The sequence below is a fragment of the Dipodomys spectabilis genome, unplaced genomic scaffold (assembly GCF_019054845.1).
Source record: "Dipodomys spectabilis isolate Male_0828 unplaced genomic scaffold, ASM1905484v1 ptg000656l, whole genome shotgun sequence".
In the NCBI taxonomy this organism is placed as follows: domain Eukaryota; kingdom Metazoa; phylum Chordata; class Mammalia; order Rodentia; family Heteromyidae; genus Dipodomys; species Dipodomys spectabilis.
In genome coordinates this window covers 38,519-167,347 of record NW_024871333.1, presented here as the reverse complement: position 1 = coordinate 167,347, position 128,829 = coordinate 38,519, and the positions used below count along the sequence as shown (strand labels likewise).

The 128,829-nt window shown below is 45.0% G+C and overlaps 1 protein-coding gene across 2 annotated transcripts; it reads left to right on the top strand.

Moving 5' to 3' along the window:
* The first annotated feature begins 60,101 nt into the window (after window positions 1–60,101).
* Window positions 60,102–126,897, top strand: Ryk (receptor like tyrosine kinase). 2 transcript variants are annotated; one of them, XM_042671733.1, is made up of 15 exons: window positions 60,102–60,213; window positions 84,263–84,384; window positions 90,730–90,829; window positions 94,165–94,299; window positions 96,522–96,575; window positions 99,043–99,187; window positions 103,638–103,738; window positions 104,739–104,864; window positions 108,231–108,317; window positions 112,025–112,094; window positions 116,715–116,847; window positions 117,934–118,043; window positions 118,184–118,343; window positions 124,597–124,733; window positions 125,804–126,897. In XM_042671733.1, exons 3-15 carry the CDS (start codon window positions 90,772–90,774, stop codon window positions 125,913–125,915), a joined length of 1,428 nt encoding a protein of 475 aa, XP_042527667.1. In that variant the 5' UTR covers window positions 60,102–60,213; window positions 84,263–84,384; window positions 90,730–90,771; the 3' UTR covers window positions 125,916–126,897. The 2 variants fall into 2 exon arrangements, with proteins under 2 accessions (XP_042527667.1, XP_042527666.1); XM_042671732.1 differs by having other exon boundaries at window positions 104,730–104,864.
* The last annotated feature ends 1,932 nt before the right edge of the window (window positions 126,898–128,829 follow it).

The following is a 128,829-nucleotide window of genomic DNA, read 5'->3' as shown; positions in this document are numbered from 1 at the left end:
TTGTTGTTGTTTTTAACCAGTTTTTGTCTTAATTGTGGCTGTTGTTTCTTTTGGATTTTCATGTTTGTTTTTATTTTTTCTTTTACTGTTTTTAAGTGCTGTCTGTGCTGTTCTATTCTGACGATTTCTTAAGTTTTCCTTTTTAAAATATTTGCATTTGCTGGACAACTGCATAATTTTTTTTTTTTTTGTAAAAAAAAAAAATTCCTCTACCCCTGTTTGAAGCTGAAAAAAAAAAAACAACTACATTTGGTTCATGTGCATTGTTTACAAAAACCAAAAGAAGAAGAAGAAAAAAACAGGAGGAAAAAAAAAGGCAAAAATATTGTGAAAGGAAAAAAAAAGCAACTTAATATATTTTGGATTAATATTTGGTATTTCTTTTAAAGTATTTGTGTGTGTGTGTGTGCGTGTGTGTGTGTGTGCGTGCTGTGAACATTTTCTGCCAAAGATCATGATGTGTGTCTGTATGTTTTTAAGTTATCGTAAATATTTAAAATGTAAACATGGCCATTTTTGTTAATGCTACCCTGAACCAGGACTGCTGCTGCAGTCCACTGGGTATAACAGTATTTTAATTAAAAAAAAAAATTACAAATGGTGTCTTTTTTTTTTCCTAGTTAAGAGCAGCCTCACTGCATACACACACACACACACACACACACACGGTGTGTGTGTGTGTGTGTGTGTGTGTGTGTGTGTGTATCCAGGGTGTCCTCTGTCCTCAAAACTTCCGATATTCTTGGCCCTCCCAAAATGCTGGGATTGCAAACATCTAAACCACCAAGCCCGACTACACCCACCATTACTTGTAATCACCAATCAATGTGACACTATTGTCTTCGTGTGAGTAGTGGGATAGTTTGTCCTGAGGAAAGGAAAGAGGCTGGGAAGGTGGCTCAGTGGTAGAGTGGCTTGCATGCATGAGGTCCTGGGTTCGATTCCTCAGCACCACATAAACGGAAAAGGCCAGAAGTGGCACTGTGGCTCTAGTGGTAGAGTCTCGCTTTGAGCTGAAGAGCTGAGGGACAGCGCCCAGGTCCAGAGCTTAGGCCTCATGACTGACAAGAAAAAAGAAAAAAACTGTTCCTGTCTAGGCTGGCTCTGAACAGTGATCTTCAGATCTCAGCCTCCTGAGTAGCTGGGATTACAGGTGTGAGCCACTGGTGCCTGACTTGGATGCCATTCTTTTTTGTTTTTTTCTTGCCCATCTTGGGGCTTGAACTCAGGCCCCGGGCACTGTCCCTGAGCTGTTTTGCTCCAGGCTGGAGCTCTACCACTTTAAGCCCCAGCACCACTTCTAGTTTTTTCTGTGTACATGGTACTGAGGAATCAAACCCAGGGCTTCATGCACATTAGGCGAGCGCTCTACCAGTAAGCCACCTTCCCAGCCCAGGGGATCCCATTCTTTGACCTCCTTCCTTTCCTGAAGCTCAGGAAAAGTATATTGCTCCAAACAAATAAACCAAGAATGCCATCCTCCTCCGTCTTTGCTTTGGCATTCCCAGCGGGGATGTGGACAAACAGGTTATGGAACCTGTGACAGCAAGCTACTCTCCCCAAAACTGTCCTCCGGGCAGGGGTGGGTACCGGACAGCCCTGTTGATGCATAACCAAGCTGAGATTCTGGAGTCCTCTGGCCAGACTGCATGCCCATAAGAATGGAGTGGAGCAGGTGCAGGAATTCAGAACATTCAAGGACTTTTCCCAGCAACTTTGCAGGTGACAGGGAGCTTACCCACCCTCTGGCCACAGGACAATATGGGGGGGGGGGCTCCCTCCCTTCCCCCACCAAGCCCTCAACTGAGGTTTCAGCTGCATGGATGAGTCCCTCACCAGAGACCCAAGCCTGGAGGCAGTCTGAATAATGGGATACCTGCTCTTTTCTCCCACCTGGTGTCCAAAACAAACTGACAGTGACTGGTAGAGCCTTCTAAAGAATGGCTTACAAAGAGATTCCCAAAGCCAGGCTCCCGTGGCTCACAGCTGTCATCCTAGCTACTCAAGAGGCTGAGATCTGAGGATCACGGTTTAAAGCCAGCCGGGGGAGGGAAGTCCGTCAGACTCTGGTCTCAGATGAGCCACTCAGAAAACCGGAAGTGGCGCTGTGGCTCAAGTGGTAGAGCGCTTGCTTTGAGTTTGAAGAGCTAAGGGACAGCGCCCAGGCCCTGGGTTCAAGACCCATGACCGACAAATAAAGAGATTCCCATTCAGCTCTGCCTGACCCCTGATACCCACCCCCCACACTATGCCCCACAAGACCCTCTCTCTCCCCAGAACCTAGGCCAAGGACTGTTTAATGGAAACATTCTGTGGATGTAGTATGTCAAGTTCATGTTCGTATGCCTTTGGCACAGATGGGGGGGGGGGGGGTGGAATCAAGAAATTGATCCCAATGTATCCAGCATGCGTATGAGTCTGCAGGTGTACCAGAGAAAGATTTTCACGTTTTTCCTGGTGCACCCGTGGAATTATTTTGTGTGGGGCACAGGGTGTAGGTGTGTGTGTGTTGTGGGGCCTGAACTCTGGGCCTGGGCGCTGTCCCTGAGCTCTTCAGCTCAAGGCTAGTGCTCTACCACTTGAGCCACAGCGTCACTTCCAACTTTTTCTGCTTATGTGGTGCTGAGGAATGGAACCCAGGGCCCCATGCATGCAAGCAAGGCAAGCGCTCTACCACTGAGCCACCTTCCCAGCTCCTGTGGGATTCTTTAGGCAACCTCCCCGCCCCCATGCCTCCCAGTGAGGTGATCTCAGAGAAGGGGTAGAATGGGCCACTCCTTGTGCACTTTGAAGTGCAGCCTCTGAAAGTGGTGCAAATGCAAGCTGGGGAAGGTTGGGCAGGTCCCGGCGAGGGAGGTGTTCCTGTCCCAGGTGCGTCAACACCTGTAGAGGGGTAAGGCCCAGGCTGGACTCTTTGGAGGCCAAGTTCCTCTCTGAGGAGTCAAGCCTCACCCGCCTGCTCTGCCCAGCGCTACCATCACCAACAGGGCTGGGGATGTGGCTCAAAGGTGTGACACACTGCCCTCCCCCTTCCCCCCACCGCCCCCCACCCCTCCCACCATCCATGGAGCTTGGCTCAGGAGCTATGAGCAACTGCCCTAGATCCTCTCCTGTCTTCACCTCCTAGTTAATCATTGCTAACTTACCTCCCATGACAGGTTACAAGGTCGGTGAGCTTGTAAAATTGTGCCCAAGACAGGGTCAGTAAATTGGGGCCTAAAACCACCCAGAGATAACCAAAGCCACTCCACTACCCCCCAAAACCCCAGTTGTTTGCAGGGTCATTGTCTTGACTCCAATACAGGTGAGGAACTTGGTTAGAAGGCAAAGTCCCAGATCAACGCCTCCTAGACTCGACAGGCCTGGGTGTAACAGAGATACTAAATGTCACAACCGAGCTCCACGTCCGAGGTATTCACATTCCATATGATTCAGCCTTTGGGCATGTGCAAGCCGGTGGTATTTCACAAAGCTAGCAGTCACATCCACAGGTCCTCACCAAAGGCCTTACCGGTAGCCCTACCACCTGATCTGCTTCAATCATCTCCCTCAGAGGATTCAACAGGCCAATACGATGAACTTCGCTTTCCACCCACCCTAAGCTCGCAGTGTCTGCTTCAAACTATTCCAGAGCACAGCGGGATTGGCAGGTGTACGTCCCGTTTGGGGAGGCCTGGACCTCATATAATCGGAAGGAAGTCTTTGTAAGACAGAGTGCAGTATGATCTAGAGCTTTGGAAAAGCCTTGTCCCAGTGCATATCCGGGCACATGGCTTCAGGATCTTGACAAGTAAATCTGCATGGGGCACTGGGTGCTGTGTCCCATCAGGGATGGTGCTCTAGGAGGAGCCCATAATTTAGGTTTATTCTTTTTTGGTCAGTCGTGGGGCCTGAACTCAGGGCCTGGGCACTGTCCCTCAGCTCAAAGCTAGTGCTCTACCACTGGAGCCACAGTGCCACTTCCGGCTTATGTGGGGTGCTGAGGAATCGAACCCAGGGCCTCATGCATATGAGGTGTGCATTCTACCTCTGAGCCACCTTCCCAGCCTTTGGGTTTTGTCTCTTCCAGGGTGAGGCCTTGGAGCTGGAGGGAGATGGAGGACGAGGAAGTATTTCATCTTGGAGAAATACCACAAAAGAGGATGTCCCCATAGGAGCTTGGACAGTAGAGCTGTCCAATGGGGCCAGGATCCAGACCTGTGGTTGGCCCATCTTTTGCACCCTGACCTCTGGCCTCCAGCCACCAGAGTAGCCACTCCACCGTAATGTAACAGGGGCCACGCGATTGTAATAGGGACACACGTTTCCTCTGCACACTCTCAGAACCTATCGGCGTTTGAACCGTGTGGCAATCTGTCCTCAGATAAATGGCTTTGGCGAGTGCAAAGGCTCCTACCTGGGGACACATTCCAAGGGTGTTGGGCAAGCACCTGGCTCATTTCCCTGCTCGGGTTTGTGTCTTGCATCAGTCTGGCCTTCTTTTCCAGCTTCTAGAAGCCCCGCCCAGCCTCTCCTCTGCCCCAGCTGCTTGCTCAACCCGTGCACTGTGGAAACACATTGCCTCTGCAGCCAAAATACCCGAATACTCCGTGCTTGCGGAGTGACTAACTGCTACAAGCCTCAGCCAAGATAGTGGCTGAAGACTACAGGAACCGTCTCAGCTTAAAAAGAGAGGGAACATGGCGGCTGGGAAGGGGGCTCAGTGGTAGAGTGCTTGCCTTGCATGCCTGAGGCCCTGGGTTCCATTCCTCAGCACCATAGAAACAGAAAAGGCTGGAAGTGGCGCTGTGGCTCAAGTGGTAGAGCACTCACCTTGAGGTGAAGCGCTGAGAGACAGCGCCCAGACTCAGAGTTCAAGCCCCACGACTGACCAAAAATAAAATAAAGGAAGCCACATCATGACCTTCTTCATTTATCCTAGGGGTTAGTTCCCTCTCCCTCTCTCTCCACACATGGCCCTGAACAAGGCCTGAACAGTAGCCCCTGGGGTTACTTTTTATGAGTGACCCCCCCTCCCCCGGCCCCCTGCAATTCCCTCCTTCTTGGCCAATCCCCAGTATTGCTCTTCCCCCCCCCCCCCAGGAAATGGGAGGGGAAGAAAGGGACTCAATGGGCAGAGTCTTCTAGTCAGAGCAGGAGAAGCTGAGCCCGAGGGCCTAAGCCAAGCCGAGAGCAGTGGATGAACAGGTGCGGTGGGTGTGCAAGCCCAGAACCAGCCCTGCTGCATTGCATGGCAGGCCCCTGAGTCAGGGCCTAGACACTGATGGCGGCCATGTGTTCCCACCAGCCCCAGCTGTGGGAACAGCAGGTGGAACCAGAACTCCCTCTACCCGCAGCAAGAGAGCCGCTCCTGTCTGGCTGTGCCAACCTCAGGCTCCCTCTGGGAGTAGGCCAGAGAAGGGGCAGGGCAGAAGAACTGATGAGGGCATGAGTTCCCAGCCATCCTGGATGGTACTTGGGTCTGAAGGACAAGTTACAGGGGCTCAGTCAAGAGAGAGCTCGAGGATCAGAGCCAGACAGAGACACAGCCGTGTCATTTTCGGGAGCCATTCTCCCTTTTTTTCCTCTCTTAGAAGGAGAAACCCCGCAATGGGAGGAAGTGGGAGGAAGCTGAGGCTATTTCTCCAGGAAATGGGGTGGTTTGTCTTTCCACAACCTGCAGCCCCGTGAGAAAGACTCTGGCCTAGGCACCTGCCCGCATTGCTCGGGTCAGGCAACTTGGTCCCTGTGTCCAGGGAGTGAGCGTTGGGTGAGCAACAGGCAATGAGTGGAAACACAAAAAAGTCCCAGTCTAAAGGGAAGGAGTGGGAAACACACAGAGGGAAGAAGGGGGAAGGAAGCATTTGCTAAGCAGATCACTTCCTCAATCCTTTCCTGTGTGTAGGTCATTTGTGGGATTGCACCTCGCTTTTTATGACTGCTCTGGCCTGAACTACATGCAATCTTTGTGTCGGCTGTGGGGCTTGAACTCTGGGCCTGGGCTCTGTCCCTCAGCTCTTCAGCTCAAGGCGGGCGCTCTACCACCTGAACAGCGCCACTTCCGCTTTTCGGAGTGGTTTATTGGAGATCAGAGTCTCACGGAGTTTCCTGCCCGGGCTGGCTTTGAACCGTGATCCTCAGATCTCAGCCTCCTGAGTAGCTAGGGTGACAGGCGTGAGCCACTGGTGCCCGACTCACGCTGGCTTTGACTCTTCCAGTAAGAACCGCGCAGTTCTAACACAAAGGCCGTGGGACAGGGACACCTGCAGAGGGAAAGTGGGCATGGCTTCCCAGAGGAGCTGTCAGGACAAAGGTCCTGCCTGCCAGCTCTTGGAATGCAGCAGGAATTCCTCCTAATCTCCTCCACACCAGCCTTATCAGAGCAAGACAGTGAGTCTATCAAGAATGCATTTGTTGCCCTGCTAGCCAAGCCTAAAGAGCTAGCCTTGGCTTTTCCCTCCCAGGAACCATAGCCTCGGAGTTCCCAGCATGCTTCACGTTCCTTTCCACTTGGTGTGGCTTTCTCTGGAACAGCTGCCACCCTTCCAATAATGAAGCTTCTCCAGGTGGGTCAGGCTTTCAAGCCCCACCAAGGCCACCTTGGTCAGTTCTTGTTGTATACCGTCAGCTTTTGTGTACACGACTCCCTGTGTCTGGAATATTCTCTCCCCTTCTCTCTCCAGCCCCTTGGCCATGACGGGTTCTTTGGGCCCCTCCAGAGCAAACATAAATGACACCTCTAAGAGAAGAGTTCTCTGACTACCCCAGATCGAGGGAGGCCAACCCTGTTTTACGATCTTATTGCATCTTGGTAAAACTCTCTGCTGTGGTCACTAGAGAAGTATTTGCGATGACTCTCCCTTACTGAGGAATGTCACTTCATGAATGCAGAAGGAATGAGGAAATCACAAAGTCACAATAGAACTGCTGGGGCTCTCTGAAGGCCAAATCCACCCACAGATCTTAAACTTACTGGGTAAAAGTTTAAGAAACAGGCAGAAAGTCTCGAACACACTCTCCCTAAATCAATGTTTTGTGGAGAAATCCAGCTACTTCTTCACCGAGTGACCAAAATTCATAGCACTGGTAATAAAAACAGAATGACAAGCCCTGTGTGCCTGTAGCTCCTGCCCCATAATCCTACTCAGGAGACTGAGATCTGAGGGTGGAAGTTCAAAGCCAGTCTGGGCAAGAAAAGTCTGAGAGACAGTTATCTCCGATAAACACCCGCCCCATTCCCCCAGATAAAGCCAGAAGTGGAGCTGTGACTCAAGCAGCCTAGTGCTAGCTTTGAGCACAAAAGCATCTAGGCCCTGAGTTGCAATAGCGGGATTAGCACAGAAAGAGGAGGAGGAGGAGGAGGCGGAGGAGGAGGAGGAGGAGGAAGAGGAGGAGGAGGAGGAGAAGAAGGGGAAGGGGAAGGGGAAGGGGAGGGGGAGGGGGGAGGGGGAGGGGAAGGAGGAGGAGGAGGAGGAGGGGAAAAACCAAAGGACATCATGGATACGGTATGTGACACACTGGAAGAGCTTAGGCCATTTGTGTGGTATCCTTCTCCCATTAGATTGAAGCATGACCTCAATCTAATCATGACCAAACCTTAGATAAACCCCAAAATGTGGAGGGACATTCTATAAAATAACTAACCAACACTCTTAAAAAGTCTAAAGGGGTTTTTGTTTGTTTGTTTGTTTTTATCGTGGGGCTTGAACTCTGGGCCTGGGCGCTGTCCCTCAGCTCTTCAGCTCAAGGTGAGCGCTCTACCACTTGAGCCACAGCATCACTTCTGGCTTTTTATGCTTATGTGGTATGAGGAATTGAACCCAGGGCCTCATGCATGCAAGGCAAGCACTCTACTAGCACTGAGCCTCCTTCCCAGCCCATGAGTCTTAAGATTCTTTGAGACAAAGAAAGATTAAGGGCTTGTCATAGATTGGAGGAGACTAAGGTCATATGACCACCATCCGAAGAAGAATTTGGACTTGAATAACTATTATCTTCTGTGTGTATGTGCCAGTCTTGGGGCTTGAACTCAGGGCTTGAGCATTGCCAGTTATGGATCTTGAACTTGGCCTGGATGCTGTCCCTCAGCTCTTCAGCTCAAGGGGAGTGCTCTACCACTTGAGCCACAGAGCCACTGCTAGTTTTCTAGTGGTTTATTATAAATAAGAGTCTCATGGACTTTCTTGCCCAGGCTGTCTTTGAACTGTGATCCTGAGATCTCAGCCTCCTGAGTAGCTCATATGACAGGTGTGAGCCGCCGGTGCTCGGATGGAGATAAGAGTCTTAAGGAACTTTCCTGACCAAGCTGGCTCCGAATCTTGATTCTCAGATCTCAGCTTTCTGAGAAGCTAGGATTTACAGGCATGAGCCACCAGCTCCCAGCTAACCATCTGCTTGTGAGAGAGACAATCCAGTCTACAACAATTAGGAACCATCCTGTATCCATTTACTACTACTGTGTGACACACCACTTCAAAACGTAGCGGCCTACGACAGCCAATATATTTGCTCCCAATTCCATGGATCGAGCATTAGAGTTGGACTGCAGTCTACTGGCAGCTTTACTTGAAGATCCAAGATGGCCTGATTCATATGTCTGATTCTTGGAGCCATCTACAGTCAGTATTCCAGCCAATCTTGGCTGGGATGCCACCTATAGCACCACACAGATTCCCTGGCTCTAGAAGACCAGGGCTGACATGGATACACGTAGCTCAGGAGATCCAAAGAGGGTAAGAGAAAAAGCTGCATACAAGGCCTGCTAAGGACTGAGCCAGTGCATACTAGTGGCTCAAAGAAAGTTATAGACAAGCCCAGATCTTTGTGGGAGAAGCCCCTCAGAGTCAGGTTGCAAAGGGGGCAAGCAGATAGGGATGGGAGGAGATACTAGAAATATCCTCTCAAACCATCTACCATAGAGTTCAAGTTCTGGGAGAGGAAGATGAGCAACTCCTTGAAAGCCAACTAGGAAGCATTGGGAGTTTAAAGCAAAGCTGCAGAAGAAATCAGGAGTTCCCTGGGAGCTAGCAGAAGAGGGAAGGCTATTTGTCTAGGTCAAAGGCTTTCTCTGGGACTGGGAAGGTGGCTCAGTGGTAGAGTGGTTTTGCCTTGCATGCATGAGGCCCTGAGTTCAATTCCTCAGCACCCTATAAGCAGAAAAAGCCGGAAGTGGTGCTGTGGCTCAAGTGGTAGAGCTGTCGCCTTGAGCTGAAGGGCTGAGGGACAGCACACAGGCCCAGAGTTCAAGCCACACGACTGACAAAAAAAGATAATAGTAGTAAAAATTAAAATAAAAATTTGAAAAAGGGCTTCCTCTTTTCTGGATCATGACTTCTAGATTCTTCCATGTTTCGGGCTAAGATGGTCACTACAGGCTAATATAATCATCGTTTGTTCCCAAAGCAAGGATGGTTTAATCTCAAGCCCTCCAAACAAGCAGCTAGATTTTGTCTGCAGTAAGGGTGGAAGCAAGCACGTTTTCCAAGAGCGGGTGCAGAAATGGGAGTTAACCCTTAGCACAATCTCTACTCCCTCCCCACAGCTGAGTACTTGCCCTTTTCTCTAGTGACTACTCAGGACTTGTCTAGCTGCCCACATTTACAGGGGAGGAACTCCACTCCCAAGGGAGGTATCTCATACCACAGGAGATTGAATGAAATCCTGGCCGCCTCATTCACTGAGAGTAATGGCTGATGAGATTGCTTCATAAACCCTGAACAAATCAACCCTGTTAGCCAAAATTCCTTATCTGTGAAATGGGGCTTTTGTAAGAACCAATGAAGGACTGGGCGCCCGTGGCTCACGCCTGTCATCCTAGCTACTCAGGAGGCTGAGATCTGAGGATCACAGTTCAAAGCCAACCCCCGGGGAAGGAAAGTCAGTGAGACTCTTCTCTCCAAAAAACCGCAAGTGGCGCTGTGGCTCAAGGAGTAGAGAGCTGGTCTTGAGCTGAAGAGCTGAGGGACAGCACGCTGGCCCTGAGTTCAAGCCCCACGATTGACAAAGAAAAAGATACTCTTCGAGGTTCACAAGGCTACACACGGAGCTATTTCTTTGGCAGGTCTGACCTTCCTTCTCAACCGTGACCCACAGGAGAACCAAGAGTCATCGAGGACAGGAATGATCAAGTGGTGCTTGGCAGCTCCAGCTTTAGAACAGCCAGATGCCCTGGCCATGAGAGGGACCCCTGCCCAGGCTTGCCCAAACCCCAAAAATCACAGGCATGGGAGGACACACCATCATTCAGCCTTGAGCCGCTCCCAGAATGGAATCCGCTTTAGAAGCACATTTGTTTCCCAAGATGCTTGGACATCTCCACCCTGCCTGGTCCTCCCAGCTCTGGCTTCCCGTTGGGCTAGTCCAGCCAAGCGAGGAGGCCCTGCCCTCTCCCGTACCTCTGTCAACTCTTCTGTCCACCTTGCCCCAAGCCTGGCTCCTCATCAGCTATCCCAGGCACCCCTGTCCCCGTTGGCTGTCGGGCAGTCTGCGCGAGGCTGGGCTTCTGAGGTGTGTCCTGTCTCATCCTTGTCACCACCTGCCCAGATTATATCATCGCTCCCCCCCCTTCGCCTCCCTGCACAACTTGGGCACAAAGATGCACAAGGAAGGAAGGTGGCTCCAGGCCCTTGCCACCTTGTTGAACAATTACTCTGGGTGCCAATGTCCTGCCAGCCTATGACACACTTAGGGAGGGAGCTTTTGATGATGCAGGGATTTAAGGACAGGCAATGATCACTTTCAGCGGCCAAGGGATGACACAGGCCCCTGTAGGAGGAGGGACGAAGGGCGGATGGCAGATCAGGTCCAGAGCTGCAAAAGGGAGCGGGCAAATCGTATGCCCAAGTGTTTCTTTCAGCACCTCCTTTGATATCACACTAAGCACAGACGGTGCTGCTGCTCGCCTTGGAGGAGCTCCAGCTAGCTGAGGAGTAGAGGATAAAAACGGACAATATCGCTGGGCACAGGTGGCTCATGCCTGTGTCATTGTAGCTGCTCGGGATTGCTGAGATCTGAGGACTGTGGTTCAAAGCCAGCCCAGGCAGGAAAGCCTGTGAGACTCTGATCTCTAGTTAAACACCACTTGAGCTAAGGCTCCAAATGGGAGAGTACTAGCCTTGAGCAAAAGAACTCAGGGACAATGTCCAGGCCCTGAGTTCAAGCCCCATGACCGACAAAACAAACAAAAAGACCAAATAGGTGTTTGTGATGTAGGAAGCAGAGGTTTCACAGGGACCAGGGATGGGGTGAAGGAAACTAGAAAATCTCACAGCAGAAGAGCATTCATCCATGAGGTCTGCATGTTCAGTTGCCCAGGTAAAGAAGGGAAGTGATAGAAGATGGACCAGAGAAATGGGGTGAGCCTAAGAGAAACTCTATGGTTAGAAAGGGTTTTCTGGGAGGGCTGGGAAGGTGGCTCAGTGGTAGAGTGCTTGCCTTGCATGCATGAGGCCCTGGGTTCGATTCCTCAGCACCACATAAACAGAAAAAGCCAGAAGTGGTGCTGTGGCTCAAGCGGTAGAGCGCTCGCCTTGAGCTGAAGAGCTGAGGAACAGTGCCCAGACCCAGAGTTCAGGTCCATGACTGGCAAAAAAAAAAAAAAAGGGTTTTCTGGGAAAGGCAAAACCCACAGCCTGGAAGGGTCCGATGGCCATCAGTTATGAGGAATAGATATGACTCTTTCCAGGACCCCTAGTCATGTTCCCAGGATAATGGTGACCCTTGCTTCTGTCCCATGACCCCTGCAAACACTGCACTTATATATTTATTTGTTTGTTTGTTTATTGTTGATCGTGAGCTCTATCTGGGCCTGGGCTCTGTCCCTCATCTCTTCAGCTCAAAGCGACTGCTCTAACACTTAAGCTACAGCGCCACTTCTGCCTTTTTCTCTTATGTGGTGCTGAGGAATCGAACCCAGGGTAAGCACTCTACCACTGAGCCACCTTCCCAGCCCCCAAATGTTACACTTTTAGAAGCACAAGAGAGTGTTATAGATGAGCTCTTCTGGCCTCTTATACAAATCGGTATCTGAAGTTCAGAGCCGCCAAAGAATTTGATAGAAGTCACACAACAATTTAGGCACAGAGGAGATCCAAGCCTGGCCCGATGTCAAAGCTATATTACACACATATACAGGATAGTATATGTTACATACTAGACAGATTTCCCACATCATATAAACTTGGGTGGGATGTGTTGGGTTTTTTGTTGTTGTTGTTGTTCTGTTTTGTTTTTGTTGGTTGTGGGGCTTGAACTCTGGGCCTGGGCACTGTCCCGCAGCTCTTCAGCTCAAGACTAGCGCTCTACCTCTTGTTTCTGAGTGGTTTATTGGATAAAAGAGTCTCACGGCCTTTGTTGCCCGGGCTGGCTTTGAACCACTATCCTCAGATCTCAGCCTCCTGAGTAGCTAGGATGACAGGCGTGAGCCACTGGCACTCGGCTTGGATGTGTTTGTTTGGACTTATTTATGCATTTTCCTTATAGGATTTGTCAGAGCCTTTAACATGCTAATAAATTAGAGGAATTTATAGAATGGAGAGGTTCACTGGGCCCTGGACTCCTTTGGTCCCTTACTAGAGTAGCTTTATCTGAGGTGCCCCCTCAGACTTTGTGATTTGTAGGGTCAGAGACGCAGGTTTGGAGGTTCTCCTGCCTTCTGGTGTTTGCATGGTCTTTTCGAGTGCTTTCCTACCTTGCTTTCCCTTTTGTATCAGGAAGGCCTGTGTTCTAACTGGAGGCTTGGGGAGAAGAGTATGGGAACTGAGCTCTCCTCCAATTGTGTACACTTCTTGACCTGTACATCACCTGTGGCGGTGCCCTGTCCATGGTTTGAGAAAGGACCGTCACAGATGCAAGAGCCATTCCGGGCCCTAAGGACATGTCTAATGGGGTGGGGGTGGGGGTAGGAGTAGGTGTCATTTGATCAACCTCACAAACAGTTCCAGCCTGGAGTAGGTTCTCCACCAAGCAGATTCCCAGCATTCCTTCCTCTCCGAGCTGTCAGTACCCGGCCCCCACCCTCTCCGAGGTCACTGGGGCCTGGGGCAGCCTCCTAGCTCATTCCTGTGTCCGGTGCCCGCTCTGATCCTCCCCCTCCCCTCTCTGCAGGCTTTCTTGATCTGGTTGGTGTCTCCATTCCTGCTGCTCCCCTCCGGGCTCCCTAAAGAGGGCCTCATGCTTCCTCAGCTCAGAAGCTTGTCCCAGGCTAGGGTGCAGAGTCCTGTCATTGCGGGGTCTCCTCTGCTGAGCTATCTGCACCACCACCCTGCTCACCAGGGACTGTACCCCCCTCCCCCCCTCCCCTGGGTAATTAAGGATAATGCAGGCAGATAACTCTTGTCCCAACTCTCAGCCTGGTCCATCTCTAATCTCAGAAAGACATACATAGGTCAACAAGTCAAAGACTGTCCTCCTCCATCCCACGTCCCCACCCCAGGCTCTCCTTTGGCCAGAGACTGAACTCCCCAGTGGATGGGTGCCAAGGGCTGCATGGGGAGAGGGATGGAATCAGAAGGGAGGGTCCGACAAGGTGAAAGTGAGGAGGTCAAGGTCTGGCGAGCGCCATATTGGCCACGTGATTGGAATGGTAGGGTCTCGCATCTTGGCTTCATGCTGGGGGAGGGAAATGCCCCCTGTCCATCACCTGTCTCCCAGGTGATGGGCATGTCTGGAACCCTGGAAACAGGGCTGGGACTTTGGCTGATAGGTTACTGAATCTGTCAGTCCAGTGTCCAGGACCTGGGAATTTCCTGTGCCCACCTATAAAGGCCCGGATCAGCCGCCACTACGCCACCATGCCATGTTTCCTGTGTGTCTCCTGGCTGGTCTCGCCCCCCATCATGGCTTCCCAATTCAGCTCTCCATTGGAGCGAAACTGGATTGCTAGTATTGTGTTTGTTCTGTCTTTCCTCTCTAGCCTGTTTCCTAGCTGTGTTATGTGTATTTGGGGGGGGGGGGGGCTGCAGGCCTTTGTAACAACTGGTTACCTACAGCCTGCTAGCTGTATAATAAAAACTACAATATTCCATAACCCAAAATGTGGCTTCTGGGATGATTCACCTTACAACAAAGACACTAGACCACAAAGTCCCAGTATGGGTCCAGGTAGCTAGGCCTAAGGTTCCTGACTCTGCAACCCTCTCGGGGAGGCTGGAACAGGACTAACTGCCTCCAGGGCCTCTGACTGACACATCTTTTCTTTGATGAGTTCTTCCTTTGAAGTGAACTTCCTTCGGAGCATCTCGGTCAATGCTCCAAGGTTACTAGCACCACCCCCTGGACCCTCTTTCTTCCTACGCAAGCCCCTCCCTGTTCCAAATACCTGGCATGCTGTAACACTCCTGGGAATTCTCTCCCCTCTGGCATCCAGGAAGGGGGTGGGGGAGGCAGTGGCTCAGCACCTCGTGAATCTGCTGTCTGAATGCCCACTTGCCTACTGGCACGTTAGGTATTTTTACCATTGTTCTCCAATCCTATTATCTCAGCCTTCTGAACTGAGCAGTGGTCACCAACCAGTCCCTGCTGGTTTCCCTCCAGGCAATGCTAGGGAAAGGGCCCAGGGTCCCCCTGCCCCCACAACACCTCCTCCTCTCCCCTCATGCCCCGACCCCCCCCCCCCTCCCCTAGCCAGGAGAAAAGCACAAGGATGGCAAAATAGAGGCCAGGACTGGGAAGGAGGCGCAGTAGTAGAGTGTTTGCCTTGCATGCATAAGACCCTGGGTTTTGATTCCTCAGCACCACATAAACTTTAGAAAAGGCCGGAAGTGGTGCTGTGGCTCAACTGGTAGAGAGCTCGCCTTGAGCTGAAGAGCTGAGGGACAGCGCCCAGGCCCTGAGTTCAAACCCCAGGACTGACCCACAAAAACAAAAAAACAAACAAGCAAACTAGAGGCCAACGGCCTTCACTACACTGGGTAATGACGTGTGTCTTACTTATTTGTTTTCAGCGTCAATCTCACCATATAACCTGGGCTGGCCTCGAATTCTACGTCCTCCTACCTCAGCCTCCCTTTCCTGCCTCCGAGTCCCCAGTGCTGGGAATTACAGATAGGAAACACATGACCCCTGCTACACACGGGATAATTGTCCAGCCTTGAGGGATGTTTCAAAGAAAAACAAAAAGGAAAATGAGAGAGTTGGACCAGGCGGGAGGAGCTCATTTTACTCATTCTCTCTGGGCCAGCACCTGAGTCATTTTGCACTTACCTGTGTTATTATTTGCTCCATTCATTCAACAAATATTTACCAAACACCCATAGGCTGGGTGCATCTGCGAATAGCGTGAAGTCCCTCCCCTCTCAAAGGTCTGCATTTCACACAAGCAGGACCATCACTGTAAGAAAATGACAGAAAATGTTAGAAGGTCTTAAGGGCTGGGGAAAGCAGACAGAAAAGCAAGGTAAAGTGCAGCTGGGGGTGGGGGTTCTTTGTCGCAGTCAACAGAGCCAATCTGGGGAAGAACATTCCAGAAGGAGCATTAGCAGTAAGAGTGAAGGCCTAAGACAGGCTCATGCCTGTCATCCTAGCTACTAGGAGGCTGAGATCTGAGGATCACAGTTCAAAGCCAGCCCAGACAGGAACATCTGGGAGACTCCTGTCTCCAATGAACCACTCAGAAAACCAGAAGTGGCACTGTGGCTCAAGTGGTAGAGCGCTGGCCTTGAGCTGCAGATCTGAGGGACAGGGCTCTGGCCCAGAGTTCAAGCCCCACGACCCACCAAAAAAAAAAAAAGATCTGGGGGACCACCCATCCTACTGGGATAAAAGGGAGAAGAGGTAGACCAAAGGATATAAACTTTCAATCAGATTGGAGGACTAAGGGATACATTGTACACTACAATGATTACAATTAGTCACGTTTCTTTTTATACTTGAAAATGACCAGGACATCGCAAAATAATCTTTAAGTAGATGAGGCAATACATTTGTTAAGTAGCTTAATCACAATGTGTACATATTCCCAAATATGTTGTATACCAGTAATGCACATGATTGGGTTTTTTTGTTTGTTTTTACTTGTCAATTTAAAAATTAAAACTTAGGCTGGGTACAGTGGCTCATGTCCATAATCCTGGTTACCTGAGAGGCAGAGATAGGAGGATCAAGGTTTGAGTACAACCTAAGCAAGAAAGTTAATATGACCCCCATATCAGAGAACAAGATAGTTCTGTAATCCCGGTGATGCAGGAATTAGAGGGAAGAGGATCTAGGTCCAAGGCTAGTCCTGGACAAAAGTGAGAGATCCTATCTGAAAAAAAAATAATAACTGGAATAGAAAAGGCTGAGGAGGTATGGCTCAAGTTGTAGAGTGCTTGCCTAGCAAGCACAAGGCCTTGCGTTCAAACTCCAGTACCATCACAAACACACACAAATAAGAAGGCCTGAGCCCAGGTTACAACAAGGTCTTGGGAGGTCTGCCAGGCTGGTTCCCAAATTCTACCTGCACTGTCAACTGCAAAGTCCTTTGTGGCTTTGCTAGTGGCTGCAGGTCAGACCCATGGCTGATACCTGTGAGCAAGAGCGAGGGGAACTTGGCCTGCCTGTGTTCCTTGGCCTTGGACCCTCAGAACCCTTCATCTTCCACAGCATTCGGGATCCAGCTCTGCCTGGATTGTGCCAAGTCAATGCACCTGCGCGGGAGAGAAAAGAGCTTTGAGCAGACTCAAAGGCTCAGTTGTAGAGCCTTTTGTGGGTAGCTAGATTGTGTCCCATTAGTGAAAATTTTTACCCCAGGGGTAGAAGGGAGAGGAGGAGGAAGAGGAGGAGGAGGAGGAGGAGGAGGAGGAGGAGGAGGAGGAGGAGGAGGAGGAGGAGGAGGAGGAGGAGGAGGAGGAGGAGGAGGAGGAGGAGGAGGAGGAGGAGGAGGAAGAAAAGGAAGGTGAGGAGAGGAAGCTCGCCATCTGATTTAGAGTCCAAGAATCTTGTAAAGCAGCCCTGACTAAACCCATTGTATAGACAGAGGAACCCGACGCCGGAAGCTTCCTGTCCAGGTCATTTTCACAAAGAAAGAGAACTAAGCTGCTATTCCAGATCTGGCTGACTTATTTAAAAAAAAAAAAAGAAAGAAAGAAAAAGAAAAAAAGAATATAGTCCCTAATCAGATCACGGTGACACAGCCTCTACTTTATTGATGGATGGATGGATTGAACCCAGGACCTTCTATATGCTAGTTAAGCAAGCAAACTGCCACTGAGCTATGCTTCATGCTGGTACTGGTACTGGGATTTGAACTCAGGGCCTTTGGCTTGTGAAGGCAAGTGCTGGGATCACTGAGCCGATCATTCATTTATTTATGTATTTCTTGCCCTTGTTGGGAGGCTGGTTACGCCCTAAACTGCTGCTCTCTCCCCCCACCTCCACCCCCAAACCGTTCCAAGATGGACACACTGAATGCACAAACACTCCCGGCAGACCCAACTGCCCAAAGTGACCCTCCAGGAGACCACATTTTCCAGATGCTTCTGTGCTTCGTGTGTTTGCAAAAGCAGATTATTTGGGGAGGTTGGGCTCAGGATTGCTTCACGGTGGCCAGGCCCATGGGAAATGATTCACATTCTTAGCATAGTTGGAAGGCCGTGAAGCAGTGGCCTGTGCACATGTGCTGTGTGAGACCTCTGGGCCCAAGAAGATGAGCCACTGCCCCAGCACCCCTCCTTGGATGGATTCCAGGATGGGACAAACTGGACATTCTATTCTTTCCAAGAAGGCCGGGGCGGCGAGAAGTCTCTAGAAGGGCAGTTTGTAAGCATCATTGAGTGGCTTATGCAATTCCAGGCCTTGGGGTACTTTCCAAGGTCAACTTTTCCCCGGACCCTGACCAGAGATGCATATCATCTATGCCAACAGAAATGGGTGAAGCAGCCAGGTGCTGGTGGCTTGTGCCTATTCTCCTAGCTACTCGGGAGGCTGAGATCTGAGGATCAAAGCCAGCCTGGGCGGGAAAGTCCTTGAGACTCTTATCTCCAATAAATCATTCAGAAAAACCCAGAAGTGGCTCCAGTGGTAGAGCACTAGCCTCGAGCAAAAGAAGCCTAGGGACAGCACTCAGGCCCTGAGTTCAAGCCCCAGGACTGACAAAAGAGAAAAAAAAATGGATATAGCAGATGCTCACTAAACCATAATGAGATTGGTAGGATTTCAAGTCATTCTGGGTACACGGCCATTTACATTTCTTCCCCATTTTAATAAAGAATGTGTATGTTGTTATTATGATGATTATTGCTAGTGTTGGAGTTTGAACTCAGGGTCCTGTACTTGTTTGACTGGTGCTCCACCAGTTGACCAGGCCTTCAGACCAGCTCTTTGCTAGTCAGAGATGGAGTCTCTCAGACTTTTCTACCCAGGCTGGATTTGAACTGGGATTCTTTGGCTCTCAGTCTCCTGAGTAGCTAGGATGACAGGTGTGAGCCACCAGGGCCTGGCTGGAGAATGTGTATTAGGTACATCCGAAGAAACACGTCTTTTAAAAGTAAGTAACCAAACAAAAGGGCCTCCAGTTCAGACGGCTCATCTCCTACCTCAACAGAAGACCCCAGGGTAGAGCTAGCCAGAGCTTCCTTGTCAGAAAAGCAGAATGCCCACCCAATGTACTCTTTCCTGCAGTGGATTCCATGACCTGCTGCCCTGCTGAAGGGAAAGGCGAGGTCAAACCTGTGAATGGTGCAGGTTCTCTATGGGCAACATTGGCTGGAGACCAAAAGCCCCGCCTAGAAATTCCCTGAAGTGAAGTAAGAACATTTCTGATACCTCTCAGTCTAGAAGGCTTCAAAAGGCAGGTTGGACTTCATTCTGGCCCCATTCAATGCCCGGAAATGCAGGGAGAGAGAATCATTTTCTGGCACGATCTCCCTGATGGGCTGATCAGTATGGCTGTGTCCTCAGGAAGCTTAGCTTAGGAGGATCTGATGGTGATGGTTACAGATGGGGAAGAGCGGCCTTGTCTACTGCTTCCTTGAACCTCAGGAAAAGTTCCAGAAGGGAGTTACTGATGACAGAGGGGACAAGGAAATAATCGATGTGTACAGTTCGATGCCTGAACGTTAAACAGGCAGAGAAATGGTCCCCCCCCGGCCCCCCCCATCCCCCCCCCCCCGCCCGGGGGGGATTAAGTGAGGCAGCTCCCTGGGGTGATCACAGCCTGGGACATGGGAAGGGAGATGGAGAGATGACCCTCCCCCCCCCCCCCCCCCCCCGCCCCTCAGTCAGATGCTCAGAGCCAAGCAGGTATGTGTGCTCCAGGGCCCAGCCCAGCTGTGCACATCTGGAATGCTTTTGGAGATTTCACTGCCCCCCATACTCAGCTCAAGAACCAATGCTCTGAAGAGCTATCAGACAGAACAAAGGGGGGGGTCCTTCCTCCTGAGCTATTCGTCAACACACCTTCTCCCCGGAGGACCCCTGGCTTTTCTAGTCTTTCTAATTCCCTGCCATCCTTTGAAACCTGTTTTGATCAATCGTGGGGCTTGAACTCTGGGCCTGGACACTGTCCCTCAGCTCCTCAGCTCAAGGCGAGTGCTCTACCACAGCACCACGTTTGGTTTGCTGGTGGTTCATGGGAGATCAGAGTCTCAAGGACTTTCCTGCCCAGGCTGGCTTTGAACCACGATCCTCAGATCTCAACCTCCTGAGTAAGCTAGGATGACAGGCCTGAGCCCACGGCACCCGGCTTCAACCTCTCGTCTTGATGGAAACCTTGGTGGGCAGTGCCAAGCCACAACAAGGACTGTCTGCCCCCGTCTCCCTGGGCCAATGACTATGAACCACCATCATCTGGCCAGTGTTTGCCTCCCAAATGAGGGTAACCTGCTTCCTGTAGGTCTCCTATTGTCTGGTGGTAACCCGGCTGACCCATCTCCACCCACCACACAATGGCATCTACTCAGTGGTTTCTGCCCAGCTGACACAGAAGCACATTTCAACTTATCAAGCGACCTTGATGGGGGGTTGTGGAAGGCCTGATACAGATGAGTGGTTTTATTGTTGACAGAGGATTATGGTCATGGAGGCAGGTCTGCTGGGAAATGGGAGTGTGCAGTAGATAGCTGTAAGAAGAATGTCCAAGAAATGTCTTTTGGGCTGTCCAGGGGTCGTACCCGTGACCCACAGAACCCAACACTTGTGTGCTCAAGTCTTGGCACAAAAACTCTTCCATGACTGTATTATTATTATTATTTGTCGGTTGTGGGGCCTGAACTCTGGGCCTGGGCGCTGTCCCTCAGCTCTTCAGCTCAAGGCTGGCGCTCTACCACTTGAACCACAGCACCACTTCTGGCTTTTTCTGCTTATGTGGTGCTGAGGAATCGAACCCAGGGCCTCATGCATGCAAGGCAAGCTACTCTACCACTGAGCCACCTTCCCAGCAACCTCAGATGCATTTTTCTAGAAAGGGAAGATGACCCTTCACCAAAAAGAGAGGCTCCACTTCAACCTGACTCAGAGGGAAAGATTCACGCCAAAATGACACCACCAATCTTTGCCTATCAGATTGGCAGAGATCAGAAAGTTTGATTCAGCCCAGGGTTAGGAGGGGAAACTGGCTGCTTCACAGGCTGCTGATGAGCCTGTGAAGTGATAATGCTGCCTGGAGGGCAATCTGGTGACATCTAAGTCTCCAATTCCCACGATCCTCAAGAGGCAGAAGAATGTCACCGGCACAGGGCATGGACAGGAAGTAGAACGCTTTGGCTTGCGATCCAGCTCTCCAAGTTACTCACCTTCCCCATTTTTTTCTCACCTACGAAATGAGATGACAATCATACCCGGCCCTGACACTCCATTTCAGAGATCAAAACTGCATTAATGATTGCAGAGCGTTTATGAGAGACTCCATTTCTTATTAACTGCCATGCCAACGCTCACTATGATTATTATCAATTGACCCAGCAATTCCACGGCGAAGGAATTTACCCTGCAGACATTCTTGCACACGGGCTGAGTGTATGTAGTGTTGTCCACTGATGCAACCAAAGAGACTGGAAAAGAGTCCACATGTCTAGTAAGCAGCAGGTTTGGGTTTCATTGTAGTGTTCACCTAGGTGGGAACAAAAGAAACAATAGAGAGAAGTTCTGTGGTTCTGATTCAGTGTCTACAGAATTCTTCATTATGGGGGGCTGGGAAGGTGGCTCAGTGGTAGAGTAGCTTGCCTTGCATGCCTGAGGTCCTGGGTTCGATTCCTCAGCACCACATAAACAAAAAGAAAAAAGCCGGAAGTGGTGCTATGGCTCAAGTGGTAGAGCGCTAGCCTTGAGCTGAAGAGCTGAGGGACAGCGCCCAGGTCCAGAGTTCAAGCAACATGACCAGACCAAAAAAAAAAAAAAATGTCAGAATTCTTCATTATGGTGGGCTGGGAAGGTGGCTCAGTGGTAGAGCGCTTGCCTTGCATGCATGAGGCCCTGGGTTTGATTCCTCAGAACCACATAAGCAGAAAAAGCCAGAAATGGTGCTGTGGCTCAAGTGGTAGAGCACTACTAGCCTTGAGCTGAAGAGCTGAGGGACAACACCCAGGCCCAGAGTTCAGGCCTTACTACCAGACTGCTTATGGTTTCGGTTAACATACTTGGCACAGAAATATTCATATGTTTTACCATAGATTTGCAGTATACTAGTACAATCTCCTAACTAAACTCCTAGCTGGGCACTGGTAGCTCATACCTGTCATCCTAGCTACTCAGGAAGCTGAGATCTGAGGATCACGGTTCAAAGCCAGCCCTGGGTAGGAAATTCTGTGAGACTCTTTCTTCCAATTAAATACCAAAAAGCTGGAAGTAAAGCTGTGGCTCAAGTGGTAGAGTGTCACCCTTGGCAAAGAAAAGCTCAGGGAGAGCACTCAGTCCCTGAGTTCAAGCCCCAGGACCCACACCAAAACAAAACAAACAAACAAACAAAAATACCTACTCTCCTAGAATTCTAAATCTCTAGTGTCCCTAAAGGTTTCAGATACAGGATTTTGAACGTTTATGATTATTTCCTTTTATTAAAAAATACCTGTAACAGAGCTTAAACTCAGGGCCTGGGGCACTGTCCCTTAGCTTTTTTTGGTTGGTCGTGAGGCCTGAACTTGGTCTGGGCACAGTCTCTCAGCTCTTCAGCTCAAGGCTAGCGCTCTACCACTTGAGCCACAGTGCCACTTCTGGTTTTTTTCTTTTTGCTTATGGGGTGCTAAGGAATCGAACCCAGGGCCTCATGCATGCAAGGCAAGCGCTCTACCACTGAGCCACCTTCCCAGCCCCTCTCTTAGCTTTTTTACTTCGGCGCTAGCACTCTACCAGTTGAACAACAGCTCTACTTCCAGCTTTTTGCTTGTTAACTGGAGATAAGAGTCAAATAGACTTTCTTGTCTGGTCTGGCTTTGAACTTCTACCCTCAGATCTCAGCCTCCTGAGTAGCTAGGATGACAGTCATGAGCCAACAGCACTTAAACTATTATTATTATTTCTTCTTCTTCTTCTTCTTCCTCCTCCTTCCCCTCCTCCTCCTCTTCCTCCTCCCCCCCCCCCCCCCAACCTCCTCCTCCTCCTTTTTGAAGTACATACAAAAAGTAGCACACGGCAGGCTGGCCTGGGAACTTGGGGTTGGGAAGTTGGGATGGGGGCCAGCTCGGGTGGGGGCCAGGTGAGCCTGAGCTTCATCTCTGAGTCATTGCACAGCCCCTGGCACAGTGGCCAAGTCTCCTCCCTAAGGAAGTGAAGATAAAGCAAGTGACTCAGGGAAAAGTTGTCTGAGGGATGACTGGTAAGGGAGCCAGGTCCCTCATCAGCTTCCTTCTGGACACCTTGTCCCCAGCAGGGGTTAAAGCACACCTCCACACATACCCCATACACCTCCTCACCTGCCTCCCCAGCAGAGAATTTGGGAAATCAGATCCCAGAATTCAAAGACATGTTAGAAATGCCTGTCAAATACCCAATCGCAACACACTGGGTGAGGCGGCCAAGACCAGCAGCATTGAGACCCCAGATTCCTAGCAGAAAAGAAGCTCTTTCTTTCTTTCTTTCTTTTGTTGGTCGTAGGGGCTTGAGTCTGGGCGCTGTCCCCGGGGCTCCTTTCGCTCAAGGCTAGTGCTCTACCCGCCTGAGCCACAGCATCATTTCTGGTTTTCTGAGTGGTTTATTGGAGATAAGAGTCTCACAGCCTTTCCTGCCCGAGGCTGGCTTTGAACTGTGATCCTCAGATCTCAGCCTCCTGAGTAGCGAGGATGACAGGTGTGAGTCACCGGCACCCGGCTTCCAGGAGACTTTTATCTGCAATTAATCACCAAAAAAGCCAGAAGTAGAAGTATGACTTCAGGAGCAGAATACTAGCCTTGAACAAAAAGCTCAGGGACAATGCCCAGGCCCTGAGTTCAAGACCTAGGACTGGCACCAAAGAGTGGGGGGGAGTCTTGCTGGTAGTCATGCCAGTCTCAATCTACTGGGTTCCAGGGATCCTAAGAAGGTGCGTTACAGGCATGTATCACTACAGGAGACTAAGCATTCTTTTTATTGCTGTTGTACCAGTACTAGGGCTTAAATGCTGGAGTTCTACCACATGAGCCATGCCTCCAGTTCTGGCTTTTTGCTGCTTAGCTGGAGAAAAGAGTCTCATGGACTTTCCTGCCTGGGCTGGCTTTGAACCCTGATCTTCAGGTCTCAACCTCCTCAAGAGCTAGGCATGAACTACTGGTGCCTAGCTAGTAATTACTATCTTGTACAGAGATTCAAGGGCAGATGATAAAAAAAAAAAAAAGATTTATTCATAGAAAATGTGCTGGTGCACATGTAATCTACATGTGATATAAAACGCTTGCTTTTATATGTAATTTTAATGAAAGTTTTTTTCTTTCTTTCTTTCTCTTTTTTCTTTGTTAGTCGTGGGGCCTGAACTCTGGGCCTGGGCGCTGTCCCCTCAGCTCTTCAGCTCAAGGCTAGCGCTCTACCACTTGAGCCACAGCGCCACTTCCAGTTTTTTTCTGCTTATGTGGTGCTGAGGAATGGAACCCAGGGCCTCATGCATGCAAGGCAAGCGCTCTACCACTGAGCCACCTTGCCAGCCCTAAAATAGTTTTTCCAAAAGGCATAAAAATGCACATTCCTATTAATTAACCTTGTATGTAAATATTCCTTTTTCTGCAGATGCATTTGCAGCTCTTGCCAACCTTTTTCATTTTATTTTTGAGCTGACCTAATTATATTGGTAACCACTAGTGATTTTTTTTTTTTTTTTATGTTTTATGGCTCTTTGAAAGAGCTCTTTGTAAACTGCCAGAATTTCTGAGTCAAATTCTTTTACAGTTTGTTGTTGTTGTTTTTTTGTAGGTCATGGGCTTGAACTCAGGGCCTGGTCATTGTCCCTGACCTTTTTCTGTTCCAGGATAGCACTCTACCACTTTGAGCCACAGCGGGGGTTTTCTGGTGGTTAATTGGAGATAAGAGTCCCACAGAATTTCCTGCCAGGGCTGGTTTCAAACTGTAATCCTTAGATCTCAGCCTTCTGAGTAGTTAGAATTGCAGGCCTGAGCCGCCAACACCCCTGTTTCTCGTACAGTTTTTAGACACCCAATTATATATTTTTCCTTAATAACATTTTTTTCACTTTCATTTTCTTTCCTCCTCCTCCTCCTCCTCCTCCTCTGCCAGTCAGGGTCTGGGCACTATCCCCAAGTGGCTTTGGCTCAAGGCTAGAGCTCTGCTACTTGAGCCACAGCGCCACTTCTGGCTTCTGCTTATATCATGCTGAGGAATCGAACCCAGGGCCTCATGCATGCAAGGCAAGCACTCTACCCCTGAGCCACCTTTCCAGTCCCTTCCATTTTCATTTTCTTTCTTCCTTTATATTTTCTTTTTCAGGACCAGAACTTGAACTCAGGACCTGGAGGCTTTGTTCACAGGCTGGTACCTGAGCCACACACCTCCAGCCACTTCCATGTGATCTTTATTTACCATAAATCAATTCTAGGCCTCTCTCCAGAAGTCTCCACCTAGGAATTCTACTTAGGTGTCATTTTGTGTAACTTAGTTCCACAGCCCTCCTTAGCTGCAATTACTGTCGTAGCCATGGTGGGAAATACAACCGTCTACCACACCCGCATTCAGAACCAAGGACACTCTATGCTCTTGGTGTTCCATCCACAGGGACTGCTAAGGGGTGGCGGTGGTGGTGGTGGTGGTGGGGAATAGCTAAGCTCATTGGCATGCAGGGCTGAAGCACTATGGGAAATACCACTGGGCATTTCCAGGCACAAGGGGGCTTTAGGGAATTACTATGATTCACGCCAGTCTGTGGGTGTGTCTGGGCCAGACAGAAAAACACACTGGAAATACTCTCTAACGGGAATCCCACCCTCCCTCCCTCAGTCACTCACCCACCAGCCTGCTTGTCATTTGCCTAGGGCACCAGAGACAAGGCCAGCAGGCATTCAAAGGCCTGGTGCTCCTGGGAGAGGCCCTGGGAGCACCAGGGGCCTCTCCCAGGAGCAGCTGTGGTCTGGTTATGAAGTAGGAGGGGCAGTGTGGTCCCGCCCCTGTCTCCACATTCCAGCTGTCAGTCTTGCTTGGGTCTAAACATCCCTGACTTTAGCCCTGCTCCAGACATCAGCAACACACAGCTACAATCTTGTTTTTGTTTTTTAAACACGTCATGAAGAAAATGATACAACTACTATCCACTTACAAGATGACCATTCATTTCAGAGAAAGGATATGTGTTCTGGATATGCATTCCTATAGTATAGCCATGGGATCTAGTTTTCCCTCTCTCTCTCTCTCTCTCTCCCTCTCTCTCCCTCCCTCTCTCTCTCCCTCTGTCTGTCTGTCTCTCTCATTGGTACCAATATCAGGGGTTGAACTTAGGGCCTTACACTTTCACTTGACTTTCTTTCTTTCTTTTTTTTGTTGGGTGTGGGGCTTGAACTCTGGGCCCGGGAGCTGTCCCTCAGCTCTTCAGCTCAAGGTGAGCACTCTGCCACTTGAGGCACATTTCCACTTTTTGCTTTTGGCTGTTTAATTGGACTTTCCTGCCCAGAGCAGCTTCAAACTGCAATCCTAGAATCTCAGCCTCCTGTGAGCTAGGGGATTACAGGCATGAGCCACCAGAGAGCCTGGTATATTATTTTACTTCTTTTTTTGGCCAGTCTTGGGGTTTGAACTCAGGGCCTGGGCACTGTCCCTGAGCTTCTTTTTGCTCAAGGCTAGCACTCTACCATTTGAGCCACAGCGCCACTTCCAGCCTTTTCTGTGTGTGTAGTACTAAGGAACTGAATCCCAGGGCTTCATGCATGCTAGGCAAGCACTCTACCAATGAGCCACCTTCCCAGCCAGGATATGGTTTTAATAGGACCACATCTTTTCTCCCTCAACTGTAGGCCATGAGTTTCTTCTTATGTGGCAGGGAAGACTTGCATAACCTACTTTATACTGCATGATAGACTGTCCATACTACATATTCCATCCAGAGTTCAAGATCAGGTGCTGCTGGCTTCTCTTCCCCTCAGGACCCAGTGTGGCGTGGCATAGAATCATTGAAGATCTTGTGCTTATTGAAGTTTTTGGTATTTTGGTTACCATGAGTTCATTTTATTTATTTATTGGTCATGCAGCTTGAACTCAGGGCTTGGGTGCTGTCCCTGAGCATTTTTGCTCAAGGCTAGCATTCTACCACTTTGAGCCACAGCGCCACTTCTGGGTTGTTTTGTTTTTTTTTTTTTGGTGGTTCATTGGAGATAAGAGCCTCACAGACTTTCCTGTCCAGGCTGGCTTTGAACTGCAATCCTCAGATCTTAGCCAGGTCCTGAGTAGCTAGAATGACAAGCGTGAGCCACCAGCACCCAGCTGTTTGGGGTTTGTTTGTTTCTTTAAGGATTTCGTCTTTTCTTGGTACGGGGGGGGGGGGGGGGGGGGGGGGTCCAATTCAGGATGGGGTGCTTTGCCCCTGAGCTACATCCCAGCCTGTCTTTTTTTTGTTGTTGTTTTTTTAGCCATCTCACATTAAAATGTTTATCTTCAAGGGCTGAGGAGGACAGGTAGTAGCTCAAGTGGTAGAACATCTACCTGGCAAGCTCAAGGCTCAGAGTACCACGATAATAAAAAGGTTAATTGATTAATTAATTGGTCTTGATTCTACTTCTTCACCTGCTTCCTGTCTTCTCGGCTGTGTGTCAGTGTGCCTACCAGACTTGGTGTCACTAATTCTTGGGTTCCTCAGTTGCTTGCCATCTTTCCAGTTCATTTGTCTCTGTGTTTCTAGCACCTGGCGTCTGGTAGCTACCCCATCACCCAACATTTATTGGGTGAGTGTATGTAGGAATGGAATGAATGAGTGAATGAATGAATTAGTTCAGGAAGGAAATGTTACAGGGATCATTCTATGGGTACATCTTTGCATTCCCCGCCTCCCCTCCCCCCCCCATGAAGAATGGGGATGGAGATCAGGAGAGTTCCAGAAGATTGGGAAACAGAAGTCACAATGGATAGGAAAAGCACCTCCACGTGTCTCCAGCAACAGATACCAGGAGAGATGGCAGTCTGAGTCATGTGGGAATGACAGACACAGCTCCCTGGCAGGCCAGTGGCTGCCCTTGCAACTGGACACTTTGTCCAGGACCACCCTAGAATCCCCCCCCCCCCCCCCCCCCCCCCCCCCCCCGTCCCTTCCTTCCTCCCCCCCCACCCTCGCCCGGGGTGTGGCTACCATTACCCAATACAGCCTACAGTCATAACTATTCTAGCCAGGCCCCAACCTAGACTGTTAGAACCAAACATTGCCACAGTCTCCACGGATGGGACACAGGCCAACCCCCTCCTAACCCCCCCCCCCCCCCCCCCCCCCCCCCGCTCCCCGGTAAGGACTGACTCAGGAGCTGACTTGTAGGAGACTGGGCTCAGCTCTCTCCACCTCATCAGCAATCCTGATCAGGGATTTTCCCAGCTCCAACCCACCAACATGTGGAATTGTAAAAATAACAAAGCCAGGCTCCAAGAGAGGAAATTCTAAGAACATGAAATAAGTCAGCAGGGCAGGGGGGGGGGGTGTTTATTTTCCATCCCTGCTTGGTCTTATTCTCCCTCCCTCTCCCCTCCTCCCCTCCACCCGCCCCCCTCCCCCCAGAGGCTGCAGAAAGCTGGGGGAAGGGTCCGGATTCAGATGTCAGCACCACAAAGCTAAAGGAAACCCATCTTCCTGTGTTTGCCAAGGAACAATGCTGTGGAGGCCATTCCAAGGCTGCATTTTTTTTTCCTCCCCCTCTGGACACAAGAATTTCAGTCCCATGATTCCTGAGCCAGGGAAATAGGCTGACAAAGAATTTCTGGATGTAAACATTCCTGCTCCATCAACTCAAGTGACAATCAGGGTGCATGGGGGTTTTTGATTCCCAGAGGTCCCCATGCTCCCATCCACATGCTGCACCAATCAGCAATGGTCTCCACCCTTTGTGTGACATCTTGCCTGGACTGCTGGTTTTCATGTGCCTTCTGGAGTGTCTGTATCAGCCCATGGCCCATCTGACACATTGTACCCTCCCAACAGGGTCCTTCTCTGCTCCAAAATCCTCTTTATCTGCAGCACCAGGGGCCCTGGGTGTAGAAAAGTATGCCGAATCAGGGAGATCATGATCAGGCTAGGCATGGGTCCAGGCCTAGAAGGGCTGGATAGCTGCTTCTCAGGCTCAGAAACTACCAGCTCAAAGGGGAAACAGGAGGGCTGGGACTGGTGCTTAGTGGTAGAGTGCTGGCCTGCATGCATGAAGCCCTGGGTTCGATTCCTCAGTACCCACATCACAGAAAAAGCGGAAGTGGTGCTGTGGCTCAAGTGTCCAGGGGACAATGCCCACAGCCCTGAGTTCAAGCCCTAGGACACAAAGGGGGTGGGGAGGGAAAGCAGAAGGAATTGGTCAACCAGGCTAGGTGCTGGAAGACCAGGTAATGTTTACTGAGTACTTATTGCAGCTAGGCACCAAGTCAGCCCAGTGGGTGTTACCTTAATCCTCACAATACTCCCAAAGCAGCAAGCTGAATTCTAATCCTCTTACCTGCCCCCCCCCCTCCCTCAATAGGTAGCTAGGGCTAACTGGGGAGTTTGACCTGATCCTGGATCTAACTGGGGGTGGGGAGGCTTTTTTATCAATGTTCTTGTTGGGGGGCCCATTCAAGCCACCTGTTTTATTCCCTCCATCCTCTAGCTCCGTGCATTCTAGGATTCTCTCTCTCTTTTTTTTTTTTAACTCTTAGATTTTCAAATTACTTACTTGGCTGCTAGCTTCTTCCTGGAGCAGGTATTGCTTGCTCTACATTCCTTAATGTGGTGTTTTCTAGGGCTCTCTTTTTCTTGCTGGGTATTAGAATGGCCTCCAGTCTCTGGAGGACCCTCCCCCCCCACCATAATGGCTTTACTTCTGTGATCTCCCCCCCCCCAAAAAGAAACTAAGCCAAGTGACCTTTGGTGGCTTCAATCAATGCCCTCTCCTGGGAACTGGATCGTCCCTCCGCCTTCCTCTCTAGGCCTTGACACACCCTAGGTCCAAGATGGGCATCACTGGGACGCTGGGCCTGTGGCTCCTGAAGCTGGTGGGCCCCCCATCCCCCCAAACAAGTAAATCCTATCCCTGGCCTGGCAGCTTTTGCAGCTGGCTTGTTCAGTGCTGAGATGACTTGGGGGAGGGGGGGGTCCCCCTGGTTCAAAGTCTAAGGCTGATCCCCGGCTGCCTTGGACATTGTGGGGGGGGAGTGGGAGGGGGCAGAATGGACCGACCAAGCTCCCTGGGATGGCAACATGGGACGGGGGGGGGGGGGGGGGGGGGTGAGAGGAGCGCGGACATCCGGGGCCCGCGGTGACACCCTGTTCACATTCCTGCGCCCCATCGGAATGCGGGACCAAGGCCGAGCCAAGGGCCGCATTCCTGCGCCGGCGGCCCCGCCCCCATCCGGGCCCCGCCCCGCCCCAGCCCGGCCCGCCCCTCCGGCCCGGCCCGGCCCCGGCCCGGCCCCGCCCCTCCGGCCCGCAGCCCCCATCGAGACCACGCCCTTCCGACCACACCCCCACCGCCCAGGCCACGCCCCCGTACAGGCCCCGCCTCGTCCTGACCACGCCCCCTCCCACCGCAGTCCGAGCGGCGGCGGGCGCCCCCTGCGGCGGCCCCGACCTCCCAAAGCCCATTGATTCTCAGGCTTCTTTACTTAGTGGGTCCTGGGGGCTGGAACCCAGGAAAACGCTTTCTCCGATCAACCACCAAAAAGCCGGAAGTGGTGCTGTGGCTCAAGGGGTAGAGCACCAAAAAAAGAAAAAGCTCAGGGACAGTTGCCCAGGCCCTGAGTTCAAACCCTAGGCAACCCACCAAGCAAACACACAAAAGCTGCTTACATTCAACACGCCTTTGCCACCATCACACACACACACACACACACACACACACACACACACACACACACACACACACACACACACACAGGTGTGTGTGATTTTGACCTACACACCAGGGCTGAGCAGTACCTGTTGAAGCCACAGCTCTCCTCCAGAAGCTTGAGGGAGGGGAGGAGGGTAAGGTTTCCCTTCTTCCCCGGCTCACCTTCCTGGTGGGCCAGGATGGTGGACCAAGGTGGTGTGGTCAAAGCCTGGACTGGCACCCGTGCCCACCCCACAGCCCAGTGGACTTGTGTCTTTGTGGGCAAGAAGCTAGGGCCTAACCCCATTTGCATGGAGGATCTGCCTGGTTCTGGGTCCATAGCCCCACAGGTAAAGTGAAACCCAGAAAGGCGGTGGGTGGGGAAGAGAGGCACGTTGGGAATGTGGATGGCTCCCTGGTCCTGGAAGGCCATTTGCCAGGGAAGGTGGTAACCCCTGGTCTTGGGAGAAAGGGGTGGGGAGGGCTGGGTTCAAAGGTCAGGGTGGACAAAGGCCAGCTCACCCTGTTGGCATGGTTTCTCAGGCCTAGGTGTTGGCTACTGTGTCTGGGATGGGGGGTGATGTGGGGGGGGGGGGTAGGCCCAGGCTGACAGGGTGCCATGTAGCCATGCTGCCCATCGAATGGCCACATCGAGACACTGTCTCCCCTGGGTAGGAAGGTACCTCTACATCATGACCATGATGATCAAGAGGTCAGGCCCAAGATGAGCGGGTGATTTCACACACATTTCCCAAACCAGGCTTTATCCTCTAGAGACTCAGTTTACCACCACCACCACCACCCAACTCGGGAAAAGGCAGCCACCTGATCCTCATATCTATAGTGTGATATGTGACCAGATCAAGGCAGGGCCCAGATACAGGAAGGGCCCAGAGAGGTTATGTCAAACCAACCTGGAGCACAGCCACAGCAAGATGGGCTTCTGGAAAATGGACGATGGATAGCAGAATCTCAAGGCAGTTGGAACCAGCTGGGGGACACAGGGACAGAAGAGGAACTTCCTTTTCTCAATGCTGGTTGTTTTCTTTAGTACACCGAGGGCCAGCGTGCTACTGTGCTGAGGGTTTGCTAGAGAATTCCATGGTCTTTGCTGGTCATGTGGGTGGGACAATAAACCCTCTGAAATTTGTGAGGGGAAAAAAAAGTTATTTTGGGGGATGTCTATGTGTCCCAATCCTGGGGTTGAAACTCAGGACATGGGGCGCTGTGCCTGAGATTATTTTTGCTCAAGGTTAGAGCTCTACCGTTTAAGCCACAGCTCCACTTCCATCTTTTTGGTGGTTAGGGGGAGATGAGAAACTCATGAGCTTTCTCACCATAACTCCCTTTCCAACCACAATCGTGATCCTCACATCTCAGTCTCCTGAGTAGTAGTAGGATGACAGGCGTGAGCCACCAATGGTGCCCAGCTTAAGAAATCAGAGGTTGGGGGCTGGGAAGGTGGCTCAGTGGTAGAACGCTTGCTTTGCATGCCTGAGGCCCTGGGTTCGATTCCTCAGCACCACATAAGCAAAGAGAAAAAAAAAGCCGGAAGTGGCGCTGTGGCTCAAGTGGTAGAGCGCTAGCCTTGAGCTGAAGAGCTGAGGGATAGTGCCCAGGCCCAGAGTTCAGGCCCCACGACTGGACCCAAAAAAAAAAAAGAAATCAGAGGTTGGGGCTGGGAAGGTGGCTTAGTGGTAGAGGACTTGCCTTGCATGCACGAGGCCCTGGGTTCAATTCCTCAGCTCCACATAAGCAGAAAAAGCCGGAAGTAGCGCTGTGGCTCAAGTGGTAGAGGGCTCCCCTTGAGCTGAAGAGCTCAGGGACAGCGCCCAGGCCCAGAGTTCAAGCCCTACGACTGACAATAAACAAATACATTCTGATCAAGGGCCAGGACTCTTCCGAAGGAATCCTTGCTGCTGCTGCTGTTAGACTGTCCTGGGCTTTGGTGAGACTAGATAGAGTCAGTCTCAGTAAGTCCATGTGGAATGAACTCTCTCTCTCTTAGATCTGGACGGATGCCACGAGATCATTGTTGTATTTTCTGCCCCTGAGAGGAAGCAGGTATGGAATGCAGTCTAGAGGGAGGGTCTCCATTGTGGCCCAAATGAGGAAACACATTGTAAATGGAGGTGGACCCTGAGGATGTCCCATGAAGCCAACCAACTCCCAGGGACACCTCTAAACAACATACAATAGACCAACATTGGCCCCTCTGCCCGTCCCTCCTCTTCCTCCTCCGTTCTCTTCTTTTTGTTTTTGCCAGTCCTGGGGTTTGAACTCAGGGCCTGGGCACTGTCCCTAAGCTTCTTTAGCTCAAGGCTAGCACTCTACCACTTGAGCCATAGCACCACTTCGGGCTTTTTCTGTGTCTGTGGTACTGAGGAATCGAACCCAGGGCTTCATGCATGCTAGGCAAGCACTCTACCCTTGAGTCACCTTCCCAGCCTCTCTCTTTCTTTCTGTTACAGGAATTACACTCATGCTGCAGACTAAAACCAAACAGCAACCCCCTTGATTCTAGGCTGCAGCCAGTATCTGCACCAAAGGACCTTGGGGTCATTGGTCCAGTTGTCTGCTACTTAAACCTTGTCAGCAACTATCTCCACAAAGTCCAGCCTTGCAGGCCTTGGCCCCAAACAAACTCAAGAGTTGAGACAGAAATTTGACCTGACACACTTCGCTTCAGCCCCAGACATGCTTTTACTCACACCTGTGGTGTGCACGGATGTATGTCTACCTGTCACTAGCAGTGGCTACTGCAGTACAGTGGAGTAGTCGTAGTAATAGTGTAGCTTGACTTGGTTCTACTACAAGTAGCAGTAGCAGGATAGCTTGCTTCACTATCTCCCTGTCCATGATGGTAGATACTGGGTTTTTTGTTTGTTCGTTTTTGTTTTTGTTGGTTGTAGGGCTTAAACTCTGGGTCTGGGCGCTGTCCCTCAGCTCTTCAGCTCAAGGCTAGCGCTCTACCACTTGAGACAGTGCCACTTCTGGCTTTTTTTCTGCTTATGCGGTGCCGAGGAATCAAACCCAGGGCCTCATGCATGCAAGGCAAGCACTCTACCACTGAGCCACCTTCCCAGCCTTCACGTGCTTATTTTTAAATGGAGTGAGTCAGTACATAAGTAAATGTTGCAGAAATCTCCTGCACCCCTAACAGATCACTTTAGGGTTCGTTTTGGAGATTACTGACCTAACCATCCTTCCTACCCCCAATTCTGAAAGCCAGCCTTTCTCTTTCAGGAAACTGGGGGATGGGGGGTGGGAACACTCAGAAGTTAGCCTTATCCCTGAAAACTGAGTGAGCAGGCCCCTACCACTCAAATAAATTCTGTCCTAGCTGAAAAACCCTGGTCCAGTTGAGACTGCTGGCTGGGTCTCGGCGACTGCCACTTTCTCTAGGCTCCCGTGTCCAGTAGGAGGAGAAGTGGGCTCAAGATTGTGCCAAGGGAAAGTGGAGGCAGGCACCATTGGTGGGGTTGCTTGCAAAGCCAAGCTCAGTCTGCCTTGCAGGGAAAATCTGTGAGGACAGTTAACTGGGTTGCTTGCCTGAGTGAGTGTGGGTAAGCAGCGGCCCCTGGTGGTGGTGATGTGGCAGTGCTGGGAGCCACACAGCTAGAGGAGGATGGAGGCCTGGTTAAACAGAAAACGATTCCTCAGGGGCCATGTTTGCCATCGCAGCTGTGAATTTCCCATGGTTTTCTCTCTGGGTGTGTGCTTGGTACGTGCAGCGTAGTAGACATTAGGGGATACAAGTGTGCTCGGTTTCTCGCCACCCCATTTGCATATGTAATACCCCAGCAGGGTTTGCAGTATCCCAGGGGACACAGAATTTCCATGGACCCAGGATGCATATAGGGTTTTAGCCAGGCTCAAAGCAAGACCGAGGTAGCCATCCTGTGCCGAGATTTAGGAGAGGCATGGACAGCCTGCTTACCACTCACAGGTGTGAAGGAAGGTGGCATATGATTGTGCACTTTGGCCACATCTACCACCTCACCTGCTTAGCTTTTCCTCCACACCCTCCCCCCTCTCCCCCCTCGCTCTCCCCCCCCCCCCCAGCACTTCTCTTGTCGATCATGGGGCTTGAACTCTGGGCCTGGGCGCTGTCCCTCAGCTCTTCAGCTCAAGGCTGGCGCTCTACCACTTGAGCCACAGTGCCACTTCTAGGTTTTTGGTGGTTCATTGGAGATAAGAGTCTCATGGATTTTCCTGCCCGGGCTGGCTTTGAACTGTGATCCTCAGATCTCAGCTTCCTGAGTAGCTAGGATGACAGGCGCCCCGCTTTTCCCTCTCTTAAAATTGGCAGCGCACAATATAAAGAGGAATTGTTAGTCATTGCTAGTAATAGGAAAAAAAGTTCATTTCTCCTGAGAATGACATGACATAGCAAATAAAAGGCCACAATAAATCAAGAGGGAAAATATGAAGAAAGGAAGGAAAAAAAACCCACAGTTATATTTTAGGATCTCTGCTTCTACAGAAAGTAGAACAAAAGGCAGAAGTGGGGGGCGGGGTGTCTCTATTTTCTTTCTTTCTTTTTCCTTTTTTGTTGGTCATGGGGCTTGAACTCTGGGCCTGGGCGCTGTCCCTCAGCTCTTCAGCTCAAGGCGAGCGCTCTACCACTTGAGCCACAGCACCACGTGCAGCTTTTTCTGCTTATGTGGTGCTGAGGAATCGAACCCAGGGCCTCATGCACGTGAGGCAAGCGCTCTTACCACTGGGCCACCTTCCCAGCCTTGTATTATTCATCTTTGTACACGGCTCCACAAATTACGGAGGCAGCCTTGGGAAGCATGGTACCCCACCAGGATGCCACAGGGGGTGAGCTCACCTCCAGATCTCCCCCTCATCCCCCTGCCCCTTGCCAGGAGCAGACAGTCTCTCCTCGCCACTCTCAATAGAAGCTAAAGGTCTCCAGCCCAGCTTCAGTTGGGATGGATGCAGTTAGGACCCGCATTGACTCCCAATACACAGATGAGGGGGAAGGATGGAGAATTGAGAGACCTTGAATTTTTCCAACAGAGGATATGAAAAGCAACCACAGGAGGGGGGCCAGCCCCCCCCCATTCAACTGGAAGGAAGAAGAGTTGGAGAAGAGAGGGGTCTACTGTTCAAAGGCAAGCTGAGGCTTCCCTACCGCACAGGGTGGGGCCCCGAGAATAATCCTTATCTCTGCAGGCTGAACCTGGGATGTGTGTTCCCCAGCCTGCTGCCCTGCCACCCCCAGCATTTTCTGCTTCCAGGCTGGGAAGGTGGCTCAGTGGTAGAGTGCTTGCATTGCAAGCCAGAGGCCCTGGGCTCGATTCCCCAGCACCACATAAACAAAAAGCAAAAAGCCGGAAGTGGCGCTGTGGCTCAGTAGTAGAGCGCTAGCCTTGAACTGAAGAGCTGAGGGACAGCGCCCAGGCCCAGAGTTCAGGCCTCACGACCGGACCCCCCCCCAAAAAAAAGAAATACCCTGCTTCCCTCTTCCAGGCCTGTGCTCCACCGCTACCCCCCACCATCCTGTAGCCCACATCTCACCTTTCTACACTCAAGTGTAGGCTTCTCCTCCTCCAGGCGGCCTTCTGGACTCTCTTCCTTGCTTGACCTCACCACGACAAGCACCCCTTGCTGGGTCCACACCCCCTGGTTTTAGAGGAGCGGTGTGACAGCAGGTGTCAGGAGTCATGGGACTGGAGTCCAGTCTTCCTGTACCCACCTGGCCCTCGAGTCTTGCCACTACCTGTGGAAAATGGGGGAAACAATACTGCATTCCCACCTGCCTTACAAGATTTTGTAAAAACAGTTTTAAACTGTATATGTGTATATGTATATGTATAATTATAATTATTATATTATCAGTACATAAAATATATGTGCATAGGTGTGTATATATATATATATGTGTGTGTGTGTGTGTATGTGCATATATATATAGAACTGGGGTCCAACCAGGATACTATACTTGCTAGGCAAGTGCTTTACCACTGAGCTACATCCCAGCCCTAATATTCCTTTTTTTTTCTTTTTTTTTGGGGGGATCCAGTCGTGGGGCCTGAACCCTGGGCCTGGGCGCTGTCCCTCAGCTCTTCAGCTCAAGGCCAGCACTCTACCACTTGAGCCACAGCACCACTTCTGGCTTTTTTTTCTTATGTGGTGCTGAGGAATTGAACCCAGGGCCTCAAGCATGCAAGGCAAGCGCTCTACCACTGAGCCACCTTCCCAGCCCCGTAACATTTATTTTTTAAATAGGACTTCATCCCCCCAGTCCATGATTCAACAGATGTCTATTAACAAGACAACAAACAAACTTCCTTCTTTCCTCGTCCAGCTCCCAGTGTCTTCCCCAAAGACTAGCTGTTCCCAGCTTCTCTAGCTTTCTTTCACAGATGCCCATGTGTTTTAAAGCAAGTAGATTTTATGCCCTCGCCCATGTGGTATCCCAGGGGAAAATGCACAATTCAAATCTAACTACAAGGAAGAATTAGAAAAAAAAACAACAAAAATGAGGGCTATTCTATTTTGTCAAGTTATGTATGTTGAGGGAATAACTCCTTCCCTCCTTCTCTCTTTCTCTTTCTTTCTTTTGTGGGTCGTGGGGCTTGAACTCTGGGCGTGGGCGCTGTCCCTCAACTCTTTTGCTCAAGGCTAGAGCTCTACCACTTGAGCCACAGCGCCACTTCTGGTTTTCTGGTGGATTATTGGAGACAAAAGTCTCATGGACTTTCCTGCCCGGGCTGGTTTTGAACCATGATGCTCAGATCTCAGCCTCCTGAGTAGCTAGGATGACAGGTGTGAGCCATTGGTTCCCTGCTTTGACTACTTGTTTTATTTTTCTTTTTATTATTTTTTTTTTTTTGGGTCTGGTCGTGGGCCTGAACTCTGGGCCTGGGCACTGCCCTCGGCTCTTCAGCTCAAGGCTAGCGCTCTACCACTTGAGCCACAGCGCCACTTCCGGCTTTTTTCTTTTTGCTTATGTGGTGCTGAGGAATCGAACCCAGAGCCTCATGCATGCAAGGCAAGCGCTCTACCACTGAGCCACCTTCCCAGCCCTGACTACTTGTTTTCTTACTAATAATTTGTTTGAGTTCCTTATGTATGTCAGACACCATCCCTCCCTCTGTAGGGTTTTCAAGTATTTTCTTCCATTGTACAGGAAATCTCTTCATTCTGTTGGCTGATTCATTGGCTATCTAGAATATATAGTAGCTTTGTTGTTTGATGTAATCCCATTCATCTATTTTTGCTTTTGTTGCTTGTGCTTTTGGGTTCATATACAAAAAATAATGATTGTCTAGACTAACACCATGGGAGTTTGTCATTGTTTTTCTAATATGTGTGTGTGTGAGAGAGAGAGAGAGAGAGAGAGAGAGAGAGAGAATCCTGAACTCAAGGCCTGGGCACTGTCCTTCAATTTTTTTTGTTTTTGCTGAAGGCTAACTCTCTACCACTTGAGCCATTCTGACTTTTTTTCTGGTTCTTTGGAGATAAGAGTCTCACAGATTTTCCTGTCTGGGTTAGTTTTGAACAATGATCTTCAGATCTCAGCCTCCTGAGCAGCGAAGGTTACAGGCAGGAGCCACCAGTGCCCAGCTTTTGACATCCTCTAAAACCAGCAGTCACGTACTTTTTACCCTTCTCTGCACTTTTAGCGTCACATATCGCCTTCTAACACACTCCATTATGTGTGTGCGTTGGTTTGCTACCTATCTTCTCACGGCGTTTCTCGGACCGTGAGGACAGGTGCTACGTTTTGTCCTAGCTGAACTTCCAGAACATAGCAGACATTCAATAAATATTTACTGAACTGATGCTGAAACCCAAGGGCAGGAAATACAGCCAGAAAGCCCAGGAACAGGGGCAAGAGGGGTTGTTTGGCTTGTCCTCCTCCACAGGCTTGCTCTAATCTTTCTGCACTTACTCATTTTGCTCCAGTCCTGTCCCTCTCCTCTTGGCTGAAGTCCCAGGTCTCCTTAGGGTTTTTCAAGGGTGCTATCAAGACTGGAATAATCTGATTGGCTTAGCTCCATGTATCCTCTTTCTCTAACCAACTCTTTCCTTCTCTCCCTCCCTATCTCTCTTCCTGCTAGCATTGAAGTGACTCATCTTTCTAGAAACATACTTTCTTCTGTGGAGACTGAAGAGCAGTGATTTGGGAGGTCTGACACCCAAGAACCAAATGTCACTAAATATCTCCCAGTGCCTTTTCCCAGAGTCCATTGTCCCAGGGGGCTGACCTTGGGCAAAAACATAAGACCCTATCTGGAAGAAGAAGAACAAAGAACAAAAACAAACTAAACTAAAGCAAGCTGGGACATAGCTCCAGTGGCAGAGTTTGCTTGCCTAGCAAGAACAAGGTCCTGAGTTCAAACTTAAATGCAGACTGATAAAAGAAGGAAGAGAAGGAGGAAGAGGAAGAAAGAGAGGAAGAAAGAGGAGGAGGAGGAAGAAAAAGGACCAGGACCTTCCCAATGCTGTCTTCTTTTCTTCCTCTTTCCTTCTCATTAAGAAAAAAAATTTTTTAATGTACTAACACAATGAAACAATTCAGGAGAAAAAAGAAAATAAGAAATAAACACTTACCATGTCACTATGGTAACCAAAACATCTCACTTTGTCCATATTTATGAGTTAGTTTTCATTCTTTCAATATTGTGTCTTGAGACGTTTCCTAAGTTGCTCTATGGGAAAATATAGATCGTGTTTCAGCACCAAAATATCCTAATTCTCAGAGGCTTGATACAGTAAAGGCTTATTTCTTATTGACGTAGCATCTCGTGTAGATCTAAGAGACTGCTGTCCAGCCATATTCAAGGTTGGTGGCTGCAGTTTGAACTTAAACCTATGGCATTCCATGTGAGCATGGGTCTTTTTTTTTTTTTAATGGTACTGAGGTTTGAACTCAGGGTCTTGTGCCCGCTAGGTTGATACTGTACCACTGAGCCATACCTCTATCTCCTTTTGCTCTGGTTATTTATTTTGTCGGTCCTGGGGCTTAAACTCTGGGCCTCGGTGCTGTCCCTCAGCTCTTCCTTTCAAGGCGGGCGCTCTATCACTGGAGCCACAGCACCACTTCCAGTTTTTTTCTGGTGGTTCATTGGAGATCAGAGTCTCACGGACGTTCCTGCCCGAGCTGACTTTGAATCATGATCCTCAGATCTCAGTCTCCTGAGTTAGGATGACAGGTGTGAGCCACCAGCGCCCGGCTGCTCTGGTTATTTTTGACAATAGCTTCTCACTTTGTGCCTGGACTAGCCAGCCTCAAAACAGGAGTAGCTGAGATTATAGACACGTGCCACTGGTGTGCAACCAGACAATCTTTATGTCCTGCTGCAGGTAGAGAGAGAAGTTATTTGCCCTTCCTGCAGTTCTAGTTCCTACAGAGAGCTTCACTGGAGATCAACAAAGTAGTAAGATGGCATGTTTTGAGATGGCACACCATTATCCCCTTTGTCCTCATCTTTTCTGTAGGTTTCTCATTCTATAGCCTAAATGCCTGAGCTACCATGCACATAGCTGTGGGTGCAAACACTTCTACTTGGGGAGGGGGAAATCTCCCAACACTACTTACTACAGGTACTGTGCACCCGGGGCCTCTGGAGCCCTCTGAGACATCACTCATATTCCATGCTCCTGAGCAGAATTTCCTTCATTTAATTAATACCCAGGATACATTTCCAGATGTGGGATGATGGTTCCAAGCCTACAAACATGGTTGCTGGTTCTTAGGGCAAGTTGCTCTCTTAGATTCACATGGTAGATAAACGCTGCCTGTAGTACCTGTTTCTCCCGCAGTTACCAGGATTCCTCGCCAGCTATTCTTGTTTGAAATGTTGCCATTGTGATGGATAAAGATCACAGTCTTCTCTGTTTTAGTTTGCCTTTCTGGGACAACCACAGCCCTTCATCTTTCGCCGTTTCTAACAGGGTTTCCACTTGGGTGATTTGTGAGCACAGATGTTGGCTTTTTGGTGTTTTTTTTTTTTTTTTTTTAACTTATTCAAGCCTTAATTTCTTAAACCAACATCTTAACAAAGATGTTGTGTTTTCTGTCTGTAAGAATTATATCTTTGAGCTTTCCTCTCACCACCCCCGTTCCGGTCTCCTTTTGTCTTTGTGTTTGGGTGAATTTCTTTTCATTGTTTTATTGTCCTGCATTAGTTTTAAATTCTGTATACACTCCGTTTTGTCGGGTTTTTCTTTTGTGGCTCTACACACACACACACACACACACACACACACACACACACACACACGCTTTCTTTGTTTTTACTTGAAAGCTTAGCCATTGTTGCTGTCAAGAAATCCGACCAATATTTGACTTTGTTTTCACTGTCTTCTGAGACTTTTTTTTTATAGTTACATCTTTAACCTAACTTTAGACTTTAGAATGATGCCATTTCATTTTCAAAAAAATAAAAATGTAAGCCGGGCGCTGGTGGCTCATGCTTATCATCCTAGCTACTCAGGAGGCTGAGATCTGAGGATCACGGTTCAAAGCCAGCCGGGGCAGGAAAGGCCGTGAGACTCCTCAGAAAACTGTAAGTGGCACTGTGGCTCAGGTGGTAGAGCACTCACCTTGAGCTGAAGAGCTGAGGGACAGCGCCCAGGCCCAGAGTTCAAGCCCCATGCCCGACCAAAAATAAAAATAATAAATAAAAATGTAGCAACTACAAGAACTTTGTGCACTTCCTTAAGCCAAATAAATGAGTAAATGTGAAGTTTGACTAAAAGCATCCTGGGTTATGTGAGGACCTGGGACAGGTTTAGAATCCAAATCTTCCTTTAGTTTCCCCTACTCCAAGTGCTTCTGATGGATGAATGGGATTGGTCTGGCCTAACCTCTGGGCAATGCCTTCCGCCCTTGGTCAACTCCTTTTTAATGAGATCCCTTTTAGGTGACACAGAATAAATCTCAACTGTTGCATTTCATATTCTACTCATACTCTTGCTCCTCCTCTTTTCTCTTCCTCCTCTTCTTTTCGTCCTTCTCCTTCCTCCTCCTCTTCCTCCTTCTTCTTCCTTTTTCTTCTCTTCTTCCTCTTTCTCCTCTGCCTTTTCCTATTCCTCTTCCATTTTCCTTTTCTCTTTTGAGTATAATAACAACTTGGTGAGGGGACATTAACATATGGGAATGGGAACCTGGGGTTTTTAATTTTTTAAGTTAGAATCATCTTTTAACGGGCTGGGAAGGTGGCTCAGTGGTAGAGTGCTTGCCTTGCATGCATGAGGCCCTAGGTTCGATTCCTCAGCACCACATACACAGAAAAAGCTGGAAGTTTTGCTTGGCTCAAGTGGTAGAGTGCTAGCCTTGAGCTGAAGAGCCGAGGGACAGTGCCCAGGCCCAGAGTTCAAGCCCCATGACCGACAAAAAAAAAAAAAAAAAAAAAAATCATCTTTAAGGCAGGACCCCAGAGAGAGAATGAGTAAATCGGAGCCTCATCCTGAGCAGAGCACCTGACATTGGAGTTTTAAGAGTTCACTCTCCTCTGTGGGGTGAATGCCCTCAGTGACTATAGCCTTCTCTAAGGGCTGGGCTAAGATGGAACATTTTCCCAAGCTTTGTCTTCTGAGTAGTTGGTATTACCCCATTCTCCTTTATTTACTTATTTATTACTACTCTCGGGGATTCAACACAGGGCGTGGACACTGTCTCTGAGCTTCTTTTGCTCAAGGCTAGCACTCTACCACTTGAGCCACAGCACCACTTCCGGCTTTTTCTGTGTACATGGTACTGAGGAATCGAACCCAGGGCTTCATGCAGGCTAGGCAAGTGCTCTAGCCACTGAGCCACCTTCCCAGCCCCCCCATTTATTTTTATTTAGTCTTAACTGTTCAGAGAATTAAGGAAACTTATTTGGGGTTTTGAACTGTAAACCCAAAGGGTCAAGTATTAAATTCTTGATTAATTATTGGTTTGAAGGATTAGGGATAACAGGGTCCTTTTTTTTCTTCTTTATTTTTCAGGCAAACTGAACGACACACCGGATATTTCTCCGATTCTGCCTTGTCTACCTGTTGTCCTGTACTTCTGGCTTTTGAAAATTCCTCCTTGGACTTTGGGCAGGAAGGGCTCAGACAAGCCTTGGTTTCTGTTTTTAGACAAGGAAATGAGACATTCATTTAATCAGCAATTTGGGCTGCTTGGAGACCACACTTGGCCCAGCAATGCATCCAACATAAACACAAGCCCAGCTCAAAAGCTTGTAGAGTTAAGACAGCGTTTACTGAGGTGGAACAAAGAGGAATGTATGCCCTCTGGCTGAGCAGTTTCTCCCTCTGGTCTCTCCTCTGCCACCGCCTTTCTCTGTCCTCCTTTCTCTATACTTCCATGCGTTCGCAGGAGAGCTGCCCGGCCTGCAATGGACTTCTGCTGTCCTCTCCATCCCACATCCCCACAGCCCGGGCAGGTCATCTCAAGAAGGTGCCTAAGCTGGGTGTCAGTGGCTCACACCGGTCATCCTAGCTACTCAGGAGGCTGAGATCTGAGGATCGTGGTTCAAAGCCAGCCTGGGCAGGAAAGACCGTGAGACTCTTATCTCCAATAAACCACTCAGAAAACCAGAAGTGGTGCTGTGGCTCAAAAGAGCACTCTCCTTGAGCTGAAGAGCTGAGGGACAGCGCCCAGGCCCAGAGTTCAAGCCCCACAACCAACAACAGCAACAACAACAACAACAAACAGTTGCCTGCTCTTGAATGTTAGCATCAAAAGAGATGTGTGGGGCTCCTCATGTCCAGTGAGAAGACACTTCTATTATTTATTTAGTTATTTATTACCAGTCCTGGGGGCTTGAACTCAGGGTCTGGGCTCCGTCCCTAAGCTTCTCTGTGCTCAAGGCTAGCACTCTACCATTTGAGCCACAGCTCCACTTCTGGCTTTTTTCTGTGTATGTGGTACTGAGGAATGGAACCCAGGGCTTCATGCATGCTAGACGAGCACTCTACCACTGAGCCACCTTCCAAACCCAAATTGAACATTTTTAAAACAGCATAAAAGCAGAGTCTCAGTGTTCCTGCAGGTCAGGGATCCAGAATGAATCTTCCTGAGCTGAAGCAAGGTCTACATAACAGTTCTTTTCAGGAGTCTCTGGAGTAGAATCTGAAGAATGAAGACTGGAAGCTTCTTGAGGAAGGAACCACAAGTTTTTCGGTCTCCAGCACTCATTCTGCTTGCTAAAGGCCAGGACAGTCTTCAACTCATAGCTGCTAAAGGATCAGGTCGCTGCTATGGTCTAGACTGGATGCAATAAAGGTATTAGCGAGTGTGTGGGGACCTGAGATGGGAGAGAGGAAAAGGCATCTGTGGAAGAATTTAATAGGGAAAACAGAGGGCCTGATGAATCTTGCCAGAACACAGAGCTGCTAATGTTATGATCTTAGTTGACAGCTCTTTGGCACAAGTTGAAAGAACTTGGACTGAATACCTCACTTCACAGAAATTTATTGAACCCATTCCAAAGTGAAGAAATTCCTCAACGGTTTTAAAATCACGTTAGGAAAAAAAAAATGGCCTAAAGCTGAAAGGCTTTTCTAGGTCTCAGGTTCCAGGCACATCCAGCCACTGAGAGCAGGCCGGAGCCCTTCAGCACATGTTGGGGCTCTTACCAGCTGCCAGGCCTTTGTGGCTCCAACAACACCCACTGGTGGCTGACATCAGCTGCTTTCAGGCAAACCAGGCTTTGTGGTAGAGCTGGGGTTGGGCATGCTATTCCTCAAAAGTGATCACAAGTTTTGGGAGCAGTGCGGGAGTCTCGATTCTGGCTCGGCTACTTACTACCTTCTTTGGTCAAGTTATTTCACCTGTTTAAACCTCAGCTCGTTGGTCTGCAAAGTGGAGGGACTTGTTTGGGGCGATGCCAGTTACTGTGTGGGTAATTAAGTGAGGTTCTGGGCATAAAACACTTGGCCCTAGCAAACTGTTCATGATGAACGAACAGATCAGAGCATTAAAACAAACAGGTCTGCAGAACTCTATGGCTCTCGAGTCAAAGGATATTAACAACTACAGCAGGAAGAAGGGGTACAGTTATTTAAGTATGCAAAACAGAAATGTTGTTAAGTGTGTGAGGGGAAGGAGGTGCCAGTCCTGGGGCTTGAACTTAGGGCTTGGGTACTGTCCTTGAGGTTTTTTTTTTTTTTTTCCTCAAGGCTAGCTCTGCCACTTGAGCCACAGCCCCAATTTCTGGCTTTTTGGTGGTTAATTGTAGATAAGAGTATCATGGATATTCCTGCCTGAGCTGGCCTTGAACCATGATTCTCAAACTTCAGCCTCCTGATAAGCTATGATTATGGATGTAAGCCACCAGCGCCCAGTAAGATAATATTTTTGAGAGTTTTGTAATGGTATGATATATTTTGAGATCTTGACTGAAATAATTTTGATTTGCCTTCATATACAGAGATATGAGTATAGAATTGGCTGGGGAGAAAATTCTAAGTTGGAAATTATTTTTTTTCTTAAAGGCATTTTTCTTCTTTAAAGGCATTGCTTTGTTATATTATAATTCCCAGTATTATTGTTGAAAATGAACCTTTTATTTTGTGCCAGTCCTGAAGCTTGAACTCAGGGCCTTGAACTCTCCCTTAGCTTTTTACTCAAAGCTGACACTCCACCATGTGGGCCATATCTCTACTTCTAGCTTTTTTTTTTTTTTTGGATGGTTCACTGGAGATATGAATCTTCCAGGTTTGTCTGCCCTGGCTTGCTTCAAATCTCAAACCTCAGATCTCAGCTTCCTAAGTAGCCAGGATTACAGGCATGAACTAGCAGCATCAGACTGAACCTTGAACCTTTTCCTTTTCTTTTTGTCTCTGCAACCCACTGTTTTTTTTTTTTTTTTTTTTTTTTTTTTTTTTATTATTGTAAAGCTACTATACAGAGGGTCACAGTTACATGAGTGAGGTTATGAGTACACTTCCTCTTGAACATTGTTACCCCCTCCATTGTTTTCCCCCTACCATCCCCTCCCTCCCTCCCTTCCCCGAGGTTCTTTTTTTTTTTTTTTTTTGATTGTGATTAAATGATTACATAATTTCAAAGTCACAAGTTCATTCTAACTTCCCTGGAGCAAATTGTCTACCACAGTCTGTAATATATAACAGTGTTCACATGTTATATACCATATTTGTGATCAGCAGCATGAGGATATTTAGTAGTGGTTCAACCAGATGAGCGGGAGTTCTTTGTTTCTTAAGTCCTGTTAGTTTTGTCGTATCACTAACCTTTTGGATTTAGCATCCACTTATGAGGGAGACCATGTACCGTTTGTCTCTTCGTTCTTGGCTTACCTCGCTCAACATGATTCCTTCTAGCTCCATCCATTTCCCTGCAAATGCCATTATTTTGTCATTTCTAATGGCTGCATAATATTCCATTGTGTATAGATACCACAATTTTTGGATCCATTCATCTGTGGTGGGGCACCTAGGTTGTTTCCATATCCTAGCTATTGCAAACAGTGCTGCAATAAACATGGAGGTGCACGTGTCCTTGTATATTGGTTCCTGTTGTTCAGGGTAGATGCCTAGAAGTGGTATGACTGGGTCGTAAGGGAGGTCAATCTTTAGCTTTCTAAGGACCCTCCAGACTGCTTTCCAAAGTGGTTGTATAAGTGTACATTCCCACCAGCAGTGTAATAGGGTTCCTCTTTCTCCACATCCCCTCCAGCAACCCACTGTTTTGAAGTTTCATGATGTATGTAGACAGGCTCTTACAAGTTATCAATTTTGTCAAGCAAAATGACAAGCCATTTTAATCTGCAAAATCATGTCTTTCCGTCTGGGGAAATTCTCTTGAATCGTTTCTTTGGAAAAACTTCCCTTATTTCTTCCTTTTTCTCTTTCCAGAAGCTCTTCTTATTTGAATGATACATTCTTTTTTTTGTCGGTCGTGGGGCTTGAACTCTGGGCCTGGGCGCTGTCCCTCAGCTCTTCAGCTCAAGGCGAGCGCTCTACCACTTGAGCTACAGCGCCACTTCCGGTTTTCTGGTGGTTTATTGGAGATAGGAGTCTCACGGTCTCTCCTGCCCGGGCTGGCTTTGAACCGCGATCCTCAGATCTCAGCCTCCTGAGTAGCTAGGATTACAAGCGTGAGCCATCAGCACCCGGCTTGAATGATACATTCTTTAATTCGTTCTATATTTATTCTCTAATCTCTATTCTTCCATTTCTCTTTACTTTCTGAGAGAATTCTTTAACTTTATAGTTTTACTTGATATTGATTTTTACATCATACTTTATTTTTTCTGGATGCTCTTTGCTTTTTGTCCTTCAGCAACTTGTTCTTGTTTTTTTTTTGGGTCCGGTCGTGGGCCTGAACGCTGTCCCTCAGCTCTTCAGCTCAAGGCTAGCGCTCTACCACTTGAGCCACAGCACCACTTCCGGCCTTTTTCTTTTTGCTTATGTGGTGCTGAGGAATCAAACCCAGGGCCTCGAGCATGCAAGGCAAGTGCTCTACCACTGAGCCACCTTCCCAGCCCCTTGTTCTTGTTCTGTACATTCTGTACTATCTCTAGTTTCTCTAGGAATATTTTAAGTATTTTCTTCCACTTTCTACCTTGTCTTTAAAACATTATTTTTGTTTTTCTATTCATTTTTGTCTCTTACTTTCTCACTGAAGCATTATCTTAAGTGTCTGGGAAGCTGTCAGCTTCCCTTTCATTTTTAGGAGTACAGTGCTAAAAATCTGATGCTTGACTGGTGCCTTTTATATCATGTGATAAGGGTAAAGGAAGGCTGGGAAGGTGGCTCAGTGGTAGAAGGCTTCCCTTGCATGCATGAGGCCCTGGGTTCAATTCCTCAGCATCACATAAGCAGAAAAAGCTGGAAATGGTGCTGTGGCTCAAGTGGTAGAGTGCTAGCCTTGAGCTGAAGAGCTGAGGGACAGGGCCCAGGCCCAGAGCTCAAGCCCCATGACCAACAACAACAACAACAAAAAGGTAGGAGACATCAAATGTTATCTTTAGGTATTTTCTTCTCAGATCAAGCCTTTAACACATGAGCTACTGAGGGGGCACTTCAGATCCAGTAATTAGCACCCCTAAAAATTCATGTACTGAACTTCTAGCTCTTAATATCATTCTATTTGGAGACAGATGGAGTTATTTAAGGTTAAATGTGACAATAGGGTGGACTGCACCTAACAGAACCTCTGTCCTTATAAGAAAAAGAAGAGAGGGCTGGGAAGGTGGCTCAGTGGTAGAGCGCTTGCCTTGCATGCATGAGGCCCTGGGTTCGATTTCTCAGCACCATATAAACGAAAAGAAAAAAGCTGGAAGTGGCGCTGTGGCTCAAGCGGTACAGCGCTAGCCTTGAGCTGAAGAGCTGAGGGACAGTGCCCAGGCCCAGAGTTCAGGCCCCAGGACTGGAGCCCCCCCTACCCCCAAAAAAAAAAAAAAAAAGAAAAAGAAGAGATACCAGAAACTTGTCTTTCTCTTTGGGCACATAGCAAAGAAACTGTGTGATAGCTGGGTGCAGGGTGCCAGTGGTCCACACCTGTAATCCTAGCTACTCAGGAGGCTGAGATCTGAGGATTACAGTTTGAAGCCGGCCCAGATAGGAAAGTCCATATGGCTCTTATCTCCAATTAATCACAGAAAAAGCCAGAAGTGGTGCTGTGGCTGAAGTGGTAAGAGTGCTAGCCTTGAGCAAAAGAAGCTTTGGGATAGCATCCCATCCACACTGAGTTTCAGCCCTGGAACTTGGGAAAAGAAACAAACAACAAAAGCCAACCAACCAGCCAAACAAACAAATAGGCTGTGTGAGAACATAAAAAGGATGCTATCTACAAGCCAGAAAGACAGGTCTCACCAGATACCCCACCTCACACCACCTTGATCTCCAACTTCTGGCCTTCAGAACTGCCAGAAAATAACGTAAGTCACCTAGTCTGTGTTGCTCCATTATGGCAACCTGTACTGACACATACAGAAAGCAAATATGGAGATGTCTAATTATAAGGAAAACTAAGGCTAGGGGTTGATCCATATTTTCTTTTAAAAACACATTAAAATCACTATTAAGTCTTAAGGCAGGAAGACAAAAATAGAATGGAAAAGCTAGGTTGGGTGGCTCAGGCTTATCATCAGAGCTACTTGGAAGGTACAGATGCTGGGATTGTGGCTCAAGGACAAGCATACAAGTTTAAACTGGGGGGGCAGAAATGAAAGAAGGGGTAACATTATCCAAAAAAAAAAATGTACTCAGTACCTGACATGAAATAACAACCTCTCTGTACCACTCCTTAATAATAACAATAAAATTATATTTTAAAAAAAGTTGCAGAGCTGGGTGCTGGTGGCTCACGCCTGTCATCCTAGCTACTCAGGAGGCTGAGATCTGAGGATCGTGGTTCAAAGCCAGCCCGGGGAAGGAAAGTCTGTGAGACTCTCATCTCCAATAAAGCTCTAGAAAACCAGAAGTGGCACTGTGGCTCAAGCAGTAGAGTGCTGGCCTTGAGCTGAAGAGCTGAGGGATAGAGCCCACACCCAGAGTTCAAGCCCCACAACTGACAAAAAAAACAAGTTGGAGAAACTTCATCTTAAGTAATGGCTGTGCACCATGGTAACATGCCTATATTCCCAGCAATAGAAGAAGCACAGTGACTGGGCACATTGGTGTGTACTTGTCATCCCCAGCAAAGTAAGAAAGCACAAATAGGAGGAATGCAGCTCAGCTCCGGCCAAGGACATTGAAGCTGTGCCTCAATGTAAACCTGTGGTTTAAATGTATCCCCCAAACTCTTGGTTTTGGAACTTGATCCTCAATGTGAGCGGTATTGGAAAGCAGAAGCTCAGTGTTAATCTTGTTAATGGGTAAATGTTATTGTGGGAGTGAGATCCTCATGAAAGGGTGAGTTTGGAAGCTTCTTCCCTCCCTCGTTTCCCTTCTATGCAACAGCAGCAGCAAGCAGATGCCATCCAGATGCTAGCTCATGAACTTCGCGGCCTCTAGAAGATGAATTCGTACATTTCTCTTCATCGTAAACTACCCAGCCCGTGGTATTCTGTTATGGCAGCGAAGCGTGGGCTTAGCCAAACACCAAGCACTCAGCAAAGTGTGTGACATACTGCCCGTGGCCAACAAATAGCCCCAGTGCATAGTAGTAGCAGTCAGAGGGAGAGAAGAGAGTCGGGGTTAGAATTGATATTGCTACTATTCTCTATCCACCAGGATGGAACCACCATCACCTATTCCCAGCCCAGACATTCAGTGTTTATCTTTTCCCTTGCTTCACACTGGTTCCCCCATCCCAATATTATTTGATTTATCATCGAGCTTATTGATCCTATTCCAGTAAATGCCCCCATTTCCATCTTCAGTGCCTTCCCTGTTCAGGGTCAATCCTTGCTCCTCTGGTCTATTGCAAAAGCCAGACTGCCTTGTTTCCCCTCTGCCCCTCTGAGCATCCTCCGGATCCTCACCAATCCCTCTGACATGCTTGTCTTGACGCTGTCCTATTTCTCCCAGGCATGTTTCAGCAGTAATTATAATTTCTGTGGAGTGGGGAGCGGGGGGAAGCTAATACTTGAAATCATAACAGATTACAGCTGTGCCTTTCCCTGAGGCAGACATTCCTCCTAAGCACAAGGCTCTTTGTTTGGCTGAACACCTGGGGAGGACACAGAAGGTGAACAGTTGGGAATATAAAACACAGAGATAATTAAACTTTTCTGCATAGGAAGTAGATAGGAATTGGGGGCGGGGGAAGGCATCTACGGAGGAAAGAGGGCTGAAGTAAGTCTTAGAGGAAGACATACATATAGTCTCACTGTTTCAGTGGCAGGCTGTAAGGGATGGGGGGGCCTCTGGGGGTATCAGGTAAACAACAGAGATATCTCTAACATATTTTCTTTTTGTCGGTCGTGGGGCTTGAACTCTGAGCCTGAGCGCTGTCCCTCAGCTCTTCAGCTCAAGGCAAGCGCTCTACCACTTGAGACACAGTGCCACTTCGGGCTTTTTTTTTGCTTAGGTGGTGCTGAGGAATTGAACCCAGGGCCTCATGCATGCAAGGCAAGCGCTCTACCACTGAGCCACCTTCCCAGCTCCCTCTAATATATTTTCTTCAGGTTTAGACCACGTGAGGCTGCTCCAAAACCCCTTTCATTCTATCCTCAACCCAACATGTTAATAGAGATTATTACACAAATATTGTCTTGCATCATCCTGCAGATAGAGGAGAAGGGGGGGCCTGTGTTTTTTCCAGATCTGCTAGACACGGAGAACAGAGCAGAGATGGGAGAAGCCCCATCGACGCTGGGAATTCGGGGTCCCGCAGAACTGAAACCTGTTTAGCACAGGGACACAGAGATGCGAGGAGGGGCAGGCCTGAGGCAAACCAAAGTGGACCTTCGAATGCATTTAAATGTCAGAGCGTGTCAGCGTTCTTCTTGGTGGGATCACATCCCAGCTATCTTCCTCAGGGACCTGGCAACAGTTTCTGGGCTTTGCACAATCAATCCTCCCATAATCCCCTCCTAAGGGCTGCTGCACAGTTGGCATTTCAGCTCCATTTACAACTTCCAACCTACAATGTGCCTGGGGTTGTAGAGCTGGGGAGCGGGGGGAACCAGGGTGTTTGGGGTCTCAGATCTTCCCAGTGGTAAACGACCTTACAACTATCCTCCTTTACTCGTGGTTAAATTCTCAGCTCCTTTTCCTTTGTATTAATTTTTTTTTTGAAATTTTCAAATAAAAAAATCAGATTCAAGGCTGGGAAGGTGGCTCAGTGGTAGAGCGCTTGCCTTGCATGCATGAGGCCCTGGGTTCGATTCCTCAGCACCACATAAGCAGAAAAAAAAAGCCTGAAGTGGCACTGTGGCTCAAGTGGTAGGGCGCTCGCCTTAAGCTGAAGAGCTGAGGGACAGCGCCCAGGCTCAGAGTTCAGGCCCCAGAACTGGACCTAAAAAAAAAAAAAAAATGAGATTCAGCAGGGTATTTCATGCCTGTAATCCTAGCTACTAGGTCAGATTCCACACTCTCCCCTACTCCCCCTCCGCAACCCCACATCCCAGGCAGCTCTGTGGCTACTAGTATATTTTTTGTCTCAAAAATATAGCTCAGAGCTGGGCACTGGTGGCTCACATCTGCAATCCTAGCTACTCAGAAGGCTGAAATGTGAGGATTGCATTTCAAAGCCAGACCAGGCAGGCAAATCCATGAGACCTTGTATCTAATGAACCACCAGAAAACTGGAAGTGGCACTGTGGCTCCAAGTGGTAGAGTGCTAGCCTTGAACAAAAAAAAGCTCAGGGACAGTACTCCAGGTCTATCTGTCTGTCTATCTATCTATCTCAATATCAGATGTGTTTTCCTGTCTTGTATGGGGCCCTAGGTTCAATACCTATTATCACCACCTCCACCACCAGCAACAACAAAAAGGAAGGAAGGAAGAAAGGACAGAACAAATGTATGATTTTTTTGAGCTATCTTCACCATAAATTTATAACAAAATAATTGAATTGTTCTTTTGGTCACTTATGACAAAGTACCTAAGATAATCAACTTACACAGAAGAAAGGTCTTTTTATTTTTTTGTTGGTCATGGGGCTTGAACGCTGGGCCTGGGCACTGTCCCTCAGCTCTTCAGCTCAAGGCGAGTGCTCTACCACTTGAGCCACAGCGCCACTTCTGGCTTTTTCTGCTTATGTGGTGCTGAAGAATCCAACCCAGGGCCTCATGCATGCAAGGCAAGCACTCTACCACTGAGCCACCTTCTCAGTCTGGATTAAGGTTTTTTTTATTTTTTTGTTTGATCACGGGGCTTGAATTCTGGGCCTGGGCGCTGTCCCTGAGCTCTTCAGCCCAAGGCGAGCGCACTTTGAGCCACAGTGCCACTTCCAATTTCCTGGGTGGTTTATTGGGAGATAAGAGTTTCATGAACTTTCCTGCCAGGGCTGACTTTGAATCGTGATCCTCAGATCCCAGCCTCCTGAGTAGCTAGGATGACAGGTGTGCGCCACTGGTGCCCAGCTGGGATTAAGGTTTATGATGAGTAGTGCACAGTTGACTCTGGTATAAAATGGTTAGAATCCACGTCCAATGCGCAGTGAACAGTGAGGTATCAGCTAGGCCTGAGGGTGAGCCAGGCACACGTTGTCATCCCAGCACTTGGGAGGCAGAAGCAGGAGGATGTCCCTTGGTCAGAAGCCCTTCCGGTAGATCCACTTAACCACTGCTCATATGCACCAACCTGCAGACCAAGCCCAGTGAGGGGGGTATTTCTAATCCAACAGTCAGCACCCCTGAAACTCATATATGGAACTAGCTCTCAACATTACTTTTGGGAGACAGAAGGAGGTTTTCATGGTTAAATGAGGCCATAGGGTAGTGGTCTAACCTAAGAGAACTGATCCTAGTTACTGAAGAGGCAAGAGAGTTGAGGATCTTGGTTTGAAGGCAGGCTGGGAAGGAAAGTCTGCAAGATTTTTCTTATCTCCAACTGATCACAGAAAAAGCTGGAAGTGGTGCTGTGGCTCAAGTGGTAGAGTGCTAGCCTTGAATGACAGGAGCTCAGGGACAGTACCGAATACCTAGAGTTCAAGCCCCAGGACCCTCAAAAAGAAAGAGGAGGGGGAGGGAGAAGGAGGAGAGAGAGGGAGAGGGGGAGAGAGGGGAAGAGAGGGGGAGAGGGAGAGAGAGAGAGAGAGCGAGTGAGCACTTCATTTGATAGAGTAGAGCAGGTGTGGAGTGTGTGTGTATGTGTGTGAAGAGTTCAAGAACTCTTCTCGAGTCAAGAAAGAAAGAAAGAAAGAGAGAGAGAGAGAGAGAAAGAAAGAAAAGCTGGGCATCAGTGGCTCCTGCCTGTCATCCTAGATACGAAGGAGGCTGAGATCGGAGGATCATGGTTCAAAGCCAGCCCGGGCAGGAAAGTCTGTGAGTCTCTTATCTCCAATAAGCCACCAGAAAACCGGAAGTGGTGCTGTAGCTCAAGTGGTAGAGCGCTAGCCTTGAGCTGAAGAGCTGAGGGACAGTGCCCAGGCCCAGAGTTCAAGCCTCAAGACCGACCAAAAAAAAGAAAAAGAAAAAGAACACAAGAGTTGGGGCAAGTGGCTCAGGCTCATAATAATAGCTATGTGGGAAGTAGAGATCCTGGGGTTGTGGTTCAAGACCAACCCCAAGTATAAAATTCTGAGAGGGCTGGGAAGGTGGCTCAGTGGTAGAGCGCTTGCCTTGCATGCCTGAGGCCCTGGGTTCGATTCCTCAGCACCACAGAAGCAAAAAGAAAAAAGCCGGAAGTGGCGCTGTGGCTCAAGTGGTAGAGCGCTCGCCTTGAGCTGAAGAGCTGAGGGACAGCACCCAGGCCCAGAGTTCAGGCCCCACAACCAACCAAAAAAAAAAAAAATTAAAAAAAAAAATCTCTGTGATATGTTGAATAAAATACACTGTAAGTCACATGGGACACCTGTGTGACGCTCTGCTGTCGTATCAGCTTACTCTCACACTCCTTGACCAGTTCTGCCGAATACACACTCCTCTCGCCATGTCTCTAAGCTTAGTCTTTTTTTTTGTTCTTTAGTAGTAGTGAGGTCACGAGTTCTGACCATGCTATTTTTCTGGGCCTTCTCAAATGTGTCTCCATAAGGAGAAGAATGAGGTCATCCACAACCAAGAGTGGGGGCAGAGAGGGGGGTGCGGTCAGGACTGCGGTCTTCACTTCCCCTAGGCAAAGAAACCTCAGGGGGCTGAGGGCAAGGCTTCCCAGCATTTTCACACAGAGGCCAGTGAGCAATGTCAAAAGTTGCTACCCACAGCAGCGTGGGCAGGGAGGGAGGAGACGCCCTCCTTGCCTGGCAATGTCAGCAAAGAGAGTCTGAGATGAGAGCAGGTTCTTTTCCTTGGGAGTTTAATGGAAGTGTATGGAAGTCTGTAAACTTTAAAAAAATTTTATTTCAGGGAGGTTAAAGTTATGTAAGTCAGGTAATGAGCAACATTTCTTTTTTTGTTTTTGGTTGGTTGTGGGGCTTAAACTCTGGGCCTGGGCGCTGTCCCTCAGCTCTTCAGCTCAAGGCCAGTGCTCTACCACTTGAGCCACAGTGCCACTTCTGGCTTTTTCTGCTTATGTGGTGCTGAGGAATCGAACCCAGGGCCTCATACATGCAAGGCAAGCCTTCTACCACTGAGCCACCTTCCCAGCCCAATGAGTAACATTTCTTTGTGGATAATTGTCATCTCCCAGTTTTATTTCCTCTTGTCCCCACCCACACGTTGTAAAGTCCATTTTCAACAATGTCAAATGACTATCAATGCTGTATTTCTTCACCTTTTGTCTCTCCATTTCTGTACCCATTTACCCTCTCAAAGACAAGTAAATGAGCAAACAAGATGAAAAGAAAACAACAGCAAAGGGAAAAAAAACATCCTGTTTCCATTTTCTGGAGTTCCTTTCAATAAGTATTTATGATGACGATGATGATGTCTTGGGGCTTGAACTCAGGGCCTGGGCACTGTCCTTCAGCTTCTTTTGCTCAAGGCTAGTGCTCTACCACTTGAGCCACAGCGCCACTTCTGGCTTTTTCTGTACCTATGGTACTAAGGAATCAAACCCAGGGCTTTGTGCATGCAAGGCAAGCACTCTACCATTAAGCCACCTTCCCAGCCCCATTTTGATCAAAATGTTATATATCTCATTCAAGAAGTTAACATTTGAATACAGAGTGAGGAAGATGAGAAGGGAAGCCATGTGAATGTCAGAGAGAAGAATGTTCTAGGCACAAGGGACAGCTGTGTACAGGCTCTGAGGTAGGGCTTTGGTATGTTGGAAGAAAAGCAAGGAAGGCATTGTGGCTGGAGCTGAGTGAGGAGGGGGAGAGTAGGAGATAAGACACAAGGATGACAGGAAGTTTGAGAGTTAGAACTGCCTGGATGTGTTAAGATCTTTGTCATTCATTCTAGATGAGTTGGGGAGGCACTGGTGGCTTCAAGGTCAGTGAGTGACACCATCAGGCTGATGCTTCACAGGTAATTCTAGTTGTGTTGGGAAGGTACTGAATGAAGGATAAGGGCAAAACCCAACTGAGGCAGGCTAGAAAGATGAGGAGATAGAAAATTGTTTTTTTTTTTTTTTTTTTGGGTCTGGTCATGGGCCTGAACTCTGGGCCTGGGCGCTGTCCCTCAGCTCTTCAGCTCAAGGCTAGCGCTCTACCACTTGAGCCGCAGCGCCACTTCCGGCTTTTTTCCTTTTTTTGCTTATGTGGTGCTGAGAAATTGAACCCAGGGCCTCAGGCCTGCAAGGTAAGCGCTCTACCACTGAGCCACCTTCCCAGCCCGGAGATAGAAAATTTAAATGAATAAATATTAAAAGGGCCAGACACCTTTTTAAAAAAAATCCAGAGCAGCTACTTCTGTCCCAGCACTTTTTTTTTTTTTTTTTTTTTTGTCAGTCGTGGGGCTTGAACTCTGGGCTTGGGGACTGTCATTCAGTTCTTCAGCTCAAGGCAAGTGCTCTACCACTTGAGCCACAATGCCACTTCCAGTTGTATGAGTGGTTTATTGGAGATAAGTCTCAGGGACCTTTCTACCCGGGCTGGCTTTGAACTGTGATCCTCAGATCTCAGCCTCCTGAGTAGCTAGGATTACAGGCGTGAGGCTTTTAATGTTTTAGAATAGCACCAGGCTTTTAATGTTTTAGAATAATACACAGCCTCCATCTTAACCACTCAAAATCATTGTATAATGATGTAGGGTTGCTAGACATGACCAGCTCAAAAAGTATAAAAGTTACTATTACTTTTATTCCCATCTCCTGCTTGGGGATCAGGAAATGCCCCCCCTACACACACACTTTTTTTCATTTCTTCCTACTTTTACCTAGTTATATTGAAATAAATCCTGGCTAAAACTTTCGCTTTATGACTCTTCCCTGAAATTCTTTTCTCCAGCGTTGGTCTCAAATACCTGTGATTTTTGCATGGAAACCAAGAAGTAGACCAGACCTTTTTATACCATATCTAGTGACAGGAGAGCTAAGAGCTGAGCTTTTGAGGGGCTAGCATCATAATCACCTGCAGGGCATGTAAAAGCACAGACTGCCCCCTGGCACCAGTTGGTCTCTCTGGTAGTCTGGACTGAGGACCAGGAATTTGCATTTCTAAAATTGCCAAATGATACCATACTATTGGCTGGGAACCACACTTTGAGAACCACCAACTTTTTTTCCCACAGCACTGATGAAATAAACATGTCTTCAAAGAAGCTCCTTGCTCACTCCTGTGTCCCTAGTGGCTAGCAAGCCTTAACTGACAGGAATGTGTATTGAGTTCAGGCTCCAGATAAGGCACAGTGTCAGTGAATGAAACTCTCCAGGACCCCTGGTTTGAACTGTGTGGAGTTAAGTGGTGGCAAAACATTCACAAGAAGTGGTCATTAGAGGAAAAAGGATTCATGGTAATGACAATAATCATAACCGATGACACCAAACTAGTATCTGTCCAGATGTTTTAGATATAGCTTCTCTTAATTAAAGCCTTCTAAAAGCTCTGCAAGTCAGGCCGAAGCACCTGTTTTAGGAATGAGAAAACTAAGGTTTGGAGAATTGAAATAATTTCCCCAAGGCTACACCATTAAGAAATACCAAAATCTATCATGGCCTGACAGCTCTATATGATCTAAAAGTGTTAAAGGTTCTCTAGAAAAATGAGTCTCCATACTCTGGGACTGTTACTTTTGTTTCAAAAAAAGAATGCAGGGAAACTGGGCTCTGGTGGGTCAAGCCTGTCATCCTAGCTACTCAGGAGGCTGAGATCTGAGGATCACAGTTCAAAGCCAGCCCAGGCAGGAAAGTCCGTGAGACTCTTATTGCCAATAAACCACCAGAAAACTGGAAGTGGCGCTGTGGCTCAAGTGGTAGGACTCTTGCCTTGAGCTGAAAAGCTCAGGGTCAGTGCCCAGGCCTAGAGTTCAAGTCTGACAAAAAAAAAAAAAAAGCCTTAGGTCCCAGTGGCAAGTCCTGCTACATGCAAGAACATTCCCAACTTAGGTCCTTCCGGATAGATTCACACATGGCTCCCTACTAGGTAGAAGTGGCGGCTTGTACCAGTGTTCTGGCTGACTTTTATCAATTTAGATGGCACACTGTTCTTTAGTCCTCACCCTTCTAGCTCCTGGATTAGGACGGTAACCACCGTATTCTGTGCCCAGGAGCTGCAGCCCAGGAAAGGCGACTGCTTACCTCTAAATGGAATTAATCTTTCTCACTGCAGAGAAAATCCAGATCCACATCTCTTCTCCTTATCAATCTGTTCCCCTATCCTCTGAAGGATAAAAATAACTATCTCCAGGGCCTCTCTGGGGATGGAGGGACTTAAGAGCCTCTCTAATGGAGGGGCGATTGAAGGAAGTTTGACTCACATGGTAGGCTGCTCACAGAAATAATTCAGTGGCAGCATCGATGCCTATAGGTGATTTTTAACTTCTAGGGAGACAGGGACTTCCAAGAACAAATGATGAGTTGCATAACCTTCTTCTGTGTATATTCAAGATATACACAATAGATGACCTAAGCACACACTGACACAAAAACACACTTTTTGTTTGTTTTTAATCATTTGTGGAGCTTGAAGTCTGAGCCTGGGTGCTGTCCCTGAGCTCTTCAGCTCAAGGCTAGCACTCTACCACTTGGAGCTACAGTGCTACTTCTGGTTTTCTGCTGGTTCACTGGAGATAAGAGTCTCATGGACGTTCCTGCTCAAGTTGTCTTTGAACTGAAATCTTCAGATCTCAGCCTCCTGAGAAGCTAGGATGACAGGTGTGAGCCACCAGCACCTGGCACAAACACACTTTTGAATACTATTTCATATTATGTACACGATCCCAAGTATACACTGGCACACACACACTTTTGAAGACTATTTCATATTATTGGGGGCCTGTTGACTCTTGGCATGGACCCCAGGTTAAGAAAACAGGTGCAGGATGAGTACTGTGATGCAGAAAAAAATTGGAGACTGGGTAGGGAAAGAAAAAAGAGGGTAATGGAAGGGTTGTGCCAGAACTGGGGCTTGAACTCAAAGCCTCAGTGCTAACCCTTGGCTTTTTTCACTCAGGGCTGGTATTTTACCACTTGAGCTACGCCCCCACTTCTATTTGCTCTTTCCCCCCTGGTTAATTGGAAATAAGGGTCTCACAACTTTTCTTGCCTAGCATCTTGTCAAACAGCCATACTCAAATCTCAGCCACTTGAGTAGCTAAGATTTACCGGCATGAATCACTGGTGCCTGGCATACATTAAATACAGAAGAGTGAAATCCAATAAAAGTTTGTTATAAAGAAAGGAGGGATAGAAAGGGGACAAGGAAGAGTAAGAGAGGGGTTGAAATTGAACAAAATGTACAATAAAAATCCCTTTGGGGGGCTGGGAAGGTGGCTCCGTGGTAGAGTGCCCGCCTAGCATGCATGAAGCCCTGGGTCCGATTCCCTCAGTACCACCTACACAGAAAAAGCCAGAAGTGGGGCTGTGGCTCAAGTGGTAGAGCGCTAGCCTTGAGCAAGAGGCAGCTCAGATTTTCAAGTTCTAGGACTGACCAAAAAAAAAAAGAAAAGATTTACTAAAGTTTGCTAAGATCTTTCTGGAAATTACAAGTGTCTATGGTAGAAACCTATGAGGACACAGAAATACGGCCACTGGGCACCCCCTCCCCCCTACCACAGTGAGAGAAAGGGTCATTTCTACCTTATCTTCAGGTCCTCATTCAATTAAAAATTAAAATCAATTAAGAATCAAAACAAAATCAATTAAAAATTAAAATAAAACCAATAATGAAGAAAAGCATTTTTTAATTTTATTTTTCGTCCCACCCCTCCCCCCCCATTCCCATCCCGGGCATCTATCTGCACAGCCAGCCAGGCCTTTTCCAGACCCTCGCGGCCCCCCCCCCCCCCATGGCCTCACAGGCCCCGCAGGCCCCGCAGGCCCCGCAGGCCCGGCCCTCCCTGACAGGAAAAAAATTAAAAGTTCCGCTTACAGAGACCACGGTTCGAGACCACGGCGCCTACCCGGGACGGAGAGAGAGCTCTTTTTTTTTTTTTTTGGTTCATGTTTGTTTTTTTTTCCTTTTTATAAAGAAAAACTGCCACCACAGCGTCTCCCACAGGTCGCCGCCGCCGGCCGGTCGCGCTCGGACGCCAACCAAGAACCCCCCGGCGCCGTTCTGAAGTGTAGGTGTGTGGCGCATGCGCGCGGCGCGCGCGCGCGCGGGGGGTGCTGAAGGGTGTGGGGCGCATGCGCGCGCGGTGCTGAAGGGTGTGGGGCGCATGCGCGCGCGCTCCTGAGCGGCCAAGGCCCGCACGTACGTACGTACGTGCGTGCGCGTCCCCGACCTCCCCCAACTCCTCCCGTCACTCTCCGGGAGGTGGGGGAGGCGCGCCATCGGGCACGCGCACGTGCGCGCGCCCCCCAGTGGACGATGCCGCCGCCGCCGCCGCCGAAGGGGAGGAGGAGAAGGAGGAGGAGACGGCGGCGGCGGCGCGCTCTGACGGGGTCCGTAGCCGGGGTGGTTGGCTGCCACGGGCCGGCGGCGCGATGAGTTGGGCGGCCGCCCCCGGCTCGGGGCTGTGAGGGTCTCGGAGCCGGGGGTGGGCAACGGTAGTGGAAGAGGTCGGCGGCTTTTCGTCAGGGCAGCGGCGGCGGCGGCGGCCGCCATGCGTGAGGAGCCGCGGCCGGCTCGGAGTCGCCTCCTCCCGCGGGCCCGCGGCCTGAGGACCCCGCGGCCGCCGCCGCCGCCGCCGCTGCCGCCATCGCCGCCCTCGCCGCCGCCGCCGCCGCCGCTCCTGCTGCTGCTCCTCACGCTGCTCCCCGCCGCCGCCGCCGCCGCCCAGGCTGCGCGGCCTCCGGTGCCGCCGCCCGGCTCCGCGGGGCCCAGCGTCAGCCTCTACCTGAGCGAGGACGAGGTGCGGCGGCTCATCGGTGAGTGGGCCGGGGCCGGGCCGGGGCCGGGGCCGGGCCGGAGCCGGGGCCGGGGCCGGGGCCGGGCCGCGCCGCGCCGCGCTACTTCCGCCCCCCCATCCCATCCCACCGCCTCCCCGCCCGCACACCTTTCTCCTCTCAGGGCTGGGGGGGGGGGGCGTCGGGCCTCGACCTCCGCTCGCCCGCCCCCCCACCTCCCTTTGAACCCTCCGTCCTCCTCCTTCCCCTGCTCCATCCACATCAGCCCTCCTCCTCGTCCTCCTCTCCCTCCTCCTCGTCCTCCTCCTCCTCCCTCCCCTCCCCTCCCCCTCCTCCTCCTCCTCCTCCTCCTCCTTCTCCTCCTCCTCTCTTCCCTCCTTCTCCTCCCTTCCCTCCCCTCCCCTCCTCCTCCTCCCCCCATGCCTCGAGTCCCAACTCGCAGACATTTCTTTCTGAAGTAGTGCTGCTGCTGCTTCTGCCTCCTCCTCCTCCTCCTTTCTTCTTCTTCCTCTTCTTCCACTTCTTCCCCCCCCTCCTCCCCCCTCCTTCCATTCCCCTGCTCCATCCACATCAGCCCTCCTCCTCCTCCTCCTCCTCCTCCTCCTCCTCCTCCTCCTCCTCCTCCTCCTCCTCCTCCTCCTCCTCCTCCTCCTCCTATGCCTCATGTCCCAACTCGCAGATATTTCTTCCTGAAGTAGTGCTGCTGCTGCTACTGCTTCTGCTTCTCCTCCTTCTGCTCCTTCTCCTCCTCCTCCTCCTCCCCCCCATGCCTCGCAACTCGCAGACATTTCTGAAGTAGTGCTGCTGCTGTTTCTGCTTCTCCTCCTCCTCCTCTTCCTCTTCCCTCCTCCCTTCTCCACCTCCCCGCCATGCCTCGAGTCCTAACTCGCAGACAACTTTTCTACCTAAGTTGTTTTCTCCTCCTCCTCTCCCTCAAATCCCAACTCACAGACTTTTCTTCCTAAAGTACTGCCTCTTCCTTCTCTCCTCCTCCTCCTCCTCCTTCTCCTCTCCCCCCATCGAATCCCAACTCGCAGACAACTTCCGAAGTAGTGTTCTAATTTTTCTCCTTCCCTTTCTCCTTCTCCTCTCTCCTCCTCCTACCCCCACCCTGAGTCCCAATTTTTCTTCCTGAACTTTCTCTCGGGCCCCCCCCCCCCCAGTTTGGATTAACTTTTTAAAGAAGTTTTGTGCCTTGGATTTATATTGGCAAACCCTTAATTCTGTGGGTTTGTTGTTTGTTTGTTTGTTTTGTGTTTTTGTGGGTTTTTTTGGATAACCCCAGGAAGCCATGCTTCAAGTGCTCATTCCTAAGATGACTCCGCTTACATACTTTAAAAATTTTAATTATGAAGGTATTATCTTTAAATAGTGCTACATCTTTTATTTTGCTTTATTTATTTATTTTTTTTGCCAGCCCTGGGGCTTGAACTCAGAGCCTAGGCACTGTCCCTGAGCCTCTCTGTGCTCAAGGCTAGCGCTCTGCCACTTGAGCCCCAGCACCATTTCCAGCTTTTTCTGTTTATGTGGTATACTGAGGAATTGAAGCCAGGGCTTCATGCATGCTAGGCAAGCACTCTACCACTGAGCCACCTTCCCAGCCTGTGTTACATCCTTTATACATTTACTTTTGCTCACTTTAATTGTTTTTTAAATAGGTGTACAAAAGGGTTGCAGTTCAACAGGTCAGTTTTATGTGGGCGTGCATCTTGTTGATGGGTGTAGTTACATACACTCATAAAAACAAAGGAGAAAGTTTGGAAGGGCATTAAAATTAGCCTCTATATCTTGGAACTCATACACATATTTATTATTTATTTATTTATTGTGCTGGTCCTGAGGCTTGAACTCAGGGGACTGGGCACTGTCTGTTAGCTTTTTTTGGCTCTACCACTTAAGCCACAACTTCACTTCCAGCATTTTGGTGGTTAACTGGAGATGAGAGTTTCTTGGATTACCTTGCCTGGACTGGCTTTGAACCTCAATCCCCAGATTTCAGCCTCCTTAGTAGTGAGAATTATGGCATGAGGCACTGATGCCCAACTTAGTTTTTTTTTTTTTTTTTGGCCAGTCCTGGGACTTGAACTCAGGGCCTGGGCACTGTACCTGATCCTCTCTGTGCTCAAGGCTAGCACTCTACCACTTGAGGTACAGCTCCGCTTCTGTATGTGGTACTGAGGAATTGAAACCAGGACTTCATGCATGCTAGGTAAGCACTTCACCACTAAGCCACATTCCCAGCCCCCAGCTTAGTTTTTTTAAACATATATTTTTATTATCAGTAAGTAGTTGTACAAAGGAATTGACATCCAACAAAGTAGTTTATGAATACAGTGTGTCTTGATTAGTGTCACCCCTTTCATCATTCTCCCCTATTTCCCCCAACCTCACCCCTTTCCTGAATTTCCTTAATTTTGTAGGGTATGCATTGAATTTTTAAGCATATTTTTATATTTATTTTGTCAGTTGTAGGGCTTGAACTCTGAGCCTGGGTGCTGTCTCTCAGCTCTTCAGCTCAAGACTAGTGCCCTACCACTTGAACCACAGCGCCACTTCCAGTTTTCTGAGTAGTTTATTGGAGATAAAAGTCTCATGGATTGGGGGGGCGGAGGGGAGGCTGGGAAGGGATGTGAAGGGTAAACAAAGGAGGAGGCTGCAGTGCTTATAAGAAATATACTCATTATCTTGCCCATGTAATTGTAACCCCTCTGTACAGTATGTTCACAATTAAAAAAAAAAAAGTCTCATGGACTGCCCAGGCTGCTTTGAACCATGATCCTTAGATCTCAGCCTCCTGAGTAGCTAGGATTGCAGGCATGAGCCACCGGTGCCTGGCTATAAGAATATTTTTAAATAGCAAACAAATCTCAAAGTATCAGGTCTTTCATCTATAGTATCTTTTTTGGCATTTGTCATGGATTCTTTGGAGTTTGAGCTAATTCTACTTTTCTTGGCTTGGGAAAGGAGAACTTGGCTTTGGGTGAGTTGTTGGTTTTCTTTACCTTTGTTGTTTGGGGAAATAATTTGAGAAATGATAGACTTGGGGAAAGGCCTGACACATCCCTCCCCCCCCCAGGTGAATGTCATACCTGGACATTCAATTTCTTTTGTGTGCTATGGCAATTCTTTCATTTCATCTCATCTAAGGGTATAATACTTGAGTTTTGAGGGGAAAAGTTATTCTCTTAAGCATTCCATTACCTGTGGGTTATGCTTTTATAGCTTTTTTTTCTTTAAGGTCTGAGATCAGCTCTGTTGAAATGAAATTGCTTGTAGAGACTGTTTAGACCTATATATATATATATATATATATATATATATACATATACATATACATATATGCATATATATATGTATGGGTTTGTAATTCTTTTTTTTTTTTTGGTCCAGTGGTGGGGCCTGAACTCTGAGCCTGGGCGCAGTCCCTCAGCTCTTCAGCTCAAGGCTAGCGCTCTACCACTTGAGCCACAGCGCCACTTCCGGCTTTTTGCTTATGTGGTGCTGAGGAATCGAACCCAGGGCCTCATGCATGTAAGGCAAGCGCTCTACCACTGAGCCACCTTCCCAGCCCTGGGTTTGTAATTCTTTTTTTTTTGGTCCGGTCGTGGGGCCTGAACTCTGGGCCTGGGCACTGTCCCTTAGCTCTTCAGCTCAAGGCTAGCACTCTACCACGAGCCACAGCACCACTTCCGGCTTTTTTTTCTCATGTGGTGCTGAGGAATTGAACCCAGGGCCTCGAGCATGCAAGGCAAGTGCTCTATCACTGAGCCACCTTCCCAGCCCTGGGTTTGTAATTCTTTTTTTTTTTTTTGGTCGGTCGTGGGGCTTGAACTCTGGGCCTGGGCGCTGTCCCTCAGCTCTTCAGCTCAAGGCGAGCGCTCTACCACTTGAGCTACAGCGCCACTTCCGGTTTTCTGGTGGTTTATTGGAGATAGGAGTCTCACGGTCTCTCCTGCCCGGGCTGGCTTTGAACCGCGATCCTCAGATCTCAGCCTCCTGAGTAGCTAGGATTACAGGCATGAGCCACCAGCGCCCGGCTGGGTTTGTAATTCTTAACCAAAGAATTCAAGTTTTTGTAATTTGCCCTTCTTAATCCTCTTTTTAGTGTAGCTGAATTAGCTGAATTTAATCTAGCAAATTGGGTTAGTTCTGGAACAGAAGACTAAAAACTCAAGAAAAATAACATCTGTGTAAATCATATGTTAATTAGAAATATCAATGTATTATGCATGCTATCAAGATTTTTGGGTGAAAAGAATTCCTATAATTTGTGATGTTTACATAGGCTTTTTTCCTCAGCCAAGGGCAGAACGCAAGACATCTAGAGGCTGACATTGATTGACTGACTTCTGGTAAATATCTGCTCCCGTGTGCTTTGCTAGTGACCCAGTGGGATAGGTCCATTCTCATTTTAGAGATAAGGGAAATGATGTTCTCACTTGTTCAAGGTCACGTAGTTCATTGTATGTATCTATATCTATCTATCTATCTATCTATCTATCTATATCTGTCTATGAAGCACACATACATGTATGTGTGAAACTGTTGACAAAGGCTGCTGAGTTTAATAAGGCTGTTGATGCAATGCAGATAGTGTGCATAGAGAAGTTTGATTATGGCATGGTGGGGAAGGCATCATTTCTAATTAGTACTTACAATGATCCTTGTAAACCAGCAACTGATTGTCCTAGTAGTGTTCGTAGCAGAGGAAGCTCCTTGATTGCTGAAAATCCACTGTTTGTCCAGAAATACAGAGAATGGAGGTGGGATAATTGCCTCCCTGAGCTCCTGCGACCACCGCTGGAATAAGGGATCCTAGAAGTATTTTCTGTAATACACAGTTGAGGCCATCTGTTACTACGGGCATCTAGAGTCTCCACATGGCCAGATCAGTTCCTCTCTTTCTAACCATCTTCTCTCTCCTTCAGTCTACCTTTTTTTTTTTTTTTTTTTGTGGTCGTGGGGCTTGAACTCTGGGCCTGGGCACTATCCTTCAGCTCTTCAGCTCAAGGCGAGCGCTCTACCACTTGAGCTACAGCGCCACTTCCGGTTTTCTGGTGGTTTATTGGAGATAGGAGTCTCACAGTCTTTCCTGCCCGGGCTGGCTTTGAACCGTGATTCTCAGATCTCAGCCTCCTGAGTAGTTAGGATTATAGGCGTGAGCCACCAGCGCCCGGTGCTTCAGTCTACCTTTAAAGGACTTCCAGGATCCCACTGGGTGGGGAAAAGCAAGTGGTGCTTCTTTTTTTCTTTTTTGAGGGGGCTAGTCCTGAGGCTTGAACTCAGGGCCTGGGCACTATCCGTGAGCTTTTCACTCAAGGCTAGCACTCTACCACTTGAGCCACAGCACCACTTCTGGCTTTTTCTGTATATGTGGCACTGAGGAATTGAAGCCAGGGCTTCATGCATGCTAGGCCAGCATTCTACCACTAAGCCACATTCCCAGCCCATGTATTGCTTCTTGAGTACTTGAGAGTCTCCCTGAGTTTTCAGAATATGCTTTTCCTTGGGAGCTATTATAGTATTTAAGACTACTTGAAATAATACTCTTGCACAGTATTTTTTATTCCTTAAGGGTTAAATGCCTTCTGAAAGCTGGAACAAAAATTAACCATCACTTTATATTTCTAAGACAACTTTGGCTTCTACATCCTTCAGGCTCTGCTTTCCAGGGATTGCTGCTATCTCAACTATTCCCTCCCTCCCTCCCTCCCTCCCTCCCTCCCTCCCTCCCTTCCTCCCTTCCTTCCTTCCTGTCCTGGGGCTTGAACTCAGGGTCTGAGCACTGTCACTGAGCTGCTTTTGTTCAAGGCCAGCACTCTACCACTTGAGCCACAGTGCCACTTCTGGCTTTTTCTGAGTAGTTTCTTAGAAATTAGCCCTGGCTGGCTTCAACTTATGATCCTCAGATCTCAGCCTCCCAAGTAGCTAGGATTATAGGTGTTAAGCCACTGGTACCTGGCTAAAAAAAAAAAGGGGTTTCAGTTCAGCATGTCAGTTTATGAATACAGTGCATCTTGATCAGTGTCATCCATTGTTCTCCCTCATCTTTTACCTCTTTATGTCCTTTTTTTCTTTCCACTCCAGTTTGTTCCTACCATTTTACTACATTTATTGGAAGGCTCTAGGGGGGCCATGTTTCCAGTTTGCCCATTCTGGCAAAATCAGAAAAAGTCTACTTGTATGGGTCAGAGTCAGGTAAGGAAAGTGATGTGAATGAACTTAAACTTCCAAGTTTGGGGCTGGGAAGGTGGCTCAGTGGTAGAGTGCTTGCCTTGCATGCCTCAGGCCCTGGGTTCGATTCCTCAGCACCACATAAGCAAAAAGAAAAAAGCCAGAAGTGGTGCTGTGGCTCAAGTGGTAGAACGCTAGCCTTGAGCTGAAGAGTTGAGGAACAGCGCCCAGGCCCAGAGTTCAGGCTCCACGACCAGACCCAAAAATAAATAAATAAATAAACTTCCAAGTTGAAGATCAGCTAGAATAGGTGGAAGCCCTGGGCTCAGAGATCGTGACTCTATGACAAGAAGTAGAGCTCTTAGGTTGGGAGGTTATGCACATTATATGGGAGGACTTGGATTGGTCATGTAGTTTCCTTGCTTGCCAACTCATGGTTGGCCCCACACCCTACCTCTCAAAAGTTGCAAGCCACTCTGCTGTAACTTTGGAAAATGAGAGGAAATAAGTATGCTAGTGGCTGTGGTTGCTTCAAGGCAGTGGGCATAACAGGGGTGAGCTGGCCAGCTCTTACACATTCCCGGTTTGACAGGTGTGGAAGCTGTCCCATTAGGCAGACATTTCTCCAGCAGCAGAGCCAGCCTTGAGTGTACACATTGATCCTGAGCCAGTGTAGTGTGTGTGGGGGCGGGGTGGGGAGGAGGTAGAAATGTGCCTTTTCCCTACTGTTTCCAACCTGTCCCCCGAAGTTACAGCCAGCCATGCTGATTGCCACAAGCAGTACTCTGGGTCTGTTGGCACTGCCAGTGATAGTAAGCTGTCTCCTGGGAAGAGGATGATGCTCTGCTCCTCAAATCCGTTTGAGCCCGTGCAAGTGACTGTTTCCGAGGAGTCCATCAGCCAGTAGGATAAGCCAAGATGCCTTAGCATTCCAGGGCATATCCAGTCCTGGAGTTTAGGAGCAAGGACCCATGCTGAGGCCTCACTTCCTTTATGGGGTAGGTTTGACCCTGATGCTCCTAAGGACCATTCTAGTCTTTGTTTTTCTCCCCTTTTTTCTGTGGGCCTTGTGCTGGGTTTGTTTACAAAAGATGTATTTTGTTTAACCAAATATTAAAAGTGGAAAATTGTTAAAAATCACTTTGTATAACTTGCATTTTCTTTCAATTGAAATACCTTCCAGAAGAGTTATACTTATTCATATCTTACTTGAAATCAGTTCATACTAGTTTACATTGTTGCTCCCCAAAACAGTCAAGAAAAAATAATTTGCAGTCTTAACTAAGTAACACATTATAATAGAAAATGGTGATTAAAAATGATTAGATTCCAGCTGGGTGCCAGTGACTCTTGGCTATCATCCTAGCTATTCAGAAGGCTGAGAAAGGGAGAATCAGAGTTCAAAGCTATTCCAGGCCGAAAAGTTAAGAGAGACTCCTCTCCAAAGTGATCAACAAAAAGCTGGACAAGGGGTGTGGCTTAAATGATAGAGTGCAGCCAAGGATGCAAGAGGACCTGAGTTCAGACTCTGGTACCCTCTCCTACCCCCCAAAAAAGAAGCCCTCAAAATGTGATAGAGGCTGAGTGAGGTCCTGAGTTCAAACTCTGGTACCAGAAAAACAAAAGGTCCTTTTCTGTGAGGGGAAGAGAATTTCGAAGTGGGTCTGTTGTATTTGCAGTAGTAACACTGAAATAAGTTATATTTTAGGATTGGTTACTTCTGATTATACTCAGTAGAAGTAAGTTATTATAGGAGTGATGTTTTTTGCTGTGAAGTATTTTTGAAGGAGTGATCACTTTTGAAGGCGTGATCACTTTTTGAGAAGCTTAGTGAATTTAGGGAAGGTATAGATCCTAGGAAGGAAAATATTTGCATCCCATCTTAAGGGATGAGCTAGACGGGCAAAAGAACACTTGAGGCACAATGGCGTGAACAAAGGCATAGAAGCAGATGTGCATAAAGCCGAGGAGGAAGAAAATGTGGTCAAGTTGGGGAACATTAGTAAAACTAGGGAGTGCTAAAATAGAAAGCTGGGAAGTCGGTTGAGATTGGATTAGGAGTTTGAACCTTATCACACAGGACGTGAAAGGCTGTTGAAGAATTTATAACAAGAGCACACACTGTCAGGACTGGGTAGAGAACAGATAACTTTGGACCCAGTGAAAAGGTATCTTGGAGACAGAAAAGCCAGGTCTGGGAAGTGGGGTAGCCAGACTTGAGATGATAGATATGTGGGGTCAACTGGGGCAGTTGAAGGAGTGGGATGGATTTTTGAGGAATTTGCAGTGTTTGGAGAAGACTTAATGGACAGAACGGAGGGCAGGAGTCCCAGAAATTCAAGATTTCAGATTGGGGCTTCTGTGCCCAGAGGACCTTTTTCTTTTAGGAGAAGTGCTTGAGGGAAAGAAAAATGAGATGAGCCATGTGTTCCTCCCCTTCCAGTCCCTCTGTTTCCTCTTAAGTCTCAGGCCAAATGCTGGGTGGGGAGGGGTGGGGGATGGGCTGGGGTGAAGGTGTTCCCTTTGTTGATAGGACAAACACAACCTGCCCTGGGACCAGACCCTGGGCTGTAGGGTTTGAGAGTCGGGAAGGTGTTGGTGGAAGGGGGCTAGGCCCTGCAGCCGCTCCGCTCCTTTACATTAGGCATCTTGGGTTGGGTTGGTGCTATCCACGCAGCATTAATTTGAGTCCCATGTGTTCTTCATTGGGAGAGCAGAGCTGAGACATTGTGCAATTGTGGGTTTGAGGCTTTCTTTCTTTCTTTTTTCCTACACATATGGGAGAAAGTTCTATCCAATTATGGCTAAACCTGTCCCCTGTGAGTCATATCCTGAGTTAACTGGTTAGTTCTGGAGGTGCTGCTTAAAATGCTGCTTGGATCACTTTAAGTACAAATGAAATGTGTATATTTATTCAAGCACTCTAAATTGAGAAGTTTCACAACATTACTTTTGGGGTTTTGATGAAGTTATGTCAGTGTTCTGAAAACTTACAAGCTGTGCATCTGAAAGCGTAACAAGAAGTTGTACATGAAACAAAGCCATTAGCCATTCTGAAATTATATTAGAAGTATACTTTTTGTGTTATTCTTTTTTTTGTTTGTTTTTTTTTGTTTTTTTGGGTCCAGTTGTGGGGCCTGAACTCTGGGCCTGGGTGCTGTCCCTCAGCTCTTCAGCTCAAGGCTAGCGCTCTACCACTTGAGCCACAGTGCCACTTCCAGCTTTTTTCTTTTTGCTTATGTGGTGCTGAGGAATTGAACCCAGGGCCTCAGGCATGCAAGGCAAGTGCTCTACCACTGAGCCACCTTCCCAGCCCCAAAGTATACTTTTTGTGTTATTCTTGCTGTATGTAGCAGCTGCTGCTGTTGTTTCTTCCTCCTTCTCTTCCTCCTCCTCTTCCTTCTTTTGGTTGGTCATGGGGCTTGAACTCAGGGCCTAGGCACTGTCCCTGAGCTTTTCTGCTCAAGGCTAGTTTCTCCCACTTTGCTTTGAGCCACAGTTCTACTTCTGGTTTTCTGGTAGTTAATTGAAGAATCTCACAAATTTTCCTGCCCAGGCTGGCTTCATACTTCTTAAGGATGGGAAGGTGGCTCAGTGGTAGAGTGCTTGCCTTGCATGCATAAGGCCCTAGGTTTGATTCCTCAGCACCACATAAGCAGAAAAAGCTGGAAGTGGTGCTGTGGCTCAAGTGGTAGAGCGCTAGCCTTGGGCTAACAAGCTGAGGGACAGGGCCCAGGTCTAGAGTTCAGACCCCATGACTGACAAAAAAAAAAAAAAAGAAAAAAGAAAAAAAGAAAAACAAACCTCAATTCTTAGCTCTCACCATCCTGAGTAGCATAAACCATGAGCACCCAGCTTGTAAATATCTTCTAATCAAAATGTCATTAAGCAACTTTCATTTGTATATTATTAACTTCCATTTGTGTAGGACTTCTGAAAATGTTATATGCCAAAACAAATATCTTGTGTATTGCTAACATACTAAGTAGTGAGTGATTAGGTTTGCTGTCCCCACCATTGACAATGCTAAATAAAATTTGCCCTAGTGCTTATATAAGTTTAAAGCTAGAATGGAAAGCACACAAATCAAGGAAGTGTGATAGAGGGGTAAGTTTGATCCACATCCATCGTATGCATGTGTGGAAATACCATAATGAAGTTCCCCCTTGTACAACTGATTACCAATTAAAAAAAAAACAACATAGCACAGAGGTCTAATTAGGAATCATCTGTAATTTACAGAGAACAACTAACATATCTTGCTATATTCCAGGTATTTCTATGTGTTCTCTCTCACCAACTGTGGGAGTGACTTTTTTTAGGTGGCATTGACTTTCTTTTTTTTTTTTTTTTGGGTCCGGCCATGGGGCCTAAACTTGGGGCCTGGGTGCTGTCCCTCAGCTCTTCAGCTCAAGGCTAGCGCTTTACCACTTGAGCCACAGCGCCACTTCTGGCTTTTTTCTTTTTGCTTATGTGGTGCTGAGGAATCGAACCCAGGGCTTCATGCATACTAGGCAAGCGCTCTACCACTGAGCCACCTTCCCAGCCCTTGATATTTTTTTTAAAAAAAAAAACAACAGATAAAAATGACAGATTAAAAATGACAGAATTTGATGGGGTCTTAGATGCTGTAGGTCTCTTTGGGCTCCGTGATTCCATAGTGCTTGCTCTCTTTATTATTTATTATTCAGTCTCTGAAAATTAGCAGAATTTTTAGTCTTTAACCAAAATTATCTGAGGAGCATGATGAAGCAAGGTTCCTAGATGTACCTGAGAAATTAATTTCATTGATCTGAAATGATGCTCAGTGAATGAGAGAATGCCATGTGTAATTGATTATAAGATGTACAGTTTTTCCACTTTGAACATCTCTGAAGTCTTACAGTCAGTGGTGATTCACCAATTAATTGACCAGTTCTTTTTCCTTTGTCACACAAAAAATGATACACTGTAAAAAAATTGAGTGTCATCAAAATATAACATTGAAACAAGCTTAGAAATAAATTGCCATCTTTTCGTATGCTGCCATCTGTCTGTGACCACACAGCTGTCTTTGAGAGTTTAAGACTTGTAAAATTCACTGGTGGTATTTATTATTTGCTGGTGATAATGGCTGTATAGTAATGTTTTTGTACAATGCGTGAGATATTGTCATTAGAATAGCAATAGCGATTTACTTTTCATCTATGAAGTTTCATACACTGACTTATCCTGGGAGGCTTTACAAAGACCCCTGATGAAAAAGTTTCTGTGTGTAACTGAGTTCCACAGAGGCTGGAATCTGTCACATTTTGTGTTGTGACCTCTTACATCTCTGAGGAGTCCTGTGAAGGGAACATTATATTTATAAATGCTCCATTTATATTTAAAAAAAATTTTTTTTGGTCAGTCGTCGGGCTTGAACTCTGGGCCTAGGCGCTGTCCCTCAGCTCTTCAGCTCGAGGCTAGTGCTCTACCACTTCAGCCACAGTGCCACTTCCACTTTCCTCTTTGGAGATGAGTCTCATAGACTTTGCTGTGTGGGCTGGCTTTGAACCGTGATCCTCTGAACTCAGCCTTCTGAGTAGCTCGGATGATAGGCGTGAGCCACCGTCATCCAGCAAAATATATTTCAGTCTGAAAAATTTCAGACATGGACAAGTAGACAGAGTACTATAATGAATCTCTGTGTGTCCATCATTCAGGGTTAACAGTTACCAGCTCAAGGCCGGTCTGTTGCATCTGCACTACCTCACCCTGCTGCGCTCTTCTGCCCTTACTTCTCCCATCTCTTGCTTAGATTACTTAGAGCACACACATGTAATTTCATAAAAAGTAGTATGCATGTAGAGATTTGTGAAAATTATAAAAACTATTATACCTAAAAATGATAATTACTTCATAAATATAAGGTACTGAGATTATCCCAATTTAAAAGTATATATTTGGAGACTCTAACTTGCCACTTAGACCCTTTTTTATCCCTGCCTCTTGGTGATCTGCCTGTTTAGTTTGGTGCCAAACTCTCATTCTAGGAAAGATGCCTCCTCTGCCTCACATATTTTTCCCACTTTATTTATTTATTTTTTTATTTTTCCCACTTTAGATTTCAACCTAAAATGTCACTTCGCAAAGATCTGTGTCTTGATTAACTCCATTGTCGCTGTGACCATACTGTTAAGCATCCAACATTTTATTGGTTGTTGGTGTCTTCCCTCTATGTTACTGCACTCTGTATCTTTACACAAGATACTTTTTTTTTTGCCAGTCATGGGGCCTGAACTCAAGGCTTGTGCTCTACCACTTGAGTTAAGCGCCACCTCTGGCTTTTTCTGCTTATGTGGTGCTGAGGAATCGAACCCAGATCCTCATGCATACAAGGCAAGCACTCTACCACTGAGCCACCTTCCCAGCTACACTCTGTATCTTTAGCTACCTAAAACAGTACCTGGCATACAATAGCTGTTCAGTAGTTCAGAGAATTAATACATGAATGAATGATACTTTTTATTTTGATTCACTGGTGTACCTTTTATTGGACTCACATTCTTGATCATTTCCCTTTGCTTTCTCTCTTTCATTCTTTCTTTCTCTGGGCCTGGGTGGTGTCCCTCAGCTCTTCAGCTCAAGGTGAGTGCTCTACCACTTGAACCACAACAACACTTCTGGTTTTCTGCTGATTCATTGGATATCAGAGTCTTACGGACTTTCTGCTGGGCTGGCTTAGAACAATGATTCTCAGATCTCAGCCTCCTGAGTAGCTAGGATAACAGGCGTGAGCCCTTGGTGCCCAGCTTCCCTTTGCTTTTTAAGTTATCTAAAAGGGAAATGGGACTGAACTTAACACTTTAGTTTACATGAATTAGGTTCTGATAGCTTAGCAGTTTACAAATATTAGGTTCTGATAACTTATTTTCTGTGAAGTTGCTTCATTTTCTCCAATCACTGTTTTTTTTGTAACCCTCTACCTTTTGGGGGTAAACTGGATCCCAGGTTATCTTCCACAGGTCAGTCTGCATCGTGTGAATTGCATCCATAAAAATCTGTCTTTCCCCTACTACACCGAGGCTGCCTCATGGCTTGACACAGCAGTCTCTTAGTAGACTGTTCTACACGACACCAAAGAATGAGAAGTATTCAGATTTGATTCTAGAATGAGCCTTTCCAATAATTAACTAAAAGCTGGGAAAGAAAATTTCTAATCCTTTTTTTTTTTTCTGAAATGACTAGCCTGCTGTTAATCTTTTTTTTTTTTTTTTTTTGTCGGTCGTGGGGCTTGAACTCTGGGCCTGGGCGCTGTCCCTCGGCTCTTCAGCTCAAGGCAAGCGCTCTACCACTTGAGCTACAGCGCCACTTCCTGCTGTTAATCTTATACAGTACATATTTTTTGTTTCTTATATTGTAGTTGTCATTTCTAAAAATTCGATTTGGATCTTTTTATATCTTCCATGTTCCTGCTTAGGTGACCATGTGGAATACAGTTACATTAGTTTTATTTTATTTTATTTTTTTTGGGTCCGGTCGTGGGGCCTGAACTCTGGGCCTGGGCGCTGTCCCTCAGCTCTTCAGCTCAGGGCTAGCGCGCTCTACCACTTGAGCCACAGCGCCACTTCTGGCTTTTTTCTTTTTGCTTATGTGGTGCTGAGGAATCGAACCCAGGGCCTCAGGCATGCAAGGCAAGCGCTCTACCACTGAGCCATCTTCCCAGCCCACAGTTACATTAGTTTTAAAATGTTCTTGTTAATTCCAACATCTGTGGGTTGGTTTCAGTCTTAATCTCTTTGAGTGTTATCCTTTCTTTTGTTCATTTGTTAAAAGAATTTTTTTGAGGGTTGGGAAGCTGGCTCAGTGGTAGAGTGCTTGCCTTGCATGCATGAGGCACCACATAAGCAGAAAAACCTGGAAGTGGCGCTGTGGCTCAAGTGGTAGAACACTTGCCTTGAGCTGAAGAGCCAAGGGACAGGGCCCAGGCCCAGAGTTCAGGCCCCACAACCGATCAAAAAAAATTTTTTTTTTTGAGAGAGAGCTAGGGAAGGGAGAGGGGTGACTGTTAAAAAGAAATGTGCTCTTTATCTGACTCACATAACTGTAACTCTGTACAACATCACCTTTATAATAACAATAAAAATTAAAATTTTTTTTCTAATTCCAGACCTTTAACTCAATGCTTTGAGGTAGCAGTCAGCTTCCTTGCTCTTGACTAGCAGTTTTGCTACTTAATTGGAGATAGAGTGTCATGGATTTTTCTTCCCAAGCTGGCTTTGAACTGAGATCTTTAAATCTCAGCTGCTGAGTAGGTAGGATTACAGGCTTAAATCACTAGCACCCAGTGGTAAAAAAAACTTTTTGTCTGGATGACAGCATTATGAATTGCATTCTACTTGTGCTGAGTATTTTTGTATTCTTATAAATATTCTTAAGTGTTGCTTTAGAGGCAGTTAAATAATTTAAAAACAATTTGATTGGGGCTGGGAAGGTGGCTCAGTGGTAGAGTGCTTGCCTCGCATGCATGAGGCCCTGGGTTCGATTCCTCAGCACCACATAAGTAGAAAAAGCTGGAAGTGGTGCTGTGGCTCAAGTGGTAGAGCCCTGGCCTTGAGCTGAGGAGCTGAGGGACAGTGCCCAGGCCCAGAGTTCAGGCCCCAGAACTGACAAAACAGTAACAACAACAAAAAACATTTGATTCTTTCAGGTCTTGCTTTTTTTTCTCTCTCTCTTTCTCTTCCCATTCCTGGGGCTTGGGACACTCCCCTTGAGCTGCTTTTTGCTCAAGGCTAGCACTCTACCACTTGAGCCACAGTACTGCTTCCAGCTTTTCTGTTTATGTGGTACTGAGGAATCGAACCTAGGGCTTCAGGCATGCTAGGCAAGCACTGTACCACTAAGCCATATTCCCAGTCCTGAGGTCTTTATTTTGAGACTTGTTGGATGGGACAGGAACAGGGCTCAGTGTAGGGCTAATTATTCCCCATTACTGAGTCAAGACTCTTTTGTGTACTTTCCCTGATGAACTGTGAAGTCTGGCTGTTGGGAATTGCTCCAAGTTCTAAATGCTAGGCACTGTGAGCTTTTATCTTTTCTCTGTCCATGAGTCATTTTCTTATATTTCTGATTAGTCCTCAGCTGAATACTGGAGGGCAGCCATCTGCAGTTCTTGAATGTCTCTCTGTAAAACTATCATTTCTGGTAGTTCATTCTGCATACTCCTCCTGGATTTTAACATTTTTTCTTTTTGTTTTGGACCGTCCTGGGGCTTGAACTCAAGGCCTGGGCGTACTGTCCTTGAGCCTCTCTGTGCTTAAGGCAAGCACTCTACCACTTGAGCCACTGTGCCACTTCTGGCTTTTTCTGTGTATGTGTACTGAGGAATCAAACCCAAGGCTTCATGCATGCTAGGCAAGCACTCTTACCACTAAGCCACATTCCCAGCCCCTCAACCTTTGTTTTCTTAGTTTTCTTCTCTGTACTGTAGTCGTAGAGCTACTTTCAGTAGTCACTGTTACCTAATACTCAGTGGTTTTTAAAACTATTGTTTCATATATTTTTGTTTTTTGGTTATTTCAGATGAGAGGGTTAATCTGATCACTAGGCTGTCTTGTACAGATTTCAAAATGGCCAAGAACTGTGTATATTGCTTATACATCTTCCCTAAGTTGTTTTAATTCCTTAAACTGTTTGCTAAAGAGAGAACTTAGTCCAGTTTAGAGAAACAGTGCTTAAGGTTTATGTATGTATGTGCATGCACTTTGTGGGTATATAGTAGATAATATTGTATGGGAGAATAGTGAAATGGAATGTTCACCAGTCCAACAGAAACTATGATGTAAATGAAGATGTTGCATACTTTTCAAAATATTGTAGTCATTGGTTGGCATTTGCATGTTTTTGGATTGAAAACCAATATCCAGAATATTTTGACAGCCTCCTTTTTGACTCAGACTAGCCTTAACTAAGCCAGGCAGCTGCTTCACTTTTTGTGAAAAATCTTATTTAATTGGTGTTAGTATTGCTTGAACATTGATGGCTTGAGGACTTAGGAAGTTTTTGTTGTTGGTTGTGGGGCTTTGAACTCAGGACCTGGTTGCTGTCCCTGAGTTCTTATGCTCAAGGCTAGGGCTCTACCACTTGAGCCACAGTGCCACTTACAGTCTTCTGGTGGTTAATTGGAGATAAGAGTCTCAGAGACTTTCCTCCTGGGCTGGTCTTGAACTATGATCCTCAGTTCTCAGCCTCCTAGGATTACAGGTGTGAGCCACCGGCATCCAGCTCATGTAATTTTTTTTGATTGTGAACAAAGGATATTGCTTTCCTGTAGTTTTAACATTTATAATTCTTTGCCTATGATGTAGCTAAATATAAAATATCAGCAAACTTTCTAGGAATAATCTGATTAGAGTTAGATTTAGTGGACTTTAATGAGTTATCTTGTTTCAGCTTACTTTTTTCTGTGCATTAGAAATATTTGAGATATGATCTGTTTATTTTTATTTAGCATTGATTAAAGTATATTTAGTGATTTAATGCATATTCAGTGATTTTTTTTCCCTCTTCTGATTAAGGGCTCATATGATTGCCTTGACTAAATGCAATTTTAGTTTTGACTGGTAGATGGGAATTATGGATGACATCATAGAATAATTGTATGTTGGCTGACATTTGCAAACCACGGATGATATCATAGAATAATGGAATTTTACGCTTGAGGAGGGACATTAACACCATCTGGCCTAAATCTTTTGCCTTAAAGTTGAGAAAATTGATGTCTAGAGAAGGCAGTTAAGTAATTGATTGTCACAGGTCACTCAGCTACTTAATAGCAAAGCCAAAAGCCTTGAACTCTTGCTTCAGTGCTCTCTCTGCACTATTCACTTTTGTTTTCTTAACCGATTCCTGACTTTTTTTTTTGGTCCAGTCGAGAGGCCTGAACTCTGGGCCTGGGCACTGTCCCTCAGCTCTTCATCTCAAGGCTAACACTCTACTGCTTGAGCCACAGCGCCACTTCTGGCTTTTTTTCTTTTTGCTTATGTGGTGCTGAGGAATCGAACCCAGGGCCTCATGCATGCAAGGCAAGCGCTCTACCACTGAGCCACCTTCCCAGCCCATCCTGACTTTTTTTTTTAACATAGTATTTCCTTTAAACCCATCTTTGATGTAGTCAGTTTTTACTGATTGATATCTGAATTTGAGTAGCTAGAAATACACTGAGGCCTTAGCCCTGTGTGTGAGGTGTGCAGACCAGTGGGAAGACAGGTGGACAACTCCTTGAAATATGTTTGTAAGATGCTGTAAAGCTAACTCTTTTTATAAAGGGAGATGGTTTGATGGTTTGATTGACTACAGTTGCAGCATTGGCAAACCAATAGTTAACTTGTAAAGTCTCTAGGAAAAAGAATTTCAAACTAGGGAGTTACTAGAATCGGAGGTATAAATAGACCAGATGATAGAGAACACCAGCCTTGAGTTAAATATGGATTTAAGTCTAACTAGGAAAAAAGGATTTTTCTTGATGGATCCTAAGAGGTTTGCAGGAATAATTAGTTTTTCAGTATCAAATTTGTGGTGTTTAAAAATAAAATTATGAACAAATTGTCAGGCTTTTGAGCAACATTTCAACTTGGCATTGAAATATTTGAAGCTGGTTGATGTAATTGAACGAACAGCTGAGGTTTTTTTCAATCAAAGTAAAAAATATTCTATTCATTGTAATGACAAAATACTACCACCTCCTCAGGACTTATCTGCTTGCCTTCTTGTTTGCCTTCCAGCAGACTCTCTCCACCCTCCATTGCCTGGCTGTTTTGTTGTCTTGTGGAGTTCAGTTCTGTTTGAGCTTTCCTTTGACTCTCTTAAGAGTCCTTTTTTTTTGTTTGTTTGGTCAGTCGTGGGGCTTGAACTCTGGGCTTGGGTGCTGTCCATGAGCTCTTTAGCTCAAGGCGAGTGCTCTACCACTTGGGCTACAGCGCCACTTCTGTTTTTCTGGTGGTTTATTGGAGCTAAGAGTTTCACGGACTTTCCTGCCCCGACTGGCTTTGAACTGCGATCCTCAGATCTCGGCCTCTTGAGTAGCTAGGATTACAGGCATGAGCCACCGGTGCCTGACTCAAGAGTGCTTTCTTAACTCTTTAGTTTCATTGAAATCTGATAGTCTCTTGAGATAGTTTTTTCAGAATCCTTCCTAGTCACTGAAAGCCATTTATGAGGCTCTCTTACTCTTTGTGGTTCAGGGGCTAGCATTTAACTTAATTTCAGGTCATCTCACTGTTTTCCAGTGTAGCCTTGAATTCCTGGGCTCAATCTATCCTCTTAGTCCTAGGATTTGTGTATTACTTTTCTTAAAGGTTTCTGAGTATATGATGAGGAAGTAGAGAAAAAGATTAAATTCAGAAATACAAATTATGCCATTTTTATAGATCATGTCTTTTTCAGAAGATAAATTTAAGGTTCTTTTTATTAATCTTATTTCCTAATTACCAAGGTAAACACTCAATTATAGACTATTTCAATAATATATACGACCACAGACAAGAAAAATACCACGCATTACATGATCATGCATTGCTAGTTTTTGAGTAGTTTTTCGAGTCTTGTTTTCCCTATGTTCTTGTTTTCTCTGTAGCCATTTTTTTTGAGGATTAAGAGTATGTAATTCTTTGAGGCAGATTGTCTACATAATACATTTTTCCTGTCTCCTTTGCCCTGTGATCAAGTTGTGGCCTGTAACGTCAGGGTGGCTGTCAGCAGCTAGAGGACTCCTCCCCACTCCTACAGGTAGAGCAGGCCATCCGGAAGGAATACTAGTTCTTCATCTCTATAGGCTGTGGCCAGGAGGCCATTGTAGAGCTAGGGATGGAGAAGATGAGCAGAGGTAGCTTTTAGGGTGTGAGAAGGCCAACAAGTCATGGCCAGCGATGGTGGGAACAGCCTTGGCCATCCATCTTCAGCAAGGGGTGAGGGTGTAGGGCAGTAGGCACAAGGAGCCATGGGTCTTTAAGACTGCTCTGTGGGTCTTCTGTTTGGGAGAAGGGAAACACCTGTATGTAGCCGACTGTGCTCACAGGAGGGATCACTTGACTGCTGTCATGGAACCAGGCCCGGGAGCCTAGGGTGAGGTTTACTGGAAGAAGGGGAGATGTGCTGCCTGGGGGTCTCCTCCTGGAGGTGGCTACGGGCAATGGTTGCTAAGTGCTGAGGCTGGGTACCCGCGGGCTCTTGGGCCCCACACTCATCAGCAGGGGTGTTGGGAGGCAAGATAAACTAGCAAGGATGAAGGCTAACAAGGCAGGGACCCTGATGGACGGTGACTGTGAGCCACTGCAGCCGTTGACTGTGCCTGTGCAGCTCTGGGCCACTTCTTGTGGATGCTCAGCTTTTGATAGTCTTCTCTAAGTGTTTTTCAGTCCCTCCCCCCCCTTTTTTTTTTGGTCACTAAAACCCCTCTTCAAAAGGGGTTCCATGAACAAGTCATGATTAAAAGGTGTGTATTTGCTTCATACCACCTTCTCCAAAGAAAGAGAGAATATTGAAACTTACTGAATTATAGAGTAATAAGATTGCTGTATTATGGTTTATTAATCACTACTGATAATTTGTATTATTTTCTTCAGTTTAAGTTATTTTGGTTAATGTCTTTGTGCAGAAAAAAATAAATCTTTGATTTTCCTAAGATAGATATTTAGTATTGGAATTACTATGTCAAGGAGTACAAATATTTATGAAACTTTATATATAGTTACAAATTGCTTGCTACACCCTCTCCCATATTCAGTGTTACATTTAAAGAACATAAGCATTTTTGTTAATGTCAAATACTCACCTAAAAAAAACTTTCAAAATTTGCTTATTCACTAAAAATAACAGGGTTTATGGGAAAAAATAAGGTTAAGGGCAAACCACTCAAGACCTCTGCAATTTTCAAATCAGAGTACTAACAAAAAACATAACTGGTACCTTATGAGATAACTTGGGTAGCACAAACCACTTAGCATGGCTGAGGCTGCCTCCAAGGAGAGGTAAAGCTGTCAGAATGTAAGTGGGTGGAAATCTCAGGCTGCATGGTTTTAGACTGAGCAGATGAAAGTAACTTTGAGCTAGTGGGGCTGCCGGTAAAGATGAGTAGGAGGAAGGTATTGCTTGCTGGTCCAGGAACCATGTAAAGGCAAGCTGTGATCTTCCGTGGAGGGACCCCCTGCTTTGATGATTATTTTTAGTATCCTGGCCCCCTCCCCCTTAGTTCTACTGTGGTTTGAGTGCAGGGCCTGGGCACTGTCCCTTGGCATTTTCACTCAAGGCTGGCACTCTACCACTTGAGCCACAGCTCTACTTCCCGCTTTTTGGAATGCGCTTTCCTGCCCAGGCTGGCTCCACATTTTGGTCCTAGACCTCAGCCTCTTGTATGACTGGAATGTCTTTTGAGGAACAGAAAGTTTTAAGTTGTGGTGATGATTTATTGATTTTTTCTTTTCAAAGTTGAACCAATAAGTTGCAAAGTAGCCTGAAGAATGGCCTCTAAGTCGAAAATTTAGCATATTAACATGATCATACTACAATTAGGATAGAGAAGAGGGCTGCTTTGGCTGGTTTAAACTAGTTCCTGTGGGCTTTTTTTTTTCTCTTGAGAATCTTATCTAAGACAAAAGAACAACTTGTAGTATGCATTTAAAGGTGCAAGCAAGCCTTAAAAGTGCCAGGCAACTTACATTACTTGGTTACAATAGTGTGTAGTAGACTTCATAGTACATTCTACATACATAAATTTTGTCACTGACAGGGACCTCCACTACAGTATTGTGAGAATAAGTAATAATTCACCATTCTTTGAGGGTGATTGCTGTAGAATTTTGTAAATGCTTATGAGACAGGATGTTTCTGTCTATTCCCTATTTACCAACAGTTTTTTGTTCTCTGTTTGGGCTTTGAATTTAAACTCTCCTGAGATTATGTAGTTTTTGTTAACATGGTAAATTAATTTTTTTGAAAGGTTAACCTTTCAATGTGGCCATGATATGCTATTCCTTTTACCATACTACTAGGAGTGGTTCTGTGGCTCAAGTGGTGGAGCATTAGCCTTGAGCTGAAGAGCTCAGGGTCAGCACCCAGGCCCAAAGTTCAAGCCCCCCCCCCCCCACAAAAAACAAACAAAAAACCCCCCACACGACTGTATTTAATTTGTCTTTTTTTTGGGGGGGGGGGTCCATTTTTGGGGGGGGGGTCTGGTCGTGAGGCCTGAACTCTGGGCCTGGGCGCTGTCCCTCAGCTCTTCAGCTCAAGGCTAGCGCTCTACCACTTGAGCCACAGCACCACTTCTGGCTTTTTTCTTTTTGCTTATGTGATGCTGAGGAATCGAACCCAGGGTCTGAGGCATGCAAGGCAAGCGCTCTACCACTGAGCCACCTTCCCAGCACTTTAATTTGTCTTTTTGTGGAGATGTTTGGGTCTACATTAATGAGGAATGTTGGTTATAATTTTCTGTTTTCATGTTTCATTTAGATGTCAGTATAGTTATTTGTGAGTGAATGTTCCAAATGTTCTATAGGTTTTTTTTTTCCTTTTGGCTACAATGTGTAAGATTGGGATACTGCTCCAGGTGCAACAAAAGACCTACAAAGAGTGGGAAGGTAGCAAGGCTTGAGTTATTCGGAAAGCTAAAATGCAGGTCAGGTAGTGAGGAGCCGTTCCTGATGGGGACAGAGTTTGGATAAGTTCTGACCATCTTGAAGTTCTGGGGGCCTGAGGTTTTATTACCCAGTAACATTGGGTACTAGGTGGTGGTGCTTGGATTTGGGAAGTTCTACACCTGAGCTTTTGAGAAAGTGAGGGCATTCTCTTTGACATTCTGGATTTAAGGTTGTATAGAGGTCATTATACCCTGTGTAGACTCCTGTGCTGCCCTGATTTGAAAGGGAGCGGGCCCAGGAAGGAGGATGTAGGGCCAAGATGTGGGCCATCTGGAGATGTTAGGATTTTTCCCCCCAAGAGGAGGAATGGATTCATGTAGCGCAGGTAATTTCTTCCTTCCTGCTCAACAGCATCCATCTGGCTAACATTATCACTGTGATGGCGGTCTCTACTGTGAATTATGGTTTACTTTTTTTTTTTTTTCCCAGTCCTGGAGCTTGAACTCGGTCTGGGCGCTGCCCCTGTGCTTTTTTGGCTGAAGACTAGCACTCTACCACTTGTGCCACAGTGCCACTACCAGCTTTTTCTGCTTATGTGGTACTGAGGAATCAAACCCAGGGCTTCACGCATGCTAGGCAAGCACTGTACCACTAAGCCACAGATTACTTCTTGATAGAACTTATATAAAATCGGTATTTCTTCTTCCTTAAATGTTCAAGTGAAACAGCAGGTAAAGCCATCTGCATTTGGAGCTTTCTCTATGATGGATTTTTAATTGGTCAGAATTTTTACTTCTTTTTTCAGTGTTTTAGTTAGTGGTGTTCAAAGATTGTTTAAGTTGTTAAATTTATTGTAATACAGTTGTTAATATTGTTAAAAAGATTTGTGGTTATGTTATCACTATTTTTAACAGTGGAAGTATGTGTTTGGGGTTTATTTTTTTAAATCTTTAAAGAGTATAGTTATCTTTTTTCAAATAGATTAACTTGGCTTCATTAGGTTGTAGTTTTTTGTTATATTTAATCAGAGGAAGTAAGCTGTATGATTTTTGGTTTAAAACAATTTAAAAATATGCATAATATAACCCACGATTAATCTCTGTCTTTGATATTCTATAATTTTATTGTTGAAAATATGAGTTCACCTGCTTTATCTGTTTTGATCTTCGGATTTCAGAGATAGTTTGCAACTATACTTGAGGGTTTGCCTGTTTCTTGCTGCTTTTCCTGTTGACTCATGCTTTCTATCTTGCATCTCTGTTAGTTGCACTATTTGTACTTATTATTATGAAATCCTGCTTACAAGTTTTTTACTAACTGATGAATTTTCTAGTATGAAATATCTTCACTTAACTTTCTTTGATTTACCTACCATATATTTATTTCTTTTAGATGTGTGTTTCTTCTTTTTGGCTGCGGTCGTAGGGCCTGAACTCTGGGCCTGGGTGCTGTCCCTCAGCTCTTCAGCTCAAGGCTAGCGCTCTACCACTTGAGCCACAGTGCCACTTCTGGCTTTTGTCTTTTTGCTTATGTGGTGCTGGGGAATCGAACCCAGGGCCTCATGCATGCAAGACAAGCTCTCTACCACTGAACCACCTTCCCAGCCCCAGATGTGTGTTTCTTGTGGACAGTAAATCTACAATAGAATACACGTTGACTTTAAAAAAAAAAAATAAGTTTAAACTATATGCTACTGTGATTGAATTTGTATTTCCTTTTATCCAGTTTTCTTGTTCAAGTTTCTTCCTACTTTCTCTCATCTCCTGATACGTACTTTGTGAAAAGAAGTATGTCTGAGCGTATGAGAAATACGGCATTCTGTACCTTCTAGTCTGAGGTTCTTACGGAGGAGGCAGAGATTTTTTTTTTTCCCCCAAGCTGGAAGTTGAAGGCTTTGGCTCACACTTAAGCTTTAATCAGGTAGCAGTCTCCCTTCCATTTTGAATCTCTCATGTAAAGTCTGCATCAACTTTGAGAGAAAGGGTGTTTCTCTGTAGATACCACTCAAGACAAGCACTTTCCAGAATACAGAGTGTCATGGTCCCTCAGAAGACAAACTGGCTACCCAAGTTCTGGTCCTGCACACCAGTTCTTATAGGAAGAGCTCCTTTTTGAGTCCCAGTTTCTTCGTCTTTGTGGGTAGTAATAAAATACAATGTCCTGCTTTATAAGGCAGCACAGCACATAGGTGAGCTGTTTGTGATGTACATGTGGTACACCAGTAGTCACTGGCTTTGAAATATTGATGAGCTTCAGTTTGAAGATATTTAGGTGCTTAATTATTTTTCCTTATTTTGTTCTAGGTCTTGATGCAGAACTTTATTATGTGAGAAACGACCTTATTAGTCACTACGCTCTATCTTTTAACCTGCTAGTACCCAGTGAGACAAATTTCCTGCACTTCACTTGGCATGCGAAGTCCAAGGTAAGAGAGTGAGTGGTTGGCAGCTGCCCTGACAGGGCTGCACAGGCCCCAGAGGCAGGGGCTTTATCTGAAGGAAGGGTTCATGGGTGGTGTGCCATAACAGTACTGGGTCTTCAGATTTATACTTTCAATCTTGGAGCCTCTAAAGTTTCTCAGGTCCTTTGCAGTGAGGTAGTGGCCAGCATATAGGTGATTGGGACATACAGACACTTGATCCTTTGAGGGTTTTCAAATGGAATTTGGGTCTAGGCTGGGGAGAGGAGAGTGGACCTGGTAATGACCCTGTTGTTCTGGTGAACCCACCTGTGAGGGGATTTGGAGTAACCGGTAAGATGTCCCACACATGTTTTACGGTTGTCACATTCAAGGTGAAAGCAGGGTGCCGCGGGTGTGTGTGTGTGTGTGTGTGTGTGTGTGTGTGTGTGTGTGTGTGTGTGTGTGTGTGTGTGTGTGTGTGTGTGTGTGTGTGTGTGTGTGTGTGTGTTGAGGTGAAAGCAGGGTGCTGCAGATGTGTGTGTGTGTGTGTGTGTGTGTGTGTTGAGGTTAGACCTAAGGGTCTCACCCCCAGAACTTAACACTTTTTTTCCCCCTCCTCATACCGTTGCTTGAACTCAGGGCCTCATGCTCTTGCTTGGCTTCCTCTGCGCTCATGGTTAGCATTCTATCACTTGAGCTATGCCTCCATTTCTGGCTTCTTGCTGCATAATTGGAGATAAGCTTTTACGTACTTGAATTGGCTCTGAACCTGGATCTTTAGATCTCAGACTCCTGACCCATCAGTATCCAGCTTGCACTTCAGAACCACTTGCCCAGAACCTTACTTGTTGCTGAATTCGTCAGATCTCCTCTAACTGCCCAGGTTCCTCGGTTTTTCCACCCCCGGGGAGGCTGTATGTTGAGCTTCTACTTCCCCTCCCCCATCCAGGATTCTTTTATCAAGTTTTATCCCCTCAAGTAGAATCTTACTTGAGGGGGAAAAAAAAATAGTTCCACAACTCAAAATAAGAATACCTATGGTAGCTATTTTTTAATTATTACAGAGAGGTTATCTGTTTTGATATTGGCTGTATTGAGCATGTGTGTAGGTATGTGTAAATAAATCTTAAGCAGAAACAGTCTGCTCCTTCATATAGAGCTGCACGTTCATCCTTCTTCAGTAGCTATATCATATTTCCTATGTAATTGTGCTTTTATCAGGTCTTAAAGAGTAAACAAAGACCCAGATTTGGAAAGGGTCTTACCTAATCTAGTAGGGGGTTAAGAGCAAGATGAAGACATGACCTGAAATGGGTAAGACACCACAAGAGGGCAAAGGAGATAGGGCGACAGGTTCTTAGCTTGGTCATTTGGCTCTGAGACAAAGTCATGGACTTTCAGAAGGACAGCAATGGTTCCTAAGCTCCAACACTTTATCAGAGACGCTCAATGCTTGCTTTTGAAAAAAAATTAAATACCTTCAAAGATCTTCAGGCTCCCTAATATATTATTTCAATACTAGATATTTTAACATGAGTTTTCACATATCAAAAGTTTTGCTAATAGTGTTGCTTTCTAGTGTTTACATGACTATTCTGTCTTGCCAAAGATTGTGGTTCCCTCGGAGGCCTTTGTTGTGTCTGTCTTGACATATATATAACATGTGCCTCAGCGAGGGCTAATTATGTTTTGAGATAGGAGTAGATTCTCTCATAAGGATGGGGAGATATATATAAAGAGAGAAAACTACAGTGTTGTTTTAACAGGCACCTTGGTTCTTCAGTATTCCAGAACATTCCTCCAGTGTCCAGGAAAAAACATGCAGTTATACTCCCTTTAGGTGGCATACATACAAAAATACACTGAGATATAGCGTGATCTCCTACGACCCCCTCTCTCTATAGCTGCTTTCTGGATTCCTTCATCATTGTCCAGGAAAGTCTAGAGATGCTTGATAGTGTTCTACCAGCAGCCCCTTGGGATCAACCCGCTGTGTCCCCTCCACAGTGAGGTTCACTGGTAAGTTCAGTGTAGGCAAATGTATCCACTTTAAACTTGTATTGTCTGTGTTCCAGAAGCAGGTGGATTTATTCATCAGCTGCCTGTTTGCAATTGCCATTTGTATTTGTTCCAAGTGAAGAATGATTTACCAAAAATGTTTATCTTGTAGCGTATTCAAATTTTTATATTTTCTCTGGTTACTAAAATATTTTGGCACGGTCTTTTTTTTTTCCTCCTAATAACTGCTGTTCAAATTCCTTGGTTTCAGTAGATTATACATTTAGCCTTTGAATAGATTGGTTTCTTCATAGAGTGATTAGCAAATAAAATTCTTTAGAGGTCAGTACATGTGGAGAATGTGGAGAAAACTGGATTTCAATAATGGGCATTTTCTTTGATTTCCAGAAACTGCAGTTTAAAAGTCCCAAGGACTCATGCATTCAGACAGTCCTTCACAAAGGGCAGGCTTCTATGTTTTCACGCTTCCATACTGTATGTACTTCTAAGCCTCCCTTCTCCCCTGTTCTACCACTTCTCCCCAGCTCCACTCAACCTCATCATCATTCCTTCTCCCTGCCTGTCCCCCTGCTCCATTGAGAGACTAGGGCTAGACTGGTCCCTTGAGTCCTGTGCTCTACTCCCTCCCTGCTCTCTTGGGGTTCAGCTGTTCTGCTTATAACACCGGACCTACAGTAAAGGAGACAGAATGAATTTGGAGAAATGTACTGAGTTCAAGTTGAGTCTGTTAAGTGTGAAAGCTGTAGGGTCATTAGGTAGATAGGTCTGCCTAGAAGGTGATGATACATATAAGCGAGATTGATAATAATAAAGGAGAGCAAGAGAAACAAGCTGATGGTATTGAGAACTCATTAATGGCAAGATGGCCAGAACCTAGTATACTTAAAGGAGGATTTATCATTTGAAGAGGTTAGACTTTTCCTTAGAAGTGGAGTTCAAAGAAGAGGTGTTCTCACAGATCTGCCTGCTGCTAGGGAGAGGTCAGAAAGTGGGTTCCTCTGAGATAGTTGGGGAGCAAGAAGGACAGCGGGTGGTCAGTTTGTGAAATCCAAAAGAAACTGGATAAGCGTCAATGAAGGAAGGACTGCTGAGCACAGCTCGGGACAAGTACCTCTCCTCAGGATGTGATTCCCTCAGCTGGGTAGCAGCTCGAGTGGAGGAAGGGACTGGGAGATTGCTAGGGCCATCTTCCAAGGCGGTAGAAGACGGGAGTGAACCAGCTGAAGGTGTCAGTATGTCTCTGTCAGTAATACCCCTTTGGGGCACAGGCTGTGGGAACATGTAACTGAGTAGTCCTGGCTGGGCTCTAGAAAAGGTAGATTAATTGATCCCCATGTCCCCCGTATAGGAGCATAGCCTCTGCATTCCCAACCCTTAGGTGCTTAGCTAGCTCTCTAGCATCCCCTGGTGGTAGCCATGGTACTGCCATGTGCTAAGGCTAGTAAGGTTTCCTTGCTGAAATAGCAAGCCATTGATGTACTGCAGCAGGATGTGGCACAAAGTACAGCTTCTGATAGATGATATTCACGCACCCATCTTAACTGGGAAGAAAGGTTTAGTATTCACACACCTCTGCAGTGTTTAGCTCAGACACTTTCAGGTAGCGTGTCAACGGAGAACCAAACTGAACTGGGTGAGTCCTTCCTTCTTCTTCATGGGTAACAGCATCGACTCCCTGACCTGATGCCGGGGGCTGCCCCTTCCCTACAGTGTGGGTGATACCTTTCCCCTCTTCACCTTCACCTCTACCACCAGACGTCTTTCCCTATCATGCTAACATTTAAACATATTTGAATATTTCCCATTAAAAAACAAGGAAGGAAAGCTTTACCCGCCCCCCCCCCACTTGTATCCTATTCTTCCTAATTTCTTTTTAAAATTTTTTTTACATTTATTGTTAATTTATTCATAAGTATATAAGATAATGTATTTATAAGCTGCCATGTGTTTCAGTGTATGTATACATTGTGAAATTTTAAATAAGGGTAAATATTTTCTCAAACACTTGTTTCTGATGAAAACATTTAAAAATTACATAGCTCAGAAAGCTAGAAGAAAATACTTTGAATAATATATCAATCACATTATTGTTATTGATAATAACGCTGCTGTGTACTACCACACCAGAATTTCTGTCTGGCTATAATTTAGCAGCTACTACGTCCTCTCCCCTCAGCCCCTTTCCCGACTCTGGCAACTGCCTTTCTTCTCTCTGCTTCAGCTTTTTTAGATTCTGAATGTGAGATCGTATAATACTGGTCTTTCTGTGCTTGCCTTATTTCAATTAATATAATGTTTTCCAATTCGTTCATGCTGTCACAAATGAGGAGATTTTATCCTTTTTATGGATAAATAGAATTCCATTTGTGTGTGTGTGTGTGTGTGTGTGTGCGTGTCTGTCTGTCTGTCTGTGTGTATGCCACACTCCATTCATTACTTGATGGACATTCAAGTTGTTAATTTTTTGGCTTTTGTGAATAGTGCTTCAATTAATATGGGAATATGTGGGTGCCTCTTTCTACGTTTCTTTTTTTTTTTTTTTTTTTTTTTTTTGTCGGTCGTGGGGCTTGAACTCTGGGCCTGGGCACTGTCCCTCAGCTCTTCACCTCAAGGCGAGTGCTCTACCATTTGAGCTACAGCGCCACTTCCGGTTTTCTGGTGGTTTATTGGAGATAAGAGTCTCATGGACTTTCCTGCCCAGGCTGGCTTTGAACAGCAATCCTCAAATCTCAGCCTCCTGAGTAGCTAGGATTACAGGCGTGAGCCACCGGGCGCCCAGCTGGTTTCTATGTTTCTTAAAGACTGATTACTCCTCTTTCCTTCCTCTTTCTTTCCATTTTACTGCCTGATGGTTCTGCCAATCCTAGCCCTTCACCAAAGACACCTGTGTGACCCTAGAATGGGGAAAGGTTCTGTCCTTTTGCTAATCTCACGGGCAGGACAAAGAGTCTTATGAAATATAAGGCCTCATTGAAGCTCTTAAAGATGGAGCTCTTCTGAATTTCAGCTATTGCTTTGCAGTTTGAGCAGCTTCCCCATGAACTCTCTGTAGCAATAGAGCTATTTATAATGGTTAATGGTAGTTGGTTTGATTATGCCAACTACCGGGTGTTGACAAAGAAATATTGGTGATAATATAGAACAACTTATTGGTTTCTTCTAGATTCTGAAGCACTTGAGAAATAGATCCAGAGATTAGAAACCCAAACATGAAATTTCATAGTAGTTGTATTAACTTTGTTACTCACACACAAAAAAAGGGTAATCAGTTTATAAAAACAAAAAGTGATAGTGCCCAAGACCCCTTACTAAGGTCTACCTCCCAAAGGTTCCACCGGCTTCCAATGGAGACCAAACCTTTAACCCTTGAATCTTTAGGTGACAGTCAACATTCAAACTATAGCAGTGGATAAAAGCTGGACTGAAGAATATATGGCTTATGTTGGAATCTTTATTAGCCACATAGATGCTCTCAGAACTTTTTTTTTTTTTTGTCAGTCTTGGGGCTTGAACTCTGGGCTTGGGTGCTGTCCCTCAGCTCTTCAGCTCAAGGCGAGTGCTCTACCGCTTGAGCCACAGTGCCACTTCCGGTTTTCAAGTGGTTTATTGGAGATAAGAGTCTCATGGACTTCCCTGCCCAGGCTGGCTTTGAACCTCGATCCTCAGATCTCAGCCTCCTGAGTAGCTAGGATTACAGGCGTGAGCCACTGGCACCCTGCCAAGGAGTTTTCTTTCTCTTTTTCTTTCTTTCCTTTTTTTTTTCTCTCCGGCTGGTCCTGAGGCTTGAACTCATGGCCTGAGCACTGTCCCTGAGCTGCTTTTGCTCAAGGCTAGCACTCTACCACTTGAGCCACAGCACCACTTCCAGCTTTTTCTGTGTATGTAGTACTGAAGAATCAAACCCAGGGCTTCATGCATGCTAGGCAAGCATTCTACCACTGAGCCATCTTCCAAGCCCCAGAACTTGTTTTTTTTGTTTGTTTAAATCAGTGTGAGAATGCATTGATGAATAGTTACAACCTGAAAAGTATGTATTCAACTCTCTAGTTGTTTATCTGACTCCCCAGGCTTCTCTGTCAGTGGCTGTATGGACCTCAGAAGGATTTATCAAGTCCTCCTAGGTAGACTTCAGGGTAGAGTGGTGGTAGTATTCTAGATACCAGAGAGAGGGCAGATTGTGAACCTATCCCATTGAAAATTTCTAGCAATGTAGATTTGATAGCTGGTTTATTTGTATTCATGAAAGTTTCATTATTTATACTGATTAGTAGGCTAATTAATGAAGTTAAGCTACTAATGTCCTTTCAGTTATCACAAATCTGATGTGTATTATTTCTCTCCATTTTACAGGTTGAATATAAACTAGGATTCCAGGTAGACAATTTTGTGGCTATGGACATGCCCCAGGTCAACATTTCTGTTCAGGGGGAAGTTCCACGCACTTTATCAGGTGAGTGAGAGTCCTTGCAGACTGATGTAGCATACGGTCTTGGACCATATCCCCAGAAGGACAGTTTATTATTGTAGTGTCTCTTACTAGATGGGTATAAGATATGTAAGTTCTTTGCAAAGCAATTTTTATAAATGCTGATTGTTTGCACTGTGTTCCTAAACTGTTCCCTGCTTCTGTCTTTCTGGGACTGTTTGTGCTCAGCTTTTCCTTTTATTCTTGCCTGCATTGCTGACTCTGGCCTGCACATGAGTTTGTCTCTGGTTTTACTTCCCTTGGGTTAATTTCCAGTGTGGCCTGCCTGGGCATTGCCAATTTACATCTGACCACATGGCATTCAGTTCATCAGCATCCCTCTCCATCAGGCTGCCTTGCAGCTGTATATATTGGGTCCCGTGTTCTCTGCCCCTGCCTGCTGTACTTGCCCTATCATTCCAGCACTTCAAGATAACACACAGCTTTGATGTTCAGGCCTCTGCACATGCCGGTCTCTATTGGAACCACCTTTTCCTTTTGCTGTTTCCTGACTCTGTTCATCCTCAAAGTCTGTACTGTCCCTCCCTTTCTCTTAACCCTATAGTTCTTCTTGCCCCATAGATACCTGTAACTAGTTTGAACTGATTACATCATCTAGAACTTCCCTAGCCTAAATGACAAATAAATGAATAAAGGAAATAAACATCTTATACCAATGTAACTATTTTTTGAATTTACTTTTTAGAATGGCTCCTGAATGTGTAAGACCTTAAAAAAAATGGAAAAATGTAAAACTTGAAAGTGGAAGGCACAGTGGTGGGAACCACTTTCTGACAGTGTTAATTGTGACTTTGTGGGGTTGGAGGTGTGGCTCAGTTGGTAGAGTGCTACCCAGTGAGTGAAAGTGTCAGGTACCAAGGTCAAGACCAAAAATCCCCAAAACTATGACATGTGTTAGTCTAAGCTTTAACAGTGCAAGAAAGCTAGTCAGTGAAAGAGATTCAGAAATGCCTAAATCTCTGATTATATAGATCTATATAAGAATCTGAGAGAGGAGAAACATATTCTAAATATAAAATAGAAATAATGTATATATATGTGTATATATATGTGTGTGTATTTAAAATATACACTTGTGTGAAAAGAATCCTGAACTGAAACATTGAAAAAATGAGATGCACTAAAGCCAGCTATTACTACAGTTTTCTTAATTTCACCAAATCTGAGCTGTCCCTCCAGCACTTTTTGCACTGGCTATTTTTGACATGGGGTCTTGCTTCCTGTTCTGTCAGGATAGTGCTTCCAAACGTACTACATAACTATCTGTTCCCAACATGGATATAAGTGGTTTTCTTTTTTTTTTTTTAAGCTGTGTTTAATATTTAACTTACACATATGTCCAACTTTGAAGTTCATAGTCTAAACTGTTCCCAACATGGATTAAGTGGTTTTCTTTTTTTTTAAGCTGTGTTTAATATCTAATTTACATATATGCCCAACTTTGAAGGTCATAGTCTAAGGCTCACAGCAGCAGCTCCATGTTTTCCAGTTTCAGTATTTCTCTGATTTTCTTAAGTTCTTTTCTTTTTTTGGGGGGGGGGGGGGAGGGTGTCTGGTCATGGGGCCTGAACTCTGAAGCTGGGCGCTGTCCCTCAGCTCTTCAGCTCAAGGCTAGCACTTTACCACTTGAGCCACAGCACCACTTCCGGCTTTTTTCTTTTTGCTTATGTGGTGCTGAAGAATCGAACCCAGGGCTTCAGGCATGCAAGGCAAGCGCTCTATCACTGAGCCACCTTCCCAGCCCAGTTTTCTTCTTTTCTGAAGCCAAGTTTGACCTGGAAAGAGTATCCCTACTTAAGAATGGTGGTATATTTTGTTCTTGGTGTCCCACGTTTACCCCATATAACACAGTACATGATAATGATGCTATTAATGCTTTTTTTTTATATATAGTATTTACATTTTTTTTTTTTTTTAATGTGCTGGTTCTGGGGCTTAAACTCAGGGCCTGGGCACTACTCCTGAGCTTTTTTGTTCAAGGGTTTATGCTTTACCACTTAGACCACAGCTTCACTTTTTAGTGGTTAATTGGAGATAAAAGTCTCATGGACTTTGCTGCCAAGACTAACTTTAAACCATGATCCTTATATTTCAGCCCTCTTGGGTAGCTAGGATTGCAGGTATGAGCCACCAGGGCCCAGCTCAGTATTTACATTTTTAAATGAATTAACTAGAAGACAATAACAATTAATAATTGCCTTTTGATACTGAGTTGTCTTTCCTTTTATATCATGTGATTTTTGTTATTGTTGAAATTGTGGCTGGTAAAGTCAGTAGGTTCAGCCTTATTCTGTAGCTTTAGTACATTGGAATAACAGGATTTATAAGAAAAAGGGATATAGTAAAACTCATGAGCAAAAGTTGGAGATAATTGTTCATTTATGTCTGTTCTTCAGTGCTCTTTTGTTCCTATATGAATGAATTTTTTGTTTCTTTCACTTTTTTGGGGGGGTGTGCCTTTTATTTGCTAGGCAGGTACTCAACTACTTGAGCCATACCCCCAGCTCTTTGCTTTTTTTTTTTTGCCAGTCCTTGGGCTTGAACTCAGGGCCTGGACACTGTTCCTGAACTTCTTTTGCTCAAGGCTAACACTCTACCATACAGCACTACTTCTGGCCTTTTCTGTATATGTGGTACTGAGGAATTGAACCCAAAGCTTCATGCATGGTAGACAAGCATTCTACCACTAAGCCACTTTCCCAGCCCCATATATTGGTTATTTTTGGGATAGGGTCTCGTATTCTATTCTCTAGTCAGCTGGGCTATCATCCTTCTTATTTATGCTTCCCATGGGGAATGACATGTATGCCGCCATCACACCCAGCTTTTATTGGTTAAGACCAAGGTGTTGTGTAGTCTCCCAATTTATACCTTTGAGTAGCTAGAATTACAGGCATGAGCCACTGTACCCGGCTTTGTAAAGAATAAAATACTGGGCTGGGAAGGTGGCTCAGTGGAGGCTTGCCTTGCATGCATGAGGCACCACATAAGCAGAAAAAGCCAGAAGTTCTGGTGCTGTGGCCCAAGTGGTAGAGCGCTAGCCTTGAGCTGAAGAGCTGAGGGACAGCGCCCAGGCCCAGAGTTCAGGCTCCACGACTGATCAAAAAAAAAAAAAAAGACGAAAATACTTAACATTTAGAGCTATGGTGGTCTGAAAGTATATTCTCTGATAGCTTCTTTTTAATTTATTTAAATGTATTTCTTATTGGAAATAGTTTTAAACTGTCTTTCATTGATATTTGAGAGCATTAATGTTGATTTTTAGAAAATTAAAATATTTTTTTCTCTCTTTTAAACAGTGTTTCGGGTCGAGCTTTCCTGTACTGGCAAAGTAGATTCTGAAGTTATGATACTAATGCAGCTCAACTTGACAGTAAATTCTTCAAAAAATTTTACAGTCTTAAACTTTAAACGGAGGAAAATGTGCTATAAAAGTAAGGAACCTGTTTTAACAAAATATTTTATGTAGATGGGAGTGGGTGGTAGATGACACTGTGATGCTCTGCTGCTCTTAACAGCAGAGTGCTGGCCAAAATGTGGCCTACATTCTGTGGATTTCCCACTGCTGCTGCCTGCTAAAGTTACCATAGTGATAAGTAGAATGATGCATACCTTCTCAATTTGCTTCAATGTGTGTGTGTATTTTTTTCCCCTTGGCGCTTTCCCTCAGCTCTTCAGCTCAAGGCTAGTGCTCTGCCACTTGAGCCACAGTGCCACTTCTGGTTTTCTGAGTGGTTTATTGGAGATAAGAGTCTCACGGACAGGGGCTGGGAAGGTGGCTTGGTGGTAGAGTGCTTGCCTTGCATGCATGAGGCCCTGGGTTCAATTCCTCAGCACCACATAAGCAGAAAAAGCCAGAAGTGGTGCTGTGGCTCAAGTGGTAGGGTGCTAGCCTTGAACTGAAGAGCTGAAGGACAGCACCCAGGCCCAGAGTTCAGGCTCCAGGACCTGCAAAAAAAAAAAAAAGTCTCATGTACATACTTGCCCGGGCTGGCTTTGAACCGTGATCCTAAGATCTCAGCCTCCTGAGTAGCTAGGATGACGGGCGTGAGCCACCGGCGCCCAGCTGGTATAATTTTTTTTGGTATAATTTTTTATTTATTTATTTCTTGGAGGGTCTTGTCTGGGGGTCTGAAGTCTGGGCTTGGGCTCTATCCCTCAGCTCTTCAGCTCAAGGCTAGTGCTCTACCACTTGAGCCACAGCACCACTTCCAGCTTTTTCCTTTTTTGCCTATGTGGTGCTGAGGAATCGAACCCAGGGCCTCATGCATGCAAGGCAAGTGCTCTACCACTGAGCCACCTTCCCAGCCCCTGGTATAATTTTTTATATTACTTTTTTTTCTTTTTTTTTGTCGATTGGGGGAATTGAACTCAGGACCTGGGCTGCTGTCTCTTTGCTCAAGGCTAGTGCTTTTGGACTTTTCTGCCCAGGCTGGCTTCAAGCCACCATCCTCAGATCTCAGCCTTCTGAGTAGCTAGGATTACAGATGTGAGCTGCCAGTACCCAGTTCATTTAAAGTTTTCATTCTGTTTTGTTCTATTGATTGTGGGGCTTGAGCTCAGAGCATTTTCACTCAGGGCTAGTTCTGTACTATTTTGACCCACAGTACCACTTCCCAGTTTTCTGGTGGTTAATTGGAGATGAGAGTCTTACGGACTTTCCTTCCTTGGCTGACTTTAAACCATGATCCTTAGATCTCAGCCTTCTGAGTAGTTAGGATTACAGGCATGAGCCACCAGCTCATGTCTCTTTGGGTACTCATATAATTGGTTACTCTAATCATCTAGTTTGTTATATGTGATCCTATTTCTTTACCAGCCTACTATATTTATTTTTTTATTTTTATTTTTTATTTTTTAACATATATGTTTTTATTGTAAAGATATTCTACAGAGGGGTTACAGTTACATGAGCAAGGTACTGAGTCGATTTCCTATTAAGCATTGTTACCCCCTCCTTTGTTTTTCCCCTATGGCCTACTACATTTAAAGAGCTATCTGCAATAGGAAACATATTTGTGCCATTATAGGCTGTTGTTGTATGGGGAGGGAATTGTGGGTTTAGGCAAGTTTTGTTACTCTAGGACTCTGTTGAACCTTGCATTCTGCTAATGTGCCTCGTGAACCTCTATAAAGACAATGTAGTGTGCAGACTTTCCCATTCTTCTTCACCACAGAAACCCCTTTTCATTGAGTATTTAAATAACACCCTTTGTCTAACACTGGTATAGACTGCTTATTGATTGTACTGGTGAGTATTAGTAATAGTTTTCATGGTCCTGCAACAAATAACTTGTTACTTAGTTTAGGAAGTATTCTTTTTACAATTTTTTTTTTTTTTTGGTCTGGTCGTGGGACCTGAACCCTGGACCTGGGCGCTGTCCCTCAGCTCTTCAGCTCAAGGCTAGCGCTCTACCATTTGCGCCACAGTGCCAGTTCCGGCTTTTTTCTTTTTGCTTATGTGGTGCTGAGGAATCGAACCCAGGGCCTCATGCATGCTAGGCAAGCGCTCTACCACTGAGCCACCTTCCCAGCCCAGGAAGTGTTCTTATAGCACTCAAAACAACGTTAGACAAAATTGAGAAAATATTATAGTACTTAAAGATTTCAATGCAAAAAAAATTCTAATTTTTTTTTCCTCCCTCTTTTAATACAGAACTTGAAGAAGTAAAAACTTCAGCATTGGACAAAAACACTAGCAGAACTATTTGTAAGTTTACTGTATTATCTTTCTTCATTATTGGGGGTGAAAAATGGTTGATTGCCTGTGAGCATGATTACATTGAGCTTGGAAGCCTTAGGTTTTCTACTTGGTCAAATGATTATAGCACCTTATTGATTATTTCACTGCTATATTATAATTTAGTATAGGTTAAGTGAAATTTTGAGTTTTGAATATTTTTAGAAGTAAATTCATATGTTTTATAATAAGCTGAAACCTTTTAGAAGCTTTGGACCTAAATCCTTAGCCAATTTCATGCAGCCAATTTATTATTATTATTATTATTATTATTATTATTCCTTGTGTGCTTGGCTTGGGGCTTGAACTCAGGGCCTAGACACCGTTCCTAAGTTTTTTTTGCTTAAGTCTGGCACTCTACCACTTGAGCCACAACTCCACTCCCAGCTTGTTGGGTAGTTAGTAAGAGATAAGAGTCTTGTGGACTTTCCTGTCTTGACTGGCTTTGAACCTTGATCATCAGATCTCAGCTTCTTGAATAGCCAGGATTATTATAGGTATGTATGAGCCACTGGCACCCAGCTCAATGTTAATCTCTTTTAAAGTATCTTAAGAAATCACTCACATCCTACAGTTATTCAACATATACTCATTTTGATTTATCACAGATAGCAGAATTAACAGTAATTCCTTAGTATCATCTGATAGCTGTTCATATTCATATTAACCTGATTGTGTAGAAAACATCTTTTTATAATTTCTTGTACAAGTTGGGATCCAGTGGAAGCCTGTACTCAGTGTATTTGCTTGATGTATATTGATTAAAAAAAAAAAAAAACCTCTCCCCTTTATAATCAATAAAATTATGTCATTTTTGTCCTGTAGAATTTCCCACCTTCTGCATCCTGCTAGGGTTGTTTAACCTGCTTTTCTCTTTCTGGTAACTGTTCTTAGAGTTTGCATTTGATTAGACTCAGGGCCAACTCTTTTGGCAAGAATAATTCTTGGGTGATTCTGTGTGCTTTCTGTTTTATCCCTTTATCTCCCAAGGAGCACAAAGCATCTGAATGTCCCAAAGTAGACCTTTGTTGAAGGTAAAATAATATGAGAAATTGACAACTTGGTATAGAATATCTCTGAAAAGGAAGAGAAAACTTCTTTACAATGTCAGTATGTCCAGTGGCATTTTAAAATTCTGATAGTCTTACTTTTTTTTTTTTTTTTTAATGCTAGTAGGATATCATTTCTTCCCCTGCCCTCCCCATTCCTGGGGCTTGAACTCAGGGCCTGGACATTGTCCCTGATCTCCTTTTTGCTTAAGGCTAGTACTCTACCACTTGAGCCACAGTGCCACTTCCAGCGTTTTCTGCTTATGTGGTGCTGAGGAATTGAACCCAGGGCCTCAAGCATGTAAGGCAAGCACTCTACCACTGAGCCACCTTCCCAGCTCCTAATCCAAAACTTTGATGCCTCTTTTTTCCCACCAGTAAAGTCTGCTAGCAAGGTCTGTCAACTCTGCTTCCAAGCCCATTTATTTTCTGTGCACTCAGCTGAGCCACTGCCCTCCCTTTCTTGGGCTATCTTAGTAGCCCACTAACTTTTCCCTGTTTTCTTCTCTTGCTCCTCTATACAGCATTCTTCACCCAGCATGCAGGTATCACTTTTGTAAGTGACCAATGTGTCATTCCTTTGCTTGACACTTTGCAGTGTTTCCTCATCTCACTTAGGATAGACTCCAAATTCCTCAGGTTTTATTCACTGGAATTATGTGAGCATCCATTAACGTAATTTACACAAATCTCTCTGGTCACTCTAGTTCTGCTTTGTCACACATCTTTACTCCTTTGTCAGAATGTAGCTTGGTCTCCGTGTGTTAGTCTCTGTGTGTTGGTTTTCAGTTTGCCTTTTGGGTTTCTTGAGACGATCTCTTGCTATGTAGCTCAGGCTGGCCTTAAACGTAATCATTTTCCTGGTCTCTTTTAAAATAATATAATTTTATTGAATCAGTAAGGTCTTTAAAAATAGATCAGCAAAATATTGCCATGCTTACTAGCAGGGTGACTATAAATCATATATGATTTTATACTTTTAAGTGAAATAAAATTAAATCCTCCTTCTGGTGATTCACATTTTAGTGATATATTGCCAGCATGGCCAGAAGCCACTGTGTCAGTCAGTACACTGTAGAACATTCCTTGGACTCAGAAAACTCTTAAGACAGCAGTGCCGCAGTATGGTTTTATGCCCAGGTATATTTTAGGTACACCACTTGTGTGTATCTGTTATTAACCAGAAGTTTCATTTAAAATCTTTTTTACGACTATAGCAAAACATCAAAAAATGTGTGAGCATATACCAGCACACAAATGGTAACTGATAGAAATCAAAGAAAGGATGCTTGAAGTGGAATTTTACAAAGAACATGTTACTCACTGTGCATATTAGATCACTAAACAGTCCTTTGTTTAAAAAGCTTAAATTACTTTTTTTTTTTCAGATGATCCTGTACATGCAGCTCCAACCACTTCTACACGTGTGTTTTACATTAGTGTAGGGGTTTGTTGTGCAGTAATATTTCTTGTAGCAATAATTTTAGCCGTTTTGCACCTTCATAGTATGAAAAGGATTGAACTGGATGACAGGTACTGTACCTTTTTTGGAAAGGAAAAAGATAAAAGTAGATATATACATATGTGTGAAGGTCCACATGTATCCAGCCACAATGGTACAAGGGTTTGTTAGCCCTAGCTAACAGAAAAATAATTTATCCTGATCACTGTCTTGCACCTCTTAAAATTTGGGTAGTCACCAATTATAGCTTATTACTTATTGAGAAGAATTCTCGTAGAAATCCAAGTGATTTTCTGTCCCCATTGCCATGACTTCTCCAGATTCCCGTTGCCTTTAAAATTGCCCTGTTTCTTCCTTCTAGTTCCTCCTTCCATCATTTCCTATCCACCCATCCACAAATGAAACACTTGATTGAGTGTCTGCTGTGCATATCAGAGAGAACCTCTTGAAACTTACCAGTGCATAGGCTTCACCTTCCAGAGATTCTGATGTTCATTGGTATAGGGTTGTATCTGAGTGGTTTTCTTAAAGCTTCCTGAATGGTTCTAATGTACCTTCAGTGTGAGAAACCCTGTGTTAGATATTACGCTGGATTGAGAAGATAATGATATACTGTTAACAGTGTCAAGTAGTTAATCTTTGACACTGGCTCATAATTATAAAAGTATATAAAATTGATGATTGTAGTACTGTAGCCTGGGAACACAAAAGGTGATTGACCCAGCCTGGGTAGGCCGAGCTGACGAGGAGACCAGCATGTAAGATGGAATTGTAGACTTTTTTTCACAAACCCACAGTTCTCTTTCCCATTCCTAATGACACCCAGTGATTCTCAACTGAGACATATTCTGACTGACATATTCCTAGCTTCATGATTTGGCTTTAACGCTTTGAACCTTTTCTCACCTTCTTATTGTCTCTCTAAATCCCCCCCCCCCCCACACACACACACAGTCTGCTTGTTCTTCATACTCGAACTTCATTGCTATCTTATTAATGAAGTCTTTTCTAAGCCTCCCTACTATCCCTTTCTCTTCTTTCTGTGTCTATATGTCCATCTCAGTGGGATTATTTTACTTCTTCCTTCTACAGTTGTTCATTGTACTTGTCTTACGTGCCTTCCCCTCACCCACCCTCCACTAGAATGCACTTTTTTACAATCAGGATTATTCATGGCTGAATCTCCCAATCTTAATACACTGTGGAGATAGTTTGGATAGGGGACATAAACAGGAACCCAAAAAGCCAGAGTTAGTCTGACTCAGTTCCTACCTTTAAATATTTTCTTTCTCCATTATATTCCTTTCCTTTTCTTTTTTATTTTTTTTTATTTTTTTATTTTTTTGGGTCTGGTCGTGGGTCCTGAACTCTGGGCCTGGGTGCTGTCCCTCAACTCTTCAGCTCAAGGCTAGCACTCTACCACTTGAGCCACAGCGCCACTTCCGGCTTTTTTCTTTTTGCTTATGTGGTGCTGAGGAATCGAACCCAGGGCTTCAGGCATGCAAGGCAAGCGCTCTACCACTGAGCCAACTTCCCAGCCCCCTTTCCTTTTCTTGAGTAGACAGAAGATGTGAATAAGATTAGAAGCATATTGATGATAAGTTTCAGAATTTGATTTATGTACATGGTAGTCTTGGAGTAAGACTTTACAGAGAAAGAAATGGCATTTGGAAGCATTCAAAAGAATAAAAGCAGTAAATAATATTTTGTATAGGATTATAAGTAGTGCTACAGGGGTTACCTAAGGATGTGGCATTCAAGTCTGTTTGTTTGTTTGTTTTGATCAGTCATGGGTGCTGTCCCTGAGCTCTTTTGCTCAAGGCTAGCACTCTTCCACTTACAGCCACAGCACCACTTCCAGCATTCAAGTCTCGATATACAGAGTCATATTTTCCTTGAATGTTTGTGTGTGTGTGTGTGTGTGTGTGTGTGTTAGGGCTGTGAACCCACATAGACCAGGTTTGTGCCATACTTTTAGACCCTTTTGGGCATACAGTGAAATAGTTCCCACTCCTAAATCAGTATTCCATTTCTCTCTATGTTTTTTAGATGTTATTTGAGTAAGAGCAACAATATTTTCAGAGCACAGCCCAGTAGTTAACAGGAGAGCCTCTGAAGCTAAGCCATTCTGAAGTATGTCTGTAAAACTTCTTTGTGTTACCGCCTTGAGTGAGTTATGTAGCCTTTCTTTGTCTCAGTTCTCATTTGCAAAGCATACCTAGCAGGCATGGAAGGTTATAATGTCCTAAAGCCGTAACTTCATTCTACAGCAGAGTTAATATCTATATAATGAATTTTTCTTCCTGCCAAAAAACAAATGTAGGGTTTCATACCATAGTTGGCAGATACATTGATCCTACAGTGGCTCAGCTATGAAAATCAGGCAGATCCCCCATCGCCCCCTGCTGCCTGTCATAGTCAACACAGGTTCTTTCTACCTAGCGTCCTGCTTCACTTACTGCTTTCGAGCTCCTCCCTCCACTCAGTGACCTGGTAAGCAAGTGAACAACTGACACAGCTGGCCAGTAACACTTCAGTTCCACAACCTCTTAGAACTTCCGAAGAGGCATGAAAGTGCCACCTGCTGTTTAGTTGAAGGGGAGAAATGGGAGTCCATGTTTATTTAGCAATCGGTGATGTTTGCGGGTAGTAGTACCTAAGTTGTGCTTTCGCATACATTATAAATTTGAGCCTCACAGAATGTTGTGAGGTAGATTTTTTTTAATCCCATTTTATGATACAAGTCAATAATTTCTAGTCAGATGCTTGAGTAGTACTCAGATCTGCACTTTCTGTAGCCCTGTAGTTCCTTATTCTAAGGATCAAGGCGCGTCATGTTCATAATAATAAAAGCAACTAGTAGTATGAGTGCCAGGCAGTGTGAGCATGCTTTACTTATTCGTCTTTCTTGTACCCCTGTTAGCAGTTTGGTCATGGGGTAGTAGTATCTTATTTATGAGGAGTTTGGGACTCCAGAAGGACTGAATAGTTTTGCCTAGCTCATGATTTCAACACCTATGCTATCTCTTTATCATACCAACTATACCTGTAGACTCATGTAGATCAGTTCTTGAATAACCTCCACCCTTAAGAATTCTTCCAGGACTGACCACACGGTGGCATGATGAATCCTTGAGATGCAAAATATCTTTAGCAAAGTAGGTAGGAAAGCAGTTTTTATTGGTGGGCATCCTTAACTTTTCAGAAGTGTTTTAGTTACAGCAAATAATAGTAGGTTGTTTATTAGTGATCAAAAAATCAGGGGGGGCTACATAGGGGTTTACAGTGCTTATTGCCTTCATGTTACATATTTACATTTTTAAATACATGTATGGGCTTCTGAAATGAAAAAAATAAAAATTCGTGGAGAATTGTTGCAGAATACATAGTCATTATATGTTTTAAAGTCACCAGTCTTTGAAAATACAGAGATAGGTGTAGACAAGTAGGTTAAACAATTTTGCATACTTAGGAAAGTTGGACCCTCTGATTGGACTTCACTAATTGTATACCTAAAAGGCATGGAAGGCTATCCTGCCATCTGTTCTTACTCTTCAAGCTCACCTCGTAAGGTTAACTTCTGTACTTCTGCGAAATAGGAAGGGCTAAGACATGAGACTGGAATGTGCCCAAGGGTGATCTCTGTAGGTCAAGTTTGTTACCCAGTGTGTGTGCATGTGTTTGTGTGTGTGTGGGGGGGGAGGAAATGTTTGGGAACATTTGTAACACTCAAACACAGGATTAACAATTACATGTGTCTCCCATTTTCTGGATCTCTTAGCTTAGAGTATATAACATTATTTACTGTTCCATACCGAAGACTTCTGGGAACATCTGTAAATTCTTTTAAAAAGTGCCATTGGGGAATTGGGAATTGTGATTAAACAAGCTTGAACTGGATAGGATACTTCTTCCCAAGCTTTGAGCATGTTGGCACATTGATTTGGTTTGATTATTTTCTCATCTGTAGGCCATTTGATTCACAGCCATCATTAAAAGCCCTTCGTTTTGCTCCTTTTATGAACATAAACAATCTAATTAAATGGCTCTTTCCTTGAATGGTGGGCCATATTTCTTCATTCAACATACCCTATGTGAGGTTCAGGGATAGCATATCCTTATTGTGAGGTCTGAGAACTGGTACTTGCATTTCTGAATAACTTTGCACAGGTGAACCTGCATGTATAAATGTGTTAGAAACAATCGCATGAAAGAAAAAAACATTTGAATACATATCTTAGGGTTCATTTCCCTAATATCAACTTATCTGACCTTTTCTGCTTGACTCAGACATATACTAGTTATTGCAAATAAGGGAATGCATGTTGATTTTTAAAGGTAGAAATAGAGCTCTATCTTACATTGTGAATGAAATTTTCAATAAGGAATCTGTGATTTTTGTGCATTACTGTGATCTCCTTTAGGGTTTTAGGCAGGCTATAAAGCTACTTGCATTTTTAGGACAAGAAATTTCTTGTGAAACTCACCTGTCACATATTTGTCTCCTAAAAATTTTTTTAGCATCAGTGCCAGCAGTAGTTCCCAAGGGCTGTCTCAGCCTTCCACCCAGACGACTCAATATCTGAGGGCCGACACACCCAACAACGCAACTCCTATCACCAGTAAGAGTTAATTTAATTCTAATGCCGTTTTCCGTGGTCTGTCGGTGGTCCCCTATGGTTACTGTACTAGTGAAACACGTACACTATGCCACTAACATGATTTGTGCCAAATGAGATCTGATCTTTGGCCTTTGTTTCTAGAGCATTGAATGAAATTCGGGTCTTGAAAGTAAAATTTGAGATGAGTTGCCAGAACTAGTTTTGCTTTGGGGCAATTTCATTAATTAATTATATTAAAATAGCTACTAAGTCACTTCTGTAGAGATGTATGCTAAAGATTTTCAGTATGCATTTGAGCTACCAAAACAGTTTGAATTTTTATGAATTGTTTGATGGTCTTATGGGTATGTAAAGATTTTATTTACATTATTTACATCATTTTTGTATGGTGCTGGGGATTGAACATATGGTCTCCAACATGATAAGCATGCACTGTACTATGAGCCATACCCCCAGACTTTTAAACTGTTTTCTAATTATAATAGAATGCTTGCTAGGGGTCTAATTCTACCCCTTTCCCCAGCAATACTGGAGATCAAACCCAGGACCTCATGGCATGCTAGTTAGTCATTTTACCACCAAGTATATCTCAAACCACTATTCCTCACTCCCCCCCACTTTTTTTTGTCACTTGTAGGGCTTGAAATCAGGGCCTAGGCACTTTCCCTGAGATCTTTTTGCTCAAGGCAAGTACTCTACCACTTCAAGCCATAGCACCACTTCCAGTTTTTGAGTGGTTAATTGGAGATGAGTCTCACGGGGACTTTTCTGCCCAGGCTGGCTTTTAGCCACAATCTCAGATCTTAGCCTCCTGAATAGCTAGGTTTATAGATGTGAGCCACCAGTACCTGGCTTAATTTCCTTTTTATGAACAGATTTTTGATGTGTGTTTTCACATGCTTTAATATGAGATGTTTAGAGGAAAATAACTGAACTTCTTGACCCCAATACCATAATAAGGGTATTTATATTGCTTGGTCTGGCTTTGTTGGCTCCTCAGGTTATCCTACCTTGCGGATAGAGAAGAACGACTTGAGAAGTGTCACTCTGTTGGAGGCCAAAGCCAAGGTGAAGGATATAGCTATATCTAGGGAGAGGATAACTCTAAAAGACGTACTCCAAGAAGGTATTTATTGTCTGAATGTTGGTTTTGAAAAAATTACTTTTGGTTTCCCCTTTTTTAGATTTTAATGTACTTTATACAGCTTTGGTGCAATTCTTAATTTTCAAGTGTACGCAGAATCCGTAAGTGTTTGTTAACTTTAAGGTAGAGTTTGTGTTTTAGTCTAACTAAAGTCATCATTTCCTAGCAGGCTGCTTTGAAATACTGTACTCTGTCTTTTCTTTGTGATAGAATATGTGGATTGTAGCAAATGGAGTAGAATGAAGTTAAGATTCAAATTCTACTCCCAGGATTTATTACTCTGTATGACCTTTGAGAAATCATGTGACATCTAAGATCTTCAGTTTCCTGTTCTGAAAATGTAGAGAGTGTTGTGGTTAAGTAGTAGTGTTTTTGATTCTTAAGACTAGTTATAAAGATTAGACAAGGGGCTGGGAAGGTGGCTCAGTGGTAGAGTGCTTGCATTGCATGCATGAGGCCTAGGGTTCGATTCCTCAGCACCACATAAGCAAAAAGAAAAAAGCCGGAAGTGGCGCTGTGGCTCAAGTGGTAGAGCACTAGCCTTGAGCTGAAGAGCTGAGGGACAGCGCCCAGACCCAGAGTTCAGGGCCCACAACCAGACACCCCCCGCACCCCCCCCCCAAAAAAAAAAGATTAGATGAAACGATGTTCATGACATGAATTAACAGCTAATAGTATCAGGTGAGAGCAGTAGCCTTTCCTTTCCCTCTTGCTGGTCCTCACTTCTTTTTTCAGTTTTAGGATATTGATGAGGGAGATTTGAGAATTACTTTTTTTTTGTCAGTCATGGGGCTTGAATTCTGGGCTTGGGTGCTATCCCTGCGCTCTTCAGCTCAAGGCTAGCACTCTACAACTTGAGCCACTGCTCCACCTCTAGTTTACTAGTGGTTTATTGGAGATAAGAGTCTCATGGACTATCCTGTCTGGGCTGGCTTTGATCTCAGCCTCCTGAGTAGCTAGGATGACAGGCGTGCGCCACTGGTGCTGGGCAAGAATAACTTTTTTACACTTTTCTATTTTGGAATGTTGTGGATACATATTTTTCCTGTATTCATCTATTGGTTAGGTCAATCACAGGTAGTAAGGAAATTAAATTACTCTCAATGGCAAGTAGTAAATAATGGAAGCAGATTTTTTTCTTGTTTGTTTTTCAGCTATGAATACTATATTTTATAGGCTTTATTAACATAAAACTTTATTAACAACTAGTTTATAGACCTGCCCTCAAGAGAGTAAATAGACATGTTAGTATCTCCTAATGAGTTAAAAGATTGAGAGCCCAGTGATGCAAGCTTGCAGTTTCTTTTTGTCTCTATAAACAGTATAGAATAAGTAATCAGTTGTGGTGGTATCATTTAAGGAAAAGAGGAAGTTGGAAATCACGTGGAGTTTTCCTTCATGTCTCAGAGGTGTCAGTTTATTTTAAACCTCTTGATTTGAGAGAAGACAACATGACTAATTAACTTCTTTTTTTTTGTGTGTGTCCGGTCGTGGGGCCTGAACTCTGGGCCTGGGCACTGTCCCTCAGTTCTTCAGCTCAAGGCTAGCACGCTACCACTTGAGCCATACCACCACTTCCGGCTTTTTTCTGCTTATGTGGTGCTGAGGAATCGAACCCAGGGCCTCATGCATGCAAGGCAAGCACTCTACCACTGAGCCACCTTCTCAGCCCCTAATTAACTTCTTTTTTGGTCCCAGAGCTTGAACTCAGGGACTGTGTACTGTCCCTGTTTTTTTGCTCAAGGTGAGCGCTCTACCCCTTTGAGCCACAGCTTCACTTACAGTTTTTAGGTGGTTAATTGGAAATATAGAGTCTCACAGCCTTTCCTGCCTGGTTTTGAACCTCATTCCTCAGCCTCCTGAGTATGTAGGATCACAAGTGTGGATCACAGCACTTGGCTAGGATGCTTCTTTTTTTTTTTTTTTTTAATGGGCCTTGAACTAAGGGCCTTGTGATCTCACTAGCTTTTTCTTTTTTTAGATGCAAAATGTGTTTTTTATTTATTAGTTTTTACAAGGTGTAACTTTTTTATTGTAAAGGTAATGTACAGACGGGTTACAGTTACATAGGTAAGGAAATGAGTGCAATTCTTGTACTCACTGTTACCCCCTCCCTCGTTTTCTCCTGTTACCCCTCCCCCCCAACTCCCCTGTCCTGCACATGGTAAAGTTCATTTCCAACACAGTGTCTTGTGAGTATCACTGTTGCAATGGTTCACCCTTTGTCCTTTGTTTCACCAGTTATGTGATTTCCCCTTCCCTTTCGGGTACTGAAATTAACAACAACAACAGTGATATCAGGGAGTAAGCCAAAAGGGGAAAAACAAAAGAAAAATAACTGCATACAGTACACTAAGAAAAAGAAACAAAACTTGTTTCCATATCTTGTAGTTCATTTCAGTTAGCATCATTTTATAAGGTCATATATACATAGCTATTGAGCTATTGTGATCCTGTGCTAGAACTATCGCTAGGATGCTTCTTGCTAACAGTATCCTTATTACATTCAAAGTTCATTTTAGCCACCCCCCTTCCCATCCCAAAGGTTTCTTCGTACTATTAGTTTTTAAAAATACATTTTACCAATGACTTGAGCATCTTAGCAACTTATGTAAGACCTTCTAAATAGTGTTTGAAGGATGGAGCCCGGATTAGCTTTGTATAAGATCTGTGCCCTTTGGAAGTGGCGCTGTGGCTCAAGAGGTAGAGCACTTGCCTTGAGTTGAAGAGCTGAGGGACAGCACCCAGACCCAGAGTTCAAGCCCCATGACCGACCAAAAAAAAAAAAAAAATTATGCTATGAACTCTATTACAATACAGCAAAATATTTAACTATGTTATAGTACATAGTAAGATACATATGACTCTTTAATATATTTATCTTTCTTAAAATGAATATAAACCAGAAATAACCACATGAATTCACTCAATAAGCAATCATTCATTTGAAAAAAAAATCTGTGCCCTTTGATACTCCCTTCAAGTCTCCTTTTAAATCTGTGCAGCGGCAGAGAGAGTCGGCTTTTCTCCTTTCATTGTTGCTCTGAGGCTGATCTCAGAAACTCATAAATAATAACGCGTATCGATAGCCCATCACCAAGCTCCGGTGCTCCCGTATACTTATTTTATATATGGTGTATGAAAAAACAAGTTAAGATACTTTATAGTTTCAAAGAACCTCTCTTACAGTCATTTAATAACAATGATCTGGGTCATTTTACTCTAGGGCTAGAACAATATTGTTGATAATAAATGTCCTTGTGTTGCCCTGTGTTGAAGTTAATTATACCAGAAAGTTATAACTATGAAGATTTCATGTAATCTCATAGAATACTTCTTTCCTTTTAGGTACTTTTGGCCGTATTTTCCATGGGATTTTAGTAGATGAAAAAGATCCAAATAAAGAAAAACAAACATTTGTAAAAACAGTTAAAGGTAGGAATTTTTCCCTCCATACTATTTAATGCTTTCCTGAAATTTGACTCAAGCCAACAAAATTCTGTCCCAGTTTCCTAGTATGTGCCAGACCTTTTATAGTCTATGCTAATTTAGCTCACATGAGGCTAGCTTTTGAGAAGCTAGGCTTAGAAAATAGAAGGTTTATAAATTAAGACATTAAATATCTATTCAATATTAGTCCAACTTGTTGGTCCAAGGGATGTGTACATCTGAAACTTTGATAAATATTACTATATTGCTAAGTATAATTGTTCTCTAAGCACTATCTAATTTTCATGAGCAGAATATTCTTTTTCACATAACCTCCTTTTGGATTATATTTTGGAATGTGACACCTAAGTTTTTATTAATTTACACAAATAACTCAGTTATGCAGTATTATTTGTGTATAGCTTATTACCTAATTCTGGTAAAATAGACTTTTAAAAATGTTAGGACTTTGGTTACTTAAAACTGGCATTCATAAAAGCTTCATCCTCCTTCTCTTCTTCCCTCCTGTCCCCTTCCTTGTACTCTTCTTCCTGTCTTATTGGTGCCAGGTTTGGATTTCAGGCATCTCCAGACCTCATGCATATTAATCAAATGCTCTCTTCAGAGTTGCATCTTTAGGTTTTTTGTTTTTGTTTTTTGCTTAGTTTGATAAGAAAATGTGGTAGCATATAGGGTGCTAAATGTCTTGTCAGTTCCTGATATATATTTAAATAAGAAGACACTAATTTCTGAAAAATAAATTTAGCACTTTAAATGTAGAGCATGAGAGAAGGATCAAATTACATTTTATGAGGTGACAAAATTTTAGATGCCAAATTAATTTTATAAGAACTATGTGTCTTTAAAGAAAAAAAAAGAAGAGCCGGGCACTGGTGGCTCATAGTATTTGTTTTGTTAACCCATTCTTTCCAGCTCCCAAAACATTCTTAAATGTTTAAGGTAAATCCTAGTAGGTTTTCTGGACAGTAGTTTACAATTACTCTATAAATGTAAACTTTGAACCATAAGTTTAAATATAAAACAACTTTTTTGTTTTACCTTTTTTTTTTTTTTTAAAGGAAACATTTCTCCAAAGTCTTCTGTGTTTGCAACTATTCTATGAATTGCAATGAGTCTTGACTTATTAACCAAAGTGATTTTCATAAAGAAGAATTAGGTTAAGTCTGGATAGGGGGAGAAAAGGAGATAATAGCGATACGAACACACAATGTGGATACTGGGACTCTTTTACTAGATGCCATGTCTCTTCCCATGTAGACTTGAGTCACAGTCCTTTGGTTGTTTCTCTGTCTGGCCACTGAAATCAGAATGGGAGGAAATGAAAGCACAGCGGGTTCCTAGCCAACGTTATTGTCATTGTTTCTGTATGGGACAGAGAGGAAGTGCACCCAGGGTACTTGGCTCAGAATCATCAGATACTTTCATATGATTGAATATCTTTGAGATTCATTCTTTCAGAATGTATTTTTCAAATGGAAACTACACATTGCAGACAAAGTTTCTTCACTATTATGTATATGCTCTGTCCCATGCTTCACAATTAGAATTTGAAGAGTATCAATCTTTTTAAATGCAGAAAATAAAGTTTGGCTTTTTTTTTTTTAAAAAAGTCAAGATTTTGTGCGGAGATAATGGAAATTCATTATAAATATCCATTATAAATGAATCAGTTTAAAGTTACTGGCATTAATTTTTTTATTTTCTTTAATAGTTGCAAAAGTTTTACAATTTTGGAAAAAATTTAAAAAATCATTTTGCTGTAATTTTTAGAATATAAATTATACTACTCCTTCCAATTGTGTATATCTTGAAAATAGACTTTAAGAAAAGGCAAAGGAGTAAACTGAGAGAAAAAAATCCAGGAAGTTTTTTTAATAAATGAATAAAATTACTTTTTTCTCCCACTGAAAATTTTCTTAAGTCATTTTTAATTCAAAGGTCCTTTTTTAAAAAAGATTTTTTTTGTGGAGGTCCTGGGGTTTGAACTCAGGGCCTGGACACTGTCCCTGAGCTTCTTTGCTCAAGGCTAGCATTCTGCCACTTGAACTACAGCTCTTCTTCTAGCCTTTTGGTGGTTCATTGGAGATAAAGAGTCTCACAGGCTTTCCTGCCCAGGATGGCTTTGAATCATAATTCTCCGATCTCAGCCTCCTGAGTAGCTAGGATTACAGGCGTGAGCCCACCAGTGGCTGGCCAAGTGTCCATTCTTAATAGACCGTACTTAGAAAAGTTAAGGATTTGAAAAAAACACAAAGAAAAGTACATGTAAAATGGTATCCCTGCTCATGTATTGGATCTCCTTACCAGCTGAAAGGAAGATAAGGATCTCAGTCACTGGGTAAGGAACTCCAGCAATTAACTAGTTTTCATTCTTCCAGAAGATCCTCCCAGACCCTAATAGTGTGGCCATAATTTCATTAAAAATTATTTAGATCATACAAAGAGCAGTAAAGGCGCATTCTGACATTTACTAAAAGATCCCAAATCTTAAGCAGTTTTTACTATTTTAGCAGATGTTGTGGAGCACTCCTTTTCCTAAAAAGTAGCAAGCAGATCAAATCTTTGGCTTTCTACTCATGCATTTTGCATTCCTGCGGAAGTTTTTTTTTGTTTGTTTTTTGTGTTTTTTTTTTTTCCGGTCATGGGGCTTGAACTCTGGGCCTGGGCACTGTCCCTCAGCTCTTCAGCTCAAGGCGAACACTCTACCACCTGAGCCACAACGCCACTTCTAGTGGTTTTCTAGTGGTTTATTGGAAATAAAAGTCTCAACAGCCTCTCCTGCCCAGACTGGCTTTGAACTGCGAACCTCAGATCTCAGCCTCCTGAGTAACTAGGATGACAGGCGTGAGCCACCAGGGCTCCGGCTTTCCTACAGAATTTTTTAAGAGAAGTTTTAGGGGAGAGGATACTGATGATTAATGGAAGAGAGGGGATGAAGCACCAAAAGAAATTCCGAGAGACTCGGAAACAAATGAAGTTTGATATTTCTTAGCTCAGACAGAGTCTCACAATGTAGTCCAGACTAGCATCCTCTTGCCTCAGCCTCTAGAGTGCCGGAAATGCAGGTGTGTGCTACTCTGCCCGGCTTACACCAGTGTAGTTCTCTGTTGTTGGATACTTTTTTAAGAGTATTCCGGTGGGAATGTGAGTGTGCTTTAGTTGCATTTGCTTCCTCCACCTCCCCAACATGCCGCCGCTGATGGACCTATTTCCACATTCTCCATCAGGCTGGCAGGCAACTAAATTTGCGCCCTCCTAGTGTAACTTGGATACCTGTACTTAGGAGTGAGGCTAGAAGTGATTTTACAAATGTATTGGTTTCTTGCATTTTCATTTCTCAGTAAACCGTATGATTTCACTCTCTACCTATGTCATTTTTCCCCCCATACCGATTTGTGTTAACTCTTTTTAAACAAGGAGATAAACGGAAATTAGTCCTTTATATGGTTTAAGTGTTACAGATAATTTCCTGGTCCAACACTGCTTTTTTTCTCCTTTGCCTATGAAGCTTTCTCCATTTCTAATTTTCAATGAGACTCCTACAGTTGAGCTTTAGGCTGGATCTATTTAGATTTACTTGTAACTTTCAATGGGAATTTAGCTTACAGTCCAAGATAATTATGTCCTAACAGTAGAAAATATGGTCCTATGTATATAGTATTATCACTCCACCCATTTCCTTTTTTATGTAGATCAGGCTTCCGAAATTCAGGTGACCATGATGCTCACGGAGAGCTGTAAGCTGCGAGGTCTTCATCACAGGTGAGAGCAGAGGCCGCCGGCGTCTGGATGCCTCTGGGCGCCGCATTCCTCTGTGCTGTTTCCTTAAAGAACGCCGTGCTGTGACAGGTTCTAGATGGAAGCTTTTCAGGATGGCTCGTTTCTGTTTTTTAAGTTTTTAATATTGTTTTTCTGAGCATAAATGTAAAATGCATTCTCATTGTACCGTTTACAAGTGAAGGGATAAAAAGTAGCATGTAACACTCCACTTTGATAATTCTAGCTAAGGTTTGATGAGATAGCTGATACATATTTCTGGCATATTTCTTTTTTAAAGAGTAGAATGGTAGGGTTAAAAGTAGAATGGTTAAAAGATATGTGCTACTAAACTTTAGAGCACAAAAACCAAAATAAACACTAGATGCAGTGATGGTTAACATTTTTGCCATATTTATTTCACATAAGTGTGCGTGTGTTTATGTCTGTCTAGGTCTATAATCTAGGTCTAGGGGTTGAAGCATGGCTCAGTTGGTAGAGCACTAGCCAGTGAACAGAATCATCCGGTACCAAGTTCAGTCCTAGCATCAGACTCCCCCTCTCCCCCTCTCCCCCCCCGCCCTCCCCGCCCTCAAAAAAAAGATACCTAGGTTTAGATGTCAATCTGTCTATCTTTTCTTCCCTTTCCCCTCGCTTGCTCTATGTGTGTGTAGGTGAGTTGTGCACATGTGCATGCGCATGTGTGCGCACATACATGTGTGAGCAGTACTGGGGCTTGAACTCAGAGCCTTATTCTCTTAGCATTTTCACACACCATTGGTGCTATACCACTTGAGTAACACCTAGTTTCATTTATTAACAAAGCTAGCATGCTTCTTGATAAAATAATTTGTCTAGCTTTTCATGTCAGTAACTAAATCTGTCTCCATTTAAAAAACACATAATGGTTTACTGAATGGATATGTGTCATTTATTCATTGTATGAATTAAAAAAAATACTAGTAGTTCTATGCCTAAGTAGTGAAAATGTCTTACCTTCTGAGCCAGGAGAGACATAAATACAGCATGTGTAGCAGTGTCAGTGTCAACACAGACTTTTTATTTTTTATTTTATTTTATTTTTTTGGTCGGTCGTGGGGCTTGAACTCTGGGCCTGGGCACTGTCCCTTAGCTCTTCAGCTCAAGGCAAGCGCTCTACCACTTGAGCTACAGCGCCACTTCCGGTTTTCTAGTGGTTTATTGGAGATAGGAGTCTCATGGTCTCTCCTGCCCGGGCTGGCTTTGAACCGCGATCCTCAGATCTCAGCCTCCTGAGTAGCTAGGATTACAGGCGTGAGAACATAGACTTTTTAAAGCACTGTATATCCTGCCCGGGCTGGTTGTGAACCATGATTCTCAGATCTCAGCTTTCTGAGTAGCTAGGAATGATAGCTGTGAGCCACCAGTGCCCCGTATTTTTCTTTAGCTTTTGAAGGCCTAAAAAGATGGCACAATAAGAAATCAATCAACTAGCATTGAAAATGAAACCACTTTTTGACATTGTGGTAATTAGGAGGCAACTGTTTCTGATAGGATATAAAATCCTTACAGCTCAGCTTCAGCAAACATGAGAAGTTGATCTACCACAGCCATAGAAGAAAACAAAACATGGGATGGGGGGAGAGGGAGGAGAGTTCCTTCAGTTTCAGATTCCAAAGCAGATGTCTCAATAGGTTTATCATATACTCCAGACAACGATGAATATAACCAACATTCATATTTCCTAATATCATTGAAAAAAAAAAGGAACCAAGGGCCTTCAAAAAGAAGTTTTTACCAGTATTGATGAACAGTGAGGTACTCCTTTTAGTTATATGGCTCAACAACATGGCCTTCCACTGACATTCCAAGACTAGAAGTTACCATTTGCAGACGAGTCGATGAACATATCATCCCTTAGGCTGTATTTTCTAACAAACACATTTTATCTCCTCTTGGCTTTTGACAAGAACTGGGAAATGATCAGTTGGAAGCGCCCTTTTTGGCAGTGTTGAGAGTGCGTGATGTTCTGTTATGTTGATGGTGGGGGAAAGTGCCAGAAGTGTTTTTTACACTAGCATATCCTACCCAGCACTTTAGCACCTAGCCAGTATTCTTACCCTGATGAAAAGTCTGCACTCCATCAACCAAGAAGTATGTGACAGGGATAAATGTAGACAACGCAAGGGTTTTCCCAAGAAACAATTTTATATCCACTGTAGCCCTAAACGTGCCTTGGCTGAAAAATGTTTCAAGTGAGCATTTGCAACATCCTCTAGGCTGATTAAGGGTGTGTGGCTTTCTGGCAGTTCCAAGATACCCTCAGGGAACAGAGTGGGGTGACGTACTGAATTGGAATATTTGATAATGAACACTGGCAGAGGAAAGTATATGTCTTCTAAAGGTTGTAGCTGGTTATGGTTAATTGTTCATCTTGGCTATGTGTGATACCTTGTGTAGTTAAACTGAAAAAATGAATTATTAATATGTTGAAAGTATATCATGTTTCTCATTTACCATTGCAGTTCATCTCACCAGAATTTAGTGACTGTTTTGCAAAAGGAATATATACTCAACTGAGAGAAATTTTAGGAAATACAGAAAGACAATATAGTCCTAAAGTCAAAGACAACAACCCTCTCTTTATATACATACACACATATACATAGGTACTTTTTTGTGTGTGCTGGTCCATGGGCTTGAACTCAGGGCCTAGGCACTATCCCTGAGCTTTTTTGCTCAAGGCTAGTGCTCTACCACTTGAGCCACAGCCCTACTTCTGGCTTTTTGGTGATTCATTGGAGATATGAGTCTCGTGGGGTTTTCCGTCCAGGCTGTCTTTGAACTGCAGTCCTTAGATCTCAGCCTTCTTAGTAGTGAACTACTGATGCCTTACTTACTTTTGGTATATTGCTGCAGGTTTTTTTCCTTTCCGTACTTAAAGTTGTCCTGTAAACATGAATTTTCCATATTGCTTTCCTTTTGTTTTACTCAAAAACTTCTCTTTGTGACCACTGAATTGTTACATGCTGTCATTCTTTTACTACTCCTGGGCACTTGTGGCATTGGCATTTTACTACTAATACTACAGTAGCCTTGTTCAAGTAGCTTTTTACATTTGATATTACTTCTTTGTTAAACATTTTTAGAGTTTACTCAAGTATGAATGTTTCAAAGACTTATTATGTGTTCCAAATATTTATTAAATGTTTATCTTCATGGCAAAAGATAGAAAGTATTGAATATAAATATTTGGAAACTATGTTAGTTTCTGTTTACTAGCTTAATGAAAAAAGAAACAATAACTAGGACGAAGTTACAGAACCGGGCTGGGAATGTGGCTCAGTGGTAGAGTGCTAGCCTAGCATTCTTGAAGCTCTGGGTTTGATTCCTCAGTACCACATACACAGAAAAAAGCTGGAAGTGGCGTTGTGGCCAAAATGGTAGAGGACTTGCCTTGAGCAAAAGAAGCTCAAGGACAGCACCCAGGCCCAGAGTTCAAGCCCCAGGTCTGGCAAAATAAAAAGCTGGGCGCCGGTGGCTTCACTCCTGTATTCCTAACTACTCAGGAGGCTGAGATCTGAGGATCGTGGTTCAAAGCCAGCCTGGGCAGGAAAGTCCATGAGACTCTTATCTCTAATAAATCACTAGAAAACCGGAAGTGGCGCTGTGGTTCAAGTGGTAGAGCGCTGGCCTTGAGCTGAAGCGCTGAGGGACAGCGTTCAAGAGTTCAAGACCCACAACTGACCAAAAAAAAAAAAAGTTACAGAACTTTGGAAAAAATTAGCAGTTATTTCCAGACATTAGTGGAAGGAATATTATTATGAAATAGGTTGAAATGTTTATATGTGCTCCATAAAAATCAAAATATAGGAATAAGATCATCTACATGCTTAGTGTTATTTCACACATGATAACAACCTCTTTCCGTAGGTGTGATCCTCATGTTACAAGTATGAAAGCTAAGCTTAAGTCGTCTAGATATTAAATGGTAGAGTTTTCAGATACATTAATTATAGATCTTGTATGACTAAGGACTTTTCAAGACATTTTTTTTTAATTGTCCACGGTGTAGACATTTAAAAAAAGTTGATTATAGCTAAGTAGCTCACCTCTGTAATCCTAGCTACTCAGAAAGCTGAGACTAGGAGAATCACAGTTTGAAACAAGTCCAGTCAGGAAAGTCTGCAAGACTCCATCTCCAACTAACAAAATGCTTGACTGGTGGTATGGCCCAAGTGGAAGAGAGCCCAGCCTAGAGTGTCAGGCCAAGCAAGAACAGGAGGCCCTGAGCTCAAGTCTCAGTACTGACACACACGTATACACACTCACACACAAAAAGTGTGGTAATAGTGTTATTATTCTTAGGGCCAAGTCATTTCTAAGTGTCTGAAGTGGCTCCCCCTCCCCCCCATATTAAACACAGTTTGGGGTAAAGATTTACCTATCAAGAAAGCACATTTATGGGCACACTTGTAAATCAGCTGTAAATAAACCAGAGCATTTATAATGAAAACTTCTTCATCATGAATATGTTGTTGAGTATGTTCGGGATTTTGTTTGTTTTAAATTGTTTATTTAAAATAAGCCCCTAATAAATATTTTAGATTTCATCTGTCTTTCTCCCAATTTCTTACTATTTTACAGAAACCTTCTTCCTATCACTCACGTGTGTATAGAAGAAGGAGAAAAGCCCATGGTGGTACTGCCTTACATGAATTGGGGGAATCTTAAGTTGTTTTTACGGCAGTGCAAATTAGTAGAGGCCAACAATCCTCAGGTGAGACATATTTGCCCAAATACTAATTATTTGCTAGTATTTATGATAATAGTTTTTGAAAGTATAATCAGATATTAACAGTCTTAGATATACACTGCTTAAATATCTTCAAAAAGAAACTGAAACGGAGCCAGACGATGTTTATAGCCTGCTGATTTAAAGGAAAACGAAGATGGTGTATGCTTCCATATTTTTACAGGTCTAATTCTAAACCCCATTCGACCAGCTAAGGACCTCTTACCTTACACTCGGCTGATGCTAAGGTTTTTTCCTTGTAATTTCACTGTATGTTTATTCATAGCCACCTCAGACTGTCTGTAACACCATCCCAGTCATTCTCCTGAGAACTCTGCAAAGATGCTTGTTGTCCTAGGCCTCCTTTCTAGGTATGGGAACAGACTTTTCAGAGGCTTATATTGTGATGACTGGAGATCAAGGACAGTGCCTAGGCTGTTCAAGCCCCACAGTCAGGCTCTAGTGGCTCATGCCTATAATCTTAGTTACTCAAGAGGCTAAGATTGAGGATCACAGTTGGAAGCCAGCCTGAGCAGGAAAGACTGTGAGCCTCTTATCTCCAGTTAACCATCAACAAGCAGAAATAGAGCCTTGGCTCAAGGGGTAGAGTACCACCCTTGAGTGAAAAAGCTGAGGGACACAGCACCCAGGCCCTGAGTTCAAGCTCTAGTACTGACATGTAAAATCCAAAGTAATTAATTAATACTCAGTGTATAGATAAAAAGTATTTTGGAAGCTGGGCACTGGTGGCTTACGCCTGTAATTCTGACTACTCAGGAGGCTGAGATCTGAGGATCACAAATCAAAGCCAGCCCGGGCAGGAAAGTCCATGATATTCTTATCTCCAATAAACCACTAGAAAACCGGAAGTGGTGCTGTGGCTCAATCGGTAGAGCGCTTGCCTTGAGCTGAAGAGTGCCGGGACAGTGCCCAAGCCCAGAGTTCAAGCCCCATGACCCACCAAAAAACAAAAAGTCTTTTGGGGTAGAATAAGCTTGTGGAATAAAATCAGTTGCCACTAGCACAAGCTTTGTACCATCTACAGACTTTGTCATCTTTCTCTCACCACAGGCAATCTCTCAACAAGACCTGGTACACATGGCTATTCAGATTGCTTGCGGAATGAGTTACCTGGCCAGAAGGGAAGTGATCCACAAGGACCTGGCTGCCAGGAACTGCGTGTAGGTGCCATGAGTTTGTCATCATCTTGGGCAGTCCTCCTTGGATTTTGAGGTCCAGAGGTCACAGTAGGTCTCAGGTTGTGTTCGAGTCTTACCGCGATAGCCGGATTGCCTCTGACGGTCATTTTTTTACCTTTCAGCATTGATGACACCCTTCAAGTTAAGATCACAGACAATGCCCTCTCCAGAGACTTGTTCCCCATGGACTACCACTGTCTGGGGGACAATGAGAACAGGCCAGTTCGATGGATGGCTCTCGAAAGTCTGGTTAATAATGAGTTCTCCAGTGCTAGCGATGTGGTAAGTGCAGGGACCCCTAAAGAGTAACAGAACGAATATCCTATTTTATAATGCTTTGCCGTTGTTGTACTTTTACGTTGAAATCTAATAATTCCCTAAAATTTTTCATTCGAGAAGCAAGTGTAATTAGTTGCTAAGTTGACCCAGCAGTATGTGATCGATACCATTTTATCCTCACATCTACCACGGGAGGGCGCTGCTAACCTTGGTAGGCACTGTCATCCCAGTTTAAAGGTGAGGCTATAGAGGGTTAGACAGGATACAGTAAGTGATCTTTTCTCCTTTTTTTTTGGTCAGTTGTAGGGCTTGAACTCACAGCCTGCGCACTGTCCCTAACCTTTTTTTGCTCAAGGCTAATGCTCTACCACTTTGAGCCACGCACCACTTCTTTTTATTTATTTTTTTCTGGTGGCTAATTGGAGATAAAGTCTCACACTTTTCCTGACTGGGCTGGCTTTGAACCACAATCCTCAGATCTCAGCCTCATGAGTAGATAGGATTACAGGTGTGAGCCACCATCACTTGGCTATATAAATTCTTTATACTTGGTGTTGTACTGTTTGAGAAGCCACATTTACTTTGTCATTTTATTTTATTTTTTCTTCTTCTTATTTTTTTTTAATGTTTTTTGGGTCCGGTCGTGGGGCCTGAACTCTGGGCCTGGGCGCTGTCCCTCAGCTCTTCAGCTCAAGGCTAGCGCTCTACCACTTGCCACAGTGGCACTTCCGGCTTTTTTCTTTTTGTTTATGTGGTGCTGAGGAATCGAACCCAGGGCCTCAGGCATGCAAGGCAAGCGCTCTACCACTGAGCCACCTTCCCAGCCCTCATTTTATTTTTTAAATTACTGTTACTTCTTAGTCTAGTTTAGAAGATTATTCTTCATGGGCTGTGCAACATGTTTGGGCATGCCTGTTTTCCCAGCTGCTCTAGAGGCAGAGAAAGGAGGATATCGAGATTGAAACTAACTTGGACAATCAGTGAGACCATATCTCAGAAACAAAGTAAAAAAGGACTAGGACAGAGGTCAAGCGACAGAGCCGCTTGTCCAGCAAGCACGAGGCCTTGGGTTTGATCCTTGGGGGACAATGACGGATTTTCCATTCTCATGGCTGCTGTACAATATATCTGTCTATTTAAATATGAGGTAAAACGTTTGCTTATAAAGTCCTCTTACAGGGCTGGGAAGGTGGCTCAGTGGTAGTGCTTGCATTGCATGTGTGAGGCTCTGGATTCAATTCCTTAGCACCACATAAGCAGATAAAGCCGGAAGTGGCACTGTGGCTCAAGCCTTGAGCTGAACAGCGCCCAGGCCCAGGGTTCAAGCCCCATGACCTACAAAATAAAAACAGTCCTTTTCCATAATGACACCATCAAATGTTTTACATGTAAAATCTTCTAGAATAATTTGGTCCAAAGTGTCAATTTAGGCTTAAAATGTATCTGGTGTCTCAGTGTATTTTATTTATTATTTAATATTCAAAGTTTGTGCACTTTAAGGATTTCTCTTTTAATGGTATGTTATACTAAACAGTAATTCTGCTGTTCCATTAGTTATATTCACTGGTGTGCGGTCTTCCCCGTACATTAGTTTCCATGGACCGCTATAACAGATTTCTACAGCCTTAGTGGATTAAAAGAACAGAGGTTGATTGACGTACTCTGTCTTAAAAATAATACATTACATCTCTAGGCTTTGCTTTAATAATTATTACTGGAAAGATTTCAGTATTTCAATATGTCAAGATTCTCATGGGAACATCGACTTTTAACTTTCGGGTTTTGGAAATATATGTATAACTGATTTGACTGGTTATAAATGTCTTTCTGATATTATTCCAAGATGTGACCTAATCAAGACATTCTTGATGTCTGGATTGTTTTTATTGTTTTCAACAGATTCGGGTACAATCGTTGGGCTTTTTTTTTTTGTTTTTTTGTATGTGTGTGTGACTTTCTTTTCCCTTATTTGAGAATTTGATTTATGTCTTCTTTGAACCCTTTGGCTAATCATACCAATTCGTGTAATACTGCTATTAAAATAACTATTTCCTATTAACAGACTAAATGCAATCAGAACAGCACAGTTGTTGATTTTCTTATCTTACTATGTAGTATTATAAAGCTTTTCTTGGGAAAAACAAGTCAAAGAAACACCTTTCCTGCGAATTCTTATCGGTATGGACGTATGGCAATGAAGAGATACTTTAAAGCCTTGAATGATTTTTAGGATATAAAAATGTGTCCCTTTGAGCCTTTATTTTTTTGTGGATGTTAATGACCACCCAGAAGGAAGAGAATTTGTGAAGTGATCCCAAGCTTGCGTCTGTCAAATATTACTTCTTATTCTTATTTGCTCAGTACTATGGTCATCCCTATTTCCTTAGCACAATTGAAGAAACCTTCAGATTTATAAAACACCGCAAGGAGTAGTTGTTGAACTACTGTGGTATCACAGAGAAAGCTAGAGGTACCAAAGTGCAGAAAACTTTTCTTGTTGTTTTTAGAGCGATGCTTTGGTTCCTAGTAGTTATTTCCTTCATGGTGAAAGAATTTATACATCAGAAATCTTAGATTCCTATTTAAGTACTAAATTAAGAGGAAATGACAGGCATTAAGAAAAATTTAGAGGTAAAGGATATTTTCAGACCTTAGTATTTAAGATATAAGAAGGAGCACTGGTGGCTCTCGCTTGTAGTCCTCACCATCATGAGACTGAGATCTGAGGATTGTGGTTCAAAGCCAGCTGAGGGCAGCTAAGTCTGTGAGACTCTTATCTCCACTTAAGCACCAAGAAAGATGGACGAGGAACTGTGGCTCAAGTGGTAGAGTGCTAACTTTGAACAACAACAAAAAAAGCTCTGGGACAGCACCCGGGCTCTGAGTTCAAACCCCAGACCGACACAAAAAATTTTAAGATATGATAATAATAATATCAAGATACTATTTTGCTTTATTAAGTGTTATCATTTTAATTGACCTGATACTTCCATGGAATGAAGAGCATAGTTTATGGGTTTTTTTGTTTTTGTTTTTGTTTTTGTTTTTTAGTCAGTCGTGGGGCTTGAACTCCGGGCCTGAGCGCTGTTCCTCAGCTCTTCAGCTCAAGGCTAGTGCTCTACCACTTGAGTTATAGTGCCACTTCCCATAGTTTATGTTAGGAATAGTTAATCAGTCTTCAGAGCCAAACGGTTGCTCATTGATTAAGTAGCTGTCCTTAGTATATTTTCTGTAGCTCGTTCACTTTCAGGATGTTACTCTTGCTCTTACTCATCTTTTTGTCCTTATATGGCATAAAGAATGAGGGAGCTTTCTAGAGTAGTTTTTGAACTTGGGGCCCAGATGCCATCCCGTAGCTTTTTTGCTCAAGGTTGGCCCTTTTAACACTCGAGCCACACAACCTCACTTCTGGCTTTTTTGTTAGTTAATTGGGGATGAGTCTCACAAACTGCTGCTGGGGCTAGCTTCTACCACGATGCTCAGATCTCAACCTCCTGAGTGGCTAGAATTATAGTCGTGAGCCACTGGCGCCCAGTTTTGGAGTCTTTTGTGAAGGCACCGATCTTACTTTCTTGGGTAAGATCTCCACCATTGTGACCTAATTAATTAATCATTCCACAAAGGCATTTAGTCTGTAACATTTCACTGGTGGTCTGCCAAATTCACGTCCTCTTCACCTGTACAATGTATTTGTTCCCTCGACTATTAGCCTTGAAAGTCTGAACTCATTCGACCATTAGCGTCTGAGTCTAAAATGTAAAAGCTAAAAGCTCATCTAAATGTTTTCTGTCTGGTGTTAGTGAGCCTCAAGATATGGTTTGTCTGTAGCAAAATTCTTCTCTTGCTCTGAACCTGGGCAACTAGGTAAGTTATGCGCTTCTGAATTACAGTGAAGGGACAAATTTATCTGTCCCCAAAGGCAGAACTAGAAAAGAAAACACGATTGTAAGTCCAAACTCTAAGAAGCGAATGACATTAAACTTTGAAGAGTCGAGAATAATTCTCTAGTTGAGTATTCTGCCTTCTCGGCCAATGGCAGCACCACAGCCAGACAGGCAGGTTCCTTGAGGTGGGAGCCCCTTCCAGACGGGGCAGAGTTAACTTTTCTATAGCTGATTGAGAGTAACTGAAGATGTGGAAAGCAGAACTGGATATTGCTGGGGGAGGGGTGTGTGTGTGTGTGACTGAATCATGTACTGAAGCCAGCCTGGCATTTTAATTTGACTGGAAATCTCTTAATTCAGTGACCTCAACTTTAGTCAGTATACCAGCTGGGCGCTGGTGGCTCACACCTGTCATCCTGGAGGCTGATATGGAGGATCATGGTTTGAAGCTAGCTTGGGCAGAAAAGTGCCCGTGAGACTCTTTATCTCCAATTAAGCACCAAAAGTACTGAAAGTGGAGCTGTAGCTCAACTGGTAGAGCACTAGCCTTGAGCAAAAAAAGCTCAGGGACAGTGCCCAGACCCTGAGTTTAAGCCCTAGATCTGGCACCAAAAACAACAACAGCAAAAACATTGTTAGTCTATAAATGTCCTCTCAATAGATATAGCCAAAATCTCTCACACAATTCGGGAAAAATTAGCTTGACCTTCTTACTGCTTACTTTCCAACTACGTCAAACAGAAGGAAATTATAGAATAGGTCTGTCTAGATTTTAAATGGTTTAGTTATCAGAAGACTTGAGAGAACAATTTTCCACAAATCATCCTTGTCTCATTGGTCATGAGTTTTCATTTTTAGTGATTGATTAGACATCATGTAATGAATCACTTTTGTTGGTTTTTAAAGGAATGAACGTGCAGTGTAGCTTTTAGCTTGATTGTTCTCTTTTTCGTAGTATTTTTAAACGTTGCAGCCTGTACAAGACAATCTTAGGGGACTAGCAGTAATAATATCCAAATATGGTGAAAGAGGTAATTTTTCCCCCCAGTGCCAGGCTTTGAGTATACTGGGCAAATGCTATGCTATAGCCACAGCTCAAGAAAAGTGATGTTACTAGTCAGCCTGTCACATTGTATTGTTACATTACCTGTGGATAGCTCCAGATCAGCATTACCTAGCAGGACTGTCAGAGTCTGTCCTAGTCAAAAGATGTTATGCTCTATCTCCGTTGTCCATGGAGTTACTTTCTAGCTACCACTGCCAATGTTTCCCAGTACCAGTATTTCCTTGTCACCATTTCCCCTTGTTTCTTCCTCCAAAATATAAATTGTTTCTTCCTTTAGTTCTGCCATGGTCAGTGGACAAGAACCAGGCCCCCCCCCCATGAAGAAGGAATGGAAACATCTTTTTTCAGTCAGCCTTCTCAGTTTATCTGTGTAGCGAATTATCCACTCTAGAACTTAGACACTATTTAGAAGATAAGTTTTATCCTTACTATGCCCTATCAGTTGTAAGATACCACAGAGTAAATTTTTGTGGTGTTATTTTTTGTTTTGTTTTGTTTTGCTCAAGGCTAGTGCTCTACCACTTTGAGCCACAGCTCCACTCCCAGTTTGGGGATAGTTATTTGGAGATAAGAATCTCACAGCCTTTCCTGCCTGGGCTGGCTTTGAACCACTGTCCTCAGATCTCAGCCTCCTGAGTAGCTTAGGATGACAGGCGTGAGCCACCAGTGCCCAACTCAGAGTAAGATTTTAAAATAAGAAAATAATTGGATGTAAGCACACACTGCCATTTAGCTTTTATTAATTTGAAATAGTGTTGATTCTTTTGTGTTGGTGGTTTCAGAACAAAGCATGAGGCTTGAAATCATCTTAGCGTTTTAAAGGGAATAGAATACCCCAGTAAATTTAAAGGAAATTGTAGTAGGTGCCAAGTCACTGGGGATGTTAAAATTATATGTCCATCTACCTATTCCCTCTCTCCCCCTTCCTCCCAGAGTATGAACTGGGCATTGCTCTACTGATAATGACTGTCAACGAAAACGATTCTAGGTCCTGAGATGCTGGACCTGAGACTGCTTGCTTGCTGGGAAGCATTCCACCACTTGAGCTATATGACCCCAACTCATTTGCTTTTGTTTTTTAGTTATGGTCTTGGTGGCTTAGCCATGGCCCCAGACTTCAGCTTCTGCTTCTACTTCATAACTATCCGAGGTGATGGTCTGCGCCACCACACTCAGCTGTAGACTTTTATAAACACGAATATTCTGCTTTCTTGAGAGTTAAGTGGAACTGCTCTTTGGGGCCTGTAGCTGTCCGTAGGCAGCCGTTTTATATGCCACTTCTTTGTGCCGCTGCCCTTCTTTTCAGTGGGCCTTCGGAGTGACGCTGTGGGAGCTCATGACCCTGGGCCAGACCCCCTACGTGGACATCGACCCCTTTGAGATGGCCGCATACCTGAAAGATGGCTACCGGATAGCCCAGCCCATCAACTGTCCTGACGAACTGTGAGTTGTTCTTGATCTCAAAGACACAAGTTTTATTCCATCTACTTCATTGTCATAAAAGAAAAAGAGCAGGCTTCCGTGTTCGTACAGGATGTAGAAGCCTACCCTTTGACAATACTGACACTTTAGACTTGAATTAGGCACTTGTACAGTCCACACTCACATTCTCTCACTCCTTTCACGCACCTGGCCTGTTGCATTTGTGGCGTATGATATGCGTGCTACAGAGCAGTCTGAGAGTGGAATGTAACGGAGAGAAAAATGACAAGAGTTTCGTCCTAACTTGCTTAACAGACTTAAGAACGAGTGCCTTCAGAGCCTTTCTCATCGGCACCCTGCCTTGTCACGTTGACACCTGGCAGTGGACGCCTAGGGACAATGCTCTGGGCTAGTGAGGACATAGTTGCTTCTGCCTCCTGCGTTCATCACACGACTGACCTCACATATCATGGGGATGGGGTGGCAGGGGCTGAGCAGAGCAGGGCAGCAGCTATATCCAGGGTTCCTGGATAGCACTCCCAGCTTCTTCCTCTCAGAACTTACAGGACAGCACAAGTTGTTACTTCAGCTGTCTCACATGTATACACATATCTGCTGAAGTCTTTTGGTTATGATACTGTGAAGAATTGAAATCCACATGTATTAGCCAGATCATTCCTTTTAGCTTCTTTTTCCACTCTTGAACTGTGAACGTGTGGTAAAATTGATCTTTTTTTTTTTTTTTTTTTGTCATGGGGCTTGAACTCTGGGCCTGGGCGCTGTCCCTCAGCTCAAGGCGAGCGCTCTACCACTTGAGCTACAGCGCCACTTCCAGCTTTCTAGTGGTTTTTATTGGAGATAGGAGTCTCACGGTCTTTTCCTGCTGGCTTTGAACCGAGATCCTCAGATCTCAGCCTCCTGAGTAGCTAGGATTACAGGTGTGAGCCACCGGCGCCCAGCAAATTGATCTATTTTTAATGTTATCTTCTCCGTATCCGCTGTGGATAGTGAGCATAACTGACATCAGATCAACCGAAAGGTAGGAAGTGCCGTGTGATCATGAGCCGGTTTTGCTATTGTTGTTACTGTAGATTTGCTGTCATGGCCTGTTGCTGGGCCTTAGATCCGGAGGAGAGGCCCAAGTTTCAGCAGCTGGTCCAGTGTCTCACAGAGTTCCACGCCGCCCTGGGAGCCTACGTCTGACTTTGCGGGGTCCCATCTCGTCAGAAGAAGATGGCCGCCGTGGAGGCTTGGAACGTCACACAGTGCCAGCAGAAGCACGTCTGTCTTCCAGAACACCGTGCCTTACCGATAATCTAGAGTCGGAACTTTTTAAAGAGAAACTTAATAATGTGGGGTATTTTCTAAATATCACTTTTATTAGGTCGTACTGAAAGGGGTTTTGTAAATTTTTTGGCCAAAAATTTTTTAAAGCATAATTACTTTGGACTAGAGGTGCATTCTTACAAAATAAACAGTTTTTTAAATTGTTTAGACACAGATATTTGGAATAGCTATCTTAGTGCCAACCGCTTTGTATGTCTTTACTTCATTGAGGTAACGTAGGTGACTCACCTTTAAAGTTGAATATTTTTATCACTACTCTCGGGAATGGTTTGTCTTCAAAGATGCAGAACTTTTCTCAGGAAAGAAAAAAAACAGCTTAAAGTGATGATTTGATTTGCTTTTTGCAAAAAAAAAAGGCTATCAGGAAGAAAATCTAGAGAGAAATGGCATTTTTAAAAATGCTTGTGAGGAACAGACCAACCTTATGTGGAAATTATTTCTTTTGTGTTAGAGAAAATGGAGTTCTGCTTTCTAAGAGGAGCAGGTACTGAGTTCATCACATCTTAAAATTGTTCTTAGAAATTAGCTTTCCTGTGAGCCAGAAGAGGGTCAGATGAGGAGGAAGCAGCGGGGACTTTATTTATTTTTACTCTCTGGGAAAGGAGACGGTGCAGTTCCAGAAAGTGAAATCACGTTTCTAAGGCTAAGATTCCCATTTATTGCACCTAGAATCGTGCTATGCACAGTATGGGTGCCTGAGTTTGTTGTGGGTTTTTGTTTTTGTTTGGTTGTTTTTATTTTGTAAACTGGTAAATTTTGTGCTTATCTTCAAGGCTGGCTTAAGTGTAAAATTGTTTTATAAAACATTTTAAAAAATTAAAGGATTTGTTTTATAGTACGGCGGTGTTGAAAATATTTTTGATTTTTTTTTCCTTTGTAGGTTAAACAGGTGACGTTGTATAATAAAGAATTACTGCTTAGCGCAAAAGAGTGGCTACAGGACATAAGGAATCTCTGAATGGCACCCGAGGAGTAAGGGAGGACACTCAACACAGCATAAACCCGAAGGGATTCAGGCTATTTGAACGGATGTGGTTGAACCAGTGCCTGAGGAAAGTCACTGGTTTGACCAGGCCGGAGCTGCCACCGAGTCGCCGGGGCTGGGGAGCGGGTGATGGACGTTTAGTGTCCCAAGTGCTGAGGGCATCTAGGCGACCCAAAAGCAGGCTTGCCTAAGGAGTCCCAGCAGGTCACTGAGCACAAGTTATGCACAGGCTCATCCAGAGATCCCAGGTACCTGCACCAGCAGGACATCAGTCTTATCAGCAGGGCCATGGAAAGGTTTTTATTTAAAAAAAAAAAGTTAAACATTTACTTAGTAATATGTCATATGAAGTTATTAGACTTTATTTCATGTTTTCATTTAGACAATATTTGTACTCATGGGAGGTTAACATTTGTACTGATACAAATTTACATAGTATACATCTAAAGAATACTGATTAACTTGAGAACAAGATACTGTACTAGAGACCATGATGGGCTCATGAAGAAAGTAGAAGCCGGGCGGTGGTGGCTCACCCCTGTCATCCTAGCTGCTCGGGAGGCTGAGAGCTGAAGGTCTCAGTTCAAAGCCAGCCTGGGACAAGAAAGTCCGTGAGACTCCTGTCTCCAACAAACTACCAGAAAACCAGAAGTGATGCTGTGATTCAGGTGGTAGGGTGCTCACCTTGAGCTGAAGAGCTGAGGGACAGTGCCCAGGCCCAGAGTTCAAGCTCCATGACCGACAAAAAAAAAAAAGGAAGGGTCTAGGAAGGTAGCTCAGTGGTACAGTGCATGAGGGAGGCCCTGGGTTCGATTCCTCAGCACCACATAAGCAGAAAAAGCCAGAAGTGGTGCTGTGGCTCAAGTGGTAGAGCGCTCGCCTTGAGCTGAAGAACTGAGGGACAGTGCCCAGACCCAGAGTTCAGCCCCCACAACCGACCAAAGAATAAAATAAACTAGAGAAAGACCTTATTTTCCCTTTGTGTGGGAAGTGGTACTGAATCCCATTTCCTAAACTTGTGAGAGTTAGGTTGCAATCTCTTCATCTCTAAAACACAATGCTATGCAAGGGAGCTATGGAAAAACTAATATTTATATCTGCTTCTGAATCTTACATTGTTTAAATACACTGGCGGAGTCACATCCCATGGGACAGGAGCTAAAGTTCCTTCCAAAGGGTAATAGGACACACGGGCGTGAGGCCAGGGCTGGCAACGAAGCAAGCTGAGGAACTCAGAGAGGTCTGAAGTGGCCGGCAAAGGTGGAGCGGGGAAAGCCTCTTGGAGTGACGCCAATCCAGGTTTCCACGGTGTCTGGCAGACCAGGCTCTTCTCTTCCTTTTCCTGCTTTCCCAGAAGCAGTGAGAAGCCCATAGGGAACATTTACCACCAGACATTTCTGCCAGGCTGACCCTGAGTTCCTGTCAAGTGAAGTAAAGCTGCACCTCACCTTTCAGTGAAGTCACTTGGGGGCTTGTGGTATAGGAACGGGGCAGAGGGCAGAGGAACACAGCCTAGAAATTCCAATACAGAACTCAAAACACAACATACCGAGTGTTGTATGTCCTGAAGATGACATTATAGTGTCCCTCAGCTCTTCAGCTCAAGGCGAGCGCTCTACCACTTGAGCTACAGCGCCACTTCCGGTTTTCTGGTGGTTTATTGGAGATAGGAGTCTCACGGTCTCTCCTGCCCGGGCTGGCTTTGAATCGCAATCCTCAGATCTCAGCCTCCTGAGTAGCTAGGATTACAGGCGTGAGCCACCAGCGCCCGGCCTAGAAGAACTT

Excerpts from the sequence above, each read along its gene's own strand:
- Ryk (XM_042671732.1), top strand. The coding sequence starts at position 90,772 with ATGGACATGCCCCAGGTCAACATTTCTGTTCAGGGGGAAGTTCCACGC. Across the intron at positions 94,300-96,521 it reads GAGGAAAATGTGCTATAAAA|AACTTGAAGAAGTAAAAACT; the intron begins GTAAGGAACCTG and ends CTTTTAATACAG. Across the intron at positions 124,734-125,803 it reads ATCAACTGTCCTGACGAACT|ATTTGCTGTCATGGCCTGTT; the intron begins GTGAGTTGTTCT and ends TTGTTACTGTAG.